Source organism: Ischnura elegans, chromosome 9, assembly GCF_921293095.1.
Source record: "Ischnura elegans chromosome 9, ioIscEleg1.1, whole genome shotgun sequence".
NCBI lineage: Eukaryota > Metazoa > Arthropoda > Insecta > Odonata > Coenagrionidae > Ischnura > Ischnura elegans.
Window position 1 is genome coordinate 39,836,594 of NC_060254.1, and position 144,179 is coordinate 39,980,772.

At 38.1% G+C, this 144,179-nt stretch overlaps 1 protein-coding gene and 4 non-coding genes across 5 annotated transcripts; 4 read left to right on the forward strand and 1 right to left on the reverse strand.

Moving 5' to 3' along the window:
• The first annotated feature begins 20,651 nt into the window (after positions 1-20,651).
• Positions 20,652-87,663, forward strand: LOC124165522 (endothelin-converting enzyme homolog). Its single transcript, XM_046542964.1, has 20 exons — positions 20,652-23,049; positions 35,822-36,032; positions 40,503-40,700; positions 46,415-46,534; positions 51,102-51,216; positions 52,647-52,854; positions 62,115-62,240; positions 63,597-63,692; positions 63,799-63,929; positions 64,331-64,514; positions 65,331-65,417; positions 67,881-67,961; positions 69,189-69,295; positions 69,452-69,516; positions 74,147-74,266; positions 76,361-76,497; positions 78,830-78,988; positions 80,282-80,358; positions 81,039-81,201; positions 87,138-87,663. The coding sequence occupies exons 1-19, from the start codon at positions 22,501-22,503 to the stop codon at positions 81,172-81,174; spliced, it is 2,907 nt and encodes a 968-aa protein (XP_046398920.1). The 5' UTR covers positions 20,652-22,500; the 3' UTR covers positions 81,175-81,201; positions 87,138-87,663.
• A 14,578-nt stretch (positions 87,664-102,241) lies between these two features.
• Positions 102,242-102,314, forward strand: Trnak-uuu. The gene has a single exon. It is a non-coding gene; the product is annotated as a tRNA-Lys (tRNA).
• Positions 102,315-119,079: 16,765 nt separating this feature from the next.
• Trnai-aau lies at positions 119,080-119,153 on the forward strand. The gene has a single exon. It is a non-coding gene; the product is annotated as a tRNA-Ile (tRNA).
• A 1,390-nt stretch (positions 119,154-120,543) lies between these two features.
• On the reverse strand, positions 120,544-120,617 carry Trnai-aau. Its single transcript has one exon. It is a non-coding gene; the product is annotated as a tRNA-Ile (tRNA).
• Positions 120,618-134,169: 13,552 nt separating this feature from the next.
• Positions 134,170-134,242, forward strand: Trnaf-gaa. Its single transcript has one exon. It is a non-coding gene; the product is annotated as a tRNA-Phe (tRNA).
• Positions 134,243-144,179: the final 9,937 nt, after the last annotated feature.

Genomic DNA, 144,179 nt, shown 5'->3' on the forward strand with positions numbered 1-144,179 from the left:
AGATATTTCCCGGCATTCATACATAAGCGTCGCGTTTTCGCGCGCTTGAAAATTTTCACTTTTCATTTAATCGCGAAAAATAGATGTTGTCATTTAAAAATCTAAAAGCGTGAAATACGTACTCCAGGAGTAATAATCTTTCGATTAAAGCAATAAAAAAATAATAGGAAACCACCCTATTGCAAATTTACCGTATTTTTGGATTCATTTTGCATCTTAAAACATGGGGATATACTAAGGACTGTCTTTTTCGTATCAGACTTACCACCTCTGATTTCTGTAAAAGCTCCCAGGGCGTCGTCTGGAAAAAAAATCCTTTGAACCGTGATTTGCTACAGGAAGACGCAAAAAAAAAATACTGGAGTGTGTTGAGGGTTGCGTAAAAAATCGGAGATGGTTTCTACGGCAACGTCGGCAAGGGTCTGAAAAAAGAAAAGGCACATTGTTTAATTTGATTTTTACTACATATGGCTCCACCGAATTCAAAATAGAAGTCTCCTTAAAATTAAATTACAATTGATAATCGTTCTGGCGCTTTTAGTTAATTTACTTTATAAATATTTACTTATCATAAATGGAGGTACATAATATTCATGGTTATGAAAAAAACGATTCATCAATGCATTTTTCATTCTAGATATATCCATATAATTCCATGGCATTGGTATATGAAAATATCCCTGAGGTCCATTTTGTCATTAAAAAACAAAAGTTATTTTGATTGATGATTTAAACCACTTGTAGTTTTAAAAAATTATGCTAAGCCATAATGAATGATGAATGGAGCAAAAACACGATTTTCACGGTTGAACGACTACTATCTCAACACATTAAAATATTCACTTTTCTCACAGATACGCTTAAATTACTGGTGTGCATTAAGTCAGTGTGTATGAGTCTGAAGCAGATTGAGTTTAAGTAGTCCCGATTTTGTAGGAAGAAATTTTGAAAAACACTACGCAGAGCTAAACCGAATTCTTACTTGAACCCTTCTGATTTAATGGTTTGCGATTCATTAACCTCATCTATGCAAAAAAATTACTTCCTGAACATATATTGGGCATAATTAAAAGACTTTTATGTAAGTTATTCAGTACTTGGCTGAGCAAGTATTTTAGAGTGTATATTTACGACGCTTGCAGAAATTTGAATAATTTCTCAACAAATTCATAAACGGATTTGAAAATTTCAAGCGTTTAAATATTGACGTATACCACGGGTGAAATGTTTTAGACGACTTTTATTTCACTTCGCAAATTGAAAGCTTAAAAAAGGATCCACAGAAGCAATAAAAATGGGTGAAAATGCGTGTAGAGAGAGGTACCTAAAAGGAAAAATATTATAGCACGCTGTAACATAACATAAACAAGCCATCATATTCTTTTTATATAATTTAAAACTGACAATGGTAGTAAGGGCCGGGGGGGGGGGGGATTGTTGTGAAGGAAAACGGGGAGTTGTGTATAGAGAGTTGAAGGAGGCAGACGTGTTTAAAGGAAGGATCGGGATAAGGACTAAGAAAGGTGGCGGTGTAGCAGAGAAAGGAAGAGAAAGCAGAGAAGGGGAGGCGCCTACGAGAGGAGAAGAGAGCGGGAGGAGAGGACTATAGCGGAACTCAGGATCCACGCTGATGCAGTCCATGGCGGTGGTTCAGAAGAGTGGTGGTGGTAGATATAAATGGAATTGTGATATCATGGTGGCTTTTGATGTTGGTTTTATGCTCTCAGTTTCAAAATATAGAGTTTGTTTCGAATTGTATTGGAATTATTTGTTTATAAAGAAGAGAGAAGATTTTAAAAAGTTACAACGCCTTGGATGCCCATAATTAGCCACATAGCAGTGTCATTAAGTTACGTACATTGTAAGAAAAAATCATTCAGGCGTTAATGAGTTTAATTTTTTTCTCTTCCCTGCAGATGAGTGGTAAGCCCATCAAAAATACCAACTTAGATGGTATTCATCATAATATCCTAAATAAATTAGCATTCGGAATTCCCAACCTTCAAAAGGAATCACTGAGCGAGTGATTTAATGTCATACCAAGAAAATAAATCTGGAATAACACTTTGTGATGAAATATACGCTGGCATATTTTTAGGCTTATAATTTCTTTTTCATTGGTTAGCAATCTCACGACTTATGCGCCAACACCACATCCTTCCTCATAAAAAAAAACCAGCCTGGGCGTCGGCGGGATATGAAATGTTTTTTTCATGAAGCATCCTATTTCCTGCCAGGATCAAACTTGTGGTTTTCAATGAAAAGATAATATCAAGAATTTTGAGTCTAATTTCAAGGAAAAATTACAATTTTTACGGGAAATATATGAGTCGAGCCTAACCTTGAGGTTTGCTGGTGTATCACGTTTGATATAAAATTTAAAACTTTCTATTTCATCTCTCTTATAAAAGTACTAATTATAAAATTATGAATACCATAATCTTTCTGTACAAAGTTATTTTTTGTTGATATTCCCAAAAATATTATACCTTGAAAATGTAACACTCCTCCTCAGCGATTTTAACTAGTTAACTAATTTTGTTTTTTTCTATTCTTTTTCATGCATCAAGAACTTCATTCAATAAATATTTTATACTGCACAGACTTGTATGCTAATTTATGTTATTATTATAAAAGACTGTACTAGTTTCCAATAAATATTACTGTTGCCTTTTTACATTTTACTTTGATTTATATGCATCTACCTAAGGTAACCCTACTATCTAATGTTCCAAGGGCTTGGTGGGCCTTCCCTTCAAATATAAAACCAATGAAACTACCCTATTAGGGGTTAGGCGGTAGAGAGGACTTTTTAGTCTCAACCTCGCCCGATCAAAGGCATCTATTACTCCTCTTTGGTACGTACCAGTTCCCAAAAAGGAGTTAAGGTATGTTTATATCGCGCTATTACTGTTTATGGCCGAAAATAATAGACTTGAAAAAATAATGGAATCGAAAGAGTAAAAGTGAATTAAGCGCCAATGCCATTGAAACATTTTGTAAAGGCCGTTTTACACGGTACACGGAATTGAGCAATCTGACGTACGTGCGAAGGCGCAATCAAAATTGCGTCGTGTAAAGCGGTGAATTGCTAGAAGACACGCGAGAATGCGTGGATGCGAGATGGCAAAATAGCCCCTGTTCTAATTTCGTTCATGCATTCGCGCAATTCCACGCCATTTTAGAAATTAATGCAGCTCTAACCTGCGCAATTCCGTGCCCCGTGTAAAATGCCCTTAAGCAAAACTCTTTCCTAATACTGACTTTTTCCGAGGAATGGTTACCCCATGTTTTATGCACTGAAAACGTCGGTGAATATCGGCGAAGAATGAGCATTTTAACAGGTGCCATTGACTCATTTGCGAGTCTAGTCGCAAGGAGCTTACAAGCTCCCCGAGGCTCAGAAAAACTTCATCGTAATGCTCCAAGTAGGTTTTTCAAAAGTTGTTCACTCTGGTAAATTAAACAATTAGGAAGCTGTTTTGCTTGAATCTGAAGTATCTCATCTGTCTTGATGAAAATCGTGTTTCGGTAATTGGTTTTTTAAGTAAAATAAAATAATAAATATTGTAAGATTCACTAATAATTAAAAAAAAGCACCTTATGCTTGGTGGTTTATGAACAGTTAGGTGTTTTTTAAATACATATGGGGTTTATTCCAAATATAATAGTGAACGTTATAAAGTTTATTATTTTATTCTTCAAAAGTAAAGCCCTAAGATACCAGTTAGATTTTTAATTTTCTCCATTTACAAGGTAAGTACATATCAAAGCAGAAAGCAGAGCAGACAATGGACATCTAAGCATCTTAAATCACACAGAAAGTGAGTGAATTGCGTCGAAATGGCAGCAATGCAAAGAAATTTCACCCTTCACAAACACATTAAAAATTAGTAACTTCATTGGTTTACTGCTGTTTACAATTTTACATTTAATGCAAAAAAATAAGCGGGAACATATTTTTTCGCCAAAATTAACACCAATTACTCAATAGGCATTTCGATATGAAAGGATCGAAGACTAGTGTAATAAGTTCATACAAGAGTAGCAATATTACCATTTACGAAAATATCTCCTAATCATTGGCGGATCCAGAATAGGATCAAGGGGAAGACTAAGTAGGAGTTAACCTACCAGCAGCAGTGGGGGTCCGAAAAAATTACAATTCTATGTAGAGTAAAATGGGGTACCCAAGGAGGGGGCTTTTCACCCCTAATCCCCGCCATAGATCCGCCACTGCTAACAGTAAGAGCCTGCATGGAATATTCTATTTATAGAGCGTACTTATGGGGTTCTAGGGAAAAAAAAACTCGGTGAGATTTGCGGCCTGTATCACCACGGCGAGGAAAATGTGCAAGTAGCTCTATCCCTTGGAGTTGCCCCACTTGGATTCAGCTGCTGTTGTTAACGGGTGACTACTCACCCTACTCCACTATGCTGTATTCACGATTAACTGGCGTGGTACCCAGCAGAGAGACGAAAAGCATGACGGGTGCATCACAAGAAGCCGGCCGCTAAAGTCGACAGTCAACAAGCACGAAAGCCGCAGAAGGCGACGCAAAAACGTAAATAAATTCTAATGACACCATTTACGAGCATACCTCCTGAGATAACATGCGACACTAATAGCAAGGGGGCGACATACCCATAAGGGTAATGCGTATAGGTTTTGATACATCAGTGCCATCTATGCCATTGGTCCAAGGCTGCCGCGAAGTTTGAATGCACATCTCGGCGCGTGTTCTTTTACGCGTCACAATAGGGCGCGCTATTCAGGCTTAATAATGCTTAATAATACTAATAGTTAATAGAACTTCCCCAGGTTACTTAACTAGTAACCATAATACAAGATTAATGTACAAAGTCAACTGGCGATTTGGTGGTTGGTAAGAATAATGATCTCGGAAACTTACTTCAGTGGACATTGGTATTTATTGATACAATAACTGGTAAAAGAAATACAACAATAACAATTTAAATATTACATACTGGAGGGGAAATCTGTGGAAGTTAACAATTCTACAAGCACATGAGATGCACAAGCAACAAATATCAATGACAACATGAGAGATATCAATGACAACATGAGAGATGAGCAGCCTTTGCGTAATAGGAGACAGATTCCATTATTTAAGTAAACACTCCACACTTATAGACAAAGAGGGTGACCCAATTTTCCTTGAGGTAGATATATGCATCTTGCAACAGCTCTGGGACAGGGAAAATAATGCTAATCCTGAAACCATTGACCATAACAACACTTCACTAGAAATAAGCATGCAAGTTTGAATATCATTTCATGGAAGATAATTATTTAATTATGAAAGGAGAAGGACATTATTTCGTAGGAAGTAGTTCATGACGAGTACCCATTAAGATAGCATATCTTGGCAGATGAGTCTTAAAATGAAAAGTTCTTAAAAGTTAATATCCATCACTTATGCGAAAGAAAGTATTTCAAAATTTTGGAATACTTCCTTACTTAAGTAGACAACGAGAAAAGTGATTAATATTTTATACCAATGTAGTAGAAATTAAGTTCTTACTTCAAAATGAAAGAGAAAGTTTTAAGAAATGTAAACATTGTAGAACACTTCATGCATAATGCTCAATTGATGACAATTAAACAGTTGAAAGGACAAAGTTGAAATAGCAAATTAAATACATAACCAACAAAATGATTAGCTTTAAACAAACCAAAGCATAGCAGTAGCGATTCGTGAGTAGTTTGAACACGAGAAAAACTGCAAATACAATGAAAAACATATAGAAATATAAGGAGTACAAGACACCATGAAATTTTGAAAACATGAGAAAAGGTTAGCTAATCACAGGTTGAAATCAAAATGGAATAATGAAGGAAACAAATTACTCACATTTTCATCACCAAATACATTTCATACCAATGCAATTTAGCAATAACCAAGATCATTGAGACTCATATCCTTCATCGAGCACATTCCAAAATCGTAAGGGACACTGTAAGCAATAAAAAAGTCTGCTGTTAACACTAATAACTATCAATACGCCTTAATATCGCCTTTGTTTACAGCGAAATTCAATATGGCAGCCCCCAGTTCATTACTGTTCAGAAAAACAGGCTACACCAGCGCCTCTATGCTGGGTTGGCCGTTGGACCACTGGGGCCCCGGAAAAATCAAAACAAAAGAGGTTTTCTTTACGATATATCGCAGTTATGTCGCCCCCTTGCTAATAGTCGTCTTCAAAAATGACCATTTTAGAGAAAATCTGACGTCATAGAGGCTAAAATCTGCGAGGTGTGAGTCTTGTATATCCACGGCGAGAATGATGTATGAGGAGGTATCCCTGTAAGTTGCTCAACTTGACTAGAGCTGCTATTGATGGTGGCTCACTAATCACCCTTTTCCCAATGCTTTTTTGCCACTGGCTGTTTTGATGCTCAAAGAAAAGAGGATAAACGACGGGGTTCATTACGACTAGCCAACCGTGGAGGGGAGGCCACACGTTCTATGGACAGTCAACAACCACGAAAGCTGCAGAAGGCTTGGAAAAACGAAAAAAAATTCTAATGACACCATTTACGAAGATACCCTCTGACATAGCATACGACACTTATAGCTGGATTCGAAAATGTCCGTTATAGAGAAAATCTGCCGTCCCAGGGGCAGCATTCTGCGAGATTTGAGGCTATCATCTCCACGGCGAGAATAACAGAAAAGGAGGTATCTCTGTAAGTTGCCCAACTTGACTTGAGCTATCGCTGTTTGTGGTCGACTACTCAGTACTCACCCTACTTTGTCGCTTTGTTTTTCACCGGCGGGTGTGTTGAAGAAGGAAAGAGTATAAGCGAATGGGGTGGGGTCATTACTAGCCTGCCGTGCAGTGGACAGCCAACAAGCCTGACAGCTGAAGAATGTGACACAAATACGTAAACAAATTCTAATGATACCATTTACGAGAATACCTCCTGACATAACATACGACACTAATAGCGGGCTTCGAAAAATGTTCATTTAAGAGAACATCAGACGTCCCATGGGCCAAAATCTGCGAGATTTGAGGCTTGTATCTCCACGGCGAGAATAACATATGTGGAGGTATCCCTGTAAATTGCCCAACTTGACTTGAACTGCTGCTGTTGGTGGACGACTACTCGCCCTCTTTCCCAATGCTTTGATTTCCATCGGCTGTTGTGATGCTCAAAGAAAAGAGGATAAGTGCATTGCAACTATCCAGCCATTTTGGGGAGGCCACCCGATTAATGTACAGTCAACGACCACGCTAGCGGCAGTAGGCGAGGAAAAACCTAAACAAATTCTCATATGGCCATTTTTGAACATACCTGCTCACATAACATACAAAACTAATAGCCGACATCGAAAATGCCATCTTTTAGAGCAAAACTGACGTCCCAAGGGGCGACAATCTACGAGGTATGGGGATTTTTTCTCCACGGCAGGAATAAAGTATAAGAATGTATCCCTGTAAGTTGTCCAGCTTGACTTGAGCGTTTGTTGTTTGCGGACGACTTCTCACCCTCTTCCCCAATGCTTTGTTTACGATCGTCTGCTGCGGCGCTCAGCGAAAAGAGGATAAGCGGAGGGGTACATTACGACTAGCCATCCTTTGAGGCGAAGCCATCCCTTCAATCAACAGTCAATAGCCACGAGAGATGCAGAAGGCGAGGGAAAACGTAAACAAATTCTAATGATTCCATTTACGTACCTACCTCTTGACATAACATACGACACTAATAGCTGGCTTCGAAAATGCCGATTTTTGAGAGAATCTGACGTCCTAGAGGCAAAAATCTGCGAGATTTCAGGCTTGTATATCCACGGCGAGAGTAAGATATAAGGAGGTATCCCTGTAAGTTTCCCAACTTGACTTGAGTTGTTACTGTTGAAGGATGACTACTCACTCCCCTCCATAATGCTCCGTTTGCCATCGGCTGGCGTGGTGCTCAACGAAAGGAGGATTATCGGAGGGTGTGAGTTAGTACTAGCCAGTCGTTCAGGGCAGAGAAATTTGATAATATGAAGAGTTTTACTTGTTATTGCTCTCATGTAACCAGATAACGAAAGGAACTGTCTCACGTCTCCTATCCAACAGATTAATCCTCTTCCTCCATCTCCAACACTTCCTTCCACCTCCGAAAGAGCCGGTGTAAGCGGTATTTCTTCCTTGTCGTTACAAAAACCATTGAAAAGGTAATTTCAAATCCTGTTGGTCTCGCTGAAGTGGCAGGGGGTAGTTGTGCTCCCTTATGGCGTCCGATTGCATAACCAGTCAGCAACGACAATACATTTAATCCCTGCTACGTTCATTTCCACTAACCCCTCAACTTCGATGACCCATTCGTATTATAGTTCTTGGTTGATTATTAAGGAAGACCCGATGCTGTTCCGGCACCAATTGTTGTGTAATCAGCTTATGTTGCGACCTTCGTTATTTGCGAATTACACGATATTAATATGGAAAAATTTTCCAACCATTCACATGTTTAGTTAGAACCAATGTTATCGATTTTCTTATAGAGATTTAAGATTTCTCCCGTGATCAACCTCGCATTTTAGTATGGTGACAGTGCAAATCTTCCAATTACTCGAATAAAACTTGCTCCGGGGATTCTAAGAGGCGTAGTCCCTTCTTGAGCATGCGCGAAACTACGCGAATTAGCTTCATAATCTTAAATGCCCTTCACGTTTCTCAATTTTGTTATCTGAAACGTTCTTCTAAAAATTATTTTAACTTTCCTATCCATCATGCTTGAAAATTTAAAAAAACTGTAATGGCCGTAGGCCGTTATTTCCTCTTTTTACGTGTTTTTAAATGAAGAAAGATGTCTTTCACATTATAGTTTTGTTAGAGTAGGTATACGTAGGTTAACTCTAAGAGAAAAAAGAATTAAATTCATTTTAAACCACCAAAAATACATCGGAAAACTCATCCTGGGTATGCAATGGCATTGGGATGAGACAACCAACAGCTAAGGCCATTTGTAACATGGGGAAGGGCTGAGCGATACCCGGCGTTGGCAATAGCCTGCTAAGGAGGCATCCATTAAGTACGAGAGGCATTTAGTGGTGGTTGGGGTTCCGATTCTCACCCAATCTCATGTGGGGTGAGAGGGGTTCCTGGCAAGTATAACGTACTTTTTTTCCGCAACAAACAGTGCAAAATTGCGATCTCAGTATTCTTAAATACTAGTCTTCTCTAATCTTACATAAATTATATAAACTATCGCCGGCCTCGGTGACGGCGGGGTAACGTCCTAGCCTGCCAAACAAGAGGTCGCGGGTTCGAGTCCCACCTGGGTAGTTTCCTCTATCCAGGGCATGGATGTTTGTGTACGTTTACTTGTTAAATTTGTTGTATACCCCGATGTAAAATGGCCAATATGAGCTGTATTTGGTGGTTTTGAAAATAAAAATAAAAAATTGTTTTTATGATAAATTCAACGCAGTAACCATAGGTCAACGTATTCACACTGAAAATACGCAATTTGAATAATCTCACGTTAGATTGGAGGAGGCGAGAGGGTCGAGCCAAATCTCACGATCTTATCAGGGGGTAGTGAGGGGTCCAGAAATTGTTAGTGTGCTATTTCTCCTGTGTGTTATAACAAAATAAATATGTTATTGGTATCTAAGTTACTGTATTAATAATATAAAAGTTGTTGATTGATTGAGTTATTGTATTGTGAACCTGAATACTTCATAAGGAAATAAAAATAATGAGTATCGCATAAATTGCAACAAAAATCGCCAAAATGACCTCACGTAATTAATGTACGCCCATTAACGAAAGGCGCCAAGGGACCACGATTTAACGTCCTATCCGACGGACAGAGTACTGTACTTTAAGTGGCCTTCACAAAAGTCAGGCGGCCCCTGAAAAATATCCACCATCGAAGAGAGATGAACCCTGGCTCACGGCGTGGGAAGCCAACATTCTAACCATCACACATAGGTATATCCTGGGATGACTGCGAACCCGAATAAAACGTAAAAAAGACTTCAGGCTCGACTATAAATACGTTAAACCCAAGGAACCTCTGTAGCAAATGCCAACACAACAGGATGGACTACGTCAGCACTTTCCCATTCTTGGAAAACTCACCTCAAGAGAAATACCCATGGGCTCGACCCTTGTTTGCCGTAGGCTCGTGGTACAGAAGATGCGTACGGGCGTCCTTCGTGGTTTAGTGGCGTAAGAATGAATCGCAAAATTGCTGCTACTGGTAGTGAAGGCACATTTATGACGCAAGGAAAACAATGTAATTCACTAATGCCTCGTTCAGATTACGACTGTCCGAACGATCGTCCTAACAATAGTTGGCCGAACTAGCAGGGTGAATGCATGTCCTGACAATAATTACTGTAGTTCCGAACGTTGCCACTTTACGATGTTTAGGCGCTGGGAGACCGGAAGAGGAAGCGACAAGAGAAAGACGAAAATATCGTGAAGCTCTCTTCGCTCAATTTTTTTCATGGATTTGTCCAAGCAAGGAAGAATATGGGCGAAAGAAAAATTATTCGTTAAATACAAGTTGAGCACAGTAATATCTTGGCCCTGAATACCTCAACAGCTTTGCTAACCGTCAATTTATCGTTCACTTTAGATGTCAGCAATAGAGGTCAGCACAGGTTTTAACCATTGTTTAGTGAATGCACGATAGTCCAACGATTGCTGGAACAATCGTAATCTGAACGAGGCATAACTCATGTTTAACAATGCGGAATTCCTTTTTATTATTTCTTGGATGAATACATATTACTTATACTACTTATTTTTTAAATTAAGCGATCATGGTTTTGATGAATAATCCCTATCATCAGGCGTAAATTATTAGCTATTTATCTTATTATTGTAACCTTAATTACTTAAAGAAGGAAGAGATGAATTTTCAAACGGACGCGAGAATAGGGGAGAAAGATTGTATTGATCGAAAAAAGAAAATATGTATATTCGTTTATGAGAGTGTTATCCTGGTCATTAAAAGATTTTAAATATTGTAACTACTCTCTAGAATATAATTAGCGAATCTAATATATGTGAAATACAAAGGAGCAGTAACTGGAAAATGGAATTGGCCATTTCGCGAGGTCAAATTAAATGACTTATGCATGGGCTGCGCAAGAAGAGACAATGTAATTCTTAGATTCTTGATTGCTTCTTATTTTTGACGAGTATCTTTTCTTATAACTCGAGGGTGACATAATAAAAAAGCCGATTCGAATCTTTAAGTGTAGGAGTAATGAGAAATAGTAATCAAAGTAGCTTACGAGAGTATTGAAATAAGTCAGCTTTTATTGCCTCTTTTACACTTAACCTAATTTTACGGACAATACCAGCATTTCGTAATAAACAACGTTATCATATCCACTCAACTACCTACGGCGATAAATCATGTGTTTTACATTTTTGTGAATATTTCAAGATTTCATCTTCACATGTATGTTGAGCGACTCATCTTAGAGATTTTGCCTAAATTGTGTTCAGAAATTTATTTTCGTTATAAAATGTCTTTTATCCCTTGATCACTAAACCTTCGCAATTTTTACGGCGAGATAAAATAAAATTTCAAAGTTTTGGAAAATGCAGTTTTTAATAAAAAATTACGTATTTTAAGGTATTTTAAATATTTTTACACAGCTGCATTACCTGATACCTTACACAAAAAAATGGTTATAAATCATATTAAAAAGTATTATTAAAATGTTTTATGACTTAAACTTTAAATATAAATTAACTAACTACAATAAAACTTCAAGTTAATTGGTTTAAATCCCAAGAATAAACTGATTGGAAGGAAAAAAATAGCGTCGTCAAAATGACGAAGTGTTAGTGACCACGTGACTCGAGCCTGATCTACGGTTACTCCAATCTACCGAGCCAATCTACAGTTAAAGTTTTTTCTTACCAGTAAGATGATTCAACTGCTAAGGGTTAGGCTTCGATTGCTTGAGCAATTAAGATTATATATCTTTCAGGGCGGCAGAGAGAACAAAATTATATTTTGCAGATATTATTAAGAAAGATATTTGTTTCTCTGTAGAAGCGAGGCTTGAACGTTTACAGCAGCAGAGAATTCAAGAGTGGAAGCGTTCGAAAAAGCATATGGTGCTACCGGAGAATGATGAAAATAAAATGGATCGACCGAGTAAGTAATTAGAAAGTGCGGAGAAGAGTGGAAGAAAAGAGAAGTCTTCTAAAAGCCCAAAGGAGTAGACGGGACAACTTGATTGGCCACATTATGATTCATGATGGCCTGATGAAGACAATCGTTGAAGGACAGGTGGAAGGGAAGAAGGGCATGGGACGGCCCCGAATGAGTTACATAGGACCAGTGTCGCAGCGAGGGGGGGTTTTGGGGGATAAACCCCCCCCCCCAGAGCTCCGAGAAATTTTTTAAGTTAAATCTTTTTTACTTAATTGGATTAATATTGCTTATAGAATAGTGTGAGTATTAGCAAAATATCCCTCGGAAGGCCGTAAAACTCAACATTTTGAACCATTTATCTTAATTTTTTTTATGGCGGAGAGCCCCCGCATACTTCCCGGGCCCGAGCCCCGGGTATACTTCACCCCCAGGCACCCCAGTACTAGTTGCGCCTGAAACCCCCTAGCCTTAATTCCTAGCTGCGCCCCTGCATAGGACAGTTTATAAAGGGTTGTAAAAGAGAAGGAATACGTTACCATGAAAAGGCTAGCGGATAGGAGAGACGAATGGAGAGCTGCGTCATACCAATCATTGTTGACTTATGATGATGATTTTCTCACATTTATTTTATTAGCTTTTTACTTTCGCTGTGATATAGAACTTTTCAGAATATGTATATTACACCATATTAAACATTTTCCTGCTTCGAAAATTTGAATGCTTTGCATCATTATTTTCTTAAAAGTATTAGGTGCGCAACTAATTGATTGACAACAGTGATTTCTGGTCGATATTGACATTACTGGAAATGTCTTGAACCAAATGTAGACAATTGGCAAACAAACCGCTATACGAAAATGGGGAGTTTGTTATGGCATCAAATCTTAATTGTTGCGTGAATATATATCCCAGTTTTTTGTGCCAAGTAACCGTCATTTGGGGGAAGTGTTTATTTTATTCTTTTACTCGAAGAAAACGTTGACGGAAGCGCACCTAGAGCTCCAAAAAGTTTACGAAGATGCTGCTCGAAGTGAAACAACGTGCCGCAATTGGTTCTGTCGCTTCAAAAGGCGGTCATTTCGATGTTGAAGACCGTCCACGTGAGGGAAGACAAAAAACCTTCGAAGACGCTGAATTGGAGGAATAACTCGATGAAGATTCATATGTCAAACTCAAGAAGAGCTTGCTTCTGCATCAGGAAGTACCCACCAAGCCGCTTTACGCAATAGAAAGGAACTTGATGTCCTTATGATTCGACAAAGTGATTTTACAGCATGAGAACACTCGACCTCATGTTGCCAAACCCGTTAAAAACCTACCTCGAAACACTCAAAAGTCCTTACCCACCCGTAGCATTCCCCATATATTGCGCAGTCCGATCATTACTTGTTCCGTTCGATGACACAATAGTCTGGCCGATCAGCAGTCGCGTTAATTTGAAGAAATCAAAAAATGGCTTGATTTGTGGATAGCCTCAAAAGATGCACATTTTTACCGTTACGGTATTCAAGCTCTGCCACAATTATAGGAAAAAGTTGTAGCTAGCGATGGAGAATACTTTTAATGACTCGTTTTTAACTATTTTTTCACAAATTAAGTTGTATTTTCATGTAAAAACAGCGAGAACTTAGTTGCGTACCTAATAAAATTTTGTATTTGAGCTAGAAGCAAATGCTGAAAAGGTATTTTCTCTATGTGCCCCAAAAATTTCGATATGGTAACATAACAAGTAACTAATACCAATGATCAACGAAGATACCGTACTACCCAGAACTTTTATCATAATAGCTTAATACACGTGTCATCTTCTACTACATCGATTGTGAAACAATCACCATCAGGTACCAATACCTGATGACATCTCTTCGCAAAAAGTTGACTTTATGTAACTAATACGACGAAAAATACGATTGGTCGAGACAGGAGCAACGCACGGGTTCTCTTATGGTCTGGTTACACCATACATTAACACGCACGGGTTAGTGTCTAAATGTATGAACGCGAAAATGCACCGTGTAACCACCCAACTTGTGCGAATGCATGCACATAAAATAGAACCTGTTCTAATTTGGTTCATGCATTCGTACATGTTCCGTTCCGGTCCAAAAAAATCATTCACGCAAACGTACATTAGCTTGTACGTGTTAATGTACCATGTAAACAGGCCTTTAAAATATGAAACTGAAAACGCCCCGCGAAGATATTGCAATGGAGTCCCAGCAGAAAAGTAAGTCTTCGGTTGTGCGTTTGCAGTTTGCACGAGGAAATTCGATAAAATTTGCTTCCGCTTCCTATTGGTGATAACGATTGGTTTAGCTCGAAAAGAGCGGGGAAGAAAGCTGATTGGACGATTTGGCGAGATAATATTCCCCGGGAAAGAATGCTCTTCCTGTTCATCTTTTCCGGAGTTGGGCCATTTCCTATCGCAAAGGCGTGCAAAAAGGTTTCTGATAAGACTGACGCACATCTATCCTCTGATTGTCTTTTCTCATACTCATGATGCACTCTTATGCTACGAATTTCAATATTTTTTTAGTTACGAATGCAAACGATACCCCATTCTTTTAATAGTATGCCGAAAGTGAGGCTACTTAATTTTTATTTTCTTCGTGTTGACAATGTTTTTTGCATCAGTGGCGAGGCGAGAGGGGGGGGGTTGGGGGATAAACCCCTCCCCCCCCAGAGCTCAGAGATATTTTTAAGTTAAATCCATTTTACTAATTGGATTGATATTACTAATAGAATAGTGAAAGGATTAATAAGATATCCCTCAGAAAGCCGTAAAAAACACCATTTGAACCATTTCTCTTTATATTCCGCAATTTATTAATCTCGCACCTGCCGCTAATCCTGGTGGGTATTCCAAGCCCCACACACCCCGGCATTAGTAGCACCTAAACCCCCCCACCCTTAATTCCTGGCTGCGCCCCTGTTTTGCATAAGGCCTCGGGTGCGATACGAGCGGCGGGCGGCGAGCGGCAACCTGAGCGGCACGTGAGCGGCACGTGAGCGGCAGCGGTGGCTACAATACGAGCGGCAATTTTCTTACCGCTCCTCGAATTTCCCCTGTTGTAGTGCCAGTGCATTTGAAGATGGCAAACAGTGAGGACGTCGTCAATTTATTGTTATTACCAGATAATTATCTTTTAAAACAAAAACATAGTTCTCTCGTCAGCGTAGTTTTTGAAGTTGTTATATTGATCATCCTTTCCCTTGGGCTACAACCTTGTCGCGGTAGAAAGGCATGCGCGTTATTATGACCCTATAGTTCCTATAATAAATATTCCATGAATACGATATGGTGGTATTTGGAGGAGACGACCGACATCTTAAGTCATTTGCGCCATGAGGGAAGTGTATGGAAGGAGAGAAACCCGGCGTCGGCAGTAGCTTGCTCGTAACGAAAGGCGCCAAGGGGACCACGGCTTAACGTCCCATCCGATGGACGGAGTGTCACGCTTGATATGTCCTCCTCACAACTTTCAAGCAGGGATCGGGCAGTCTGAAAATTCTCTGCCACCGCCGGGATTTGAACCCGAGCCCACGAGGTGGGAAGCCAACACTCTAGCCTCCACACCTACCCGATCCCTCTCCATGAATGCAATAGGAATGCCGGGAAATACGGTACGTTTTCAAATTCGGTATCTTAGAGCCAGTACCTCTGCACAAATTTTAATACGTGTGGAGTTTTCCAATTTCCAGTCCCTCATTTCATATGGTATTATTTTTTGGGGTAATAGCAGCATAGCATACAAAATAGCATTTTTATGATCCAAAATAAAGTAAAAAGAAATCATGTTAAATTTGAGATGCAGGTGCCTTGTATACTCATCTCAGGCAGTGGACTGTCCTCGCCTTCTGCTTGTACCTCCTTCTTATTGGCCACTTCGGAGACAGAAGGTATAGTTGAAAAGAGAACTGAGCGGGGAGGGGACGTTGATAATGGGGTGAATTTTAGGAAACCAAGGGTGGGGAAGAAAGAGAATAAGATTTCCTGATAGAAAAATAGAAGGAGTAGAACTTATTGTGAGAGCAACCTAGGATTTGAGAAATATAATTCATTTTCCATCACTTTGGCTAGGGCAGCCTATTTTAACTCAATTTATATTTTTCGATTTTCCAAAGCTAGTACTATATTTTCCAGTTCGTTACATTAGGCTTAAGCTTTCCATGCTTTCGTCTTCTCATGGCATGCATTTACCTGTTCTTATGTTTTCTATAATATTGGAATGAGTTTTTAACAGTTCTATGAGACGATATTTCTCCAACTCAGAGAAATAATTGGCTTGCGCTGTGGACATTTTGATCTTTAAACTCGAAAGTCGCTGTTATCATGTAAGTCAACAAATGCCGTGGTAATGCGCTGTAGACAGCCAATAGGAAAGCTACTTTCAAATCCATGCTAATAATAACGCTACGCGATTGCCGATCAAGTAATTTTGATTGTTGATCAAGGATCAAGTCTTGGTGAAACGGATGCGAGATTTGATCTCGAATCAGGGAATTGATGCCGATCAACTGATCGCCAATCAAAGAGAGGTTGGTGAAACGGGCCCTTATTGTGAAAGAAAGGGGGAAATCCAAGTAGGGAGAGAGGATAGGCCACGTTAATCTGCAGAGTTCTCCACGTAAACCTATACTATGCGGTAGAATACTTAAATGATAATACATGTTATGCTTCAAAGTTACGTGATTGATTATCGTTAATTTTTGTGGCTATAATTTGAGCCTAAGTTTTATAACCATAGTTACATCATTTACGTTAAAAATGCTACATGGTTGATTTTTGTTTGCCAGTGTCATCAAATTCCCAACGCTGAGGGTAAGAATATAAATGCCAAAACGTTAGAGAGGAAATACTACACAATTTTAATCGTTAAACAATTGATAGAAATAAAAAATACCAAATAAACTTATTAGCCAAGAAATACATATATATATATATTAAATAGGGATAAAGTCTCATCTCCCGAGGGATAATACAACTATACTCATTTAAAAATGATTTAATTTAGTATGCGAATATAAATCAATAAACAGTACTTCTTTAAATTATACAGTCTCTGGTGAAGTTTGTAAAATTATCCACAAAAGCCTATGTTTTCCGTCAAAATACTTTAATTATAATAACAGAAGTTATTTTCAAAAGTTACATGGCTGATTAATTTTATTTTTGTGGCTGTGACCGAACCTATATGATATAACTACAGCTGCATAATTTACGTTCAAATACTAAATTTACCGTAAATACGATATGTCTCGTGAAAGCCGAGAGTGGGGAAATTTCGAGGACAGCACCCATGTCCTTGGTCGCCGATGATATGTGCGCCCGCCTTCCGGGATGCACCTCCTGCCGCCGCCGACGGGAAGATGCACCTCGGGGAAACACTATAGAGCCCAGCTTCCGCCTGACAAGAAAAGGCTGGTAAAGATTAAATACGCACAATCGAGAAACATCTTCTCGTGTGCAAATGTGAATGTTTGTCTGTGATTTTATCCAATACACAATTCTATAATTTTGGTCCCTGACAAATAGTCCAGAAACGTAAATCATTCACGTGCACATTTCATGACATAAATAATGCCCCAAGGACCACAGCTTTAAAACTACACGCAAGAAAAGTGCAGGAATTTAATTCCACCTTTTTTTCTCGAATATGCTTTAAATCAATTAATGCATGGAAATAACTAGACAACGTACCTTTACGGAGTAACTCTCAAATTCATGTCAAATGCGAAAATTTCACACATAAAATAATGCTGTTTGCTATTTTAGGTTACGTTTACTATAGGTTTCAAGCTACTATTCACTCATTTAGGATCAAACAGACGCAACTACAATAACACTGTTTCGAGATAAACCAATTCAAATTTTTTGTGATACTACCTGACTACTTTCTAATAGTTTTCCAAAACTCTTAATCGGAAAGAAACTTTAGAAACTATTAGAATTTAGTCAGTTATTATCACCAAACCTTTCAATTGATTAATTTGAAAAAAATGCTTTTGTAGTTACGTCGGTTTGATCCTAAATGGGATCCTCAATTTCGGCAACAAGATGGAGAAAGTAATAACAATTTTACTCAATTTTATGCAGGTACGATACATTTTTCTTTGATTAAGGTGTTTTTAAGACCAAACAATATTTATTTCACTATAAAACAATATTTACTTTGTGAAAACGGCATGGGATTATGGTAAAGGGACTTCAGAAAATGTTATAATTAATGAAGGACTTTCTTAGGTGCCATATTGATATAAATAACGAATCATAAACCGAAGCCGATTTAACGGCAGCTATATCCAAATGAGACGTGAGGATACAAACTTTTACTGTTTCCGCCCTCATTGAAAATCTGTGGAATTATAATACGAATTATAGTATATGTTCCTCAGCGAATTGTAATTTTCTCTCCAGCATTTGATATGATTTTACATCACATTGTCAACCTTTGAGATAAAATAAAAATATCTCTTTAACAATAAACTTGTTAATTCATTTAGGAAATTAAGAGACATTATTTGTAAGAAGTCGACAATTTTTACAATTTTAAGATATAAGACACGACAAGTACGTCTAGGTAGTCTCTATGAACGATTTAGTTGACGCAAAAAAAATTCCTATTTCGATAATTTAGATACTACGGATTTTGAGTTAAAAAAATAAAATCTTCTCAAGGAAAGCGTGAGGTGAAATGGGCGTTTTCGGAAGTTCAGCCACGCATTTGAGTAACTCAAGTAAATACCTAGAACATTTGAATCAACTAGCATGGCATTCGCGGTGAATATATAAGTTGGGAAAAATTATGTACGGGTTCTAGTGCGAGAAAATTGAGAATAGAGTTAGTGTAGTAGCTTCCCACCCCCAGGTTTCAAGTCCCGGCGTGGGAGACATTTTCAGAATCATCCTGATCTCTGTTTCCTTACGTTTGAATATCACGCTGTATGTAGGTCTCTCATTTGGTGGAATGCTCTCTTTACCTGGGCTATTCTGCTGATAATTGATGTATCTACGGAAGGCGCAAATTTTTCTATGGAGAAGGTAAATCTTTCAATTCTTCCGTAGAATATCAAATTATCTTCCATCATGCAGTCAGCACAAATCGTCTCATATTTCTAGTAGTGTCATGTAGAGTTTTGATATTTTACGAGAGAGAACCACTTTGACATTATACAGGCTAATTAATGAAATGAAGTATTTTCAAAAATCAATACGCATGATGTAGGTCGAGATACTTGACTAGTGCTGATCATAAGATTCACCATCAGTGAATAATCGTAAGATTGGTGTGACGCAGGTCCGCGCTCCTGTATCCTGTAAAATTATCATAATAATGTATTACTTCTCTTTTGTATCCTCAATAACTGATGGTAAAGACTAAAATAAAAAATGATCGTAAGACTGGTAAAGCTCATTTAAGTCAAAAGACATGTCCAAATAGAATAATGGATTTTGATAGGGTTTATTAAAAAGAATGCCGTGTAAAAAATGAATCTACATAGCGTGCAACGAGGAAATCCTTAGAAGAGAAGAGAGGCCTTATGAAAACCTTAATAAGAAGGCAAAACAACTTAATCGGCCATATCTTGAGGCATGTAGGCCTCATGAAGACAATCGTCGAGGGACAAGTGGATGTCAAGAATGGAAAAGAAAGAGCTTCAGTAAAATAAATGGAGCAGGTGAAGAAGGATTTGAAAGAGAAGAAATATGCAAGTGTGAAAAGATTGGCTGATAGGAAAATTGAGTGGAGAGCTGCGTCAAACCGATCTTAGGATGGATGACCTGAGTAGATGATAAAGATGAATTACAATCCTTGGATTTTACTATGATTACCGAACGTATTAATTCAAGACTAGTTTTGCAATACTGCAGCATTATTAATGCCAGTGTCACGAAATTAGTCTACGAAACTAATGAGATGAATAATATCAGTAAAAGGTATTAAATAAAATCATTTAACGTAGAATTCCTTATATATTAACATAATTTTATCGAGTGTATTCTATTATTAGTAACCACGTGGATAGTAACATTTAAAGTGCACTTATTTTCAGACAAAGTAGAGGAAAAACAGTAGTCGTGATCAATAATTACGATATAGTGATAATGAAGAAATGCAAAGGATTTAACCACCCCATAAAATGGAGTTTCACAAAATATCGTCCACATCTATTAATTTAATTATGTTTGACCGATGATGATGGAGGAATTTCATTTTATGGTAATTAAGTGGTTCGTTTTCAATACGGGTGACTGTAAAATATGTACATCTCAAAAGATAATGTAATCTGACTTCAAGGAAGCCCCCATCCGGACTCACAACCTAAACTATTTCACCAAATACCCCCCTCCACCCATTCCAAGAACATCTCCTCCTCATCCAACATCCGACCCCTTCCCCTATTTCCTCCCCTCTACACCCACTTCCTCCTCCCCCCTCCCCTTTTCCTGGTGTGACTGGCCCGACTCATCAACGGAAACTTATCGTCACCACCCCGCGACGCCGAAGACTACTGGCCTATAGTCAGAAGGGCACCCTATCCACGCCAGCCGTCTTCTGCCCACACTGCTAAGAAACCCCGCTTCCCCCACCCCCGAGGGACAGAGACGGCAGGGAAAAGAAGTTCCTTAGGAGAGATATCCCCACAAAACTCACACCCCGCGGGGCCGATCGCAGAAGTTGGCACACTTCCCAGTAGGCGTTAACTCTCTTCCCAGACAGAAGAGTGGCACAGGGGACTCGAGAGAGAGAGAAAATCCACGGTGCGAACCGATACACAGGGTATGTGCCAGTCGAAGGCACGAGTGGTGGCGACAGGACAGTGGAACGACACGAATCAGTGAAGGTGGGGTTCTTACGAGTCGGTTGAAACCGATCCAGATCCCGACGAACCGTCCTCAACAAGAAAAACCTGGGTGTTGCTGATACACGGTGTCTCTACGGGCCGAAGGCGTAGGTTGTGACAAGGTGAAAGTGATGTGCTTACGAGGTAATTGAACCCTACTCAGAACTCAAAAAAATCTTATCCAGGAAGATACATCTTGCTGCGGATAATAAACAGGGTGTTTACGACACAAATGGACAGGTTGTAACCAAAGTACTGGAATACAACGAGAATTAGTGAAGTTCGTGTGCCTCTGAGGACTTGCGCCTACTCCAGTAACTGTGAACCTTCTCTCCAGGGTAACGGAAGGGTTAAGCCACTGGGAAAAAATCGTGGTGATACTGACTATCAGGATAATTTTGCTCAGAAGATCCCAGATTGCAGCAACGGAACTCCGGACCAGCACGAATAAGTGACGAAAGTGTACTTCTGAATTTGTTGAACACAAGTTAGACCCCCAAAGTCTTCTCTTAGAAGTAGACCCTCAGGCACGGACAGGAGACGAGACTCTGAGGAAAAATATCCTTGGTGTCACCGCTACATAGGGTATCTTCAAGGCGAATGCGAAAGTTAAAGTGTGAATGACGCGATTCGGTGAAAGTGGTGTGCTTACAATTTGGTAGAATTCTATCCAGAAAGTATAACTCTCCTCTCAAACGAAGACGGCAGTTTAGGATGGGTAGGTCGGGTGAATAAGTATTTGGTTGATGCATATGCACAGGGTTTCATCAGGCCGAAGGCGCATGCCGTAGAAACTAGACTGCAAAACATCAAGGTGAGTTTCCGAGTGATTTGGACCCTCACCAGAACTAAATTCCTCCTTTAATTGTGTCCCATATAATAGGAAGCGAAATCAAAGTACACACACATTGGCACACTGAAGAAAGGAAGGCGAGAGCCACAATTGAAGATAATTGATCACCAACTGGAGATCCATCTCGGATTAACTCAACATCTGAATTTTATCTCGAGACTACTTCAACCAATTATTATACGGTCGGAAAACTGGTACAAGTGAAAAAGTGGGCATTCGCCGATAGCAGAAAAGACGGAGAAATAGGTGAAGGTTAACTCACCACCCTTACTCACATTAGATATCAGGGCGTGGACTTAAGGTTTCTTGAACCGAGTACTACCGGAAGACCATAGTTTAAGTATAGGAAAGACTTGGAATAGCACTCATCTTGAAGAAAAAGAATTATAGAGTCAACAAAAGGCTTCTTAAACCGAGTAATACGAAAATATTTCAAACGTGGTCGGGGTAAAGGCAGGAATTGGAAACGAGAAACCTGGTACGTGTAAATAAGAGGCAAATCATTGTGATCAAAACAAAAAGATACATGGTTAAGAATTGACTCTCCATAGCTCTTGTAAGAAGGCACCAGATAGCCGACCCAAAACTTTTTAAAGCCAGTACCGCCAGAAGCTCGGAAACTTGGGAAAAGTTTCAAGGGAACGTTTCAGAAATGAACAGCGGTAGTTACGACCTGGTGAGCGCCGAAGCGGGCAATAAGAAGGAGGTAAAAGCAGAAGGCGAGGACAGTCCACTGCTTGAGATGAGTATACAAGGCACTTGCATCTTGAAGGAGATCGTTGAGGGTGAGGAGGAGATACCGAAGGATAGTGAGAAGACAGAGGGAGGCGACGAAGCGAAGGAGGTAAGCGACGAAGCAAAGGAGGAAGGAGAAACAGAAGCTCCTGGTTCAGCTGCCGAGGGCATATCGGACGAAGACAGCGGGCAGGAAGACGAGGATAAAGATGTGGAAGAGGCGAAGCAGCCTACGGAGGTGGCTAAGGAGAACGGCGGAGAGGTACTGTCCAAGAAGGACTACGTGGGAATCAACGTCGGGCAGAACGGGCAAAAGTCCCCGCGGAACAGGAACCAGAGGTGTGATGTACCCAAAAAGTACCTGTGGGTCATCATAGGCATCCTGGCGCTGATCATTATCTTCATGGCCATCGCGTGGCCGAGAGGGCAGAATAAGACGGAGCCCGATGTTCCCAAGGCAACGGAGGTGAGTACAGCTATGATCTTACTCTTGTGGGCACACGATTCCCAAGTGATTTTTGGCCTCGCCAACAAGTTGCCTTCACTGATGTCTGTCCTCTGCCATCTCCAGATCTACTCCTAACCTCCTAATATATCCCCTTTTCACTTGGTCACTCCATCTGAGCCTTGGTCTTCATCCTACTGTTGGTCCTGTTCACACCTCTTTGATTGAGTGGTCCCCCCCTCTTTTTTGCACATGTCCCAGCCATCTCAATCTTCTGTTTTTTTTTTACCAGTGCGACTATCTCAGGATCATAGCGTACGCAATTCTTTTTAGTGAATAATTAGAAAAAAAGGTATTTTTTTCGATTGAAGAACCAGAGTGACTGAAAATGTGAAAAAAGTAAATTTAAGTACTGCAGTATGTATATTTAAAACGGAAATTTCAATGTTCGAGTGAGAGAAGGTGGAACATTGCGAGTAAACACATTGTTGGAATAGGATTGAGTTTGCTTTTTACTATCATAACTTTCACGCACATACAATTGGTAGTTCTTAGTAATGAAAATTATCAGAATTAAAACCATTTTTCTGCCTAGTGCATGACTAAATCATAAGTGAACAGAATACTTTATTGTAAAAAATTAGAGAAAAACAAATTTCCTCGATTGAAGAATCTGAGTGATTAGGGAGATGGCAATGGTAAATTTTTTACTATCGGACAATGTATATTTAAAACGGAAATGACTATATTTGATGAAAATGTGGAAAATTGCATTAAAACACTTTGTTATTTGCTATTATTACATTTACATATAAATGGAAGTATTACTTCTAATTTATATATTTATCTGAGATTTAACGATTATTTCTCAGAAATAATGCCCCAACAAGCCTAGTTCCTTATATAGTGCTCTAAGTTCCTGATTCTTCCTTATTCTCCACACTCCATTTACTTCAACAGATGCAAACACTCTACATAATATTCTATTTTCAAAGGCTATAAGTCTCCTTTCATTTTTGTTGGTAAAAGTCCAGAATTACGCTCCATATAAGAGAACTGGTTGTATGATAACTTTATATATCTGAAGTTTCGTCCTTCTGGTCAGTAGTCTACTTCCAAAGAGCTTTGATTGACCCAAAAAGCATAGTTGAGCTAATGCTAGTCTGCATAGAATTTCATCATGCTATTTATTTACGTTTTTGTCGTAACAACCAAATATTTCAAAGAATTTGGTTTTCTAAACTTCAAAATGTAACACTTTATAATCTGGTTGGTTATCATGTCTTCTGCTTATTTCCATGAAATTGGTTTTTACTCCATTAACTTGTAGTCCTAATTTATTGGTTTCAGAAATTAACTTTACCGCTAGCTCCTCAATATCTTTCTTATTTTCAGCAATAAGTAGTACATCGTCCGCAAACGTTAGAACGCTCATCTTAGTGCCAATTTTTGCTCCCCTTTGTAGACGATTGATGGTACTTAGTAACTCTGCTATAACTAGGTTAAATAGGAGTGCAGCTATTATTACGGTTGTTAAATTTGCAGTGGTGGAAGGGATGTTACGGCGGATAAAAAAGGCAAATTCCACCATTGGTTTTCCGATGGGTGTCACACGTTATATTTTTCCATGACTAAGAGGCGTGCAAAATATGTTTGCACGGGGTGGAGACTTTCCCCTCTAATCTACTGATTTTATATTGCGCATTTACCAGTAGAATTAATAAAATAATACCCCAAAAATGTCTTTACGAAGGGAGTAAAAATATCAATGAAAGTCATTAAAATAAAATCATTTAAAGTATAATCCCTTATATATTAACATAATTGCGCCAATTGTACTCTATTTTTTAGAACCACGCTGTAAATAACATTTTAAGTAAATTGTTTTTCGTCCAATATAGAGGAGAAACACTTAAGATATTGCAAATTTCCAAAAATAAGCATTTTATCCAAATGCATTTTTAGTAGGATAGAGTTTAGGAGGTTATAAAGTGATTTATTGAATAGAATTTGTTCCATTTGAATTTCATGACTTTATCGATTTCCAACGGCGAAGCGACAGTTAGAAGAAGTAAAGAAGTGAAGCCTAATTTCCTGATGATAATTTCCTAAGCCTAATTTCCTTGAAGAAAAAGTAAATGTAGTTGAAAACTAAAGTTTTGAACAAAATTTCTTTAAATCCAAGAAAAGCCATATTAGTATGAAACGTGTAATTATAATAATTTTTGAGCATTTTTAAATACTCTCAAAGCACTATCATTATTTTCTTAAAAGTTTAGTCTTTTTCTGTGTTACAACTTGAACAACCACGGCTTGCCCCCCTCTAGTTTTGATCCTGGGCAAGACCTTGAATTACTGAACTATATTTGTTAGTAAACACGGTAATACGTATAATTTATTTCATAAGAATTCTGAAATTTAAATAAGCAGTTTGAAAATACCGTCCATCGAAAATCAAAACACGGCGTTATAATCGATACTCGAGAAAAAACGGAAACGGAAATTTCAATAAGTACGCCCTCTGTCTGTAAACAACATGCAAGTATCGAAAAGGCAAACAGGATATGGTGTTGTATGCATTATTTGAGCATTTATTCATCCAAAAATATGCTTTCCCAGAAGATTATTCCCTTCTACAGAGGTGACTAGCAGAAATTGAACGTCATTAGATTCTGACCTCGTTCCCACCCAGTGTGGCTGAATGGTTACGCGTCATTCTGAAGAAACGAGTTGACTTATCACAGAAATATTTCACGGGAAGACGATCATAGGATCGACGCACGACGCACGACGACCTTTACAGTAGTAAGTAGGCAGTTATACTGGACGGAAATGGATTACGGAGTTCACATGAAAGGTTTCCAAACATTTTCGGCAGCGGCCTTAGCAATGAAATCATCTTTTTATGCGTAAATAATAATGGTTTATAAATTGTTAATTGGGGAAGGGTCCATAAAATTCTGGCCTTATTTGTCCCATCACATGTAACATAGAATCAGCGATATCCAGACAATTGGAAATAATAATCGTAAGCTAACAATCGCTTCGCTATGCAATGACCGCATGATTATGGGATGTATCTTAACAATCGCAAGCAGAAAGTATTCTGGGAGGAAATAGGTTAAGGAACTTGAATGATCGGGGATATGATAATAGTAAATTTAATTATATCAGTTTGTACATTTAAAACGGAAATGGCAATCTTTGACTGAGAAAGTGTGGAACATTACATTGAAACACTTTTTCATTTTCAATTATTACATATATACATAGTCATAGTCATGCATGGAACCATTACTTCTAATCCACACATAGTTTTTGAAGAGTAAACTGTAATTTCCCTATAATTATGCACCACCAAGGCTAGGCCGAAATGTCGTGTGGATTATTGAGGTCTTAGTTCTCAGCAATGATGTTTTTTCACCAAGTAATAATTGGTGAAATGAAATCTTTACACTAACTAAAAATGTGTAAACATTGCAGCTTTAAAAACACCGAACAAGAGTCAAGTGCGAGAGAAATAAAATTTGTAACAACCTTACACAACAACTCTAACCGGCAAGTATTTCCGCCAGTAGGCGGGAGAAAATTTGCGCGGATGTCCGACGGCGTGTTTCTGTTTACATACATTTGGAACAGATGGCAGTAGTAGACGCGATTATGACGAAATAAGCGCCAAATTCATTGAAACTCCCATACATTTACTGCGGTTGGGCTCTCCTCCATAGCGGGGGATACAGGAGGAAGAATACTACGTCCAATTACACCTTTCAATCGTAAGATATTTTTTTGGAGCTTCAGCCAAAATAAAACGGTAATTTTCTCATTCGGTTTTTCCAGTATTGATGCAGCGAAGTCGTAGTCATATAAACATGAAAAATCCAGAAGTACATATTCTATATTTCCTTCTCCTCATTCCTAATGTTTGTTATATAACACATTGTTGCTGCTGTTATTTGTGAATTGATAGCCATATCTCATGAACTCTATTCCGTTAATCTCATTAATTTTGTAAAATTAGAAAATGCCTTTACTTGCATTTTTACAAACTTGGTCTTTCGAAGCCATAAGGCTTGTCAGAAGGTTCCAACATTTTATTACACTGTGGCATATTAAAAGCATAGCAATTAATATTCTGATTTTAAAATTACCCTACTGGTATATTGTTTATCATCAGTTTCTTGTGTAATGCCAGTGAAACAATAAAAAATCCAATGGAAAACTCGGGTATGAAAATCCAATAATGACACGTATGTGTATATTCTGATGGTAAAATGTATTGCCCTTTCAAGAATGGAGAAGAGATGAATCCAGTGTGACAAATTTGAGGGGACAATACCGCTATTATTTAGCTGATGTAAGTTAATTGAACGCAGTGGCCGTTTGAAATACCTATTACAACGACGAATACATGGATGAAGTTTTTCTAATTTTAAACTATTCTCCTGTTTTTGTACTTCATATCCTGATGGTCAAAATAAAATAATACTAAAATCTTATGGAATTTGAAAATCCGCATTTGTACTAAGGGTTTAATGGCGATTACTTATTTAAGCGTGCGGAAACTCTTCGATCACGTTCAATGTTTCCAGATGCTGTAGCGGTGAGTCCAAGTCTCACCCAAACCAGCCAGTTTAGAAAAGACATGATCGAATTGCCGTATAATTTTTGCGTTGTCGCCGTAAAGTGATGTGTGTGTGATGAGGAAACTAATAATTTTTACATTCTACAGTAAACAATTGAACAAAGTAAACATAGCAAATTAATGCAGTGATTTGATTTTTGTCATATTTATTTTCGTTATAAATATTTAAAAATACAAATCTGGCAATATTCTTTGGATTTTTTCAGTTTTTTTCTATTTTCATCTGAAATCACTGCATCGAATTTCTTAATGTTAGATCCTTGTTAGTAAATTATTTCATTTTTTCATTTTTCTTTTATATTTTATAAATTGAAAAGATAAAATTGGTGATTTATAACTGCGAGTGAAGGAGGTGGATATCGGACATTGGTAAATCTATTGAGACAGAGGAGGGGAAAGATTGATTTATTCTGAAAGGTTTCAATATTCTATAACAACATATGTGTTTAGCTTGTATCAATAACAACAGACAAAAGGTGCGCCATGGCACAGCCATGATAGTAAAAATAAATTACGTATCGTCAACGAATGAGTACTTTTTGAATTATTAGCGAAAGAAGGCTGTACTTGAATTCACATGCCACGTTTATTACATGAAAATGGTGACGCGGTAGATTGACGATTGAAAATGCATTAATGGAGTAATAAAAACAAGATATGGATTGCGCACATTTAATGCGACCTTAATGCTGTTAGCATCAGTAGCCGATATCTAAAGAGGAAACCTTACATTTTACAAAAAATATTTGAATTAGGTCTTTCACACGGGATTGAACCAATTGAATTAAAGATAAAACGTGTATAGTTATATTCATCATGAATTTCGGAAAAAAATATGTACTATGAAAAATAATAATCCAGTGACAACCAAACGTGGCGCAACAATCACTATTTTCGTTTGGCTCCGATTAACTTAATGACGTTTCCAGAAAGAAGGAAAAAGGACAGATGAGACGTAAATGATAGGAAACTGAAGTCTGATTAAATGTAGTTGGTATCTACTCGTGACAGCTATGAAGACACGATAAAATGATATGACACGACAACACTGAATGTGCAAAAGACTAATTCAAGAAAGAAATAATATATTGCAAAGAAATATTAGGCATAAACTGGAATGTGTAAGTAAATATAATTCGCATTTACCAAGGATTTATAGGGCAAACGGCTAATGTGAATGAGTTTCTGGTATGAGCTAACACATATAATGTTAATTTTTTCACCCTGGACTTGTCTCTTTTTCATGTCCACAGAATGACAATGGGGTGCTGTCATAAAATTAAAACAGTAACTTTTTCACGTGTGTTGATAGGTAAGTGAAATTCATTAACGTTTGTAAAATATGGTTTTATCATTATTAATATTCTTGTTACTACAGAGCTTCAAAGGTCGGGAAAGTTACAAAATTCTTTCGCGCTGCAAGAACGGACTGTGAAGTCAGAATGTAAGCAGATTCGCTTCATGGCGATAACAATAAATAATAACAGCCAAACTGATTAATAACTTGAAGGGTGTGTCAATAATATAGTTTTGTAAATAGTTTTAAAGAATTTACGGTGTAATTACTGCGCAATAGTCAACTCCGACTTCGTAAAGGCGCATTCTGGGAACATTTCAAAGATAGATTCATTCATGCTCGCTGATTTCTTCTCCGGCAATGAACATTTCGTCGACGCGGAGTTAAGAAGCCGCAAAATTGAAAGGTCAGACAAATTAAATCAACTCTCTCGTTCACTAGTAATCTAGAGCTTGGTTTGTATCTTATGCAACTACTGTCATTTACTCATAACTTTGAATGCGCACTGGGTACAATATTGGAACATGCGAAGTTTACGTTTTGGAGAAATGCAACGGAATCCATTTTACGCCGATATACTTAGCATTCCTTAGGTCTGGAAGATAGACGTATGGTAATTCAGGATATCGGATACGTTCAGCTGAAAAAAAATTTGAGCGTTTGCACTTTTGGGGCTAAGGTGCTACCAGAACATAAAGTGAGAACAAAATCTTATTCAGTGGAAATCACCGTAGATGATAAGAATGAAAAATTAATGTGATATTTTTTCTAACAGACTGTGTTGCATCTTCCGGTTTGCATACGTTCTTTAAACCTGTCAATTATTCAATATAACTCTGTATTATGACTGATGATGAAATTCGCACGACTGTGAAAAAAATAAAATATACTAAGAAAAAAGTACACAGAGAGACATAGGTTTTTCTAAAACTGGGACAAAAAGCCTACTGGCACCACGGAAACGCATTGTTTACTGGACTCTGACGTCACACTGAGCAAACATGGCGATGGGTCCCTTGATGCGTAAGGTTACAATGTAATTTTCAAAGTAGAACTTTACGAATAATGCGCAGGTAATAAAAGAGCTGCTCTCACTGCAATTTTAAGCGTGGAGGATATTTTTTTATCGCATAATCATCCATTTTCAGAGGAATTCCCAATTCATATTGCCATCAATGGATTTAAAAAAAACTCGCCTCATTTTTCGGAGCATTTCTGTTTTTCCAATCAATTTAATATTGTTCCACTGAGGTTAATGAAAATAATGGGGCATTGAATAGAAAATAGCATGGAATAAATTAATGGTAATAGCAACGAATTGAGCAAATATACGTAGTTAGGAATTGCAAATAGGATAGAGATAATAATCATCATTTAGTGATTGATGGGACTCTAGATGGAAGATATCAAAATATTTTCAGCTTCTCCAGCTTCGAGAGAGATATCACTCGTGACAGTTTATGAATATTATATTTTCCTCCTGTAAGCACTCGAAGATATGATCAATACGAACTGAAAACCGTCTGTGGACCTTTTCCGTTATATGTCATAGTATTATCTTCAGAGTACTCAATTTTTATACTGAATACTCTAAGATCAACTCATTTTGAGTTAGTACTCTGTATACAGCAGAGTAAACACATGCCCAAGGCTTTATTCGGAAAATTTCAAACATAGGTCCGCAGTTCGTTCAATTACGTATGAAGTGGAATTTTTATAATGCTAATGATTTACAACGATCATGAAGAATGATTGTAGGCTTTCCCGGCGTATCGGATCGTTGAAGGTTATTCGGGAATTCCGCCGGGTCAGCTCTCCAACTCCATCTCGATCGACGTTTCGATGAACGAGTTGTCCATTGTCATCAGAGCATCATGCTCTGAAGAGATGGACAACTTGTTCATCGAAACGTCGCGTCGGCCGAGATGGAGTTTGAGAACCTGACCCGGCGGAATTCCCGAATAACCTTCCACGGTTTATAATGATCATATTTAAATTGTTGCTATGGTGTTATTTCAGTGCGTGCATTACAAGTAAATTATTTGTGATGCCTGCACTCCGCAATCACAGGGAATGCGATCATTGTATCGCGAAGCGGTATTATTGTAGTTTACCATTATCATTTCCAATTACCTGGTTCATTTAGGCTCTGTTTTACAGGTCATGGAAAAAATAAAACCAGAATTTTCTGGACCCTTCACCAAATCCCACTTAGTACATTTTTCACGCATAAAATAATTAGTTGTCTCGAACGTGACTTCATGGACTCGACAAAGTATGATGAAACGTAAAAAATTTTAAATTTCCCATTTGAATTTATTGTACGGCAGAGGTTTCCACGCATTGCATTGTATTGTATGAAGTACGACATAGATTTCGATGTGACACGATATCATCTGGCAAATTAGAATAGAATACAGAGAATATATAATCACACACATAGAGAAAGATAGAATTACGATATAATTGCTTCGGCCGCTGCAGAAAAATTTTGGGGACATTTCCTGAGAAACCAGCCTCGGATAGAAAGGGAATCTTGGATATCCTTAAACAAGAAGTGCAACGCAGCGAATGTTTACATGAGAGGAGTACGACACGGGGAAAAAATGAACATCAGATCGTGAGCCAGATAATCCGAAGACGCGAAGAGCTTTCCGAAAGATTTGGTCAATAATGTTCCGGGGGCGCCAGACCGCAGACACTTCTTGGAAGTTTGCCGACGGACCTGGTGAATTTTTAGAGCCAAAATTCCGAAGTTTGGCCGGGAAACAGACGGGAAAAAAAAGAAGAAGAGTGCGCGTTCTCTAGCGCGAGGATTTTTTTCCGTCTCGGGAAAGGACTCCCGTGCGATTAAAAAAAGATACCGCGACCTTGAGCGTGCCGCTTCAAAGATATAAGGGGAGTTCATTCTGAATTTTTACACCCGCGATATTTTCAATTTGACGCTTAAAGAGTTGATTTAAGGATTGGTAAAAGAGAATTAATGGAAGGATTTCACGGAAAATGCCTCCTATCATTTTCAGTATCGGCGAAAACAATGACATAATTTATGCTTAAATAATAATTATTTACTAAGCGGGCATTTGTGAAGGATTCAGAAAACTCCTTATTTGCCTGAAAACTTACCTTACTGGCCTTATTTTCCCCATGACCTATCACACAGAGTCAACGTCAGTCAGATAATCGTTATAACAATAACGTTCTCTCCTACCCAACTCTTTCCAGTACCTCCTTAGAGGGTCGCAACTCCGTAGTGACTGACAATGAGCTACGGCACGCAAAAAAAAGTTTTGGACGCACTTTGCAGCTGCCATGAAAACGATTTTTCACGGGCATTCAGCCTTTTCGACATTTTATTTTACGCTCTGGATTTTTGAGGACATTAAATAATTAAGGTAGGACAAAATGTGAGATTATAGTTGCTTGAAACGGTTAATATGTGAGTTAAAGTTAACGAGAGCTTCGAGCGAGTGATCGCTATATGATTGCGAAATCTCAAGCATGTTGAGAATGAATGTTTCAGACGCCTGGCCTGTGTCCGACAAACCCCTAGTACAACCTCTAACGTGCGAAAAGACACTTTAATTGCCAAATATGGGGTGTCAGTGAAAGATTAGAAATAAACCGAAAAAGTATTTTATTTTGGTTAATATTTACTGATATTCATGGACAGAGTGAAAATAAATTGATCTCTTGCATTGGAAATATTGTCATGGCAATTACATTCTTTCCAACATAAGTGCTTTTCTTCAGAGGCTAGATCTTGCCAGTGGGAGCAAAGAATTTGCTGAGGGAGGGGAAGGGGTGGAGGGGTAATCTCTAGTAAGTGGTGCGGGCCATACTTCAGCGGCGCCGCGGTGCGGGGTAGCGCCCTCGGGGGTGGATCGACGGACGATATCTCGTAAACGCTTAGAAATAGGTCAAAACAAACAGGAAATCGGCCCTGAAGTACTTTACTTTTACATAGGGATAACACTTTTTCGGCCCCAAAAAACTCAAATGAGGGTCCTCAATACTTAAGGGCCCTTGGGGCACGAGTTCCCGTTATTTAAAGTAACCAAATTTTAGCACGTGAATATAAACCTCATTTGGATAATTTTGAGACCAAAAAACATAACTTTTCTCAATTCTGAAAAATAAGGGCCGGCCTAGTGTCCGTAGCAAAGGAAGCATCCGGAGAAAGTGAAGTGATGGCATTCAACGATTCAATGACCGGACAACTGCGTCCAGTTCACAGTACCAAGACTATAGAAAACTTTGGACTGTAGTTGTGTGAATAAATGAAATAAAGAAGCATGGATAGAAAGTTTCGGAGTTCATTATAAGTATGATTCTTTATGGAAGTGAAGTATGGACAATGACCGCAGCGGAGAAATCAAGGGTAGAGACCAAGGGGAATGCATAGAGGAGGCCCAATTCCATCACATAGGAGGCTGATTTACGTTGCCTTTTCGGTCGCATTTTAATTGGCTTTCAAAAATGTCCGCGGCGCGGTGATGAGTGCAATGCGATCCGCTAGCATTGAAAAGTTATAAAAATTGATATACCACATCATCATGTACATAAATTTCCGTTAATACCCCTGATTATACATTATTTCCCCGTGAAGCTCAGATCACTTTGTCCCCCAGCGACGCGGGTGGCGACTTGTGTAAACCTATTTACATGCGCGGTGGGTGACAACACATTTGGAGGCCGACTTGATGATCCTCTTTTGTAATATCCGTGGTAGAGACCTTAGAAATGTGGTGCTACAGAAGAATGAAGAGGATCAAATTGATCGACCTAGTTAGTAATGAGGAAGTCCGAAGAAGAGTGGGAGAGAAGAGAATGCTCATGATAACCTTGATAACAAGACGGAACAACCTTATCGGACACGTTGGCTTGATGAAGACAGTCGCTGAGGGACAAGTAGGTGGAAGGCAAGAACGGAAAAGGGAGAGCTCGAGTAAAACATGTGGAACAGGTAAAGAAGGATGTGAAAGAGAAGACATATGTAGTTGTGAAAAGGTTAGCTGATAGGAGAATAGGGTGGAGAGCTGCGTAGAACTAATCTTAGGATCGTTGACCTGTGATGATATTGAATAAAATGTTAACTCGGTCAGAAAATAATTTTTTTACGGCCACCTTTAACTCCTATGCATCTTTTGGGGACACTTCAGAGCTGCAGCTTCGTCGAGGCGGAGGGGCAATGACGTAAAATGTGCACCAGGGTGGTCTTAGTAGGCGGAAACTATCACAAGGCTTCTGATATGGCCTCCCGCTCAAAACAGATAATGTCAAGGGTAGGAAGTCGACGGACGTTAGCCCGCGCAGTGTATCTTCCTTAACGAGACGACAGCAAACAAATCCGTTCCAGAACAAATATTTCCGGAACTGCTGTGGATATTGTAGTACCTACCTTACATACTCGAAGTGCCAACAACAATCAAAGAGAGTAACGGCAAAGTAACCTTCCCGAAGCATGTGAAACTCTGGCTATTTTGCAATAAAATTATAATAGGGGATATCTCATTGAATTATTGTCAAACCATGTCCCTTTTTATTTTGTTAACGCGGATTCATTGCGGAATATACATCGCCATATTCAAATTGTAAAATTTACCAAATATTTAATTCAAGTATATCAATATCAAAGATATGCAACAAGTAATATATAGAATATTTAGCTTGTACACGTTAACATAATCCGCAGTAGAAATACCAATTGAAAGTAACCGTGAAGCCTGCAGTATCACTGAAATCTGTAGCTTTAATGGAATTATAGTAGTAGTAGTAGTAGAATTGGGTGTTAGGGTGCGTCGACGGTTGGGTCACTCTGCACCACTACTCAGTCATTAGATTCAAATCGTTTATTCAAAGGGACGTATATGCGTAATTTAGTTACATAAAATAGGTTTCAACTTTTATATTTTCCCAAATAGACCAATTTCCTTGAGAAATAAAATTACACTATTCAAATTAGTAGGGTGGTCTCCTAGAAGGGATTCAAGCCCCCCCCCCCAATATCGAACCGTATCCGCTCGACACGGTATTTGTTACACTCTTTAAGGATATGTATACTTAAGGGGCACATACACTCATTACACTGAGGAGCTTGCTTATCTTCGGTAAAGAGAAAGGTATGAGTCAAAGGGCCAATGGAATTATAAAGGCAAAAAAATACAATAAATGAGGTGCATCATCTAGAATATTTAAACCTTTAAAAACACCGTAATTAGGGAAAGGAATAAAAATGTTTATGATTAAGTAAGCAATAAAATCTAAAGGCCAAATGTATATTTTTTTGAACGAAAAAAAAAACATTCAGATACCTGGACGCCTGACAATTCATTCTTAATAACATCACATGGCTCAAACTGGCTCGACACAACCTTCAGCATATTTATACACATGGTTGTTTTCAAAACGATATCCGCAGGTGTTTTTGGACCAGAGTATGCCTAGGAGTCGCTCCCTAGGCTACCTATCCCGTTGAGCAGTCTAATAATGGGCAGACTTTCCGAGTGGTTAGCCAAAATGATTCCAAAAATATCAACTTCGACTTGAATGAACTAAATTCGCGCCAAGAAGGCGTCCGCCTACGCAACTACGGATGTAAGCTGTGGGTGATTGTTTGTTTTCAAGCTCAAAATTCAATACTCTCGCAGAAGTATTGCCAGTGAGGCGTAGTGGTCTCAAGATGCGTTACCGTCAAATATCTTTGAAACGGCACATGGGAATCCCATTTTCTTTGGATTATTGAAAGCGCGTCTTTGAAAGAATATGTGACCAAGGTTTCATCAAATTCTTGTTGCTTTTAACGAGGCGCTTTATCTAACTTCATATTCAATTCCACGCTGTTCCCACAGTCTTCCCTGACTGGAGCATCTCCCATTGCTGGGGTCACTCGAGCGACTACCCCAGGTGGGATCACAGAAGCAACTACCCCAGTAGGGGTCACAACAGCGTCTCCCATTGGTGGGGTCACAGCACCATCTTCCGGCGACGACGAGACTTTACCGACGACACAGAACCCTACGACGGAGACGACGCAGAAGCCAACTGATTCGCCTACACAGAGTACGTATGTATATGCACAATATCGATGGCTAAGTTCTAACAACAATTATCTCAAAAATAGCAAATTTTCAGGAGAGCAAAAAACCGATTAATTTTTTTTATTGTACGCAACAATCAAAATCCAAAATTTATGAAACTGAAAAAGAAGCATACATTTGTCAACAAAGAGTTGTTTTTTGCTTCAATTTTATTTTTTTAATGTAATTACACTTTGTTTAAGACACCTGTCTCAAACCGGCCAAATTTTGAGATACGTGTTGTTAGAGCATAGCTATCGATATAGCCCGTCTCGGTGGCGGTGGGGTAAATTCCTCGCCTGCCAAGCCTAATATCGCGGGTTCGAGACCCGCCTGGGTTAACTTATCTTTATCCTAGGACCTGGATATTTGTGAACATTTGATTGTTAAATGTTATCAACCCCGATGTTGAGGCCGAACAATACTGTTTTGATGGTGTTTGAAATATATAAATAAGATAGTGTACATATCAGGGGAGGTCTGCGGTAGTGAGGCGCCCTCGGCTAGGTCTTATAATGCGGCCCTCCTGATCGGAGCATGCGGGAATCTTCCTCCGGAAATTTTGGGATATTGCATGCCCGGAAATGGATTTTGACGCTATTCTGGCACTTAAAAACTAGATAAAATTAAATAAAAATAGCAATTCTGTCGGAAAAAATACTGTGCAAAGAGAGAAATCCACAGATTATAAAATTTGATAATGTATTATAGCTCCAGTATCTATTAAGAAAATTTTTTCCGTTAACTGCAATGAAGTCTTGAAATAAAAACAACTCTAAAATCACTCATTCGAATTACCATTTCGAAAAAGCCTCAGGTTCTCTTTTATCTACTGACACATTTGTGTTATTAATTTCCTTACATTATATAATATTTTTACGCTGGGTGCAGTGACGTCGTGGCATAATCAGCAGTGCCGCAATGGACTTTCCCTAACTTTTTTTAGAAGTGAAACATTAATGTTAATGAAGTTAGAAGTAAATATTGCACTGTACGTTTTGTTTATTGCAAGTTATTATTTACATTTAATTACAATATTTTTGTTTTGGTTACGAATTTATGTATTAGAGATTTTCAGGCGACAACATTGATAAAAGTGTTTTTTTTACTATTATGTCTTTTGTTACCGGAACGTGCTGGAACGGGACGGTAAATGCCGGATCGGCATTCCCGCACCACGACACCACTGGATGAGTATGTATTAAATGTAGCAAGTGATGAAAATGCATAATTTTTCAACAGCAAAAAACTTTGGTGCGAGTAATCTTGAGTTTTTTTACGAAACCTTTCATGCATACTTTACAATAGACGCGAGAGTTGTGGGGTCCCCTAAGCTCGGGGCCCTCGGCTATCGCCGACTAGCCGACCTGATACAGTTGACTCAATAAAAAGTTAATAATGATTTTTTTTACACGACAGAATTTATTGAAATGATGACTACGTTAGCACATTTATTTCTAAACAGATTCATTCGCGGAGAGCAAATAACCAGAGGAAGTGGCCGTGGTTGTATCTTCGTATTCATGCAGGCAATTATTTTCAAATAAATCTCCATTGAGTAAAATTCCTACTTAGAGTACCTATCGACAATTATCAATAAATAACCAGATACCCACGCAGCTGAAATCATTTTGATAACCCTGGAGTAAGAAAAATAACACAGGGCAACAAAAATTTTTTTTGAAAACTTTTTTATTTTAATAGCTTATCTTTATAGATTTTTATGTGCCAAATCCAAACCTGGCCTTAGTTTTTTGTATCGCCCATAGTTTTCGCGCAATATGTATTTTATTATATTATATAGTATATATATTAATACCCCTACTTATACGGTTTATAGGGAAATCAATGAAACCCTGTGTTACATCATAAAATGGTTTGTATTTACAATAGTAATGTAGTTTGATAGTACAGGGTTCACTTGTCAACTAGAATTGGTCTAAATTTTCTTTCCCTTTTTTCCGTGAAGCTTCTTGTGTAGCTTTTTCAGCGATGAATCGCTTGCTGAACTTCCCGGTGAAGTGACCAACAGTATTCCCCATCATGTTGGTGTTCCAGCGGCCCTGGTGAAAACGCTCACCTTGCTCCTCACTAGCATTTCCTTAGATGTCCGAGAAGTAATCGAGGTGACAGTTCAAAACCTGAACTTTCAGGCTCATCAAAAATCCCAACTGTTCAAACTTTTTTTTACTTGTTAGCAACAATAGACTTATTTCCTTGGGTTTTTTTCATTTCCCAAGAACTCTATGACAACTTGCTTGAATGATACTCAAGCTTCTCTATCATTTGAGGTTATTAAGGATTCAAAGTTAACGTCAAACATCATTTTTATAATATCAGGTCCGGCAAAGACGCGTTCTTCCAGTTTAGCTTCTGAAAGATGTGGAAACTTCTGACAGAATATTTGAAACTAGGCCCATCTTTAGGCAAAGCCTTTCGTTTCATGAGACCTAACTTAATATGTAGTGGTGATAGGAGCATGATTCTTGGATCTACAAGGTTTTTGCGTGGAATGTTCTTCTCATGAGACTTTAAAGACTCCCTAGAAGGCCAGTTTTTTCTGCACCAATGCTGATTTCTAGCTATTTTGTCCCATTCACACAGGAAACATGGAATTTTTTTAAAACCACCTTGCTGACCTAGGAGCATGCACGTTACTTACAAATCACCAGATATCATCCAACCATGTGCAGAATAAACGATTTTATTTAACACTATTTCTAGATTTTCGTAGCTCTCTTTCATATTTACAGAAGATCCAACAGGTACAGAAGCATACATAACATACCTTATACAGCGCCCAAGATTTATCCTCATCTCCAAGATCACTTCCAAAGTATGCTAGATAAACTGTTTTCACAAATTCTGTAACGTTTATTTGGTATTTTTAAACCAATTTTTTTGGCAAACTCACCGCAAATATGACAAAAACTGTCAGCAGACTTTTACAACCGCGATTAGACATTGCACTGAGCACATGTACAGGAAACGTGAAAGTCTGTTAGGCTGGAAGTAAACAAAACATCAGCTGTTCAGCATGTGTTTCAGAAATACCATCAGCATCATCTTCGTTCATTATTCCTACTTTTTCACTTTATTTTAACCATAAAAAAGCTGTTAAAATCTAAAAATATTGCTTTATTTCATAAATTTAACTATAAAATGTGAACAAATGGTGGGTGATACAACTTTTTAAGCATCATATTCGGATTTAGCAACCTATAAAACATAAGAATAAGGTATTTTCAGTAAACAAGTTTTTTCATCGTTGGCCTGTGTAATTGTAATTCAATCGATAATCATAGTTATCAAATTTCAAGTATTTGGTCGCGAAAAGATTTATGTTTATTGTCGCGAGGGTTGGACATCCCTGCAATGTTGTTTGGTGGGTCCTTTAGATATTTGACAGATGTCCATGCGACATCAATTGGATTAACATGGATATTGCACGGATGTCATATATTACAACAACGACAATTTATCTGGATGTAATTGGGCTATTTATTGCTGCTTGGGGTGTGACGTGACGCGAGGAGACGGTTAAATATAGAGGGACAACTTGAATCCCACCTAGGAGACTACCCTACCTACCTTGTAATACCATTTTGGTTCTCAAGGAAAAAAGTATTTCCTTATATTGCAATAAGTATTAATAACATTTAAACACACCTGCCTATTTTATGTGGTAAAAATGTTCAGTACCGACCGCATTATTCTATTACTATTATTTCATTTGAATAAAATGGGGGATCGGGTTGGCGTTGTGGCCAGAGTTTTGGCTTCCCACCCTGTGGACTCGGGTTCATATCCCGGCGGTGGCAGAGAATTCAAAGAGACTGCCCGATTCCTTGAATTCTCGATTCTTTGAATGATGTGTAGAGGACATTTCAAGCGCAACACTCCGTCCGACGGATATGACGTTAAGCCGTGGTCCCCTTGGCGCCTTTCATTAAGAGTGGGCCCATGCCGCGCCCGAGTTTTTCTCCACCCTTCGCTGCCTACCCTTACCTCATGGCGCAAATGAACTCAGCTGTCGGTCGCCTCCTCCAATTACTATACCATGAATACAATGATTGGGTAGTAGTGCATCATGACCCAGCCGCCGACGCACTCCATCCCTCAATTTTACTACTACAATATACCTCTATCATTTTTCAATCTACCTGATAAAATATTTCTTCATCTTACATGCAGTTCCAGAACAAATGAAGAGCCTCCTGTGTCAACACCGGTTGAAATAAGGGGCCACCTTGAATCCCTTCTAGGAGACTACCCCACCTACCTTATAATACCATTTTGATTCTCAAGGAAATAAGTATTTTTAATAAAATTTGAACGTACCCGCCTATTTTATGTAGTCAAAATGTACAGTACCGATCGCATTTTTCTATTGCTATTAATCTTTTAATTATTACAATATTCCTGATAAAATATTTCTTCATCTTACATGCAGTTCCAGAAAAAATGAAGAGTCGTCTGTGTCCACACCAGTCCTGTAGGTCATTGGCCCCCAGAATGCTGGCTTACATGAACAGCGACGCAGACCCTTGTGATGACTTCTACTCTTACGCATGCGGTGGGCTGACGGCTGATGGCAGCCAATGGATATCCGAGCCAGATCCAGAGTCGAGAACGTGGAAGCGTATTTACGGTGAGTATTGTCTACTAGAGCTCATTTCAAATATCTTTGAGAATGAGAGGCAGGCCCAAGTTTTTTTTTTGGAGTGAGGGCGGAGGGCACGTGACTTCCTGAAAACCAATCAAAATGCGGTAGGCGGAGCTTAGCCTCCGGGTAATAGGGTGGTTTCCTATTATTTTTTTATTGCCTAAATTTAGAGATTATTACTTCTGGAGCACGCATTTCACGCTTTTATATTTTTAAATGACGATATCTATTTTTCACAATTAAATGAAAAGTGAAAATTTTCAAGCGCGCGAAAATGCGACGGCTAAGTATGAATGCTCGGAAAAACTCCGTGTGACGTCGTTCTGGTTCCCGCTGCCGCAAGTGAGGTGACCTTGGAGCGAGGCTTTGAGTGCTGATACGACGCAGGATGCTAGCAGGTAGCAGAGTACCATGCTAGCTGGTAGCGCTTGGCTTAAATAAGGATTATTAATACCCAATCAAACGAAGAAAACTTTCCGACCTTAGGCAGTTTTAATAGGTGATTATTAAGACATGTTTCCCTGAGCTCTGTGCCTCATGCATGCATTGGTAATCTCAGACGACGTAAAAATCCTATCTACTCGTATAGAAACTAGGTCCCTGAGACGTCGCGCGGAGTGGCATCGCATGGGCGCCAATCTGGCATTTTTCAAATGCGGTTAAAATTGACCATTGCCATTAGTCTAAACTGGGATATCTAAAACCAAATAATTTGTATATAATGAATACACTAATGGTGGGTAACGAATCGCAATCAATGCCTTTCGTTTTCTTCGATGAAGGAAACAACCCTATTCAGTCGCTTTCAGGCCTCCGTGGTGTACGCTTCGTGAGTGTCAGCTGTGTTGCCAAGTGGGAAGAGGGTTTATGAGCGTCTTTGATTTCCATTCACCAACCAAGTCTTACTCAAGGAGGTTGTAAATATCTGGAGGGTGCACCACTGGTTTCGAGCGTGGAGCGAAGTGTGGCAGGAATGGGGGTGCTTGGGTAGACAAGCCACGCCCGATTTGACCAAAACATTGACAATCCCGTAAGGGTCAGTGATTTCTATTTGGTGAAATTTTTGGTCATAACTCGTTAATACATTAAAATAAACTATGGAACGCACGACGTAAACCTTTTTTTTCCTTACTTCATTGGTAGGCTTCGCGAAGTCATGACTCAAACATCTTTTCTCAGGGAAAAAATATTATCAATCGCCACGATTACGTCCTTCAACCAGCTCAGCTGAAAATAAAATTAACGAGAGTAAACTATTCATTTACCCGCACATATTCTGGTAATTAATTTTATTATGGCCAACGAAAATCTAACAATTACAGTAATAAATTATATTTTCAAGGATATTCCCACTAGTAAAGTGGCTAACAAACACAGTGTTTAAACATTAATAAAACAAGTATCGCGAATGATGGGAAAAATCCAATAACAACCACAGGCGAAATACTAGTGATTGTAGTGGCATTTTTCACTCATTGTAGTGCATTTTCAGAACACAACTTATCCACATCAAAATATCAGTAGGAGACTAAGTCCAACAATTGTCAAACCAAGATGGCGGAACTTTGACCACGCTAAAAACTCGGAAACAGGGCTTCCAGATATTTACAACCTCCTTGGTATTACCAGAAAACATGGCTACGCCCTCCTCTCTCTCTCCCCATCCCCACTGCCCCACCTCCTGCTGCGACGCCGCTCGAAACATTCCGAGCTCCCACGACTGGCCCAGTTGCAAAGATATTTGAAAAGGATGATAGCCACATCGCGATAAATTCACTTCAGAGGGGCTTGGACGGTGTGCGGGTTGCCTATTCGATATTCTTTTCAGTCACGCGCGCCTTAAACTTAATTAAATCAGCTACAAATCTCGTTAAAATGTAAAGTTTTATATTAATCGTTGGTTTTTATGGAAACAACCGTTGTTGCTACGGTATTTTCACCGTACCTAAGCGTACCTTAATTTTCCGAATTCCGTCTGATTTTTCGAAAAATATTTAACCTTAAGGCTCTGAAGGTAGTGCTTAATATTATCAGATTTTGAGGATATTTCGCATCTAAGACCTTCTCATCTAAGTCCACAACTTACATTAGTCGAGAGTCAGTAAGAGGACCCAGTTTTCTCCTTATGGGACGTACGATATGCGCTCGGAAAAGAATGGAATGTTTTGGAAGAAAATATTTATTTATACGTCTACGTTAATGATATTACCTTAAAATATTCCCCATTATATACTATGAACTTGTACTAGCGCTTCTTCCGATCCCGCAGATACTTCTCAGACTTGATCTTTGGCATAGCAATCATCGCAAACCTGAGTCCGTGAGTTCCCGAGATTTCCAAAGAAAATTCTTTTAAAGATCTACTCCGCGGGCGTGTGTTTGAATTTTTTAGTTTATTTTTCGTATTTTTATTGAACGGGTGTGGTCTCGTGGCGTAAGAGAAATCTTTGTAAACCTGAGAGCGTGCGTTCCTGAGACTCACGCGGAAACTTGTTCTCCAGAGCAAATCTGCATGCCGAGTGAGTGATCGAGTGTTCGTGTGTTCATTTGTCAATTTTCTTTTCATTTTTTTTTTTTTTTTTTTTTGGAGTTTTCCAACGAAGCATCCCCCTTCGTCTTTTGTTCTGCGTATTTCAATCACTCCTTTCCTTTCTCCTAAACAATCCATTTCGAAAACTATTCTCTTCTCAACTAAAGAGTGCCCTTCACAGGGTTCCCACTCAAACTAAATCATAAAATTCGCGGTTTTTTCCAGGTTTTCTCGGTCTAAATTTTGCCAAATTCACGGTCCTTTGATAATCCATTTCAGGAAGAAACATTGATCACGTAACACTAACCGGCCGCACTTATAGCTAAACTAAAAATTTAGCAAACGCGATAAACGCCGGGAATGCAAACGCAGCAATGAAAGTGTTTTTAGGACGCCAATAGTTGCCAAAATTTAAGAGTCGGCTGAAGGTTGTGAGTGGTAGAATGGAGGGTGGTAGGGAAGTCAATTTTTCGCAAGTATTAATGAACACTTAAGCTACCGGTCTTCCAATCACAGGTTTAAGGTCTGTGTCTTGTCATGGCACACGGACCAATAATTAATTGCGCTTCGAATATACGTGTGCAGATTAATGCGTGGACAGTGTCTGCGAGTTACTGATCTTGAAACATGATCGAGATATCGATTTTTCCTTTGAACAGTCAATCATAGAACTATAATAAAGTTTGAGGGTTTTTTTTAAGGTTTTACGACGAAATTCACGGCTATTTCCAGGTTTTTTCACGGTAGTTCAAAGTATACCGGGACTAGCCGCGGTGGTAACTTTTACGGGAGTCACCCGCAATGCACAATCGTGCGAAAGATCCACAGAGAAAAAATCATTCGCCTTGACCGGGATTCGAACCCGGATCCCCCGATTTCCGATCGAGTGCTTTAGCCAGTTAAGCTACCGAGGCGTCATTCTTCCCTGCGGATATAAAGCACTCGACCGGAAATCGGGGGATCCGGGTTCGAATCCCGGTCAAGGCGAATGATTTTTTCTCTGTGGATATTTCGCACGATTTTTCACGGTAGACGAAATTCACGGCTTATTCACGGTTTTAAGGTTTTCACGGTTGAGTGGGAACCCTGGCCTTAAGTATTATTTCACTTCGACGATACGTTTGGTTCCTCGGGTTTAGTCCTGTTTTTGCTCATGAATATTGCAACCAAGAACCTTACAATGGGTTCCAATACAACCCAACCTTATAGGGCTCTTGATTGCAACACAGGCTTCCCGAGATGGACACTAAATGTGTAGTCGCGTATTTAAATGGGTTTACAAAAGTCGCCACTCGCGTCGCTGATGGGCAAAGCGATCCGGATTTCATGGAGAAATAAGCTGTAATCAGGGCTGCTAACCAAAATTTATTTCTCCTAATGATACGATCTATTTATTTAATATTTTTAATGATATTCCTCGCAATTGATAATACTTTTTTTTTTCAAAATATTGGAAAAAAGTGGATCGCTCTGAACTTATCGCTCCCTGCGGACATTTTTGAAAACCGATTAAAAAGTGACTAAAGAGGAAATAGATATCAACCTTCCATGGGATGAAATGGGACCTCTATGCGTAGCTGCCTTGGTTTCGTAGCTACATTTCGCTCCAAGGAACGACACGCAATTAAATTACGAATCATGGATATTCATTCAGTCACTATGGGCCAAAAATCAATATGAAAATTATTTTTTCGCAGGTAAGTAGGTTAAATAATAATAGAAGAGAAAATATTTAAATAGATAAATTAAATTAAGATCCGTATTTGAAATAATAATACAAATATCGATAGTTACCTACGCACCGGCACTTTTACTTCCGTAAACGTTCGAATCGTGCTTACAAACTTTTGGCCAATTACCTACTGTTACCAACACTCTTACTTAATTCACTTTGACCTAATTTCTGATGAGGTTTCCCGTCGATTACTCTTTATTATGAATGAGGCAACACAACAAAAAAGCTCCGCATGGCAAAATTAAAATTTCGTGTCGTGGCATGTAGGTGTAGTCCAACATAATCAGCATGGCCAATCATTGAAGCATCCTCCTTCGGGATATTATGTGAAGAAACCTTCACGAAATCTGATTCCATGATATGCACTAAAACGTATTTTACTTTACACCGATCAGATCCACCACCGTTTTCCAATGCACACGTAGTTCATCGTATCATAAACACCTAGCACGCTGCTGATGAGATAGAACAGAATGACGTCACATACCGATGAGCCAATAGATGAGCGTTTTCGTCTTCCCAAGCACAAGTTTTGAATCTCGTTTGGTTTCGATTGCCATCCCTGCATGTACGCCTAACCAGCACATGACGAACATACTGATAAAGGGGCATTGCTACCTCGAGGTGTTTCGTAATGACATTTACAAAGGTATAGATAAGATTTCCCGACTTTTGCAAATGCATTTGCAATACATTTTATTTCTTACATGAAAAACTGAATGTTTCAAAGGAAATGTCAACATTCTTCCGGTGCTACCGAGTCGGTTATTGGTTTAAGATAACAGTTCCGCTGGCAGCGGTGCCACTAGACTGGGAGAATGGAGGCGTTGGAACCTCGACACCGCGGAAACCTACGTAGTCACGTTTCAATAGAAAGATTGGCACGGTCATTTTTTCTCTATTCTGCGTGACTATGAATTCAAATTTGATCAAATGCCATTATAAGTATATACTAACTTATAGTAATTTTTTCACTTTATACTGCCATACAAACCATTAAAAACTCGTTCCAGTGATTTCACACAACTCTAGTTATACGCAGGGACGGATTCAGCATCAAATTTGGAGGGTAGGGGGGGAGGGGTCATGAGCTGGGCTTAGCAGGAAATGGAATACCCCCGAGAGATAGGGATGTTCTACCGACTAAAATTTTTTAAATACTAATTTTTTTACGCACTATGCCTAAAACTTTCGTTGTAATTCTTTAAACAGTTGAAAAAGAACAATGTCAGATACGTTTAGGGACATTTTAACTAATAAAAATTAATTTAAAAAAATAAAATTCGGAGGGTTCATGACCCCTTTGACTCTCCCATAAATCCGACCCTGGTCATACGCACCACCTTCCTTTTACATTTATTCGTAGATAAATGTATTTACATAGATGTAGATGCATACTTATATTCGCATTAAGATAACGGCGAATCATTTCAGATTCCATGATGAAAGAAGATTCTGAAGGGGTCCCTCACGGAATACTGGTCTTCAAGGACTTCTACACAAGTTGTACAAAATACACAGAAAACTACAACTTGGAAAATCGAACTGAGGAAGGTAAGTTTGACAGGACGCACCGTTTTTTCTCTACTGGTCATCCTTCCTCTTCTTTCTCCACGTTTAGATTAACCCTGGATCGCTAAACCTTAGTAATTTTTACGACACGCCAAATTTAAATTCTTAAGTTTTGAAAAATACATTTTGAAATAAAAAATAACATTTTACAAAATATTTTTCCCGGCACTTTACACAATTTTTTTGTCATAAATAATAGTAAAAAGAATTATTAAATAAGTATTTTCAATGAAAGACACATGAATTAAATATACGTTAACAATGATAATACTTTAATTTAATTGGTTTTAATCACAAAAATAACTTCATTGCAAGTTGAAAATAATAGCGTCGTCAAAATGACGAAGGTTTAGTGACCACATGACTCTGAGCCAGGTTTAGTAATCTAGGGTTAAGATAGGACGTTGAAATTTCCAGAGTATCCACAGACGGTCTTCGGTCATTCTCTTGTCAGTGCTCGAAAAAAAAGCATCGCCCAAGTGGGAAAGGGGTTCGAACACTGTTGTTGTTATATATGTAACTTAGTAATATTTTCACATTAACAAATTTCACATTAAAATAAAGAGAATATTTCACACAATAATTTTTGCATGTTGTTTTTCATCTTAAATATGAGGAGACCTTTCGCCTGTCAGTCCCTTGTACCCCAGAAAAAAATCCTAGACCCACCCTCGCTCGAATGTGTAACTTTTACAGGCAAACGTAGACTAGACTCCATTTTATCCTCATCATTCTTCTGTTGCACCAAATTTCAAAGGCCTCCACTCTTCATTTCTTCCCTGCTGTCATAGTCCATGTCTTACTTCCATAGAAAGGCATACTCCGAATGCAAGTTCTGATTAACTGTTTCCTTACTTCTATTTTGAAAATTCCCACTGTAATTAGATCTTTCTTAACGTGGGATGCTCTCTCTGCCTAGGCTATTCTGCTGATAATTTCTCTCTCAGTTCTCCCCTCACTGTTTTCCAAATAACATAATTCAGCCACCTCTTCCAGTATGACCTTTCTACTTAGCGATTATTGGGAGGGAACCAGTGCTGAGCACCACTGGCCACCACTGACCTTGTCCTGCCTGAGCACCCACAACCGATCACATAGACCAAATATACGGCGGGCGCGATGCCACAGGACCGTATAGCGGTGAATTTGCCAAGGAGATAGCAGCAATATTTGGAGCTTAACCCTTTCATTGCGTAGCATTTTCTCAGAGTTGTTTCACATTGGCGGAGAATTTTTTTTCACTGCATTCACTTTGTTTTTCGAAAATACAAATACAATTTCAATAAAAAAAGGATTTGTGTATTCATTTGAGTATTTATTAAACAATTTGTTCATGGCATCACAGTGATGCCATCCGCACCCATGTGATATATGCTCCGGATATTTATGCAACCCGTTACACAAACATAAGGAACGACGGACAACATATTTTTACGTAGCAACTAAGAAGCATTAAATAATTTCTGAAATGATGGCGGAATTGAATTATAAATAAGATAAATATTTTTTCAGATGTCATCCATATCCCTGCATCATATTTTGGGTAAATAAAAGTTTTCGAATTTTAATTTTTACATTTCTAAATTTTTAAATTTACTAATAACTTAGATTTGCATGCAAACATATGAAAGTTATTTTATCTTTTTGACATTTTATTTTGCGTTAATGTTGCAAAAATTAACTAATAATTCTGAAAGGGCTCAAACACAGCCTTGGAACTTCTGCACATCGTACACCATCAGAGGTAATACTGGGTCGCCACTTTTTAGTGGTTCTTAGGACGTGAGGAGGATTATATCTTCTGTTTTTCCTTAGAGTTTCAGTGAAGTGTCTTTTTTGAGTAACTCAATAGATATTTGAACAGATTATTATAATGTTCTCAGTAGGGTAGCCACGGGAGGGAGTTATGGATTACAACCCCCGTTGAGGCGCCAAAAATGGGTAAATTGGCCCCCGCACCCTCCGGAAGGGTACCAAAATCTCCGGCAAAGACCCCCCATTTCAAAATCGTGGCTACATGCCTGTATAAACTGTGTCCACAGAGAAGAAATCTATCGATTAATTTTCGCACGGCTTTGTCTGCATGTCCCCTGCCTCCAACATCAGGATCCTTCGGCCCAGTGTAAATTATAGCATCTTGCACGAGGCCATTAGGCTCGGAAAGCATACATAATGTTATACAGTGTTTGTGACGCCAAAGCAACATGGACTCATGAAGCAGGGTTCTTTACCCGGATAGTAAATTTCTTTCATTCTTTGAGTGAAGAAATTCAAAAGGGCCGAATTTTATGCAAGGGGTCTCTTGGTATCGGATCATCTACTCCAGGGTTCCAGCCAAAATGCATGCAACGGAAAATTAGTTGAAATCGGACTCGGGAAAAATTGCTGTGAAGGCAAGAAAAATCGAAAATATTTTCCTACCTTTTCCAATAATCTGGAATGGATGGCCATCTTACAATACTTCATACAATCATACATTAGGTATATCAGACCAAAAATGTCTCCCATTCCCCACGAGTAAGATTCCCATGCTCGGTTATCCTTGAAGAACTGCATGTTGAGACGCATTGGCAATATTGACCAAAGCCTTTCAGACGAGAATATTTCCTCCAGCTCCCGCATACTTGCATCCTCAACGTATACCTCAGTTAACACCTATAACATATACTTCAATAAAATACATTACACCTACAAAATACACAAGAATGATGAGGTTGCTCTTTAGCAGTCAGAAGGAGATGTGAGCGTCAACATTTACAACCGACGTACAAGAAATTTGTATCTGTCTAAACGTGTATGTTCCATATAAAACGGCAACGTATAATAATCCAAAAATAATTGTTTCCTTGAGCATAGAAATTTGGCTGACTTTCTTTTCTGATTATAATAGCTCTATTTGGTCAGAGTAAAATATATAAATTGCTTCAAAGTTAAAAAACCCTTCGCGGTGAAGACCCAATGCAGTGTTCCATGTATACACTTGAGTAAATTGTGCCAGAGGTAGTTTTATTGCGAGGAGATATTCTAAGCCTAGTTCACCAAAGGCTGATACATAAACGGTCCTTGGGGTTTTAAAATAGGAATAAAATTAAAAATAAAGGTTTCTCCCATATTCCACTAAGTGGCTAAATATATGTAAATACTGAAATGTCCAATAGAAAAAGGCCATACGGTAATATTAGAAAAAAATAAAATCTCTATAGAGGAGTGAAAATGCACGCAATCGAAAGATGTCCGAAAGAGAGACTGTACTAATGTCGAGAGTCGCAAAATCTGAGAAGGAAGAGCTGACCTTCTCCATGGCATGCACACAACAGAATACTTGCATGCATTTCTAATAAGAATGGCAAAAATGCCTCTAAAAATAGAGATAACAGGCGACTCAGAGCGACTTGTAGTCTATTCCGCGGTGACGTAAAACGACTCTTTCATTTGAGCCCCGAAATTCAATCATTTTTCCCCGAGGATTTCCCCAATTCTAATTTCTCATTCAAGATGAAAAAATATAATTTCTCATTCAAAATGAAAAAAATATAATATAATACATTATTTCCCGTGAATAACGAATTGGTGGTCGTAATTATTCCCACCTAGTAACTTTAACAAACTCATACGAAATAAATGAGAAAAAGTCGAAAAAATCTATTTCTTTTTCCGTAACCAATGTAATGAAACCCCTATTGAAAGGATCGTTCAGAAAATGAGTTGCAAATATATTATGGAAGAATTTTATGAGTTTTAACGGCATTATGTAAATATTAAGTGTAAACAATAATAAAAACAGCAACAGATTATTCAACTGTGTTTAGCGTGTATAAAGTGACCGTATTTTGAAATACGAAAATATTTTTCGTCGATGAGATGGAAGGAAGATTATGTCTAAATTTTGTTTACAAAAATTTTAGTAGGACTAAAACGAGAATAATAACCTTCAAATGTGGCTACATTTAGTACAAATATTCAGAATTGTAAAGAAAATATCACATTAAAAGTTTTTGTAATGGCGAAAAATCTTACAAATTAAAAAGTACTCCATAAATGTTTTAAAAAATTACTCAACAAATATTAACTTTTTTTCAAAAACGGAAGGCATATCCAGGTGGCCTAATCCATTGCGTGTGCGGGAAACCGTCATGAGAGTAGACAGAACAGAGCGGAGGAGCGTAGGGAGCGATTGAAGGACATAGGCCGGCGTGGCATCAATGTGATGCCACCCGCCCGTTGGCAGGACCTACGCTGGGCATCAATGCTATGCCATCCGCACTGAAAGGGTTAATATCCCATCTCCGTGCGGACAGGATTTTTATCTTACTCTTTGCAAATAAATACATATTTTTCTTTTATAATTCATTCATCTGTGGGTGTGCAGTTGCTAACATGTGTACATGCACGTGCCACCACTGAGGGGAACGCGTCCTCCACAGGATTGATGCCAGTGCTACTTAAGCCAGAGCTTCAACTTCTACTGATAATCCATTTTATTTGTAGTTCACTACCTTGTTAGAACCCTAGTAGAGAGAAATTCTGATCTATTTTCGTTTTTCCTCAGCCAGAAGAGCACTCCAAGAAGTCGGAATATTTTATAAAAATGCAGAATGGAATGAAACTAACTACACACAGGAAAATTTCACTCAGCTAATAGCAGATCTATTAATACGCCAGTCGTAAGTATAACAGCCAAGAGCATCTATACCACGACATGGAGTTATGGAATACGCCTGGTTGCAATTCTTAGTTGAGGAGGTAGTTCTCAATCAAGGATATTGACATGAGATATCCTTATTTATCATTTCCAAGACATCATTCAAAAGTAAAGTCTTTTAACTCTATTACATTGAATGACGACCTCTAACATACAATGGCATTCATTTAACAAGATTTTGGATTGGTAATTTTGCCATTTATGAAGCAGCTTATATTGAGATGGAATGATGTATCACCACTGAATTGAAAAACAATATTCGGCTCAGCTAAATAATATGACAGGGCATTGCATTTATCAGCAAAATTAGCTTCAATTTTCTCCTATTTTAATTTCTAATATCATGTACATTTTATCATCACGCTTTATTATACATACTCGCTTTATTGTTTGTTCTTATGGGCAAAATGTTGCAACTCAAATTTCGAACCCTTTCTAATTAGCAAGAGTGCTGAAATTTTCATTATAGCTCAGGACTGGGAGGCAATACAATTTTCTTTAACTATACCATGATCAGATCAGTATCTCGAGAAACAGCTAGTAATGATAATTAAATATGGAGCTCCAAAAATGGCTATCAAAATCCAATGAAAACTCTGCAATCATTAAAGGTGTAATAAAATCTCTTTAGAATGCTGGAAACCATAACATTTGTCACAGCCCAGGTGTTATAGTGGGCAACTACTAATAATAATTGATCAGCAAGCATTAATTATAAAAGTAATACTAACTGGTCAACTTGTCTCTCTTAGAAAAGCATATATAATATTAAGTATGCACCATGTTTTTTGTATTTGATAACGGAAATGTTTTCAAAAATTCATTTTAACTTTCTTGTTCCTCATATTTGAAATTTTCAATAATTTTTAGGGGCTTTAGGCTTTTTCTACTATTGAATAAAACCTTTATTTTTACAAAAATATTATTTTCATATTTTAATTTATGTACGAAGCATGTTTTTAAAGTAAGTACCGTTTTGACATAAAAAAACAACAAGTAAATTTTTTTCAAAAATAATTTATTCACTTGAAAGGCCATACTTTACTTTTCTACATAATTCCCATTACTATTGAGGCATTTATCGTATCTTGGGACCAGCTTTTGCATGCCATCGTCAAAGAAGCTTGCCGCCTGATTAGACAACCACTGCTTCACGGTCGTTTTCACTTCGTCATCATCGGAATGGCGCTGTCCCTTGGCACTTCATCATCGGAATGGCGCTTGTTTTTTTTATGTCAAAACGGTACTTACTTTAAAAACATGCCTCGTAGAAGTAGATATGACCGTTAAAAATGTATTGAATGCACAGGTGTAGTCTGTATAATAAAAATATTCTAATTGCACAAATATCCCAACTTTATATTCAAATCTCTGCTCTCTCCCTCTATAAAGCAATCATCTGATGGAAGTGAAGTTGACAGTGGATTCTCGCAATGCCTCAAAGTTTGCATGGCTCGTAACAGCACCTTCGCATGACAATTGGTTCACTCATTCAACATGGAGAGACTCCCAGTCAGAGTGCAAGAAGAGGGTGCAAGCAACAAAAATGGAAGGCCCGAATTCCCTCAAGAATAAGTACAAAGTTTATAAATCCTGCATGGTAAGTCATCCATTATTTTCAATTTTTTAAGAGGTTACAGCATTAAGCAAAAAAGTTTAATTTGTAAACCTTTTCAACACCTAGCTTGTCCATATCGATGGCTAAGTTCTAACAACACGTATCTAAAATATAGCAACTTTTCAGGAGAACAAAAAAAACTTTATATTTTTAACTGTACACTGAAATTAAAAACCAAAAATACATAAAACTGAAAAAGAAGCATATTAATTTTTCGACATGAGTGTAGTTAGAATTAGGGACAAAATTGTCTCTACTTCCAAACTGCAGTATTAACTCAAACCAGCCAAATTTTGAGATACGTATTGTTAGAACGTAGCCATCGATATGGGTACATATGTGGAAAAAACTCCACTCAGAAAATAAGAATTAAATGTGGCTGTGAAGGGTGACCACCGGGAATTTGAATACAGTGACTTAAGTTTAATCAAGATCAGGACACACGTTACATATTATATATATATATTATATATATATATTTTACTTCATTCATTCACACGACGCCTTAAGCGTAAACATACAAATAAATTCACAGGTAAGGAAAGAAAGGGATAGGAACATGGAATAGAAAAATTGGGCTCTGCGTGCCCCGAAACGCATGTTCCTGTCTCTTTCCTGCTATCGTGTGAGTGTGTACCTTTCCTTTCATCCTTGTGTCCTCGTCCATTCCTTCCGTTGGTGAGTGGTGAGCTGCCCCAGTGCCATCTATTGGTTACTCTTGTGGGCCAAAGCAAAGGGAGTTTCCTGTGTATAAACCCCCGCCGAAATCATGGTAAATTTAAGCGTCCTGGTAGCGCAACTGGTAGAGCACCTGGCCGGCAACCAGGAGGTTCTGGGTTCGAGTCCCAGTCAGGCCGCATTTTTACCCTCTGATTTCTGGCTTTTTTCCACCTACCACAGCACCGTTGTCCTTGTCCTTTTTCTATTCCATGTTCCTATCCCTTTCTTTCCTTACCTGTGAATTTATTTGTATGTTTACGCTTAAGGCGTCGTGTGAATGAATGAAGTAGTGTATCGGCCATGTTGGCTTATTTCACTTGGGCTCTGCGTGCCCCGAAACGCATGTTCCTGTCTCTTTCCTGCTATCGTGTGAGTGTGTACCTTTCCTTTCATCCTTGTGTCCTCGTCCATTCCTTCCGTTGGTGAGTGGTGAGCTGCCCCAGTGCCATCTATTGGTTACTCTTGTGGGCCAAAGCAAAGGGAGTTTCCTGTGTATAAACCCCCGCCGAAATCATGGTAAATCTAAGCGTCCTGGTAGCGCAACTGGTAGAGCACCTGGCCGGCAACCAGGAGGTTCTGGGTTCGAGTCCCAGTCAGGCCGCATTTTTACCCTCTGATTTCTGGCTTTTTTCCACCTACCACAGCACCGTTGTCCTTGTCCTTTTTCTATTCCATGTTCCTATCCCTTTCTTTCCTTACCTGTGAATTTATTTGTATGTTTACGCTTAAGGCGTCGTGTGAATGAATGAAGTAGTGTATCGGCCATGTTGGCTTATTTCACTTGGGCTCTGCGTGCCCCGAAACGCATGTTCCTGTCTCTTTCCTGCTATCGTGTGAGTGTGTACCTTTCCTTTCATCCTTGTGTCCTCGTCCATTCCTTCCGTTGGTGAGTGGTGAGCTGCCCCAGTGCCATCTATTGGTTACTCTTGTGGGCCAAAGCAAAGGGAGTTTCCTGTGTATAAACCCCCGCCGAAATCATGGTAAATCTAAGCGTCCTGGTAGCGCAACTGGTAGAGCACCTGGCCGGCAACCAGGAGGTTCTGGGTTCGAGTCCCAGTCAGGCCGCATTTTTACCCTCTGATTTCTGGCTTTTTTCCACCTACCACAGCACCGTTGTCCTTGTCCTTTTTCTATTCCATGTTCCTATCCCTTTCTTTCCTTACCTGTGAATTTATTTGTATGTTTACGCTTAAGGCGTCGTGTGAATGAATGAAGTAGTGTATCGGCCATGTTGGCTTATTTCACTTGGGCTCTGCGTGCCCCGAAACGCATGTTCCTGTCTCTTTCCTGCTATCGTGTGAGTGTGTACCTTTCCTTTCATCCTTGTGTCCTCGTCCATTCCTTCCGTTGGTGAGTGGTGAGCTGCCCCAGTGCCATCTATTGGTTACTCTTGTGGGCCAAAGCAAAGGGAGTTTCCTGTGTATAAACCCCCGCCGAAATCATGGTAAATCTAAGCGTCCTGGTAGCGCAACTGGTAGAGCACCTGGCCGGCAACCAGGAGGTTCTGGGTTCGAGTCCCAGTCAGGCCGCATTTTTACCCTCTGATTTCTGGCTTTTTTCCACCTACCACAGCACCGTTGTCCTTGTCCTTTTTCTATTCCATGTTCCTATCCCTTTCTTTCCTTACCTGTGAATTTATTTGTATGTTTACGCTTAAGGCGTCGTGTGAATGAATGAAGTAGTGTATCGGCCATGTTGGCTTATTTCACTTGGGCTCTGCGTGCCCCGAAACGCATGTTCCTGTCTCTTTCCTGCTATCGTGTGAGTGTGTACCTTTCCTTTCATCCTTGTGTCCTCGTCCATTCCTTCCGTTGGTGAGTGGTGAGCTGCCCCAGTGCCATCTATTGGTTACTCTTGTGGGCCAAAGCAAAGGGAGTTTCCTGTGTATAAACCCCCGCCGAAATCATGGTAAATCTAAGCGTCCTGGTAGCGCAACTGGTAGAGCACCTGGCCGGCAACCAGGAGGTTCTGGGTTCGAGTCCCAGTCAGGCCGCATTTTTACCCTCTGATTTCTGGCTTTTTTCCACCTACCACAGCACCGTTGTCCTTGTCCTTTTTCTATTCCATGTTCCTATCCCTTTCTTTCCTTACCTGTGAATTTATTTGTATGTTTACGCTTAAGGCGTCGTGTGAATGAATGAAGTAGTGTATCGGCCATGTTGGCTTATTTCACTTGGGCTCTGCGTGCCCCGAAACGCATGTTCCTGTCTCTTTCCTGCTATCGTGTGAGTGTGTACCTTTCCTTTCATCCTTGTGTCCTCGTCCATTCCTTCCGTTGGTGAGTGGTGAGCTGCCCCAGTGCCATCTATTGGTTACTCTTGTGGGCCAAAGCAAAGGGAGTTTCCTGTGTATAAACCCCCGCCGAAATCATGGTAAATCTAAGCGTCCTGGTAGCGCAACTGGTAGAGCACCTGGCCGGCAACCAGGAGGTTCTGGGTTCGAGTCCCAGTCAGGCCGCATTTTTACCCTCTGATTTCTGGCTTTTTTCCACCTACCACAGCACCGTTGTCCTTGTCCTTTTTCTATTCCATGTTCCTATCCCTTTCTTTCCTTACCTGTGAATTTATTTGTATGTTTACGCTTAAGGCGTCGTGTGAATGAATGAAGTAGTGTATCGGCCATGTTGGCTTATTTCACTTGGGCTCTGCGTGCCCCGAAACGCATGTTCCTGTCTCTTTCCTGCTATCGTGTGAGTGTGTACCTTTCCTTTCATCCTTGTGTCCTCGTCCATTCCTTCCGTTGGTGAGTGGTGAGCTGCCCCAGTGCCATCTATTGGTTACTCTTGTGGGCCAAAGCAAAGGGAGTTTCCTGTGTATAAACCCCCGCCGAAATCATGGTAAATCTAAGCGTCCTGGTAGCGCAACTGGTAGAGCACCTGGCCGGCAACCAGGAGGTTCTGGGTTCGAGTCCCAGTCAGGCCGCATTTTTACCCTCTGATTTCTGGCTTTTTTCCACCTACCACAGCACCGTTGTCCTTGTCCTTTTTCTATTCCATGTTCCTATCCCTTTCTTTCCTTACCTGTGAATTTATTTGTATGTTTACGCTTAAGGCGTCGTGTGAATGAATGAAGTAGTGTATCGGCCATGTTGGCTTATTTCACTTGGGCTCTGCGTGCCCCGAAACGCATGTTCCTGTCTCTTTCCTGCTATCGTGTGAGTGTGTACCTTTCCTTTCATCCTTGTGTCCTCGTCCATTCCTTCCGTTGGTGAGTGGTGAGCTGCCCCAGTGCCATCTATTGGTTACTCTTGTGGGCCAAAGCAAAGGGAGTTTCCTGTGTATAAACCCCCGCCGAAATCATGGTAAATCTAAGCGTCCTGGTAGCGCAACTGGTAGAGCACCTGGCCGGCAACCAGGAGGTTCTGGGTTCGAGTCCCAGTCAGGCCGCATTTTTACCCTCTGATTTCTGGCTTTTTTCCACCTACCACAGCACCGTTGTCCTTGTCCTTTTTCTATTCCATGTTCCTATCCCTTTCTTTCCTTACCTGTGAATTTATTTGTATGTTTACGCTTAAGGCGTCGTGTGAATGAATGAAGTAGTGTATCGGCCATGTTGGCTTATTTCACTTGGGCTCTGCGTGCCCCGAAACGCATGTTCCTGTCTCTTTCCTGCTATCGTGTGAGTGTGTACCTTTCCTTTCATCCTTGTGTCCTCGTCCATTCCTTCCGTTGGTGAGTGGTGAGCTGCCCCAGTGCCATCTATTGGTTACTCTTGTGGGCCAAAGCAAAGGGAGTTTCCTGTGTATAAACCCCCGCCGAAATCATGGTAAATCTAAGCGTCCTGGTAGCGCAACTGGTAGAGCACCTGGCCGGCAACCAGGAGGTTCTGGGTTCGAGTCCCAGTCAGGCCGCATTTTTACCCTCTGATTTCTGGCTTTTTTCCACCTACCACAGCACCGTTGTCCTTGTCCTTTTTCTATTCCATGTTCCTATCCCTTTCTTTCCTTACCTGTGAATTTATTTGTATGTTTACGCTTAAGGCGTCGTGTGAATGAATGAAGTAGTGTATCGGCCATGTTGGCTTATTTCACTTGGGCTCTGCGTGCCCCGAAACGCATGTTCCTGTCTCTTTCCTGCTATCGTGTGAGTGTGTACCTTTCCTTTCATCCTTGTGTCCTCGTCCATTCCTTCCGTTGGTGAGTGGTGAGCTGCCCCAGTGCCATCTATTGGTTACTCTTGTGGGCCAAAGCAAAGGGAGTTTCCTGTGTATAAACCCCCGCCGAAATCATGGTAAATCTAAGCGTCCTGGTAGCGCAACTGGTAGAGCACCTGGCCGGCAACCAGGAGGTTCTGGGTTCGAGTCCCAGTCAGGCCGCATTTTTACCCTCTGATTTCTGGCTTTTTTCCACCTACCACAGCACCGTTGTCCTTGTCCTTTTTCTATTCCATGTTCCTATCCCTTTCTTTCCTTACCTGTGAATTTATTTATATATATATATTTTATATATATGATGCATATTTTTATACAATACCTACAGCAAGAGTTGGAAGAAGAACGAAGTAAAGAAATGTTTCTGTTACCGACCGCCTTCCACCAGATGATCCTGATATATGTAGTCAGTCTCTGCTGATATTATACTGATTAAATTAAAAATAATAACGACGAAACCCTGATTATGTGAAGTAATTTGAATTTTGAAGCTAGCAATAAACTGGAGACCAGAGTATTAGAGGGGTAATGGAGAATGCTGAATAATATAAGAAATTTTATCAGAACTGTGAATGTGGGTTACTTTGGCCCTGGGGTCCTTCTTTGGCCCAAGCTGAGAAGAAAATACAACGTACTCTGGTTACCTTAAGGAAACAGTTTTTCTACTGATACCAGCAGTTTCCACTACGCTGCAGCGTCAAGCTTCTAGTGATTTATTCAAAGTATTTTATTGTTCATCACTTAAATCAGCACTAGTTGTTTTCTTTTCTTTGTTCAACCACATATTTTTCCGTACTCTTAAACTTTTGTTTGTGAAAACAGCTCTACACCTGCTATAAGTTAAGGGAGTATCTATTTATGAGCTAAATTTTATAGTTAAGACATTGGTATAGTTGAATTTCAAATTACTAATAAAGTTTTTAAGAAAAAATTTCATTACAGCAACCGATCCTTTAACCTCAAAATTAAGACCTACTTTGGCCCAGCTTCTTTCTGGGACAAAGTAGGTTATACTTTTGCAAAACTTGTTATTCCTCTTTATAAATCCTTTAAATGGATGGTGTTCTTTCTGCTGAGTCAAAGTGAGTAAAAGGCCTACATTTTAGTTTTTATTTATTATACGTATCCTGTTGTCGGCTCTGCTATAGCTGGTAAAACAACCGAATTAAAGCACAGAAACTTATAACTTTAAAAAAATACTATTATATAAATATGTCGACCAATTTGCTTAATTGGCCGACATACTTATATAATATATTTATTTAACAAAATGCAACAAAACTACCTGTAAGCAACATAAAGTACCTTTTGGGATAACAGATTAAACCACGTACTTGTTTATACTTTCATAGATAAGGATTTAAAAATTTAGGTAATTTAATTCAATTATTTTAGAAATAAGTAGGTAATAAAATTTAAAAAAATGCTCATATCTTAGTATATTTTTTAATTTCTTTATAACAAAAATGTTTAGCTTAAACTGCCTCTAAAATGTGTTTTTCAATGAAATATATTTATTTCCTCTTGAATCCAAGTCTTTTTTTGGTCCCAGCTACTCTTAAAATGATTTTAAGGTGTTAAAATCACCTTGGGCCAAAGTAACCCTATCTCCTGGGTAACATTAGCCCAAGTAAAAATATTTTATTTTAAATAAACGAAATTTAAGAAAGGAGTTTAAAACTATTAAGGTACTGTGCCAAAGACAGTCCATAGGGGTTCTAATGTTTTAAAGGCCTGAAAAAGTAAAATAGAATCTCGTGTGCCAGGAAAAATTTTTTGAGATATGCAGCCTGTGCTTAAGTTTTCAGAAAATTAAAGGGTTCTGATGGTTGTGCTGGTGCATTTTATTTAGGCAGAAAATTCTGCAGCAATAGGCAGCAAAACATCAATATACATATATAAATGAGGATGTCTGTTTGTCTGTCCGCTATGCGTTTCCATGCGGCAGCACGGATTGTGACCTAAGTTAGTACATAGGCACACCTCTTACTCCTGAAGCCCGCAGTGTTACTTCTGGTTGCATCCGAAGTAACTTTTGCATCGTTTTCTCATTACCACTTATTATGTCATGCTGTACAACTTCTGCATTTGGATATCCTGCCAATTAGGCAAATCAATTGGCACGCTGTAAGGGGATACATAACTCAAAGGATACTACAATTAACTTTTAATCCTCTTGGAACAAACCTTTTTGCTGGGGTTTGCATTAACACAATGCTTATGGTCTATGCATGTACAGACACACATAATGATCATCTACATAATACCCCGCAAGCCACCAAAAAGGCATATGGCAGGGGGTGTTAGGACACCAGCCGTTTACACATAAAAATGAAGTTCTCAAACGAAGTTAGGACTAGCATTCATTAAAGTCAATTTTATTTCTTACAGAGATTTCTATTAGAAACTCTGTGAATTTTGTGGAAGTAACAAAGTGTTTTTCATTATTAATATGGAGCCCTTCCACCACGTAAAAGCTTCAAGTTTCGATTTAAATTCATTAAAGTCCTTTATGGTTGGGGGAAAAACGAATTCCCATATCTATCCGTTTGGCAAAAAATCTCTCTTAATTTATCCCTTCTATTGGACCTGGAAATATAGTGGGGCTCTAATATTTTCTTCTCCGTGCTGCTCTTCAAGAGATCCATCCTCAATTGTTCAAGCAATCTAAGCCTAGCGCACAGCCTCCAAGTCTCCAGCGGCTCCCAGCCTAATTCGCTTAACATCTGGTAATGCTGTCTGTATGCCCGTAGTGGTTTTTCACGAACTGCACAGCCTTCCTTTGTATTTTATTCATTTTAAGTCTTTCTGAACCAAATCCCATACACTTGCTGCATATTCAAGGTGCGATCAGACGAGTGCAAAATAGCACTTTTCTTTTAAATTCTCATCCAAAAATCTTCCCACAATACTTGATGAATCCTGATTTCATCAGGGCTATGCCACAAATATTCCTCATATATGTTCCCCACGAGAGGTTCGAGGTTATCGTTACTCCCAGGTACTTCACTTTGTCTGTTGCCTTTATGGTAATACCATCCACAGTATAAACATGGCTAAAATTGGAAAAACTTTGCAAAAAATGTACCGACATGCATTTGCTCAGATTAAGGCTGAGTCCGCACTCACTAAATGGATCAATGTTGTGGAGTGGGATATAGGCTGATCCCGTGCGCAGTATACTATAATAGTTTTTTGCCATTAAATGCTGCTATGTGACCACAAATTCCATGCTCAAAGTTTCCCTTTCTCTGGTTGCTATCCTCCCCAAGCAATGCCAGGTGGCATTCAAGTACATGCATGCATAAAAGTTCAGATAGGCATTTACACTTGTACCACTAAGTCATTTGGGAACATTTGGAAGTCAAGTGGAATCCAGACTCCTAATCCTCCAAAATACTTCAATGCAATGATCTGGGTGAAAATTTTGATAAAATGCCATTTTCCCCTGATATCTAAGAAACAAGAAATTGATGATGCACATGATATCCTGGGTAGAGAAAAATTGTGTTATGAAATTAATCTAGGATAGCTGATGCCAGTGGAAATGAGACTCCAGGGTGGGCTCACAGGGTTACACTTCTGGGCCCGAGTCTGTAACCGCTAGCTTTTCACCCCTGCACCACAGAAGGGGGAGGACAAGGTAGGAAAACGGAAGGAGGCGCTGCCGCAATAGGAGCCCGACAATACCTCCTGAGAAAGGATAGGGAAGGAAAGAGGATATCCCCGCTGCTATGGAAACGACGGGGCCCACTACTAGTAAAACCATGACTTGCTGTTTCTACTGAAAGGAAAGCTTTACCTATGAGGAAGAAAAACGCTATGATTTTCCATAGATGGTAGCTAATGCCACCATGAACCAAAATTACCAATGATGTTTGAGCCAAAAACATAACTTTTTTAAACTGCAGAAACTTTGAGCCAAGCTTGATTGGCTGCAAGTTTGATCTGCTGCCATATGCCTTGGATACATCGAGATCTCTGGCAGGCAAAGCATTCCATGTCATGAGTTATCTAGACCACATAACACATTAGGTAGTGCAACACACAATGACTCTAGGTGTCCCAGTGAAAACAGTTTAATATGGGCTAGTTCATGCATTTAATCCTTAAAAATAATGCCTCACAAAGCCCTACCAGAGTATTGGTAGATGCACAGGTATACTTAAAGAAGTAGAGGAGTAAATGTTAATAATAAAATTTGCATTGACAAGCAGTGGAGATCTAATACATACACTTCTTCATCTATGTTTTAAATCATAAATTATTAATTTGTGGCACAGCATCCGCCACAACACGATTATTTATTATGCACAAGAAAGCTCATGATAAAAACTACACAATATTAAGTAATTGAAACTCCCTCACACACAGGAAAACCAAGTGAAGCAACACATAAAAGAAATGGGAAATGCATTGAAAAAATTGGGAGTAGATACTGCAGCAATCAAATGGAGTGAAACTGCCGATAAATTAGAAGAATTACTGGAGGAATTACAGGTAAGACTATGCATTTCCATGTTGATTCCTTGTTATTGAAAGCATCATTAACGTGAATTGTTTATTTAAGATAGAGATTATTTATTATCTTAATTAATTACCATTAGTTTTCAGTACATAAATATTGAAGGTTACATCTAAGAAAACTATTATCAATATGTACTTGTAGAAATGATATTTAACAAATCAAAAATTAAGCTTCAACAGCAAGAGCTGTTTACAGTTGTCATTTGATTCGTTTCACCATCAGAGTTGAGAAATATCACACTGCAACGAACAATGAGAGTGATTTTGGGTAACTATTGGGTGATATGAGATTTTAATTAAAATTTCCAACTACATATTCAGTATGTGTATAGCAATCCATTTAATAATGAACAAGTGAGCCATTTCAGCCTAAAACTCTCATTTGCTAATGACAGCTTATTGGAAGGTGGGATCTATGCCAGAATTATTATAGAGTTATCTTCATCACACTATGCTGACATACACTAATAGAATGGACACTATGATTTATCAAGATGTAACATAAGTGCAATGGTGCTGTCTTGAAATATTACTGCATTACACAATGACTCTAAACTCCCTAGTGAAAATGGTTAACTCTGATAGTTCATGTGTTTCATGCTAACAAATAGTAGCTCAAAATGATAGATGTGAAGTAATAATGCAACACAATTGATTTCAACTTTTTGTGTTGATTCAGTGTCTTGGAGTATAGGTCTTAAAGAATTTTAAATGCAAATACATATTTGCCAATGTTTTGGTATAGTTAGGTATTTATATACACCTTCATCAGGGCTATGAATGAATATGAGTACATACATAATTCTGATACCTAAAAGGCATAAAAGGTTATAATAATCGAAACCGGGTCGGTAGTTTGTTAATAAAAAAGTGTGTGGAAGTTAAACATTTTATTTTATCCTCATGAATATAAAACATTTCCACTATATATCGCCGGACACTGTGAATTATGTTATAATAATGTTTTTCTTTTAAATAATACATTGAAAAAAGAAAGAATTCGGTGATAAATAAATTTAAAAGAAGAGACTAAAATTTTGACATACTTTTTAAGGGTTGTGTCCCAAATCCGAGGGATGAGAATACTCAGGTAACTCCACTCCAAAAAAGAGCTCCATTAAGGGAGGTTTAAAATATTCTAATGCTATTGGTAGCATGGAAAATATTTTTCTCTCATGGGCGCAGGCAGGAAATGGTTGAGAAACTATTATGTAGTAAAGCCTAATTTGGTTTAATATATCTATGTGAATTTAGATTGCATGAATGCATTCAAAAAATTTTACTCTGCTCTTATTTCTTCAATCTCACCCACAATCTCTTAATTTTCAGAAAATGCTGTTACGCAACGGATATAGAAGCACAGTTCGAGAAAAAGCAGGCCTACAAATTTTTGCTCTTAATAATATTACAAATGACTTGCCGCAGGTAAGTAATATTTTCCATTCAATATAAATTTACTATAAGAAAAAAAATATGAACAAATCAATCAAGTGTCACTAATATTACAGAGATGATGAATTTTTTTCTTTAGGTGGACTGGCGACTGCTGACTGAGAAATTGGCAGGAAAATACGAACATGATGATGACATGGAAGTGCAGGTTTACTCGGAGACATTCATCAGTCATTGGTTGAACACCTTAACCAATTATTGGAGTGCAAGGTAAAACAATTTCTGCATAATTTCCTCATTCAGACAACAAAGAGTGTTGAATTTCACTGTAAAAGTATTCCCAGAGATGGATCCACGGCAGAATCATGTGGAATTGAGGGTGGAGACAGGGGCAGAAATTAAAAGTATCAGTTTAACTGGAGCAGAAGAAAATTTTACTTTAGAATGGTGGGAGATGTTAGATGCCTCCCACCTTTGTCGCTAAAATGAATATGGATGAAATATTATGTCTTCCAACCCTCTAAGACTGTATTTTCTTTATTTTTATTATTCCTTAACTTGTCAGTAAAAGGAAAAAAAAAGAGTTACATAGTATCTCTTCATTTATGCATTGAAATTGATCTGAAAATAAATTTTTATTTATATTAATTAAGCTTCAAAACCATTTTCAGGGATTTGAACAACTATCTGCTTGCGATGTATGCAAGTGATATTTACCATAATTTTGTTGCTTTTCCTGAATGTTCACAAGAGGATCAGTGCCTTAAACAGGCAGTAAACTTGATGCCAGAAGCAGCCTCTGCACTTTTTCTACAGTCATTTACGGATAAACAGTTGTCAGCTTTTGAGGGAAAGGTAAGACAGTTAAGCTCAAGTAAAAGTTCTCTACTTAGTTGCCTTATATGTATCATAAGGACAGATGGGTAAAAAAAAAATGATTTCAGATGATTTATGCCAAGTCAACAACGGAAAAAAGATGTAAGCTGTATGACATAAGCAATAAGATGCAAGGGAGCCAAAACGACAATCGACAATCAAAGTAATAATTCTTCGTTAAAACTTTCGCGGGTGCTCGTCATTATGAATAAAAACTTTTGGGCTATGTCACCGCATCAATTCTTGGGTGGCCCCAACATTTCCCGACCAATGCTGGTTGCTTTTTCAAGGGATTATGAAGAGCTGGGAGTTTAAAATCTTTTATATAGGTATCTGTGTCAGGTGGTAGGGGGAGGGGAGTGGAATATAACTGCTACTCAAAATTTTTAATGAGGGCATTTCCCTGTAATTTTGGCATTAATTTATTAAAATATATTAAAAATGATGTATAAAATAATTTATTTATACTTACTATTTTGGGAATTTGTATTATTTGGGCAGTTGATGGAAGAAATGTCATGGGAGTTTTTATAGTAACAATTAATAAATGGTAGCGCGTGAATGAATTAACTTTTCCCCTACTTAATAAAGGAAGTAAGAGCTAAGTGGCACTCAACAGTCAAATCACACCCACACCTACTATTTTGTTTCTAAATGGTTGACGTCCTAACGCCTCCACATGAATAATGAGGGGACTTGCGAGTTGGGGTTTAGAGATAGACGTAATTTCTTTTTACACCACAAATATGCATGTAATACATAATATAAATGATGAATTAATGTATTTTCTTTCAGATTAATGAAATCTTTTCAAAAATAATTGAAATGTTGGAAGATGAACTTCGTTTGAAGAATAATGACACGGAGACAGCTACATCTGAGGTATGATAATAATTCTAACCTATATCTTTAATTCAAGTTTTTCATAGTTTTTTAGACTGTGTGCATACTGGAAATAACTGAATTAGCAGGCATTAATCTCATTCCAAAATGAGCAACTAATGCTTGAAAAAGAGAAAAAATATAGCTAAATGAAGATATGCAACCTAGTTTTTCACAGATTTTTATCATGTACCTACTTTACATGGATTTTTAGTACCTATTTTAGAAATCTGCGAATATTTACAAAGATTTTATATCTTCATTCAGTATGAATTTTCACCAAGTGAAAGCTGAATCAATCAATTTCAAATAGTATAGCACTGAGAAATTCATTGAAAAAATTAAAATTCAATTCCAAAATTCAATTGAATTATGTACTTCAATGTTCATTCCCTCTATAACTTACCCAGTAAAGTCATGGCTATAGGAAAGTATTTGAAGAAAGCTTACATGCCCTTACCTAGCTAAAGCTTGAAATAAATGGATACTGCCATGGTAAAACTCAGAGGCGGTCTGGCCAGGCCGGCTGGCTGGCGGTAGCTGAGGGCTACAAGTTTGGGGAGCCCCCACCACGTTCGCGTCTATCGTGAAGCGTATATGAAAGTTGTGATAAAAAAGATGCAGATTGCTTGAACCAAAGTTCTTTTTGCAGTCATATAATTCTAACTTTTCATTAATTTGCTTTATTCACAACATTCTCAGCATAAAAAAAGCCATAAAAAAACAAATAAAATAAAAGTGAAGAATAAAGAGAACCCGATTCTTTTTAAATGGGTTATTCGCAAACCCCATTTTAGAGGTAAGGTGTTTTATTTAGATTTGTAGATACTATTATCATTTTATAAGCCTCAAAATTATCCATTTTTACAGTATGCTTTTTGACGATATTATTATTTTTATTAACTTTTATCTAGTTTTTAAGAGCCAGAATAACGTCAAAATCCAATGCTATAAGAATTCCAATATGTGTGTGCTCAAACTGCAACTGTAACTTTAATTGCGTTTAATTGATAGTAATTTTTAATATCTAAAATTTAACACATTGACTGCCACATTGGTGATAGTGACAAACAATGAAAGTTCCCACCACGCCATTTCTGTCATAATGACCTACTTCAGAGCGACTAAACCCCAATGCATTTCTGACACCAAGTGTACCGAAGCTAATTTTTTAGGGTTGAATCATGACTGAAGGGGTCATTATGACCCAAGTACTTCAAAACAGAGAAAAAATATATTTTAGATTCATTTGCAATGATATTTTCATGGGTAATTAACTATTACTACACAAGTGATGGGGAAATCATTGATGACATCACTGGAAATGTATGTAAAAACATTATGATGGTCAACAAAATCATTTAAATCAATTTTATTAATTTCATTATATGGATGTTTAAAATATTTATCCATCGGCAAAAAATATCCAGTCAATAGATCAGCCAGCTGGCACATGAAGGGTTTGGAAAAGGTTTAGGTGATGGTTAACTGATTTAAATCACGATGTAATAAGTAAATGCTTAAAATTTATACCCTTGATGAAGTAAAAGAATAAATTTTAGTCAACTGATGTTAAAATTTCTGCATAAGAAGAATAAGGGACCAATGGGATAGCATACCCACTCACTGGGATGGATTACTTTAGCTTCACAATGCTATTGGGTGGGATAATAGGGTTGTTTCCTTCATCAAAGAAAACGAAAGGCATTGATTGCGATTCGTTACCCACCATTAGTGTATTCATAATATACAAATTATTTCGTATTAGATATACCGGTTTAGACGAATGGCAATGGTCCATTTTTATCCTCATTTGAAAAGGGCCAGATTGGCGCCCATGCGATGCCACTCCACGTGACGTCACAGGGACCTAGTTTCTATAGGAGTAGATAGGAGTTTTACATCGTCTGAGGTTACCAATGCATGCATGAGGCGCAGAGCTCAGGGAAACATGTCTTAATAATCACTTATTAAAACTGGCTAAGGTCGGAAAGTTTTCCTCGTTTGATAAGGTATTAATAATCCTTATTTAATCCAAGCGCTACCAGCCAGCAGGGTACTCAGCTACCCGCTAGCAGCCTGCGTCATATCAGCGCTATGCTTCGCCTCAAGGTCACCTCACAGGGCGACAGCGGGAACCAGAAATACGTCACACGGAGAGATTTCCCGGCATTCATACTTACGCGTCGCGTTTTCGCGCGCTTGAAAATTTTCACTTTTCATTTAATCGCGAAAAATAGATATCGTCATTTAAAAATCTAAAAGCGTGAAATACGTACTCCAGGAGTAATAATCTTTCGATATAGGCAATAAAAAAATAATAGGAAACCACCCTATTCTAGAAAGTTTGATGGATTCTGACAATTCAAGTCTTTAATAAATGTGTATGTAACTGCATTCAAGTTGTAGGGTATAATGAGATAAATTTGGTTCCACATTTATAATCGACTTTTTTTCTTACAGAGGTTAGATATAGGGCTGCTGGCTGATGGAGGGCGCTCTTTATTTAGAGACGATGCCTATTTGAAAGGCTTATACACTCAGGTGAGTACACTATCTGACTACCTGTATTTAACCCTTCCGCGCAGCACATCGGGTGGAGCTGATGAGCATTTTCATACGCGGAAGACCTAGCGTTGGGCATAGCTGGAATGGATTTTTCAAAGCAAACGATCATACGCTATTACATTCCATTTTTCGGGTGTACCTCTGCGTGCTTAATATTTAACTCAACGTTTCGTTCCTCCTGCTGGAAACGTCGTCAGGAGACTGAAGATGTAAATATTTTTCTCTTGTACCATTGGAAAACTGGTCGATTGTTGTCAAGGGTTTAAAAGGTAAATAAAAATAAAATAAAAACAATTTCTTTAAAACTTCGACTATAAAAAACGGGAGAGTGTATTGGAATATGTATTGTAATTCACTTTTGAAAGATATCTCTTCCACACATGGCTTAAATTATATCCATCATCCCTAATAAAATTTATAGACCGTTTAGAAATTTCTATCGCCTCTCTAATTAGCCTTGGATAATATGCAGATGCTCTTGAAATGGCTTTGGCCGCATCCAGGAGGATTTTGTGTCCTGGCCTCAACATGAAATGATCGTCTATAGCTGAAGTCTCCCATTGTCTTGCCTTCAGCGCCCTGGATCCCGGGGATTCAGATTCAGTTTTGGGGCTCAGCCACTAGAATACACCATTTGTCCAAGCTTGTCAGTCTACTTCCCAACTAAAACACAGCAAAAACTTCCATCATAATCCCTGCTGCTTTGTGCTATCCCTTACTATAGCGTACTTAGATGTCTTTGCTTTTGGCAGACAAAATATTACTGCTAATAGTGGAATGTATTATGCCTTTATCATTTATGGAAATTTCCTCAGTTATCAATTGAAGTGAACCACAAGATACTTTAAAGAAACGTGCAAATTTTAAACTAACACTGCATTCAAGGAATCTTTCAATAATAATGTAAAGTACCTATGGCTAGAGAAACAAAACCATGAATGGTATTCAATTCTTTACTATGTAGCAAGCTGACTGATAAACATAACACTTGAGCCACCTAAATAAAATGGTGTTAGAGATGATCTAAATGCTCTTAGGCTTCATTTGAAAGTTGTTTCAAACATAATTTATAATTTCATGTCAAAATAAAAATGTTGGCTGATTATATAGTAAATAAAAATATCTAAAAGTATACCCTTAAAATTCTTAATTTCTATATTCCATTTCACTGATTAATCTTTATGATCTCTTTTTGAATTCCAGTCCTACAGGAATAGCTCTTACTTGGAGGAGGCTGTGAAATTGCAAATGATGCATCAGAAAAAATTATACCAATCGAAGAACAAAAATCCATCTGATCCAGAACAAATGTATGTTTCTTATGAATTGAAGTGTATTCCGGTCCAAAAAATATTATTGTATTGATACAATGAAAGTGATCTTTTGCAATGTAATTGGTAGATGATGACATGATATTCATTTTTCTAACAACCAAAATCAATAATCTTTTTCTGTGATTGTTGCAGATGGCTACATTTTCTCAGACCATACAGCACAAAAGGACAAGCAATTGCAGATTTAAATAAAGTTGGTAAGTGAAATCTACAAAAATAATCCTTTTAAAATGAACTCTCAACACTCTAGCATTGAAGAATGTTAAAATACTAAATGAGTCACTTTAAAAATACTTTCTTCTGGGAAGAAAATGTTAGCCAACAGTAGTACATATACACACTTATGTAGATTTTTGAACATATAATAAGAAAAATAAAATGGAAAAGAAGGAAAGTAATTTTTTTCCTTCCATTATAATTGCTTTGCAAAAACAAGACCTCCGTGATGATATGACTTTTAATTGGAGAGTGAAATAGTTGATAACATTGATAATTAAGTATGGAACTTAACTACATATATGTACAGAATGGAGAAAAATTGTCGCAAAATTTTACCCTGGATAGCTGATGAAAGCCAGCAGGATCCAAAATTACAAATGACATTGGGATCGAAAATGCATCATTTTTAAACAACAGTAAATTTGAGCCAACTGCTCCAATTGGCCATGAGTTTACCCTGTTGCCAGATGCCTGGGATACTTCATGATCTCTGGCAGGCAAAGCATTCAAAGTCATGAGTTGTCAAGGGCAACTGGCAACAGAGCAAACTCGCAGCCAATTGGAGCAGTTGGCTCAAAGTTTCTGTAGTTCCAAAATGGTGCGTTTTCGACCTAAACATCATTGGTAATTTTGGATCCTATGTTGGCATCAGCTCTTCATGGTAAAATTTTAGCAATGCAATTTTTCTCCACCTTGCATAAGAATAGTGGATCCATCTTTAAAAATATAATTAATCCAAAGATTAATTGCTACTGCTGCCCATGACTCACTGGGTCAGTGGCGCAGCAAGGGGAGAGTTTTGGGGGAAAAACCCCCCCGAGAGCTCAGAGAAATTTTTAAGTTTAATCCATTTTACTGAATGGGATTGATATTACTTATAGAATAGTGCAAGGATTAATAAAATATCCTTCAGAAAGCCGTAAAAATGACCATTTTGAACCATTTATCTTAAAATTCCACAATTCATTAGTCTCGCATCTGCCGCTTATCCTGGTGGGTATTCCATACCCCCACACACCCCGGTATTATGTAGTTGCACCTAAACCCCCCCCAGCCTTAATTCCTAGCTGCGCCCCTGCACTGGGTTAGCCTCCTTTAGACTTTGCCCTTAGGATGAAAAAAGAAATACCTAGTAAAACAAGAACTACCTCACTCCCCATTTCCTAACAAATTCTTGAAGATACTAAAGCCATCTTAATATCCCTGAATATGAGCAAACCCTCAAGTTAAGTCTACCTCTATTATCAACCAAAACTTCCTTTCAATATGCCTATGAAATATATGAATTGACTTAATACATTTATATATTATCAAATTTAATTTAGCAAATGAATAATTATGCAATATAGAAAGTGATCGAGGGGGTATTTCAGGAGAGTTATTCCATCATGATCACTGCACTCCAAAGGAGGCTTGAACATAAAAATTCTATGCAACTCAAAAATGGTAAATGATTTTCAGTATGTAAAGACAAACATTAATTTTTAATGCGCCACTCCAAGTTTTCTTTCATGAAACCTCAATTTAAAAAGACCTTGATCATAATGGATTTATACACCAGGAGGGGTTTAGACACTGATATGGGGGGTAGGGTTGGTTTGGTGTCCAGACTGTTGGCTTACCACCCAGTGGATCTGGGTTCAAAGCCTGGTGGAGATTTTACAGAGACTGCCCATTCCCTGCTCAAGTGCTTTATGGAAGGCAATTTGAGCAGAGCACTCAGTCTGTCAAATGGGATGTTAAGCCATGGCCCCTTTGGCCAGAAGCAGAACCAAAATTAAGGTTTTGGGGGGTTTTAGATTTTTAAATGACGATATCTATTTTTCGCGATTAAATGAAAAGTGAAAATTTTCAAGCACGCGAAAATGCGACAGCTAAGTATGAATGCTGGGAAAAGCTCGTGTGATGTCTGGCTGCTGCTGTATGAGGCTGCCTGGGTGCGAGGCTATTATTAATAACCTATCAAATGAAGAAAAATTTCCGACCATAGGCAATTTTGATAGGTTTAATTATTAAGAAATGTTTCCCTGAGCTCTGTGCCTCAGGCATGCATTGGTAATCTCACATGATGTAAAACTCCTATCTTCTCGTATAGAATTTAGGGCTCTGTGATGTCGCGTGGAGTGGCATTGCATAAGTGTCAATCTGGTCGTTTTCAAATGAGGCTAAAATTGACCATTAACATTTGTCTAAACTGGAATTTGTAAAACCAAATGATTTGTATATTATGAATACGCTAATGGTGGGTAACGAATCACAATCAATGTCTTTCGTTTTCTTTGATGAAGGAAACTACCCTATTGATAGGGTGAGTGAGGTTATACCTTATGGAATCTTTCTGTGATGACACTTCTTTGATAATAATAATCCACACTTTGTGGAGACATGTGCCAGGTTTCAATGAATGACAGTCATTTACATTTTTTCAAACTACCCTATACACACCAGGGTAAGCAGGAGATGTGGGGGCCCTCCCCCAGAATTTTAAGGTAAACGGTTCAAAACGATGAGTATTACGGCTTTCTGAGAGATATTTTATAATCATAACACTATTCTATAGGTAATATTAATCTAATTAAGTAAAATGGATTAAACTAAAAAATCTCTGAGCTCTGGGGGGCTCCTGACCCTTGCCGCACCACTGCCCTTGGCGGCTTTTGTTCAGAGCAGGCTAATGCCAATGCTGGATTTCTCTCTACCCTTCCTTTCCTACCCTTCCCATATACACCCATGTCTCGTATAGCGCAAGGGATGCGTTCCTCGGGGTCTTTGCGCTATACGAATTTGCGTTATACGAGAGCGTTTTATCATTGGGAAGATAGGGATGCGTTCCTGGTAGGATAGGTCTTGGGTATTGAATTTCCTCTAAAACATCTATATTCCCATTAAAAGCCTTAGAAAACATTATTTATATAAATTTTTATAGTTTAAAACATCTTTAAAGATAGTATGCACGCATTCAAAGACTTTTATTCACGTTAAAAAAAATTCTTACGTGCTTTTGAAATTCCCTCCTGTCGTGCGGGTGGGCTAACATCTGCTATCTCAGGGGATCGTAATGCGTTGCCGGCAGTTGACGATTTTTCAAACTAGTCTAAAAACAACTATTGTGTCACCCAGGCCCTTTTGTCGCTCATCGAAATGACAGGAAAATGCTACTTCGAATGCCATTTCATAGCTAGCGGAGTTTATGAATGATAAATCATTTTTATTTGAAGTCCTCCGAGTCATTAGCAGCTACGTGAAACAGTCTTAAAATGCTTTGAAACCTGACCCAGGTTTTCCTTCCCTGAAAATGAATGAACGAGATTGCATTCTTTTCCAAAACAATATCGTCTCGTCAACACTAAAAACTGGTTGAGGGGGAAAGGAGCCACTTTCAATCACAGCTTGGAGTTCATCAGAAAATGTTGCGGTGACTGCGCTATCAACACTTGCATATTCACCTGATATCGCCGCACTGAAAATACCTGCTTGCCATTTAAATGCTGGAACCAACCGGAGCTTTCACTAAATGTCTCGGAGCGATTACCACTCTCGTCTTTTTGTACTGATTCTTTATGAACTTTCCGTATGTGTAGACCGCTTGATTGAAGTTGGTGCGGCTGAGGTCACTGATGTTTTAACTTCGTCTTTATTCAGAATAAGGCATCGTACGTTTAAACTTCCGCGCAATATCGCTTTGACGCTCTCCATTTTCAAATCAATTGACCTCTTTCAATTCCTCTTCTAGGTTTATAGTTTTTATTGATAAATTCTTGATTTTTCTACACGCATTCCTATTTTTTGCCATATTCTCTTGGTTTTTACTCTGTATGGCTCTATCTAAATCACCTTCCACTGCTGAACTGTATTCCTGAGACGCAGAAGGCCTAAGACTGCGGGGAGGGAATGAAGCCATTGTGTTTGAGACACTATAGCGGACCCTTTTATGTGTTGATGCTATTCATGCGCAACTCGGCCACCGCTCCATTTCACCCCCGTGAATACCGATGACCTTGAAGGCTTTAGCGTAGACGGCGTAGACGCTCTACCTGGAAGTCAATCGCCCGATAACCTATGACGGTAAAAATACGTCTCAAACAGTATTGCTGAAAAAAAAATCATTTCCACTAGCCCCACCCTTAATTAACGATCTAAATTATTTATTATCATTCTGTTAAGGAGACGAGATAAATTACTTCGGTAAGCCGGCTATCTGGACCCAATGACGAGTAATACTTTTGGCCTTGCACAGCAATCAATTTCGATTAATATATAAACAAAAAAAGAAGCTTTGAGGCAAGCAATAACATTAATATGCGTAAAATGATAGAAATTTCGTTTGTACTTCGCGCAAGTTCACGTTTTATCACGAGAGCATTTAAGAGTTTTGATTAGGCTACACTGCGTTGCAATGTTTCCCCTAGGAACGTATTTGCGCTATATCGAAATTGCGCTAATCGAAATTGCGCTATACGAGACATGGGTGTAATGCAAATGGCCTCAACTGTCAGACCCCTCTCCTCCAAACATCGCACTATATTGACAACAAAGGAATTCTACCTATGCACTTCTATGTGTACAAAATATCATCTCATGATTTTATCTCTCCATTTCTAAAAATAGTGGTGCCATATGGACTAATGCAGATGCCATTTTTTGAAGAAAACTATCCAGAACCAATACAAATGGCTCGCCTGGGCCATGTTATTGCTAAGGAAATCTGGCAGATCTTGAAGAAAAAAGGTGAGCATATGATACAGATATTGCTCACGAAACACAGATTCCCCTTTAACATGGTCTTTATGTTTACACTATTCTGGGTCAGTCTCCATCTTCAGGGTATACGTTGCGTCAGTAGAGTTTTCCCGGTGTATACTCAGAAGATTGATGCATGTACTCGGGGTTGTGAAAGACTGCAGTACTACTTTACCTGAACTACAGAATCAATCAAAACTCTCTTGTCGGCCCTTTATAAATGAGAGAAAAGCAAAACAGAACGATAGAAAATCATTCATCTTGGTATAATCATTAATTAATTGACTCTTCATTTCCTGGCATGTCATTTTTCAAAAATTTTTCAATTTCAAAAATGAGTAGTAATGGGTTCGTTGTCTGTCATCACCCTAGGCCACTTCATCTCCCCTCCCTAAACCCTATTCCAAGTTACGTCACTGTGTAGAGTAGTAATGTGTTTTATGCTTAACAAACGTTAGGCAATACATTTGTAGAGGATTTTTTAGCCCTTTCCAGGCAGTGACTACAAATGGAAAATGTTTTCCATACTATGAGTAGCATGAGAATATCTTAAACTCCACTCTAAAGAGCTCTTTTTGGGGAAGAGTTGCACAGGTATTCTGGTCTCTTTGATTTGGGACCCAACTCAATGGTGTGCCTGGCTACCAGACTAGACCCTCCCACCCTTTCTTAGCACGAGTTGATGGTCAAATTATTGCATTGATAACGCTTACCGAAAATAAATATTTTTAATGATTTTCAATGATTTAAACTTATAAAAGAATAACTAACAATTTTTTAAGGGTTGTAGAGTTTTGAACGAGTTTCTAGCATTGAAAATAGCTAAGTTAGTGAACACAAGATACTATGACTTTTACTCCAAATATTAAATTATCTACTGTACAAATAATAACACTAAAATTTTCTTTAAAAATTGCCTCTGCTCACATAAAAATAAGTAATTCGTTTCAAAATATATAAAAATGGAATATCCAACAAATTTATTTTGCAAAAATCATTGACAAATCAACCAGTTCACCTCGGATTCCTGCTGTGAGGAGGATTGTAAATGAGTGGGAGTGTTGGGCCCGATTGCCGAGGATTGGCACTAAGGTCACACTAAGGGCTGTCTCAGGTAGGGCGGTAATGCCTCCAACCATTGGTACCTCAGCAGTCACATCCCTTACCCACGTAGACTACAGCCGATATTCGGTCATATGCAAACCTATATGAAAAATTCACAACAAATACCGACCGACCTTAGGTCTTTTGCATAAGAAAATGTGCGTCGGCTGTAGCCCACATTTGGTGTAAAGGGGTTAAAAGATAATTCGAGAAAGAGATGAAAATTGATCATGCATTTCAGGCAGCATTAGGCAACATCAAAACAGCCTCAGAAATAACACCCAATGCAGCCCAAAATTTTACGCATACAACTTGAAATACGTATTTCAGGTGGTATGCTTAAAATCAGGTGGTATACTCACTACACCTCTCACTTAACATGAAATTCACATAAGAAGATACTTTTTAAGAGCATATCTCCAATATTATGAGAAGGACTGTACTACCTGTACTAATACCTGTACTCTTTTCTCCATTTTAACTTTATTAAAATTCAAATCAGAATTTCTTCTCCTTTATGACTATAATTATTTATGAAAATTGGTCATTTTTTTCTTTTTTTATCAATGAGTTCTTTGAAATTCAAATACCAATTTACAATAGGATTGCTATTATAAATAATTTCTTTCTCATGAAATGTTAAATACTCATTGACGACTACAATTACTATGTATGTAGTTTTATTTTGCATTCATTATTACCTGCCATTAATCTGAGAATAACAATACTGGTTGACCTATGCCCTCCTTTAGGACGTTAACATCAAAATATCATTAATGTTACCAACTCGCATTTATTTAATGTAATTCTGATCAATTTAATTACATACATTTTCGTAGCTACAACTGACATTATTGGACAAATTTGATAGCAATCAAGAAATGGGTTCTTCAAACTTTAATGAGAATAAAAACTATACAATTAAAGAGGTATAATACATTTAAAATGTGGAGTAATTACAAAAAAATATCGTTACAGGAATATCACAGTCTAAAGTGACGGGAATGAGCGAAGCTCTTCAGCAGTGCATGTCAGGGATGAACAATGGAAATAAATCTAAACTTCGGCTGGGAAAACCTCTTATTCTCCGAAGTGACCTCAACTTTATTGAAACGGTAATAAATTTATAGGAATTTTAAAAATATGTGATGCTTTGAAATTGAAATTTCATTAAAGTGCATACCTCATCAACCTATTAACCAAGGCAAGTTAAAGCAAGGTAAAAGTTTCCAATCCATACCATCATATAGATCATGAAGATAACCGGTTTTCATATCTAATGATATACGTACTTTTCCAGGTGACATATTAACCCTTAAAGTGCCAGAGAGCGCTATCGTGCTCTTCCCATCTCTCGCAAAAAGTGCCTGTGTCAAATGCCACTCTAGATGCTGATAGTTCACTAATCATTCAATAGTCAGTATTCATTTTATTTTAACATTAACTACTTCCTTTAAATTATAAAAATTAACTCATATTACCAAAAATTCATCAAATAATGTATTAAAAAGGTGAAACCAATTATAATAAAGATTTCCTGGTTGTTTTACCTTTAGTTGCTTAGTTTTTGAAGCCTAATCTTTTTTCCTAACCTTTTACAAAATCAGCAAAAATGCCTCTGCACTTTTAGTAACTACAACATCGGTTGGCACTCCAAGGGTTAATCATAATTATGAGGAAAATTTGAACACATGAAATCATCCTCCTTTTTTCACTGTATGACGCTGTGGTATAAAGCACTTAGGTTGGCACACCTGAGTTTAGTCAGGTTGGCTACCCTGTGTGACATCCTTTACATACCCCAGATGTTGTTGTCATGGTTGCACACTCTGGATTGAGTCCCATGTAGGGCTGTGCGAGACTCTCGACCACCCGAGAGTCTCGGCGGTCGAGACGAGAATTTCATTTCTCGGTATTGTCGGGACGAGACTCTCGGTGCGGCGAGACTCTCACCTGGGTCGAGAGTCTTGACGAGAGTCGAGAAGTCTCGCCCCTTCGAGATGTTGCGACACCCGTCGAGGAAATAAAACTCCTCGCTCCTCGAAAAAATAAAACTATTTCTATTTTAGACACTGAAAATAATTTAACAAAAAGATTATTTTAAGACATCTTTTATATTTCCAAAACTAAAAATAGTTGTAATATAAGATCGACATTGACAACTTAAGGGTATTTTATAAAATAACTAACCAAAATTGACAGGTATTCATGAAACTTAGTTACCATAAATAAACATTGCAAAAAGATATATAAAATTCTATAGAATTAGACTACGATCTCTTCTTTTTTGTTAATTTACAAGTGAATGTTTCTTTAATATTATAATAATATAATTGATGCCACATTGATGTAACCCTTTAACATGCCTATGTATAAAAATTATACGGAAACGTTGGCAGAATTTACATTTCAATTTAAAGACCTAAACTCCAAGATTCAAATTTTATATTAAATATTTAGGTCAGAAAAGGAAATAATTTTTTTTCCAAATCCCTCGTTGGTAACTCTGTCAGCATCGTGCACACTCTTTAAAAAATTGGATGTTTAGGGTAAATCATTAAATAAAATATTTTTATAATGTGAATAAATCCTTAAAAGTCGTCAAGGATACCTTAGTAAACTCTTTCATCGACTGATTGCGGTATTCATAAGAAATTCTCGCCTTGCCCGGGAGTCTCGACCGGTGTCGAGAAATCTCGAAGGGGCGAGACTTCTCGACTCTCATCAAGACTCTCGACCCAGGCGAGACTCTCGCCGCACCGAGAGTCTCATCGTGACAATGCCGAGAGATGAAATTCTCGTCTCGACCACCGAGACGAGACTCTTGCACAGCACTAGTCCCATGTCTTACAATTAGTGACAATAAAATAAGTATTATTTTTAACATCATAGCAATAGTAGTACAGCAGGGTGCATAATGCCCTACTGGAAATATTCAATTCCATTCAATTGAAAAGTGACAAATTTCAATTGAATAAATAGATATCCAATTGAATATGTGGAAATTCAATTGAAGTTTGTCACTTTTCAATTAAACGGAATTGAATATTTCCAATGTGGTGCAGTTGAATCCAACAATATTTTTCAAAGGACCCCCTCATCCATTTGCTATAATGGCAAGGACCTCCACTAATTCCTAAAGTTTTCTAGTTCCCTACCCAATACCCATAAATGAGCTAAAAGCTACAGTTAAGCTAAGCTAATGCTGGTACCTTGCCATATCACGGTACCACGTACCTGAATAGAGCGAAATTAAGAGTTTTTATTTTTAATTTAAATATCTTGCGGACCCCTAGGGGACCCCAGACCACCTGTTGGGAACCACTGGCCTAATAAATCTTGGTATCACCAAAATATATTAATAGAATGACTAATAATGAGTAATAGCGATAACATTGCATCCAAATTTCATAAACTTGTACACACATATCTCTATGATTATTTCAGGTAAAAGGTCCCATTGACATGAGTGAACAATTAGACGATAGAATGGCAGCCTGTCTTGCGTACCGGTCAATTTGGAAAAATAATTCAGATGAGAACATCCAAATATTACCATGGATTGAAGAATCACCAGAAAGCACGTTTTTTCTTGCCATGGCTCAGGTAAATATAAAAGTGCACAATGCATTTTTTCTATATTATTATAAAGCAAAGGCGGACATATTTGAATAAGGATACAATACTTGGTCACACTGAAGCTGCAGGTCAAAGATTTTGCATAATGAAAGGCATGTCAACAACAGTACTATTCGTAGGATGGGAAGTGAAGATGTGGTCCTAGTCATGCCTTTAATTAAGAGCAGGCTAATATCGATATAAGGTGCTTATTCATCCCCTGATTTTTTTTTCAGATTTTGCAACCAACTAAACACAACATAAATTAGCATGCGGCCATTTGTATAAAAACTTGTTTTTTATTTTATTTTTCACTATTTTGTTTTAGATGACATTTAATAATTTAAAAAAATACGAAAATGACATGGAAAATTTTGGTGATTCAAGGCTTAAATTTTCAATTCAAATGCTTTAATGAGCTCTCTTAGCCGACCATTTTCATGCAGAAAATATGATTTGACTAAAATAATGTCATGGAATTGTTATTAAAATAACTGAGCATTAATTCTCTAAAGTGAAAATGTCTGAGGACAGGAAAATTCTGAATGCCAATTAAAGCTGGAAAAATATGGATACATAGAATTCATAGATACCAGTTTATTAATGGACTTCACAATGGCGTATGAGGTGGAGAATAGCTGCTGAGGGCAAAACACTCTCACACCAATGCTAGGGTTTACTACCAAGGCCTAGTCTAAGAGCGCCTAGTCCTCAGAGGCTTCACATCTATTCTCATCCTAGCTTTGTCAATCAAATATCTGATTTCAGAGTTATTAATTTTTTCATGTTTTTCTGTCAGCAGACAATTTAATTCGCTATCAGCGCAAACAAGTATAGTTTTAGTTGGGTTGTGCGCAGCCAACACACAACACAAGTCCATACAGCAGAGCCTCTGACAATTCTGCTGAAAATAAGACATGCAACTCCCAGAGTATGCATGAAACTAAATAGGTAATCAAAATTCAATCTTAGTTTTGCACTTCTGAATCTCTGCAACTAAATAATCATTCATTAGCGACCAATTCATACTGTAAAGACCATTGGTATGGCATCTGGTAAGAGCGGTTATAACAAAAAATGTATGCCAACGCCATTGCCAGCAAATTTTTACTCTTTACCCCCGTGTCTATATAGTACATGCCCATTTTTTTCTAAATGATAGTCAATGCAACTAGGGGAGAATATTTCATTACCATGATGGAACTGACATCTCCTTCATGGAACTTCCACACAGAGCTACTGCCAATAATTAACAGCCCCCTTTTTTCCTTACATTTCTAGACTTCCTGCACAAAATCATCAGAGAATGATGAAGCACTGTCCATCCTAATAGACCAACATGTTCCACCAAGAATGAGGTGGGTATATTTTATAAGGAGGTGGACTACAACAAAAATATTTCTTGCCAGAAATAGTAGAACTTTTATAAATGTTATATCATACACAACTTACAGATCCATTTACAAAGTAAATTTATTTCAACAATAACATGCATGGATGCTTGTGTGAGTAAAATTTCAAGGTGTGAATTAATGACGAAGAATGCAGACTCTTCAGCAAATGTCTGTAAACTGCCATCATTGACAAAAATTAACAATGCAGGGAGGTGGCCTGTATTTTATATAGACATGTTAAAACTTTTGAGAAATGATATTATAAGCTATAAATGAGCAATACATATATCATAAAAAAGACAGATCATGCAGGAATGTTGCACCCTCTAATATTTCCTTCAAGTTATTAGGGTACATAGAGTAAAATCTTTTCAGCATTTGCCAGCATCAAAAATATTACCAATTTACAATCTAATCAGGCATGTTGGTAGCACTCTTCTTTCTCAGTCACAATTTATTTTCAATCAGTAATAAATGCCACTGACCCAAATTTAAAATATATGTATACCTTTTCCTGACACCATATTTCTTTGAATGAAAAAAAATTATGAACCATGAAGTATTACATGAGATCATACTAAAGTTTATTTAAAGTTATTATAAAGCAATAATCACAAATAATATGTATGAATTTCTCTTCTCAGGTTGAATTACATTGTCCGGAACCTGACCGAATTCATGACTGCATTTAACTGTCCACAAACATCCCAAACTCTTACAGCAGACGAGGAGGAGCAAGAGATGACTACTACACTTAGGCCCAGCCCACAGGAAAACTAATCAGGAGAGGAATGGAATACCCCCATGGTACATATTAGATACAATGGAGAGAACTCAACCCCTCCAAAAGTAGGAATACTAAGGAAAAATCACATCAAGAAAAAGCCTTTGCTCCACTACAAATAGATTTACAGAAAAGAAATAGCAATAAAAGATCCGTAGGGAGGACTAACTCGTCAAGGTTAGATGCTAAAACCTATATGTCAATGGCAGTGTTCACAGAATAAACTCGCTTTCGCTCGGGACTCTGTTCTCCTGACCATAGGCGAAGTTTGGTGTTTTACATTGGGGTCCAGCAATCCATCTAGGAGTTTAGGGGATATGGAATATATACCAGTGAAATGGGATATATTCCATACATCCAATTCCCACAGGGGATCTCTGGGGCCATTCCCTATAAAATTATGCATTAGCAGTGCTGTACATAGCTGGGCCTGTACGGCAAACCCACTAAAATCCAAATTTGTTGTAATCGTACCAGTTTAACTACCTTTTTAAATCAGTAAAAAACAGCCCTACTGTAAATTGTCCAATGGATTTCAGAGAAAAAAATTTGAAATGATTATTTGCTTGGTCAGAGATATCTCATTTCACAACTTTGAACTAAGATAAGAGTTTGAGTTTGACATTTCAATCGCGGTCAGATGTATAATAAATGTTCAGCTGACGGCAAATTTTGGTGAGTACCGTCTTAATTTTTTTCCAACAACAGCACTGTGCATTAGCCTCTGAAAACAGCATTTTAAGTACTAACTGAGACAAAAATATTTTGGCATTCATACAGGTTTCATACTTTTTTCAGAAAATTACCATTTAAGTAGGGAGGTGGTGGGGGGATCAGGCTCTCCCTGAAGCCCCCAAATCTCCACCCATGCCCCAGAACCCCCCACAGAATAGGCCTGCCGCCTCTTATGGTCACTCTGAGGTTCATAAAATTTTTGTCTGCAGTTGCTACTTAAGGATCGTTTTCATATGGTTGGATTAGAAATAAGCAATAGTTCCACTTTCACTAGTAAAATGAGCATTTTTTACACTAAGAAGATTACAATATAGAAGTAATTTTTTATGAAAAACAATGCTTTTCTAAGGATTGAAAAAAAATTTCTTCTGAGCCTGACAGGGCCTCAAAATTATATGCTTCATGCACAATGAACAACATTGGGCGTATGCTCAACTGTAACATTTAATTTATACTTTATTATTTTATTAATATACTTTATTAATTTATACTTTTAAAATTTTTGTCTGCAGTTGCTACTTAAGGATCGTTTTCATATGGTTGGATTAGAAATAAGCAATAGTTCCACTTTCACTAGTAAAATGAGCATTTTTTACACTAAGAAGATTACAATATATAAGTAATTTTTTATGAAAAACAATGCTTTTCTAAGGATTGAAAAAAAATTTCTTCTGAGCCTGACAGGGCCTCAAAATTATATGCTTCATGCACAATGAACAACATTGGGCGTACGCTCAACTGTAACATTTAATTTATACTTTACATCACAACTTCAAGAGAAAACGAAACACAAAGAACTCCATTTAATTACATTTTATTGATATATTTTATTTTTTTAAAAATTTTGAAGCCATATTTTTTTTGGCAGCCATTTTTAAAAGGGCGGCTGGGCAAATTTTGACGAAAAACGTGGTTTGCATAAAGTTAAATTGCGAAGCTATTTTAAGAGATATCAGAATAATTCAAAAACCAGTGAGTTTAGCATGAAATGAGCTATAGGTATTCATTGTTTTAATTGCTCTATCATGAAAGAGAGTCAGTCAAACTCTTTTTGCAAAACTTCGGGAAAAATTTGTCAATATTAACTTTTTAATACCTAAAATTTTTATGAAGGAAATGAGACTCACTGATCAAATTTTATTTCTTTAGATATTGACCTGCGAAAATTGACGTTAAAAGGTTTTCAGCTATTTTTGATAACGCGTATTAAAAAAAGGAGTGTATTCTCAGACTTAAAACTTATGCTGCAAATAGTTATTTAAGTATTTAACACAGAAATAAAATTTGATCAGTGAGTCTCATTTCCTTCATAAAAATTTTAGGTCTTAAAAAGTTAATATTGACAAATTTTTCCCGAGTTTTTGCAGAAAGAGTTTGACTGACTCTCTTTCATGATAGAGCAATTAAAACAATGAATACCTATAGCTCATTTCATGCTTAACTCACTGGTTTTTGAATTATTCTGATATCTCTTAAAATAGCTTCGCAATTTAACTTTATGCAAACCACGTTTTTCGTCAAAATTTGCCCAGCCGCCCTTTTAAAAATGGCTGCCAAAAAAAAATATGGCTTCAAAATTTTTTTCAAATAGTGTTTTGAGACTGTCTACCCATAGGGAACTCATGATTAAAAAATCAAGAAAATTAAAAATGTTGAGCAACAAATTTTATGTATATTGGGTGATTTGAAATGGATTGACCCAATATTATTTTCTGTGCGCTATTCATCCGTATTTTTCAAGCTATATTCGTGAAATACGGAAGAAGACATCTTGAAATGAAAAATAAGATGAATATATAATATTATTGAGAAGTAAACTCTGGAAAAAATATTGATGTCGATAATAAACGACTCGATTTCATTGCCTTGAGTGGAGCATTTTGCTGTTAGTTCGACCGAAGGATAATAGATGGCGTCAAGTACGCAGTATTTTTTTCTATTAATGCCCCAAAGCTGTGTAACTACTTTTTCGTCATTTCTCACTTAAACTGCATTGCTATTTTTCAATAAACAGGTCGCAAGGCATAAGCAGGGTCTCTGTAATTTCAGAATTAGTTTTTTCGGGAATTTTTAACTCTGCTGGCAAATATATCGTCTTTTGCTCCTTACAATTAGTCGAAAAGTGCCACGACCCGAAATATTGGCTTTGAAATCAAATTGAAGACTATGCAGACAATAAACTCTTGAATATAAAATAAGGATTAATTATGAAGTAAAATTTAATATAATAAGAGTAAAATTTAAAAAAATGTTGATATAACAAAAGATATGGCATTGTAGATATTTTTTATTTAACAAAAAGATGTTAAATTCTATTTAAATACCTTTTGTATTTTTCGCCAGTGCCACTCCAAGCAGGCGGCACTAAGATGGGTACATTAACACTTTGAGTGCTAACGGCGTAATATTACGCCGCGCGAGGTGTTGCAGAAAATGCGGGCGGCGTAATATTACGACGGGCATTTTGTTTACATTATAGCAGCTCCCGCCTCAAAGTTACGCCGCAGGTATTACTCGGATTCATGCATTTCCTCTTATAGGTGAAGTTAATGTCACAAAGTAATATATTTCGTCATATTTTTTTCCTTCAATACAAAATGTGTCCGAAGGTTCGAAAATCCCTACCTCGTTCGTCATTTGCGTGTTCTTTCGCCAGTGATCATGGAGCGAAATCTCGCCGACGAAGACATTGCCAATGCGTTGAATTGTTTCGACAGTGATGATAGTGAAAGTGATTTTGATGACTCAGATTGCGATGCTGATTACATGCCCAGCAAAGATAGTTCAGCAGGTAATTTCCATTTCTTGCGTATAGTAACGCAACCCGCGTGACCATTTTTTGACTTCTTTCATATTTTTTTGCGCAATATTTATTCGTAAAATTACCATTTTTCATTGTTTATATGATATTTATTTTAGAGTCTGAAGGTTGGAACAAACCAGAAATGGTGCAACAACTAAGTAAGCGAGGAGAAGCTCAAAAAACGATGTGCAATCGTAGAGGTGCACCTAGAGGAAGACGGTCAACTAACAGAGGAGCGGGCCCGGGAGATATTTGGAGTGATATTGACGCAGTTCCCAAGGTTTTTATTTAGGATATGGAACTTAGCTACTTTTCGAGCCTCTATTCTAACGATAATCTTTCCATCCTTGAAGTATGTAATCTTCACTAGTGACTATGGTGTGAAATCAAATACTGAGCTATATAGTTCAAGTGAGATAATGAATTTTTTTGAGCATTTTTCGACATCGATTTGATAAATCGTATCAAGAAACGTATGAACTTATATGCAAGGCAAAGAATTGCAAAACTGAGGAGAGGGAACTTACTATCCGCAAAAAGCAGATAGCAATCCTGGAAAACAGTGACTCAAGGTGACGTAAAAAGGTTTCTTGCCGTTATAATGAACATGAGCTTTAGCAAACGTCCTCGTATACCTGATCATTGGAGTACTGATCCCGTCTTGGCGTGTGGCTTGTGTCCTGGTGTTTTTTCTAGAGATATATTTCTTTCAATCTTAGGAAATATCCATCTTGCGGACAACCAATTATTCATTGAAAAAGGCGTAGACGGTCACGACCCCCTATTCAAAGTGCGTCCATTACTCGAGGATTTTCGAAATAAATTTCAAAAATCCTACCAACCTGCGGAGGATATAACTGTAGACGAAGGAATTTGTCCCTTTCGTGGTAGGCTTTGCTAAAGAGTGTACATGCCTCAGAAGCCAAGCAAATATGGCATAAAACTGCTCTCAGAAGCAAGCAAGGTTTTTGTTTGGAATGTGGATGTGTTTCATGGCCAGGAATACTCTGGATTGGCTATAGTCAAGAGACTTTTGGCCACGCTTGCTAATAAGGGTCACACATTATATACAGACCGATTTTACACAAGCATTGCCCTGGCCCTTGAATTGGAAAGCCTTCAAACGGGATCAGTAGGTACTATCATGAAAAATAGGGTGGGGATTCCATTGGCGATAAAAAATGCTCGCCTATCTCGTGGAGAGAATATGTTTTCCCGCGACATGAAAATATATTAGTCCAGCGTTGGAAAGACAAACGTGATGTGTTTCTGCTCTCCACTCGACATAAAAGTGACATGATGACTTTCAAAGATCGCAGAGGAAGGGAGAAAACTAAACCTGCGATTGTAATAGACTATAGCAAGAAAAAAATTTGTGTAGATCTAAGTGATCAACGAATGAGTTACGGTGCCCTGGATCATCGATCAGTGAGGTGGTGGCGTAAGCTGGCATTCCACCTAATAGTTATGGCAGTGACAAATGCCACAATCATGTACAATCAGTTAAGCCAAAAATCCGTTGCAGTCACCTATTTTACGCAAAAAATTTGTTCGGAGTTAGTTACATTGGAAGACGAATCGCCCCTTGAAAACGCCAGAGCCGACATAACTAGAATATCTGAAAAGAATTTCATTGAAAAAATTCCCGTACCAAAAGAAGGCTCAAAAGAGGTGTAGGGTGTGCTCCAAAAAAGGGCGAAAAACGACTGGGAAAGCTGCCAGAAAATGTACTTCCTATCAGTGTAATACATGAAAGATTGGTTTCTGCATAGAGCCATGCTTCCAGCTTTTCCACACAAGGAAGAACTTTGCGATATAGCTATTATAATTGGATTTTTATTATAGTTCAAATATTGATAATTATCATTTTAAATGTTGATTACTATTACAATTTCAAATATTGGTAATTACTATTTCAAATTAGTGTGTTGTGATTATTTTATAAATAAATTTATGAAAAAAATGATTTTTCAACTTTTTGAAAAAACAAATATCGGCTTTTTTTTTAGCTTATGAAGTTTCTTTATGCATTATGATGTACAAAATATTTCAATGTGAATTCAAAAGTTAAAAGTATGGTCTTAAAACTAATGCTATTCACTCATGCGTATCTTAAAAATTCTTTTCGTTACATCGCTTTGAAAAGTGCAAAAAATAGCCAGCACTGGGGTAAAGACCTGGTAATATTCACCCAGCACCCAAAGTGTTAAAGTTATTATTTTGACGTTTGAAGCCGAGAAAAGTTTTAAGGTGTTATTTTACCATAACAAAATTTGTCATTTTTACATTGGCTAACGGGGAAAATAAATATTTTACGATGAATCCGAGAGAAATAAAAAAGAAGCATACAAGTGAAATATTTAATTAGCTTAAATTATCAAATTTTTACATACTGCAATGATCTCTCGATCTTTATTACAGGATAAAAAAACAGTGCCAAATTCCAAAGAATTTTTCTGAAGAGGTAAGGTGAGCTTTTCAGAGGCCAAATACGTTCATGGAAGAGAGAACTCTGCATGGAAAGGCAAGACGTTTCCTCGAGGAAGAATGCTGAAAATTTGCATACCAACTAATTTCCAAGAAAATGTTTTGAAAGAAAACGACTATTGGACGGGTTATAGAGTGAATGGTGAACAGAAAATGGACTCTGTAGTGAATGCTTGGAAGTATGGATGATTAAAAAATAATTTAGGTAATAACCCAGAAATATACTGATGAAAAAGAACTTGTTGTGAGTGACTTAAGTGTGTTACGTGCTTAATAGAATTACATTCCTAAATATATATAGAAATAAGGTTTATGGTCCAATAAATGCAATTATTTAAAAAAGTAATGAATGTGAGAAAGAGTGAAATGATTTGTAAACATTGACAATAGAATTTCGTGTATTAAAGTGGAAAAATGTCATTTTTACCGAATGTATTAAAAATATTGTTATGAAATCAAAGATGTCATTCTGTGCAATAATTTTACATCAATACAATGGAATTTTAGAAAATCTCGAAGAATTTTACATTCAATAGATTTTTGATGCGTAGTTTAGGCTTGCATCAGGGCACATGTTTGCATGGCTGCATAAGGCCCAGGATGTGCACTATTCACGTGGTTCTCAAAGATTTTTTTCTTTCCAAGGTGACATGAAAAATTACGAGCTAAAACCTACTATTCTCTTCTTATCTCGGATATTGCACTTGATTGTGGAAAAAAGAATCACAAAAAGTACCATGAATAATCACAATTTGCCCTTAAAAGAATATCTACCTTAGTTCAACACAATTATTATATACTCAAATTAATGGTTCGCGAGTAAACTTCTTGGAATAGTGACGTTATTTATTAAAAATAAACGTTGCTATATTCTACACAGTATATATTGAAAACTCTACTGGTTTCGATCTTTGGTTATCAAGTGGTAACAGAACGATACTGCAATTCTTTGTTCTCCTAACTCTTGATAATGACCTCAAAACGTCTAAAACGATAGAGTTTTCAATGAATACTGATTAATAAAATAATATATATAATAAAATACATTAAAGTAAATTAGTAAAGTATTATAATATATATATATATATTCATAAGTAACATATATATATATATTATATATAAATATGTGGCCGATCGAGGCGAACGAACAAAAATTGTACTACTAAAACATAGACACACGTAAAAAAACGAAAATCTTAACCTGCAACACGGTTTCAAGCATCAAGATTACTAAGGTCGAAACATACTTAAGATAAAATCGAAATTTTTGGAGGTTGGTTTGTACAAAAGTATTTAGTTATATTTTCCGATATTTCCGTTATATATTCCGATAGTTATATATTCCGATTTACCTACTTAACGAATTTAAATATAAAATTTGATCTAAACTTAGGGCATATTATAAATGCTTTGGTATGTTACAATTTCGTGGCAGATCTAGAGAGGGGTTGGGTGGGGGGGTTTGGCCCCTCCTTTTGGAAATCCAATTTACACTAGATAGAATGGTAATTTTGTTCAGTCCCCCAGTACTGCGGGCAGTGGCGTATCCGGGGGGTCCGGACACCCCCTGAAATATAAAAAAAACAATTGTTTTCATCATAAAAGAAAACAAAATATTGAAAAATCGTGAATGTACAAAATATTTCTTTGAAAAATGAAGTTTTTTTCGATCATGAAAAGGGTTAAAATTAGTTTAAAATCCTTTACTTAGTACCCTGTATTTAAAAAAATTTCCCCCCTGGTTTTGGACCCCCGAGAACAAAATTCCTGGCTATGCCACTGATTGCTGGGAGGTTACCTCCCATTTAGCCCCCACCCCCCTGTTTCTTATCCTGTATCCGCCCCTGCTTAGTACTAAAATTAATTCTCTCCACATCCTCTGTCTCCAGCAGTATCCCCTCTTCGCATACCTTGTTTAATACTTCGTTATTCCATTTCCTCTCCATCCATTTCACCTTATCCATTCTGCTACAACCACATCTCAAATCCCTCTAGTCTTTTCTTGCCTTCTTCCTTCTGCGGTCATGATTCACCTCCCATAAAGAGACAAAAAATAGCCCAGAGAGTGAACTCGACAACCTTTATATATGAAAGTTTTTGGAAATTTTAGGGCCACTGGAATATTATTAGCAGACAAAGCTTTTTGTCTATGTAATTGTAAGATATATAAGGATTAAAGCATTCCCCTTAACTGTAAACGTTTTACAAGATTGTATGGTATGTCTGTAAATATTTGCTGTTTGGTCTTTTTGTAATTTAAGCCGTAATTATTTCAGCTTTTTTAAAGTCTTTACTCAGGTATATGTCCCAAATTCGTCACTCATTATTTTTAATTTTAAAGTGTAAAAATAAATTACAGTTTTTTATTAACTCTGCATGATTCATTTTGTCAATTTTTTTTACAAACAGACAAAAATTGAAAAAATGAAAAAAAAAGATGTCACCGAAAAAATTCAATGAGACACCACAGCTTATTGTCGAAAAATGTCATTTTCACTGGATGTGTCAAATATATTGTGATGGAATCAAGGATATCAGTTTCGTTACATTCTCTCAGATCTGAAGTAAATTTAGAAAATGCTCTTAGTATTTGAAGAAGAATTCTGATTTTTTTTGCCGAAATTTAAACATTTTGAGACAAAATTTCTAATAGATGATATCAATTTATTTTGAAATTAAATTACTCCTTTAATTTAGATAAGGGCTGGGTAAATTAGCTGTTTTTGAAATTTTACTTCGAGAAAAGAGCGGCAAAACGAGGTACCCTTCAAAGTATTCACTGAGGGGTCATCAAATACCTCTACTCGAGTACACTTAGCACATCCCTAGCACGGAGAAGCTCCCCGAAAATGTCCGAAGCGATCCACTTGGGAGGCTGGCAGAAGTTATCGCGCCATTAAAAGCGCCTCCTTTATCGCAACATTTTTTTTTTAAACGAGAATTATTGTTGTTTGATCACACCAACGCCGTGTCGCGGCCCAAGAGAGAGTTTCCCCAGGAAAATGGAACAAAAAACGCTCGCAAAGCACTTTTGCCGGCCACGAGAAGGTTGAAAAAATCGGTCTTGTTATCTCCGGATCGCGGTGTTAATTTTTACGACCGCTCCGCAACCTTTCCCTTCCGTGCGCTTATCTGCATTTCTTTATTGTGTTTGTCTTGACCGTCTCCCGCCTTTCGTCAGGGCCATTAGCATGCACACTGTCGCTAACGGACCATATAACCCTTATACCTTTCCTCCTCACAATATCCAGCGGAATCGGGATGGTGTGGTAGCTAGTGTTGACTTTCTATCTGGATGTATCAAAAATACTGTGATGAAATCGAGGATATCAGTTTTGCAAAATGCTCTTAGCATCTGAAGAAAATTTAGAAAATGCTTTTAGAATATGAAGATAAATGCCGATTTTTTAGTCGAAATTTGAATATATTGATACAAAAATTCTGATAGATGATATAAATTTATTTGGAAATTAAATTACTCCTTTAATTTAAATAAGGGCTGGGTAATTTTGCCATGTTTGAAAGTTTATATATATGACCAATATTCATCTTTCTTTCTTAATTTTAAACGGTAAAAATAAAAGACAGAGTTTCTTTCATGAACTTTGCATGATTCATTTCATAAAATGAATTTTTTTTTCAAACAGGCTCCAAAAAATGACGGGCTGAAAAAAATGATGACAAAAAAAAATTCAATGTGAAATTAACGCACCGCTTATTGTCGAAAAATGATGTTTTTACCGGATGTATAAAAAAAATATTGTGATGGAATCATGGATATCAGTATATCAGTCTCATTACATTCTCTCAGATCTAAAGAAAATTTAGAAAATGCTTTTAGAATCTGACGATAAATGCCGATTTTTTAGTCGAAAGAACATTATGACACAAAATGTCTGACAGATGATAGCAATTTATTTGGATATTAAATCACACCTTTAATTTAGATAAGGGCTGGGTATTTTTACGGGTTTTGAAATTTTACTTCGAGAATCGACTTTCGTTCCATGTCGTGGGCTCGGATTTAAATCCCGACGGTGGAAGAGAATTTTCAGAGACTGCCCGATTCCTGCTTGAGTGCTGCCTGGAGAATAAGTGAAAGTCTACCCACATACTATTACTACAGTCATAGAAAAAGTTATAGCCATGGCATAGTCCACTCTTCTGGAGCAGGGGTATACTACATTTTGGAGCAGGGGTATACTACATATTGGAGCAGAACTTTGTCTTGAGAAATTGCAAGCCATTTGTATTTTGTGCCTTTTACAAGCTGAATCTAGGTGATGTAAATTAGGATTTTCTTCTGGATTTGCTAAGTCGCACTCATTTCGCCTGTAATTTCTCAACTTCTCTCCTTCGTTTTCCTTAATATACAGGGTTATCATAAAAGACTGTTGGGTTTTCAGTAATTCATAGGATGAAAGTAGGGATAGGGTGTAAGAGAATTTTCAGAAACTTGCTTGAATGATGTGCGGGGAGCATTTCAAGCGCAACACTCCGTCCGTCGGATGGGACGTTAAGCCGTGGTCCCCTTGGCACTTTTCGTTAAGTGCGGAATAATGCCGAATGGGAGTTTTTCTCCACCCTTAGTCACGAAAGTAGGGATAGGGTGTCAGAGAATTTTCAGAAACTTGCTTGAATGACGTGCGGAGAGCATTTCAAGCGCAACACACCGTCCGTCGGATGGGACGTTAAGCTGTGGTCCCCTTGGCGCTTTTCGTTAAGAGCGGACTAATGCCGATGCTGAGTTTTTCTCCACCCTTAGTCACCTACCCTTCCCTCATGGCGCAAATGACCTCAACTGTCGGTCGCCTCCTTTAAAAATACCCTGACATTCCTTCATTACAGTATCTTGGGAGAGGAAAATAAAATTCACTTTGCGCGTTCTACATTGAAAATTTATTAAGGCAGTTTAACACGGGGCACGGAATTGCGTAGGTTAGAACTGCATTCATTCATAAAATGGCGTGGAATTGCGCGAATGCTTGAACGAAATTAGAACAGGAGCTATTTTGCCATCTCACGTCCACGCATTCTCGCATGTGTTCTAGCAATTCACCGCTTTCTTTTCAACTAACAAAAAGAGTCGCTAGGGTTGATTAAACGAATTAAGAAATAAATACTTATTTATTTTGGTATACAAAGCTAAAGCTAAGTTCTGTTGGTCGTTCGCTTCATCCACTAAAATTCAATGAACATTCAAGATCCATAAAAATAGTTGATATAATTTTAAATATGAGGCGAATCCTTTATTGGGAAGAAGATGGCTCGAATTTCGGTTAAGCTAAATGATTTTTTCATTGTGAATATCATCCTTGGTGTATATTATTTTGCACCAAGCGCGTGCCTGCGTACAAAGTTACATATTTCATGCACTGATTTGAATACGGTTTATGCTGCTAGACATAAACTATTACAAAGAAAAATTACAAAGCAGGAGGCAGTCCTGCTTTGTAATTTTTCATTATGTCACGTTTCCACTCTATCTCGCCTGAAACCTCAGATTATAAATTTTTATCAATGTCGATTGTGATAGCGTGTTAAACATGAAGAGTCCCTTATTGGATTTAAATATATATTGCTCGTCGATCCTCACTCACCTACCAGGCTATTATTTGCTCATTTCTACAGTGGTAAATAAGTGCATTGTGTGTTTGATACAAATTAATAACAGACTTAAAGACTCGTTAGGATATACCTGCCGCCTTCAACGTTCTGCGCACGGAGGATATGGACACGTTTTATGGTTTGGCGAAGACCTGCCTATAGAAGGTATATATTTTTGATACATTTATAATCTAATCACCAGCGCTTTATTCTCCGAGTGACGGGAAGCTTATTTTTTACTTATTAGTACGTTCGTTCTTGCTTTGGAAAAGAGAGAGTTTAAAAATATTTTATTCCCTCCAACTTTAAGTGACTTGTGGAATTACTTTCTTTGGACATATTCACAATAACCAATTGGCAGCACTTACTTAATTACGCCAAAAGCGTGAGCAGAGCATAGCCGTAAGCTTACGCACAGACCGTACTGTTTCATCGTAAAAGGTGGCGCGACGAGTGGAAACGCTATCAATGAAAAAAAAGAAACGGATGAGGCGCAAACGTTAGAGATATTTTTGGCAGAAAGGAACACCAGGGGAGGAAAAGCCGAGGAAAAGGTGACGAAGTGTTCGCTACGTGCCGGGAAGGATCTCAGGGTAATTGCGGCTGCAACAGCAAGGATAACGGTGGTGTCAGAAATAAAAAATGAATACACATGACTGACGGTCAGGGTGTGGAGTCTACGGGGATCGGGTGTGACTACACGAGTGTGTATTTTTATCGTCCATACGAGAGCCGCGGTGCGAAAAGATACGACCAACAAGGAGTCGATTCGGCGCATTATATTTTTCTCTACTTTTGTCATGTAGGTACTGTAGTCTAGTCTGTAGTCTATTATACCCAAGACACTCCCTCATTTTTCATTCAAGGTAGAGCCTTGCGCTAAGTTACTCGGCGAAACTATGGATTTGAAAACTCAAAAGAGTTAACTCAGTTGGTTCACAGCAACAAAAAATGACGAAAATGGACTCAGGATAGTCAGTATCAAGGAAAACAGTATCAACGAAAAAAGGTTTGTGCACCGAGAGAAATAAAAGCGAAGTCCTATGTAATTGATTTCACGATTTCTGCGCGGTTCGCACAGCAGTTAAGGACAATGAGATTTGCCTAGTTCAAAAAAACTTGGCATTGATATGGATTTGAAAAATAAAAAAAGCGACTGTAGGTTCACAGGGGCTTAAAAGGGCGCACATCAACTTAGGATTGTCAGAAGTTTAGAATAGAAACACCAATTTACCTTAGCTTTCCCCAATAGCGATAGCCATCAAGTTCTGCGTAATCGATCTCCACAAGGCTGCCTTGTTAGCTAGTGAATTTAGCACTTTAGCGTCTACTCAATGCTTGAGGAGAAACCCTCGGACAATTCCTATTGCTCTACTATCCCACAATATGATTGCCATCAAGTTCTGCGCTACGCATCCCCACGAGATACCTCGGTTGACAGTGAATTTCCTCTTCAAGCATCTGACAGGGGCGTTCAATGACGCATCTTCGAACCGTCACCTTTCGCTCCAAAACTGCGCAATGAAAGAGCCATCAAGTTTAGTGATGCTACTCTCCAATCCTCGGAAAACAGTGATTTTCAACCCTATTGGACACGTTAAATGTAACATATTATGAAAATATATAACATGTTATTTGCCTTTCATTAAATCTACCTGTGTTTCATCAATCGATCCACAAAAAGTAGGCTCTCCGTGCGATATTTTCAGGCGTTTTCATCTGAAAATATTCATTTGCATACGATTATTATAGCGAAACTTGTGTAAGCATACAAAAAATGTTTAAGAACGCCAGAATATATAGTTTTAACAAAGAAATTTACCGAAGTCTTGTACACTAAGGTGCCTTTTAACCTCTATGGTTACATCTGTCAATGAAATTTTTTTTTGATAGCAAACGCGGGAAGTATTTGTTTTGGATGACGCAGTCGCGAGCCTACCTCCTTAATGAGACACCCTCCGTTCGACGCCTCTTGCTCCACCAGTCCGCAACCACAGTGAAAATCTCCTCAACGCACTCCCCTCCTCTCTCCCTGCTGCCCTACTCCCCAAATGCCGTACTCCTTGTATTTTTATCAACCCCTCTTAATCCTGGGACCCTTGCATCCCCTCCCAATCCCTCACACGACGAAGGGGAAACCCTTCTCTCCCTCCAACCCCCTATCCATTCCGTCGGCATCCCATCCCTAATTTACGATCGCCCCTGATTCGATTCTTATTAGTTCCGCGCGGTTTGTCTCTCTCTCTCTCCACCCCCTCCCCCTACTTCTCACAACGCCCCCTTCCTCTTCATTCCCTTTTGTCTCTTCATTCCGAGCTCTCCCCTCCACTTCTCTCGGTTGGCTGCCTATGGCTGTCCGCGAAGGCGACGGAGGGACACTTTATAGGCGCCAGTTTCGTCGCTGAATGATACAAAAATGTGTGGGACAAGGCACTGCATGGAACAAGAAACTATTCAAATTTTTTATAATTTTCTCTATTAATTGGCGTCACGGCTGTATGTGAAAAATTATTTAAATAAATAAATAAACTATGCACGCAGTCACGCGCTCGGGTGCAATGTTATTTGCATTCAAAGGATGAAAGTCGCAATGAAAACATAATTTAGTTTAGCCGCGATTCACCAAATTCAAAGCATTGCATGAAAAGAGTAACTTTGCACGCAGCCACTCAAACGGATACGAAGTTATACAAATACGAAGTATGAAATTCACCATGAAAAAAAACGGGGCAGTCGTGGGACTGGCCGACAGAAGTGAAAACTGAAATTATTATTATCCATTTATTCTTTATATAGATTTAATATTATTAAAGAACTATTTTTTCCAGTAATACTCATTTTTCCACAAAAATTGAAATTATTTTTTTCAGCAAACTGTTTATTATTAAATATATATTAAAAATACGATGTTTATGAATAGAAAGTAACATCATTTATATATTAAAATATAATATGCTTTTATTTCTTTTATTTAATATGCTTTAAACCTATAATTGTTCACTATGCACATAAAAGAAACTGCCTTAAATTGTACTGACCTGTATTTTCATAGCGTGTACACTCTTCTGCACGTTCATGCACGAACTCTTTATATTTAATGAACTTATACAATATACACTATAGATTTTTATTTTCATTTTTAATATTTTTAAAACAAAAAGACTTTAGCAGTCTATATATTAACAAAGTGTATATATTAATCTCTATTAACAGTCTACAAAATAATACGCACTGTATAGAAAAAGTACATATGTACAGTATAGAACTAGAAGCAGACAGATACCAGTATTCAGTATGTAAAAGTATAGAGGTGACGCAACCTATACCATTGTATAGACTATACACACTATACATATGTATATCTCGCTGTAGCGATCGCGGTGTCGGGTCGGTGACGCTCATGCGAATTCTATGCTTTTTCCCCATCCCGTAAAAGTGCTTACCGCCGCTAAAGAAGTTTTCACTTCAATAAGTTTCTTACCCGGTAGTCGAACCTGTATATCCCAATTTACGGCCAGGCTATTAATTGAAATTAAAATCTACGATCCTCCAAAAACAGATAATATTTTGAAATGTTTTATGCAATTCACACACACTTCGTGTCGGTCCCCCCAACTTTAGAACCAGGCATCCCGATACTTTTTGTTTCTTTTTGCGAACTTATCTATCTGTTGCCTTCGCGGACTCACGACCGTAAAAAATAGGCTTCCTGAGATACATTTTTTATGGAAATACAAATTCAAAATCCGCATTTTTACAAAGGTTCTCATGGCGATACTCGTCTACTTAACGAACAATTTTGATCCACGATCCAATTTACACCGTTTTAGTAAAAAATTAATGCATGGTTTGCTTTAGCAAAATGAAAATGTTTAAAAAGTTTTGCCAATTCACCACTTTATGAGGTATTAGCTAATTAATGCCGTGATTAAAGTCAAATCACGTTAGTTACTAGGAAATAGCTCTATACTCGGCGTAATTAGCGAATGAATTTTCCACATTATATCAACTCTATTTTTAATCTTTAAACTCGGTGGGGATCATCTATGATGGTTACGTATTTTGATAGTAACATACCTACCTGGAAAGTAAATATACTACATTACTTCCCAACCCCGCCTCGCGTAATTCCCCAATCCATACGCAATTGCCCTCATCTCTCTTTAGTCCGTTGAGTTTTACTTCCACTGTCTGTCTTCGATTGGCTAATCCTCCTCTGCATGCTATTGGTAATTCCTGTTAGTTCATGGTCCTCCCGAGTATTAGCATATACATACCAGTACCAATAAAATACCACAAATATCAAGTAATCACGTCCAACGCGTTTTTATCTTATCCCGATTTCCGAAATGAAAATGGATAATATGTAAATATCGCTAAAACACCGGGTAATTTTAATTAAGTCACCCTAAAGTTGAAGAAAAGTGAACTCAAAAACTCGAGAAGAATTCCTGACGCAAATTAACTATATTCCAACAGTAAAAAAATAAAAACTGGAAATATTAACCAACCTAGAAATTCCTCAATATAAGACTGTGCAGAGCAAGGTAGTGATAAATAATTCTTTGGAAGTACTCAACGTGAGACTACAATGTCCTACGACCTCTGGTGGCGTTTATAGAAAAAAATAGAGTGTAACCTAGGTAAATTAACCGAAGAATTAGTGCGAGGAGTTAACTTTTTTTAATTAGCGTGAAACTTAAGGGCGTAGAGTGATATTATTTTGTTTCAGCGCTTTCCTGCCAAGTTTTCAAAACTCAAATTATTAATCAAGGATGAATAGTAATACAAAATACGTCCAGACACGGCATTAAGGCAGCGAACGTAAAACCCAGCTCCTTACCTCACTATGAGGTTCGTTCCATATGTAGAAGCCATACCATAGAACTATAGGACATAACAGGAAAAAAAGGCATAGGAAGCACACTGATTTGAGATAGTTCATGCTACATTTCAGAATGCAGGGAATAATGAATAATGCATAATAGGCATGTATAATAATGCATTATCTCAATGAAAACATATCATCAGGAAAATAACTTACCAAAGTGACTTCGTTCCCCTCTCTTCCGGAATACTAAAGCGATAAATCCCTTCAAATATTTTGCTACCATTGATTGATCTACTTAGGCAATATTTTTGAATTATCTATTTTCAAAGATGCCTCTACTGACATTTTTTCAACTCTATCACATTTGACAAAGAGGTAATGTAGGGACTTGGGAACTCGCGAAGAGGCAATCTAGGGACGGCAGCAAGCAAGCAACGTCAACCGATCTACGAATCACAAAACGTTTCTCCTCATGCTGATTATCCTCGGAATTTAAGCGATTTTATTTCAAATAAAGCAATACTTTTATACATTTTAATAAATTTAAATCTATTATATTCTTCATGTTTTCCCTTTCCCTGAATAATGAAGGAATACTCAATGGGGGGATCGATTTTTGGCCTCGCCAACAAGTTGTCTTCAACCTCCTCTTCCTTCCACCATGTCAACCTCTCTCCAAGTTTTCTCATGTCTTTAATAGTGGCGGATCTATGCCAATCGACGTGCGGATCTTTCGAACATTCAGTAAAAGAGGTAAGTTGGAGGAGTGATTTTCTTTGTTGTACTCGGATACACGCTTTTTGTTTATTCTGAACTCCTGAGAATCTGAGGAGGCTAAGGGGACTATAGCCCCCCTTGGGTATCCAATTTGCACTAGATAGAATGGTGATTTTTTCCGACCGCCAATACTGCTGGAATTTTAACCCCCACTCAGCCCTCCCCCTTGTCCCTATCCTGGATTCGCCACTGTCTTCAACTCTTCAACCGCTTAGCCATTCCATCTTAGTCTTGGTCTTCCCCGTGGGTGTCTTCCTTCTGGTTGACCTCTCAACAATCTTCTTATCATTGCATCCTCCTCCCTTCTTCTTAAATGATGAAGCCACCTAATTCTCCTTCTTAACGCAGCCGAAATATCTGAATACCTTGCGCTGTCCTCATTCAGCGTGTAGGGAGCGTCCCCTGGGTGACGGATAGGGGAATTGTCACATCTAACGGAATAAGTGCTGTACTTAAATAGGCCCTCCATAAAGGACTTACAAATGTTAGTTGAGTCTGCGAAAAATCTCCGCCACTGCCGGGATTCATTAGATGTATTCCACTATTATTTCTGTCGCTCTTAATAAGATATAGAAACTGAATATAGGAAATTGGTATATAAAAACAAACAAAATTACAAATAAACTGTTCATTTGCCTTGATATCCGTTATAACAGATATAATGCGTGATAGGAAATATTTTCTGGACAATATTGTTGATTCTATTTTTTATTTACCGAACTACGTTTCATTTCTTCACAATCCGATATCAAGGCCTTAAAAATGCTGCGAAACTAGTGTCTAGTATGAAATCTTTTATCAATATATCAATATTTACTACGCATACCAAACTTGTTCAATCAACTACCAACGTACACGTAAGTGTTGAAAACTTATATCGAGCCTAGGAAAAGACTAATGGAACATCTGCCTGACAATTGACTTCATCGAGGGTTTTTTGTCTCATTGCATATTAATGCAGTTAAGCAGTAAAATGTTGGTTTTACGTATAGAATGCAAAAGCCTTCCGATAAGTTTCCTGTAGCTCTGATGATCTCGTATTATTTTGTTTGGAAAGATTGACGAGGAACCAGTGTCTAATCAGAGGAGTTGAAATAATTTCTTTATGTTTTATCAGTGATATTCTTCATCTGTGGAAGACGTAAAGAATGATATGAAACAGAAAAAATACGTAGGAATGAAAAGATTAGATGATATGAGAACTGAGTGGAGAACTGCACCACACCAATCTTAGGATTGTTGACCAGTGCTAGTGATTCTTCATTGAAATTTTTATATAATATTTTAAATAAAAATGAATCATTTGAAGCTAAATATTTTACATTAAAATGGTACTTACTAATTAACTTGATTTGATTTCTAAAAATAGTGAATCTTTACCCATGTATCGTAAGGTGGAAAGTAAAGGCTAATAATGCGTCATACAACGACAAGAGCTTTATCGACGATTAGTATTTTTAAATTTAATGTGATTGTTATAATAGACTAAATTTGATTAAAAAAAAAAGCGAATTTTTCCCCGAAGTATAGCAAGGTGGTAAGGAGCCTAATAATGTGTCATGCAGCGAAAAAAGATCCTATCGCCGATTGTTGTTATATTTTAAAATTTAATGTGATTTCTATAACAAACTAGATTTGATTACTAAAAAATCATTTTTATCCCAAGTATCGTTAGGTATTGATTTATGTCGGAGATATTATTCATAGAAATTAAAAATAAAATTTTCTTTTGCACCTAAATGCGATCAAATATGAACAAAAATAACAATTTCCACCTCTTTATGCATAAATCCACCACCGATCATTGTTTCTATCTCTATTTCTTTGCAGAGCGTCGAAACCATGGAGTATACATTAAATGTACAGGGGTACATGGCAGTGGAATTATACATTAAAGAATGGAAATTATAATTTTTTGCTTACATTTCATCATAATACATAATTTGTTTTTCATTATTTTTAAATAAAATATGATTTTTATAATAAATTCGATTTGATTACTAAACAGTTATTTTTTCCCAAGTAACATACGGTGGTTAGACAAGGTGAAGCCCAATAAATGTTTCATGTAGCGAGAAAAGATTTATCGCCGCATGTAAGGGCAAAATGTTTTGTTAACTTGTTTCCCTTGAGTCAACCATTTCCTAACCGCACCTCTTCCTTTCTCCATCCACGTTCCCTTTCTTCCTTTCCCGAAGACCTATTCAGCACTTTCTCTTCTCTCCTTCTCGTCCCAAAAAGCTTTCTGGGGGTCCCAACCCCCCTGAGCCGCCTCCGAGATGGAGAGACAGAGAGTGAGAGAGAATACTTCCTTCCATTCGCTTTCCCTTATTAAGGGACCTAGTTGGGAGTAATTGCTACGCCTCCTACCTCGCCCCCAAACTTGGGAGGAGTGTGAGAAAGGGTATGGGGGTACGACGAACGACCCTGGACCCTTATTTATCAATCTGGATGTCTCTCTTGCCTCCCCCACACCATGCCTGCAAAGAAGCCACCCCATCCCAAGTACCCGAGCAGTTCTCAAGCTCACCCCTACTTTTCGGGGGATAAGTTCTCACCCCACCAGCCCCATTTCAATTTCATACATTATATGCTTTATAAAAATCTGATTACGGGGCGTCTTGGTGGATTAGAGGACGTATTTCATCCAACCCCGGTCCGCCAACCAGCCCAGAACTCACCCCCCCCCCCACTCCACATTTCCCCTTCCCTTGCCTTTGCATCCCCTCCCCCTTTCTTCTCTCAGGCCCTTCCCCTTCTCCATTGCTTATAATGTTCGCCCTGACTTAAGTGTCCCCATCTCACGTTTTCGCCAAGTGGGACTCTGATCTCCCAGCGGTCTTTCCGCACATAATGATAAACCAAGTATGAAATTATCATACTTCTAAATACACTTAATGGTTGAGGCCCTAACATAGTATCATACGAGTACATCACTTGAATTCAGCCGATGCAGCTCTAAGGTAGGAAAATATAAACTTTACTTTAAACTAACTACCATAAGATAGGGAAAACTTCATACAAATCAACTTTGCCAAACCAGAAGATACCTGACCATTAATCAATACAATCAGGTTCGATTTACGGCTAAGAGAAATTACTTTTTTCATAGCGACTTTATTCGTGGTCGTATCATCATTAAATGAGCATATTTTTACATATTTGTACATTAAATTATACACCTTAACTCGAGATAATAAAGTTGTTTTGGTTTCATACAGTAGCTGGTAACATAAAGCACATATTTAGAAGTTAAAGTTGGGAAAATAAAAACTTTGCCCCCTATAAATTAACTTTTTCCAGTCAAAAAAACTGATATTATTTTCGTAATTCCATAAGAATCATAATTAAAGAAAGAATTTAAGCTCGTTACTGGAACATTTTATGACTTATTAACAAATGGATTCTGTAATTTAAGTAAATTCACATTATTTACATGAAATTTACGCTCCATCGCAAACTAATGGCTGGAAAAAGTGTTAACTTAAACATATTTGGATTTAATCATGCACATTCTCTGAATCCCAATTTTGATTTTTAACCTCAATGGATGTAGTCTATGATGGCGAAATATTTTCAGTAACTTAATAATTTTTGAGCAAAAAGTAATTATTTTTGACTAATTGTAAGTTGACCCATAATTTCCTCCATAAGAGGAATCATCGTTACCATCGCTCGTCTGGTTATATTTCGTCTTTTTCCCCGACGCATAAATTCTTTAAAAAAGTACGCAATCATCTGGCATTTCGTAAAAAGTAAATAACAAACGCACCAAAAAAGAAAATTGATATACATCATGCCCTAAATTGGTTTCACTAAATGGGCCCGGGTAGCTCAGTCGGTAGAGCATCAGACTTTTAATCTGAGGGTCTAGGGTTCGAGTCCCTGTTCGGGCGCACTTTTTTGCTGGCCTCGGAAGCTTCAAGGAAACTATATATATGCTACCCTAGAGGTTTTAGGCTCGAATCCCTCCTCTGTGAGTTTACAATACTCGGGGCATGAATGGGTGTGATTGTCCAACCTGTTAAAATGTGAGAGCGTATAGTACTAATTTCGCAAATAAAAAAGATAAACTTTTTCACTGCTTTTACGATACTATTAGAAAATAGACGTGTAGATTAAATCGGGAAAGTTTAAAGAGTATTGCGTTCATGAGAAGCCCAAGTCTATACACTTCAGACGATCCCCTACTTCCACGTTCTCTCGCAAGCCAAGGAAATATTATCGGGGACCAGCAGGACTAAAGCTTGAGAAAAAGAGGGCATGCATCTCTATTAGTATTTATCGGTGTTAAGGGGTAATTCAAGAGAAATGACCCACCGAGACATTCTGCCAGTGGGAGAGAAACTGAAATAGAGTCGTTCCCTTCATTGCAGCCCTACATTGATCTATTTTATATTGGTACCAATGTTCTGGCAAAAGAGCATCACTGTAAGAGTGGAAAAAACAACAATGGTTCATAATACACTACATTAAACTTTGTAAAATATTATGCTAAATATGAATTCACACGACGCGTTTATACACTACAAGCAAGGGCGGATTCAGGAGGGGGGGGTACAGGGGTCTTGATCAATCAGGGGTCAGGTCCCCTCCAAGTTTTATCAAAAATATTAATTTAAATGCTCATGAATCTGTGTGCTAACGCCAAACGCGTAAGTTAAACGCGAAAGGGCACTGCGGTATTAACGTAGTCTATAAGCGGACATTGGGTCAGTTCTGCCAAGAGTTCCCTTTAGCTACTAGCAACACCCACTTACCGCTGATAGAAAATTAACCAGGTGGCTTAACATTAAAAGAAATCATGACAAGTACCTATGACGGATGGCCACTAGTAATATGAGTGTAAATACAGAAAATTATAAGCCAAAATTAAATACGTTATAAAAATAATCAAATCGTCTCAAATTTATCAGTGCCTGGGGGTTAAAATTCAGATATTATTCTGTCAGTCAAAACCAAAATTGCCGAAATTCCGTGATCCTTTGCAGCGCTTAAACCGTCAAGGTGGGAATATTTTTATCTTACCTAGTTATGCCTGAGATGATCATTAATATTAAATAGATTTCTCGTATATTAAATAGTTGGTTGAGCATCATATAAGCAAAAAGAGCTCAAATTCCAAAAATATTTGGTCAAAAGTTTTATGCAGTATGAGGGTACCGCGCAGTGCAGTATAATGAACTGCCATTCCATGAGTTTTTGTTGTTAAAAAAGCAAACGTAAACTTAAAATCATGCCATTTGTAGAAATATCTAAGTAAAATCTTCTATGCCATAATCCTACGTTAACAATTAATACGCTATTGTTGGTGTCGGGGGCAAATTTAGACAGTAATTCTCATTTTTCCCACTCTAAGTTTCAGTTTGATTCGTATTTTACATGAAGGATTTGGTGCTTTCGCGGCGAATCTTGTTGAAGTCTTCACTGGTAATCAGCCGGGTCAGGATGGATATTGCTGCCTGCTGATTTCCCGTGAAGACTTCATCGTATTCAACAGTTTGTACTTCATTCGATCTACGAGTATTGTTCGTTATAATTTAACAAAGTTATGTATATATTTTAGAATATACCAAACCTTGTCAAGCGAAGTGGCCATGGTAACACTACTCCGATAAACTCCCGCGAAATATCATGCTATTATTCCTCTAGAACATTGCGTCATTAACCAAGGCCTCGTTACTCTGTGATATTTCGTGATTTTACCGAGAAATTTCGGAACTCATCAAACGCTCGATAGAGGGATAAAAAGTTTTCGGCAAGCTCCAAACGACCCCGAGTCTTTTCCTCAGCGGAACTTTTCACATAAACGCCAATCGAATGCGCAATCAATAACCGGAGTTTCTTTCCGGAACGATATCCAGATTGGATTTCGTTTTGCCCCGTCCCTATTCCCGTTCGGATAAGTACGTCCATCTTCCGGCAATCTAACTCTAGCTCCTTAAAGCGTTTGTGTCCATCTCCCCTTCCTTTGGCCACGAAGTCGTCGTCTTCCCCTCTTGAAGGAACTCAAAAGATAAACCGCTAATGGATTGAGACGATGTTTCTGAAAGGGGGACGGAGGAGGGAGAGGAGGAAGAGGGAGAGGAAACTTCTAAAATGCCTCAACATCATCAAAGTAATTCACATGTGCTACCGTAAACCTGGGTCACTTGGCCCCGCAAGGGCAACTGGAGCCAGGCACGTAACCAAATAGCTTTTTCCCAAATGCCACACTAAACACGTAGGTTTGGCACGGAAGGCATTGCGGTATTGACATCTAAATATAAAAAATAGGATATCTGTTTGTTTGTCCGCCATGCGTTTCCATGCGGCTGCATGGAATGCGACCAAAGTTGGTACCCAGGTGCGCCTCATACTCGCAAACCCCGTAGTGCCACTTTGATTGAGTTAGACGCGCCCTTTGCGTCATTACCGTTTGTTACGTCACGCAACTTCTGCGGCTGGACATCCTTCCGGGTGCCAAGCTCAAAGAGAAAACATAAAATTCCTGCTATGTGACCATGAATTCAAAGTTCAAAGTTTCCCTATTCTCTGGGTACTATCTTTCCCGAGCAACGTCGGGTGGCCTGCTAATAGTGTATAAGCGGGCATTGGGTCAGTTCTGGCAATAGTTCCCTTGAGTTTCTGGCAGTGTATAAGCGGGCATTGGGTTAGTTCTGCTAACATTTCCCTTGAGTTTCTAGCATCGCCCTCTCACGAAAGCCTGCAAATGAATCAGGTGGCTTAACGAAAATTGAATTTTTATACATCACCTATGGCAAACTGCCATCAGTATTATGAGAATAGAACTACAAACCATAAGCTAAATACACAATACGTTAAAAATCAATCAAACCGCCTTAAATTCATCAGTGCCCGGAGGTTGAAATTCCCGTACTATTAGTCAAAACAAATCTGCTAAAATTCAATGATCCCTTAACGTTTTCAAACTCCCAAAGAGACGCAGTGAAGACCCCAAAAGGTTTATGGGGTCCCTCCAACGAATTTTCTCTGTTCGCCGACACTGCCCGTCATACGTTTCCTTAGGAAAAAAACTAGCCCAGGGGGATTAGATAGCTAGTTTAGCCATTTTCCCGTAACTTGAAAATGAAACAATGCGAAAGATTCCGCCCACTTTCCGAAATTTTGTGACATCATTGGAATTTTGGATCGAAAAATTATAAATTTTATTTAAATAGCCATTAATTTCCTCTGGAAAGTGCTGCAATTTATTTGTAATTCTTTGTTTTTACCGAAACGCCCATATTCGTTATTATGGCAAGTTCTACGTAGGCGCTTGTTTTCTTAAAATGCCTGATCTTTCGGAAAAAAATAAGTTTTAGGCACTGGTGGAAGACACAAGATATACAATTTTGAGAAAACTTTATATCCTAGACACTCTCATTAGTTCACAATTTTAAAAATTAAGAGAAAGGCAGATGAGAGGTATCCCTGTGGCGATGTGCTTGACGCTGATCGGAATCATTCCGTTAGGTTTTCATTCCGAACGGTTGATTCCGATCGGTTACCACTGCGGTCGGATTTTTCATGTTTGAAAAATTTCATAAAAACGACAACATAAGCCTTCGTAGTGAGTTGTCGGAGTGAACATTTTGACGGAAAACTAATTCTAATCGCCTTGCGGGATTATTCCGATTATTTTCCGAACGGGTTTTATTTCCGAACCGATTGGAATAATGCCCATCGGTTTGAGATACGAACTTTTCTCAAAATCGGCTACAGTATTAATGACTTCCGCAATTCCCCAAAAGTTAATATTTTTATCGAATATTCTACCTGTTTTCGGAAACACACGCTATACACTAGCTACAACAACTGCGGCCGCTTCGGTAAAAACCAACGATGACAAGAAATCTCAGCACTTTCCAAAGGGAATTTATTGCTTGTTAAATTAAATTTATAATTTTCCAAGCCAAAACTACGATGACGTCACTAACTCTCGAAGAGTGGGCGGAAAATTTCGCATTATTTCATTTTAAAATTCAAGGGAAAATGACTAAATAAGGAATCCTTGCCTTTCTGTCGTCACTTGTCGTCAGTGTTGATAGGCGTACGAGGAAAAAGTAACTGGTTCAAATATAAAATACTTGGGACAAAAAGTTATCAATTACGAAGAAAGATTATTGATATTAAAAATAAATCAGTAAAATTACAGCTAAAATTACAATTACTTCTTGTGAGATTCTCCACTCCAGATACCACCGGGAAACTGTCGAATATTTCAATAAAGATTTGGAATAATGGAATCATGGAAATTTTTAATTGCAATTTCGCTTGCTATACCTACGATTATAACTGGTGTATCAACACAAAGGTTGTCATATTGTGTACCCATCATAATACGCTACTATAAAAGAAAGGTTGAACCAAAACAAGAAAATTATTGTACTCAGGGACTGGAACCTATCTGTAGGCTTGGGTAAATCAGTGAAATCAGTATAGTAATCGTCTATTACGAGCAAGTAACGATTACAACGAAAATAACTATTCCTCTTTCACCGTAGGGAGTAAATAAAAATACGCCTCATAAAAAGTAATCATTACACGTGAAAATAACTGCAAAAGTAACCGTTAAATGCAATCCGATTACTTACCAACATTGCTTACCTGTCTGTAGAATCTACTGAATTATTTTCATGCTTCGGATCTCGGTGAGCGACACCATTAGTCGCAAAAAAGACAAAATCAGCTGTCAAGAGGTAACATAAGCAGGCGAAATATAGTGGAATGACATTCTATAAGTATTAAAAGAAAATAAAGGTGGCACTTCTCCACAGGTTTAATGAAAATGCTGGGAGAAAGGAGATACCACCTCTCTCGTGGCGAAACATCTCCTCGAAGGTAAACATTCATGTGATTTTCACCCGGAGATCGTTCACGTGGAGAAAAAAAATGGCCGAAGACTGGTCACTTTGGAAAAACTGTAAATAGGGTGGTTTCCTATTAATTTTTTATTGCCTAAATCGAAAGATTATTACTCATGGAGTACGTATTTCACGCTTTTAGATTTTTAAATGACGATATCTATTTTTCGCGATTAAATGAAAAGGGAAAATTTTCAAGCGCGCGAAAACGCGACGCTTAAGTATGAATGCCGGGAAGTCTCTCCGCGTGACATATTTCTGGTTCCCGTTGCCACCCTGCGAGGTGACCTTGAGGCGATGCTTAGCGCTGATACGACGCAGGCTGCTAGCGGGTAGCTGAGTACCCTGCTGGCTGGTAGTGCTTGGCTTAAATAAGGATTAATAATACCTTATCAAATGAAGAAAACTTTCCGACCCTAGGTAGTTTTAATAGGTGATTTTTAAGACATGTTTCCCTGAGCTCTGTGCCTCATGCATACATTGGTAATCTCAGACGATGTAAAACTCCTATCTACTCGTATAGAATCTAGGTCCCTGTGACGTCACGTGGAGTGGCATCGCATGGGCGCCAATCTGGCCTTTTTCAAATGAGGGTAAAATTGACCATTAACATTCGTCTAAACCGGTATTTTTAAACTCAAATAATTTGTATATTATGGATACACTAATGGTGGGTAACGAATCGCAATCAATGCCTTTCGTTTTCTTTGATGAAGGAAACTGCCCTGTTGTGCAAGAAGGAGCCATTTATCTTATGAATGAACAAATATTTTTTTGGACATTCCCCACTTCCCAAAGCGCACCACGCAATGACGCATACCTCTCCTAAACTTCCCCTTCCACCTGCCACCCATCCGTTCTGTATAAATACTGCTCCGCGACCAACTAATCCCCATTGTACTTGATAATGACCTAACGGTTGAAACGCGTCGTACTTTCAATAAACCTGTGGAAAAGTGCCATCTCTCTTTTCTTTTAATACTATCAAGAGGGATTGACGCGTCGACTTGAATGCACTAGGGCTAAAGATACAAGGAAATAGTCATGGGTGAAAACGTTTTTCCAAGAGAAATTCCTCAGGGGTTCACGCGTTACAGGGGTAAGAGTTAGAGGGGTGGATTGACTGTAGGGGCTTCGCGGTTACCCTGATTGCGTGCCCTTCTCTTCCACGACGCCCGTGGAGAGGGGGGTCTCTATTGATGGGAGCCCAGAGAGCACCCTAGGGTCTTCGTTACACACCCTGCCCACTACTAACTCGCCTTCTCAAATCCCAATGAACCATCCGAGAGTCGTTAGCGAGGAAAGGGAAAAAAATATAAGAAAAGAGAAGGAAAGCGACGAGACCGTTATAGCTAAGGTGAGAGATTTTATCACCAACCACCGTCTTCTTCTCTTGTCGGATCTCCATTCAGTTCTACAGATTCAGGATTCAATTAGTGGAAGTTAGAAATATTTAAATAAATAAAAGATCGTAGCACTTTTCAACAAAAATTTTCAATTAAAAATTCTCCATTCCTCTAAAAAGGCATACATCGGTATCAGAACCAATATTTGCAAGGAATTAAATAAATAACAATGATAAAATAATATAATAATAATATATGGAAAAGTATGAAGAACTTAAAGATGAAATTAGGAGATTATGGAAATCGGATAAAGTACACATAATACCAATAATTATCTCTGCCAAGGGGGAGTGCCTCATTCAATCCATTAAGGTCTTAAAACTATTAAACTGCTGAAAAAATTGTTCATTACAACACAAAAATTAGCAATTTTAAATAAATGTTGGATGGTCAGAAAAATTTTCAACACAGAGTAAAAAGACGAGAGTGCTTGGTGATACCCGTACCTCACCTAAAACCAGCAAAAATGCTGTGAAAAATAAATAAATAATAATAATATATAATAATAAATTATTTAATCAATAATTCAATCGATTTTTTCTGTTCGTAATAATAAAATTAGGAATAAATCGATACCTCCACTGCAAAAACACTCAACAATCGCTCACTGAATCAAATCCGTTCATCTTGTAGCCCAGCAATAGGTATTCGCTCAGCTTGCAGTAGCTGGAGCATAAACGCTCACCTCCTATTCTCCAAGCTTCGGAAGTGAGCGTTTATTCTCCGGCTACTACCAGCTGAGCGGATACGTATTGTTGGGCTACTAGATGAGCGGATTTGATTAGGCGGGCTATTGTTGAGCGTTTTCGCAGTGGGGGTATCGAAATACGCTTATTTTAGCTCACTTAATTAGCTTCAGTCACTCAATTTACAATGAGACAAGATGCAGGAAAGAAAAAATTGCGGTACGAATCTAGGATTTCCTCCTCATACTTGCAATGCATAATGAGTAGCAATCAATCATTTAGCCATGCATAAAATTTTTGAGTAAAATAGTTTTACTGCAACTAAAAGATCTCAAAGTCCACATTGAGAATTCAGCTCTTCATAACCTAGAAAATATAAATATTCTATTAAAAGAAAATGAATGCTCCTCTATATCCCACCATGAAGTAAATAAGATGAACAACTTTTCTTAAAGCAGAGTCCGAGAAACACTATAAAACTACACATATTTTTCCATCTATCACATCACCGTTGTTTTTGTCCTTTTTCTATTATATGTTCCCATTCCTTTCTTCCTTTCCTCACCTGTGAATTAATGGGCCACTTCTCTTTCAATAATAATATTAATACATTTTTTGTATCATAGGGAAATTTTTTAAAAAATAAATGGTAAATACCACATTTTGATCAACATGTTTTTTTTTAAAGACGTGCAAATAAGTACTTGTTCCTAACAAACGAGCACTTTTTCCTTAATTTCCTCAACAAAACGCGTATCGCACACAAAGTTGGTCTGCTTTCTCTACATGAAGGTAGTATATCCTCTCCCTCGCTATCGCTGAGGGGGTGCCACCCTTCTCACTCCTCTCCCTTCACAGGACATCTCTCTCTTCCGCTAACTGGGAAGAGTAAATCAAACACGGGACAATAAAACGTGTCCCGACAAATTCGATTCCGCCGCCACAGACTCCCAGGCACCCCCAACACCCGCTCCCTCCGTCCCCAACCACATTTCCCCACCTCTCTTCCATCGTCCGTAGTCTCCGAGATGTACTGGCCGGACAACCGCATTTCGATTGTCATCTTCTTGAAATTATTGGGGCCTTTTTTTTTGTTATGTCGTCATTGGGATACCATGAAACTTTTCTTAAATAACCTGAGAATGATTGTTCTTAAATAGAAATTTGGTTAGTGCCGCAAATTTCTATTTAAGAACTATCATAGTTATCAAAAAATAGCAGCTTCTGATGGCTCATCAAGTGTTTTATACCATGTTATCGAATTTATTTGCACGTCGTTCGAAGTAACATGTCGCGTGTTTTGATTGCCATTTGTTTGCCAAAATAATATGCCTATTTTAATGAACATGGGAATACTATGAAATGTTTTTAATTTAACCTTATTTTGGCTGCTAATATTTTGTTTGTAGCATAATTATCTGATTAATTAATATCTTTGCTATCAAGGAATCGCTACTGATTGCTCATGAAACGGTTTACACCATATCATCCAATACATTCCTTCAATTCATTTTACATGAGGTTCAAAGAAAAGCGTTGTTCGGATTGTTATTAAAAATTCCATTTTTATGCTAATTTTACCCAAGGATGAAATAATGTTTTAATTTTATAAATGAAAGATAAATGGCCCATAAAAAGCTGGGCAAATATATATAATTGTTTATGTTTACTGAAATTTGATATGAGATTACTCTCGGGCGCGACGAATTTTTTTTTGATTTCTACATATTATGATATCTACCAAGAATTTTGTATGAAGTAATACTAATTCTTTACCTAGTGCATAAATGTTTTCAACAAAATTAAATTTCCTCATTAAATGAGGCGTACGATATGATGTGAACTTTAAATAAACTGTTTCCTATTTTCGGAGACAAACTCCTGTTGAGAGAAATTACTGCAACTAAGCCCACTTTGGAAATGGTTTTGAGATGTGTGAGAATGGTCAATACATTACGAGTGTATGTAACACGCGTATCACTCAAAAATGTCGGAGCACGTATGGTACTCAACATTCTGTGTAGAAGGTACATCTCAGAGTCTACGATTCGTCATTCTCTCCCCTTCAATCTTCCCTATCCCTCCCTCCCTCCTTACATGGAGTCCGTCTACTCCGGTCATCCAGACCACCAGAATTGCACTATAGCGTGTAATGTAGACATACCACCAGGGGCAAATGGAATCTTGTCCGCCTCCACGCTGATGGTCTCTACGGCATTAACCGTTTACAGTCAAATGTTCCCATTTGGAAAAAGATTTATAAAAATTCTTGAAAGTTATATTTCGTATCTGCGATTACTTTTATAGCTTATCTTACGTAAACAAGGTATGGAAATGTTTTTTAAAGCGAATCGCATAACTTGCATATACATTGGTCGTTAATTATACTTTTTCAAAATTGGTTATTTTCATCACCTCTGTAGTGAGTATGCGGTTTATTCGATATTTTCCACTACACTTGCTCTCCAATAACGAATGCTCATTTATTCAAAGGATAAACAAATAAATAGATAAATAAATTAATCTCGAAGAGACCAACTGCCCCCTCCCATTGCACCCACCCTTGTGTGAGTGACCAACGTACCAAAAACTGTTCAGCGGAACTGTATACGGTGGAGATAAATCGATTTTCTTTGATTCAATACTTTGCTTGTATTGTGAAAAGGTAAAAAATATTGGGGAACTCGGGGCATAATGGGCTATCATGTTCGAAGCATTAAACAACAAGCACGCAACAGTTTAAGAAAATTACCTCACGTCTTTTATAGACGTATTAAAATGTAATGAACACAAAAATACAACAATACAGTGGAAAAAAAATCTTAATTAGGAATATACTTTTTCCCAAAAGCAAAATATTATGCCATTTGTCCCGTTCTACTCCTGGTAAGGGGCTGAATGGGTTAGTGGGAATATGAATAAATAAACAAATTTATTACGTGAAACAAACGAACAACTCAACTTGTATATTCTTGTCTTTTAATTTGAACGAATTCTTAGGTGCAGTACACTTTTACTTAGTATTTTTTGAAACCTTATCACAGCATTCACTCACAAGTACAGAATTATCTGCTTCGCTATTCACTCCTGCACACGTGTTGTGAGCCCATTTCGTACAAATGGATCGAGCGACCCAGCCTTCAACTGATTTTGAATGAAAATCGTCGTATGAAACATAGAGTTGCCTATTCATCCCATTATTCCTTTTTCCATTTATTCTTACTTCCCCGTTCCGCCTCAAGAACACGTTTACGCGTTCTTGAGGCGGAAGGCGGAGGCGGCGTTGGATGTCTGACTAAACGCGTTTACGCGTTTAGTCAGACATCCAACTATGGGAAACAAACGATAATTAGGCGTACTTCAAACATATACCAAGAATTACTGCAATTTAAACACTTAAATATGAATTATCATCGCTACAAAATCTTCCATAGTTAGAAAAAAACTGCTAAAATTCACATAACTCACAGTTTACGTGTTAACACTCAATTAATTAAACCATCATGGCTGCAGAAGATGAGCAATAACCGGTTTGTCTATTTCCAATTCTCTATGATAGTTGACAGCACCTCCTAGATGCAAAATACCACGAACCTCATTCTGCCCCGGCCCACGTTCTACCCCGTATTTGTTTGGGATGAGCCCAAAGTGTGTTTCACATTCTCGGTCCTTCGGGTTAACCTATTATAATACAATGTTGCTTCAAAGTAACAGCAAAAATGTATACATTTCGATATTTCCACTGCATAAACGCTCAACTATCCCCCACCGAATCTGCTCATCTATAAGTCCAACAATACGAATATTTTCAGCTGGTAGTCATCATCATCATCACCACTGGTCAACAATCCTAGGATTGGTTTGACGCAGCTCTCCACTCAGTTTTCTTATCAGCTAATCTTTTCACACCTATGTATTTCTTCTCTTTCACATTCTTCTTTACTTGTTCCATGTATTTTGTTCTAGGTCTTCCTTTTCCGTTCTTGCCTTGCACTTGTCCCTCGACGATTGTCTTCATCAGGGCCATCATGTCTCAAGATGTGGCCTGTAAGGTTGCTCCGTCTCCGTCTTCTTGTTAATGTTTTCTTGAGGCTTCTCTTCTCTCCTACTCTTCTTAGGACTTCGTCGTTACAATCTCGGTCGATCTATTTGATCTTCATCATTCTTCTGTAGCACCACATTTCGAAGGCATCTATCCTTGCTTTCTCCGCTGAGGCCATTGTTCATGCCTCACTTCCGTATAGGAGCATACTCCAGATGTAGGTTCTTATAATTTTTTTACTTCCACATTTAAGTTTCCCGCTGTAAGAAGGTCTCTCTTTTGGTGGAATGCTCTCTTCACCTGTGCTATTCTGCTTATAATTTCTTTCTTGCTTCTCCGGTCACTAGTTATCTTGCTTCCCAAATAACCAAACTCATCCACCTCTATCAGTTTTTGCCTCCCTATTTTAATGTTGGTCTTGACTTCTTCTCTTCTGCTGCATACTAAGATCTTGGTTTTCTTCGTGCTTATTTTCAGTTGATATTTACCCATTTCCTACTCATATTAACAAGAATATTTTTCAAAACCCTCTCTGTTTCTGCTATAACGACTATGTCATCGGCAATTCTTGGCATGCAATTTTTTTCTCCATGGATATTCACTCCTAATGCCTTTTCTTTGATTTTATTAATGGCTTTCTCAATGTAAACGTTGAAAATTACAGGTGACAATGCACAGCCTTGTCTCACTCCTTTCCTAATTCTTGCTTCTTCACAGCTGGGCCCTGATTTTATCACCGCTACTTGATTTTTATATAAACTGTGGGTAATTCTTCTGTAATTGTAAAGATCCCCAAACAAAGCATTATTGTGAATTGAAGAAGGAAGCCCGTGAGACTGCCAGACTGACAGAATACTTTAAAAATAAACAAGTGAGAGAGTGCATTACTGTGAATTGAAAAAGGAAGGGCATGAGATATCTTTCAAAGCATTTTCAAAGCATATCAGTCATTATATCAGTCAATATCAGTCTCAAAGCAAAAAGGCTCACCTCAAATCCTCCAAGCTTCTCGGTGAGCGTTTGTGCTCCGGCTACTGCCAGCTGAGCATATACGTCTTGTTGGGCCCTTGGATGAGCGTATTTGATTCGGTGGGCGATATTTGAGCGTTAATGCTGTGGAGGTATCGATTTGCAGCTTTACTCAGGAAAGAGATTAATTACGTTTCATTTTGTTCTGCAAATTTAAATGGAGGAATATGTAGCTGCCACAATAACTACGATTGAGTTGAAAATGTTCACTTTTTTAAAATGAGAAGTCTTGAAATGTAATTTCTCCCAGAAGCAGCTCTGGGTTAGAAAGGGGTAAGGTGATTATTCTCACTTCGCGACAGATAATTTAATAACATGGCCCCAAAGTGGAGAGTAATACCGAGGCACATTATAATAGATACTGGTAGGGGCTTAGGGAATTTTTTAAACGGGTTTGTTTACTCAGGCTCGCACACGTTTATTTTTGAAGTATTCCACCGATTAAGGTAGGGATTAAGGGCTTAAGGTAGGGATTAAGGTAGGGCAGGTGTTTTTGTACTTTTCCGGCATTTTTAGACGTCAATGGATGAATCTTTTTTTGATGCTGAGTTCATTTCTTATTAAAAATATGCCAAATCATATATATTACTACATTAAAGTCATTTTCAGTCATCCCTTTAATACTGCACCTGCAGCGATAGAGGAGGTATCATTTTAAACGTTGAATCATCGGCTTCTGCAGAGAAATCGTCGAAGGACAAGTGGAAGGCAAGAATAGAAAAGGAAGACCTCGAACAAAATATATGGAACAAGTAAAGAGAGATGTGAAAGAGAAGAAATACGTAGGTGTGAAAAGATTAGCTGATAGGAGAACTGATTGGAGAGCTGCGTCAAACCAATCCTAGGATTGTTGACCAGTGATGATGATGAAGGTAGGGCTCCATGGAGTATTTCAGGAGCATTCTGGCAGTCTCTTGGACTTACTTCTTCAATTCAAAATAATGCTTGTACAAGCGCACAAACATACACAAAAGTACATGCGCATTCAAACCACGGGTACTTGTGTGGGATGTTTCCATTTTCCTGCTCTGCCGTGCCTTATAAATTCTCCCAGTCCATTTATCTCAACTCGAACAAAATATTTGTAATAGGTAAAAAAGGATGTAAAAGATACGAAATACGTAGGTGTGAAAAGATTAGCTGATAGAAGAATTGAGAGGGCTCCGGCTTTAATCATCATCACCACTGACCAACAATCCTAAGATTGGTTTGACGCAACTGTCCAATCAATTCTTCTATCAGCTAATATTTTCACGCCAACGTATTTCTTCTCTTTCACATCTTTCTTTACCTGTTCCATATAATTTAATCGAAGTATTGCCATCTACTTGTCCCTCAACTATTGTCTTCATCAGGCCATCATGTCTCAAGATATGGCCTTAAAGGTTGTGTCGTCTTCTTTTCAAGGTTTTCATGAGGCTTCTCTTCTCTCCTAATCTTCTCAGGACTTCCTCAGATCTTACTCGGTCGATCGATAATGATGATTTTGTCATACTTGTGATAAAGTAAATGCACATTCAAACCACGAGTGCTTGTGTGGGCTGTTTCCATTTTTCTGCATTGACCCAGGCTTATAAATTCTCCAAGCATTCAGCTAGGGCACCCACAATCCAGTCAACTTATCTCACCGACCGGAATCGGGGAAGAAAAGGTGTTGGCTCGGATGACACGAGCGGGCGGTCGAGGTTATAAGGTTGGAGTGGTACGTGCCCAGAATGGCCTCCGGTGATGGCGATAGAGGGGGTGCGAACCCCCGCGTTCCCTCGGCAACAAAACCTACGGTGATGAAGAATTGAGTCGGAGGTGTGTCAATGGTGATGCCGCTGACATACTGAATAGCAATCGGCGTCCGCTCCACTCGGGAATACGTGTAGTGTTTTTGTACTTTTCCGGCATTTTTAGACGTCAATGGATGAATGTTTTTTGTGCGGAGTTCATTCCTTATTAAAAATATGCCAAATCTTATATGTTACTACATTAAAGTCATTTTCTGTCATCCCTTAAATACTGCACCTGCAGCGATAGAGGAGGTGTCATTTTTAAACGTTGAATCATCGGCTTATGCAGAGAAATACAATCTCAATCTTCAATTTCCCGATTTATCCATTAATTTGACTTCAAAGTTTCAATTTTTCGATGTCGATTACTCGCTTAGGGTAAGTATATCGACTTCGCACATTTTTTATTCTAAATTAAAAAAAGGCTTAAAAACCCGTTAAATTCATAATTAAACCGAATACATTTAACATGAGCCGGCAAAAATATTAAAAATAAAATCTAATCGCAAGAAGTATGGAGAATGTTTATCGTTGCCTAAAAGAGACATCGAGTGTAAGGAATTCAAAAGATAACGTGTATCACGAATGAATAATAATATCCTGTTGAAGCTATACAAGATTTTGATGACATCATGATTGCTCCTACTTGCACCAAACTCAATTGCCTGTATTGTATTAATTTTTTTGGATATTAACTTTGTTTCAATTGGAATAGAGTTGCCAGTAAAAGTCTAATTTATTTTAAAATGCTTGGTTGCCATGCCTTATCAACAAATTTCAGTAGCTACTTTAATTTTTTTACAATTTGAATTTTAGAATAAAAATAGGTGCGATGTTACCTTATAGTTCAAAATATATTATAATATTAAAATAATAAATTAATCTTAAATACGATTTTTAATATGAATTATGATTTATCATATTATAACCTCAAAAATTGTAATTCAAAATAGTTAAAAAGCTATTGTTTACACACATAATTTGATTAATTTTCTCAAGGTACTCGTTCCTTTGAAAATAATACTCTTCAATGATTTCAAAATAGCAATTCTATACCACTAAAATAGTAAAGAAGATGCACTTATGTATGCGCGTAACACTGACATAAGGATAAGAATTTATTAATGGTATAATTTAAAGTGCATAATACCTAAATAATATGTTAAAATAAGGTCAAATAATCTTCATTTATATCTTCTTTTCACCTTATTTAGATGACGCTATCGGTAAATAGTGTAGCAAATAAGAGAATCGCTTCGAATTTATGAAAATCATTCCTTCGTGGGAAGAGGGAAAAAAGATATTTTGGATCCAAAGCCTTAATAGTACGAGTTCCACGGTACCGCTATCACCAGCCTAAGACGACTATCGCCTTCGCAGACTTCTTCCTCGTCTTGAGATACAGGCACTCATTATCACCACGGAATAATAATAATAACAATGACAGTAAAAAACGCACTTTATTTCTTCCCGCAGGAAAATGAACTGTTTTCCTCCTCGCCACCGAGGGAAAAAAAAACTTCCGACCGCTCAAGTCGCTTCGAATTTAAATGCTAATTTTTCGGGAAGGCTAAGTCGCCGCCATCAAACGGCATCAAATAGGTAAGAGGGGCAAATGGCAATGGAGGTGGGAGGTTTGGGGGAGAAAAATGAAATTGCAGGATAAAAAAAGTGAGATTTCAGGGAGGGTTGGAAATTGCACTGGAAAAAGAGGGAGTACGAAGAGGCAAAAAATCAACTGCTCTCCATATTTCCGCTTTAAAACTATAGTCCAATTATTAAATCATGTAAAACATTAAAATATATAACGTTGGAGATAATGTTGCATGAATGTAAAAGGACTGATGATAAATAAGGCGTCATGCTACGCCATCGATAAAAAAATGTTCATTGCGCACGGACGGTTTTTTAAGCCATAAATATAATAAAAAAATGCACCCACATTGCCATCATTCGCACTATAAGGTTTTTTGGATGAATATCTGTTACCTATACCACTTCTCCTTTTTTAAATAAAGCGACGCGGATTTCGATGAGCATTCATTATGATCAAGCATGAGTTATTAGCTATGATGATGACGATTATTCATAGAAATCCGGGTCGCTTTATTTTAAACAAATTGTGAGTTATAAGTAATAAGTATTTAACCAATGAATCTTAAAATGGAGTAAGACATAGTTAAGCGTGAGTTCGTGAATTTCATTAGCACAATATTTAGCTAAGACAAACTCCTTTACAGCTTTGATTCGTTTGATTGAGCATTATATAACGATATAATAAACGTCCTGGTCGTAATCTCTCCCATACTCTAAAAAAAAATATCCATCGAATTTTATTTGGAGAGTCTCAATTCATTGATTATGGCTTTGGCATTGCATCCTTGTCTATGGACAAAAATGGACCTAATTATGCCAAAGTGCCGACGGGTGATAGCCCAGCTTTCGCCACTGCAGGCTACTGAGTCTGAGAGACCACGGTAAAGAATCAAAGTAACTAAGGAGTTGCAGAAAAGTTTCTCGGGTTTTCCACCGGTTGATGTCGTCCATGTCTCCCGACGTTTCGATCCGCGACTTGCTGATCATCCTCAGGGGATCTTCCGAATCATTCCGATCATTCGGAAGATTCCCTGAGGATGATCAGCAAGTCGCGGATCGAAACGTCGGGAGACATGGACGACATCAACCGGTGGAAAACCCGAGAAACTTCCCTGGAACTGATACGCCGGGAAAACCTAAGATCATACCTTGGCCTACTGACATACTTGGCTGATTGCATAACCTAGGGAGTCTTCCACAACTTCCTCCTCTCCCAATATTGATTACTTTACACACGGCATTCTTATACTTTCAACTGGCCCATTAGCTCAGTTGGTTAGAGCGTCGTGCTAATAACGCGAAGGTCGTGGGTTCGATCCCCCCATGGGCCATTAATTTTTTACTGGTTTCAGCGACGGCAGGGTTAAATTCCTTGCCTGATAATTTTGTGATCGTGAGTTTGAAACCATTCTAGTCAGATTTTACTCCATCAGGCTGAATTTTCTGCATAATTCCGTCAATTTAATTTTAATAGATATTTGGAAAGCACTAAATTAACGTATTCAAAAAGAATTGCGACTCTCTTAACATTGACACCGATAAGGAGGCAATATCGAAGCCGTGGTAAAGCCAATCCGCATCGAAGAAGTCCTTAAACTTTCGATATATTTCGCATAAAATGGATCACATATACCTTCCTCTAGGCAAAAATAGAAAGGCATTTTTTTAATTGTTGAAAATCAGCACAGCAATCTGATAAACGAATATATTTACTCATCCTTTTCCCCTATTCCCCCAGTTAGGTAACTAGGGAACAATAATAAGATAAATAAATCATAATTTACGCCTGAAGATGATGAGTACTCATCGAAAGTTGGGTTGCGTTATGTAAAAAGTAGTGGTATAAGTGATAGTGAAACATCCAAGAAAACTTATAATGGAATACCACACAGTGAAGTATCAGTTAGTGAATTTTGTAGAAATACATTTGTCCATACCAAGCAACTAAATTACCCCTGATTATGACGCTAAGCATCGGCATACCAACTGAATGAATGTATCTTATTCTCTTTTTATGCCTTTGTAAAAGTTTCGCAGTAATTCATTGAAATGGAACGTCAAAAATTTATTGACTAATATACTCCATCGTTAATTAGCGACAACTTGGCCAATCGGTTAATTAAAATTAATACTCACCAAAGCTTCACAACAAAGTTCCATTTCGATGATTCGGTCGTGAACAGCAGCTTTGAGGCTAAAATGTAAAACTGTTGTGATCCCTTAATTCGAAATAAACTTTAGGACTTCCTCGATGTAGATTGGCCATACCTCGGCTTCGGTATTGCGTCCTTATCTGATAGACGATGGCTGGCATATGAAACAAATTATGTGAAGGAACCGACTGATTTTGTTAAACCTTGAGAAAGAATACTTAGAATATACGGATTCTCCCCACCGCTTATTTTTCCTGTACATTCATACCGTTCGAGCCGATGCTTACCAACATAGCAGCTGGTATTTTTATTGCTCAGTATAGTCAAATTTCCTTTTCTTAGTGTATATTTTTTGAAGAGATTTCATCGTCATGCGCACTTTTCGTTATCTTTGTTGATCATATTAGTTAAGGACTGTACTGTTCTCCATTAAAATTAAATTGACGGAAACATACACAAAGTCAAGCTCCGGATGGAGAAAAAAGTCCCCGGTGGATTCAAACAGGTGACTACAAGATTAGAAAGTAAAAAAAATTACCCCATCGTCAAACGGGCCAGCAAAATATCTTGGCCTATGTGGGGATCGAACCCACGACTTTCGCGTTATTAGCACGACGCTCTAACCAACAGATCTAATTGGCCCGCTTGGAGACTTAACGATTTGTGAAAGTGTAAATTAAAAAAAAAGGAAAAAAACGGGTAAAGATTCGATTAGATTTATATAGTTCACATAGGTGTATTAAGACAAATTTCCTATCCAAAAATGATTTCCCGAGAAGGTGGAATGTTAAAGTTATTATTGCTTTGCAAACGTTTTGGTGCATATATACGTCCTTCTCAAGGCATGGAGAAATTCTCAGATCTCCTAGCTGAAATCGACTTCAGAATCCCAACTACTACAAGATCCCGTGACATTTTGAGCCGCAGATACTATGCAATCAATTTCGACTTCAACAGTCCTCTTGCAATATTTACCCGCCTTGGAAATCAAGTAGCGTCCGAATGCGACCTCTTTTTTGACAGCCTCCATAAAATCCGCAGACGGGCCTCCATTCTCCTGGTTCTTTGACATGTCGTTCTCTTGTTCTTGTTTCTCTTGTTCACTTTACTTTGTCTAACCTTCTTCGTTGTCAAATTCCCCTCTGATATTTGACAAACTTTATACCATCTTATGCTTCATATACCACTTTATATTATTACTGTATATTATCACTGTGTATTATTACTGTATATTATTGTAAATTATTGAATTACTTATCGTAAATTATTGTATTACTATTGTAAATTGGCTGCTGCCGTTGGAAAATAAATGAAATGAAATGAAATCAATAACCGGCAAAAACTAAAGACACATGGGGAACTAACCGACGACTTTCATGGGGATTTGGCAATAAATATTGGAAAAATGGGGGTGGCTCCTTCGTTTTTGTGGTTCTTCGCGGGATCTCCCACGGAAATATACATAAAACCAAGCCCTGGAAGTGGACTCACGGGACCATTGGCTCAGATTGTTAGATTTTCGAGCTTATAACAGGACGCTGTATGTACCTCTGTACATACCTCAAAAAGTTAAGCAATTATAAAATAGACATACACATCCAAATTACGTTAAATTCTATTTCCTTCTCGTACATTCCTTGAAGAGATTTTCGGTGATACACTTTGAGGTGGGATGGGGATTATTAGGCATAGGATATCAAAAACATCCCCTCGAATGATATACAGTTTAAAAAAATGTTTTCATTGTTTAAAAGGGTGGCCTCGTTGGCATTAAATAATTATTTTTTGTTTTACCAACCCTTCGGGATATTTACGCGTTCTTCTCAGGGCATAGGCTTAGCAATACATAAAAATTGTTAAAAAAAATGTTTTCATTGTTTAAGAAGCTGGTCTCCGTTGGCGTGATTAAAGAATTCTTTGTTTTACCAACGTTTCGTGCTATTTATACGCTCTTTTCAGGGCATCGGTAAAACAATACAGAAAGTCAAAAACAACCCCTAGACAGCCAAAGAAATCATCAAATATACTTGGCCGACAACCAAATTACTCTAAATTCTATTTTCTTCGCATGCATTCCTTGAAGAGATTTTTCGGCGATGCAATTTGCGGTGAAATGGGGAGTATTAGGTATAGGAAATCAAAAACATCCCCTCGAATGATATACATATTTAAAAAATGTTTTCATTGTTTAAAAGGGTGGCCTCCGTTGACATTAAATAATTATTTTTTGTTTTACCAACCCTTCGGCATATTACGCGTTCTTTTCAGGGCATAGGCTTAGCAATACAGAAAATTTAAAACAACCCGTCTAATGATATGCTGTTAAAGAAACTGTTTTCATTGTTTAAGAAGCTGGTCTCCGTTGACGTGACAAAAGAAATTTTTGTTTTACCAAAGTTTCGTGCTATTTACACGCTCTTTTCAGGGCATCGGTAAAACAATACAGAAAGTCAAAAACAACCCCTAGATAGCCAAAAAATTATAAAATAGACTTGGCCAACAACTAAATTACTCTAAATTCCATTTTATTCGCATGCATTCCTTGAAGAGATTTTTCGGCGATGCACCTCACGGCGGGGTGGGGAGTATTAGGGAGACTTCACTCGCAGTAAATAAGACGACCGAAATTGCAGGGATACGTCTGGCGGTGGGGGGAGGGGAAAGAGGGGGTAAGGCAAGGATAAGGGAGGTGGGAGAGGCTCCCTGTCAGCGTCGACTTTGTGCCGACGCTAAGACGGGATTTTGGTCTTTAAGGAGAAGCAAGAGAGGAGGAGGAGGACCTTATAGCGCAAATTGATAAGGGAGAAGCGGAGGCATTTGAAAAGGAGCTTAAATGGGGTTGCAGAGGGCTTTCTGGTAATTCATGCGACGGGAGAGGGTGGTGGCGGATGGTTAAGGGTGCAATGGTTCGAACGGGGGTCGGATGGGTCTAAGGGGTATAGAGGAAATTTTCATACGCGGGGTCTTGATGACAGGATGTCTTGAAAGGCATAAAAGGGTTAAGGGCTAAGAAGTAAGCAATTTATAGGAATACGAGATAGGTAGGAATTGGAAGTGGCTCAAAAGGCAGAATATGTTTGTCTAAGTACCAATAGAAGAACGTCAGTAATAAGGGAAGAGCGTCAGTAATTTGTGCCAGACCCAATTGGAAAGCGATGGAAACAAGACCTTGTAAAAATTTAATTGACAACAATACAGAAAGGAAGAGTGTTTTTTTTTTCGTTTTGATGATAAAAAAACATACAAACAACCTTCAATTGCTGAAAGAATCAAAATAACTCAGCAATATAATATTAGAGCGAGATATGCTCCAAAAAATGAAGTAAGCCAAATGATACAAAACAGAACTCTGGAATTAATATGTATTTTTCTAATGTTTATTATTACACATTGCTGCAAGTAGACTATTGCCTGTTGGCAGCATTAGATGAGCACATATGATTAACAAATGTAACTATCTAATACAAAGTTTAGAAACAGAATAGACACCCATGGTAAAAAATAATAAATTAATTCTAATCTCATACTAGTATTAAGTACATTATTTTTTGCTGTACCAAAATTTCGGCATTAAGAACAACTTCTCGATACCTTAAGAAATTATAAAATAGACATGCAGAGCCGGCAACCAAATTACTTTAAATTCCATTTTCTTCGCGTACATTCCTTGGAGAAAAATTTCGAAATTAATTACCGAAACGTTGCCCAAAAATTTGCATTTTATTCTTAAAGACCTTCACTCCATGAAACTAGTAAACGTTGGAAATGTTTACTGAAGTAACAACAGAAGAGTCAGTAATCAGGATCAATTTGTAACAGAATGATCTGGATAATTGGATACCAATGAAAAAATATGATGTCGGAATACAATTGAAAAGAAATTGAGAAAGAGTATGCACTGTTTTCGTATAAAATAAAAAAAAATCAACCTAACGGGAACTTTCAACTGTCGAATAACTCGTTCCTTCAGCAGCACAATTTTAGAGCGAGCTATGCTCCCAAATACGTAGTATGCAAACTGATGGAAAAACAGAAAGAGATGAATTCATACATCAACTTCTCGATAGCATACATAAAAATTCAAAGCAAAGAATACACTAAACAATTGTTTAATACATTGGAAAGTAAAATTATCTATCATAAACTACAATATTAATAGAGCATGGAATTAATTAGGTCGCAAGGAATTTTTGGAAGAGTTACAGGTAACCTAGCAATTTTTACGCTTCGTAGGTCCAGGAATAGTTTAGATCGTCTGCTGACAAATTCCTTTTATGAAAATTCATCAATACAATAAGATAAAATAGCTGTAATAATTTTCCACACTGAATTGTGTACCTGTTGGTATCTTATCATTAGAAATAATGACTATAGGTTAAACTGTAACTGGCTTGCAACTACCAATAAAATAAAATAAACATTCTTGTGGACAAGAAGAATTAGTTGAATGAGTGCGAGTCGAAAGTATTAAAGTCGGAGGAATTAAACGGTTTTTTTCAATTTCACTGTGCTTGATACTCTAATAAATCCAATCTAATAATATAGGACATTATTTATTGGTCTCATGGGCTCTCTTTAGTCGCAATCGGTCAAAGAATTAACGTTTTAATCTTGAAACAACTTAATCTTACAGCAAATTCGTGATTAATATATTCTACTACTCCTTCCAATATCGAAAACTCAAATTACTGATGCATGGCATTCGAGAAGAAGAAATTTAGAACGGTAATGATGATAAATTCGACATCGCCATAATCCCTGAGTTATGGGAAAGGGGGAACCAAGTGAAGAGTCGAAAAAAGTCAAAACTTAAAAATCTATATAAAAAATTACCTCTTACTTCCAACGATTTATCGTTTTTCTCTTCAATATCTGTGATATTCCCCAAGTTTAAACGTCACTTGAAAGAACACTCACACAATTACCATTGTATGCGTATCTTCTCGCGCCTTTCCTGCCGCAAAACTACAGAAACATTAATTTTGAATCCTTGAAGGATCTTCTTTCTTACTAAGCACCCTTCCAAGTCCTTCTAAAGTAATTCAGTCTCGTTAGGAATACCACATTAATTATTACCAATAGTTCATTCTGTAGAGGAAACCAAACGAATAGGATTTATATGTCTGAGTACATTTTTCCCTTCTTAAACACTGTAAATTTCTCTCCCAAAAATAATATTCGGCATACTAGATCGAGGTATGTATAATATAACAATAATTTCCACTACGATACGTAAATAATAATTTCGACTCCTCATCCCTGTTTTTATCCCACTTTTCCCCACAATCACTACAAAAGTTTTCTCAATTTTAATCTAAATTTTCTCAGCAGCACAACAGTGCAGTGGAAAACTGATTTTCGGTATACTATTTAATAGATTGCCTTCTCTCCATATCACAAAAAGCAATTACACCAATACTACAGTGAAAAATTAGGCATTCTGGAAACATTTCCTTTTTTAGTTGTGATTAAGTTTAAACGTAGCATAATAATTCAGGCATAAAATCAGAAAAAAATCAACTCTTCCGCTACTTGAGGAAACACTAAAAATGTAGAGAACTGGCAGATCGAGTATGAATGCAATGAGAGTCATGCAGTACCTACATTTGACACACTCCAGACTTTTACAACCAAATAATACTCGCTGTTTTCGTATATGCGACGCACCACTAATATCATTTGAGAATGACATAGCGTCATGATTCCCGTAAGCCATTGAGTAATTAGCATTTTTGAATTCATCTCTTCTTTCCCCAGGAGCGTGTCATGCATCGATTTTGGATCCTGCGGCTTTTGCGCTGAATGCAGGTTATCTTGATCTGTTGCACCGCATGACTGAGCCGAAGAGAGGCGGAAGACGTAGAGGAAATATCGAATGAATGGCCAAAAAGATGCATTCAGGGTTAAGGGGATGGAAACGAAGTTTCCAATAATACTGTGTTCATGTTTAAATCGAGAAAGTCATCGTTGCGTCTTTAGGAATTGATATGCACGGATAAGGAATTAGTTTGCGGTGACTACTGAGGACATACAAGGGGGGGGGGGCAAAAATAACCGCTCAGTCAACGCAACAATTATGGCCAGAGTGAGGCCGAATTGTGGTTTACCAGTGGCAACTATGGCTATGGCTAGCCACAGCTTGCCGTATTATGGCCCGACTGTGGGTACCATCTGGCAAGCCATAGTCTGGCTTGCCAAACACATATGCAACTATGACCACACTTTGGAAAGCCACAGCAGCCACAGGTGATAAGCTTGATTACGGTTGCTATTGATACAGGTTTGTTGATGAGTTATCAAAATGAGAGTTGGTTGATTTTATTTATATAAAGAAAGTGTGTTAAAGAAAGAAGAATATGTATTTATTTAAAGAGAAAAGGCTTCTACATTATTTATTGACTTCATCAATTTCGGCGTCTTTACGTGAGTTTACTGTGACTACTGTAATGTTGAAATGTGGGGAAGATTTGATAGGCTACCGTAAATGTTGTAATGACTAAATATGTAATTTTACCTGTTACAGATTGGCCCATAGGCCTAGTTAAAATATCTGTAGGTGGACATTTAATATGATTCTGGCTCCAATCCAAGGCAATATTGTAATAGTAGTCTATCTGCAATGTTGTTTTGTTATTTTAGTAAATAACACATAAGATCATTAATGGCTTTATTATTATGTTATTTATCGTCCATTTACTGCAATAATAAAGTACTTACAAACATATGCATTTACTAAGTACTTTTCTTTGAATTTACCTTTCAGATACTCTACATCGCAAAGTGCTACTATGGGGCGCCAACCAGAGGGTATTTTCCCCTATATATTATTTAAATTGATGGTAAATAAAATTTTTTAATGTTTTATTAAAATTTATGTTTAACATTTAATTTTCCACAACACATTATTTTTGCATGATGGGCATGGCTAGGATTGAAAGAGGTATTATAATACTAGTATAAGGAATTATTATATTAGGTAGTATTAATATATTAGTGGTGGAGCATTGTGGCTAGCCAAAATGTGGCCATAGTGTGGCTATCCACACTAAAGCCACATTATGGCTAGCCACACTTTGGCCACAGTATGGCCGGGGGTCAAAGCCATTATGGCGCCATAATGGCAACCCACTATGGCCGTAATGCCTTGCCACAGTGCGGCCACAGTATGGCCATAATTGTTGTGTTGACTGTGCGGACTCAAATTTTAAAAAATCAAAATTTAATATTTTATCTAACAAACGTTAGACACCTTCGAAGTATTCTCCAGTTACACTGATTAAAACGTTTTTTCTACAACGCAAAACACCTTTGGTACTGTTCGTTTCCGATGCCCTGCAGCGCCGCCTTCGATTTTCTTTTCACCTCCGTAGTATGACAAAAACATTACCCTTTCATCACCATTTTCATCCGGTCGAACAAAAGCAACTCAAAAGTTGCGAGATGTTGTGAGTATGGTGGGTGAGGAAGCAGTATCATGCAATTTTTTTTACCAAAAACTAAATTCGCGGCAATCAGCAACACGTGCCGTTTTTGATCAGGAGATAAGCGAGGGATGAATTTCGCCGTGATTCATCTCAATTGCTTACCTTCAGCCAAAATTCGCGGTAATGAACTCCACGAATGGCCAGATTGCTCAGCGATACCGTCAATAGTACGCCTCTTGTCCTCGTAAACAAGGGTAAGAGTTTTTTTTCCACATTTTCACCACTTCTGGACCTGGAAGGCCGGTCTCGGCGTTGAATGTCTTCGATCGACATGTTGCCACGTTTGAATTGCGAATACCACTCGTGGACTTGAATTATTTTTAAAGCGTGTTTTTTATAAGCCGTAGACAACATAATAACGGTGTCTGACTCAACTTTACGGAGCAGAAAGCATAATTTCAACGCTGCACGACATTCTCGAATATCAGCCATTTCAAAAATCGAAGAGGTCAAAAACTCTTAGAATGTAAACTGTCACAGTGGCTCGCTGCAACCGTCTAAAGCCACGCCGTTCCGCATACTGACTCAGAAATGATGAAATAACACCATCTGGAGGGAGAAGCCCAAAATCTAAGAGCGATGCGCGCAGTGACTTCCGTCCGGTTATTTTTGGGTCCCCCCTCGTATTAGTTGAAATGAAGAATGATTTGAATTAGATAAATATGCCGAGTACAACGGAGATATATCAGCTAGCATAGGCGAAATCAATAGTGCAAACATTGGCTATGTGTAGAGATGCGTGAAAATTGCAAATGCGATAAATGCGATATTGATGCGATGTAAAATACATGCGACAAAGATGCGATGACTGGACTTTTATGATATATTTACGGAAATTTGACTTTTTGACAAATTCGTACATTTTGTGCCGAGCGCAGTTTAAATGCTCCGCCGACACTCACCGCTTAAAGCATGTGAGCGACTGGCCAGCTGCTAGTTGGCTGGGGCGCGGACAAGCTACACCTCCGCCATTATATGTCTTATTCCTTAATTTATTATTGTTCTACAACACAATTATTTAAAGTATTCTGTATTTTTTCATATAACTGTGTTTCACTACATTTTATCGTCATCTACCTCATTATGAAAATAAAAAAATAGACGCTACAAAATGCGATAAACTGTTATTGAAAGTGCGATAAAATAAAAATGAAAGTGCGATTTTCACGTATCTCTAGCTATGTGGTGCGTTTATAAAAACAAGAATTGCAAAACTCTGACATAAGAGGGCTAGGCACTGGCATGCCACAATTAACTCCATGTCCCCGAAACCCCATGTGACCATTTCTCGTAATCGGCCCATGATTCTAGCGAAGCGAAATTTATTCAAGGGAACTCGGGGGCGGACTTAGGTCGCTTTTTGAGGGCGGATCAATGATTTCCGCGGCTCTTATGTGGTATCTTTAAATAATGTTTGTTGACCTGGTAAAATTAAAACTTGCATCGAAGAGCCATCTAACTTTCACGACCTTTTAATTTTTTCTAGTAATTACTATTGGGGGCGGTAGCCTGCCACTAAACAAATTGTATCTGAACAAATAACTATTAACAACGTTCTACCCCATCAATAAAGTGGTAGTGTATCAATTTAATATCTTGTTCTTTAATTTAATGCATCTTAGTTTTCTTTTTGTTGATTTGCAGCGTATATCTGGCCGTTGTCCTTTCCATGCTTGTCAAAATTTTCTTAAAATCATTTAACGTCTCGGCAATGAAGCCTAAGTCGTCGGAAAACCGCAGCATAATAATAATTTCTACGTGGATATTTGCACCTAAAGAGGCGGAGATACCTTTCTCGATGAACATCATCGCAGTATTATTGGAAATCCCCATAACCTCAATTTCATCTTTTCGTCCATTCATTATTCGATATTTCCTCTACGCCTTCCTCCTCTTTTCGGCTCAGAAATGCGGTGCAACAGAAGATACATTTATCGCAGAAGCCGTAGCGTCCAAATATATACAAAGCGGTCCAAATATATGTAGTGGTAGAATTCTCTCCCCATTCCACTGAATACTACAAAACAGGAAAATGTCGCAAAAGAAAAACAAAATTGAATTTCACAAAAAAGTTGCATACTTTTATTAGTCGCCGATTCTATTTTTCGTTTAGCCTGGCTTAACGTAAATTTTTCTCAATGTGTCTCATTCCTCAGCTTTCCGAAAGAACAGTCCTGACTACCCTACGTGATTATATATTCCGGACACGATGCGATAGGGTTCCTTGCTGCAGAGAAGAATTCAAACGACTGCCGACCAACAAGTGTGCACCCCTGCGGTGTAGGATGTGAGGATGAGGGCTGAAATAAGGGTGTTGGAGCAGGGTTGTCCACGGAAAGGGAAATATCGATCTTACGCACACACAAAGGGAAAAAGGTAGACTAAGAAGCTGAGAATTATACCGAAGACTAGTAACACCGAATAATAGTATACCAAGTAGTGTGCTGAATAGTAGAATAATAGTACCGAATGTAGTGTAATAATGTAAAAAAAACTACCGAAAAATAGTATACCGAGACGACAAAGCGAAAATTTACTGCAGTATTTCTGTTCCATCCCTAAACACTGGGTGATTCATATGGAATTTGCAATACTTCAGGAGGTGGTAGGGGAGACAGTTTTAAGCATATTTTTAAAATGTAATTGTCAATGTCAATGGAATGTTTGCTTTGCCATACCTCAGTGACTACGGAGTTGCGACTCTATGTTTATAGGACAAAAATTCTTAAACTTTTCTCCCCTACCACCTCCTGAAATATTGCAGATTCATCCCGACCAACCCTGTACACTGTTAAAAAATTCATAAAAAGTAGCGGATCGGGTTGGTGTGGTGGTTTGAGTGCTAGCTTTCCACCCAGTGGATCCGGGTTCAAATCCTGGTTGCGGTAGATACTTTTCGGAGACTGAGAGATCAATGCTCGAATACTTTGTGGAGGGCACTTCAACTAAAACACTCCGTCCGTCGGATAGGACGTTAAGCCATGGTTCCCTAGGCACCTTCCGTAAATAGCACCGAATGCCGGATTTCTCCACTCTTCCTTTCCTACCCTTCCCTACAAAGCGCGAACGATCTCAGTTGTCGGTCACCTCCTCCAAGTACATCCAATATCGACATGAACTTGGAATGTATGAAAACCAGAACGTTTGGTTGCGCCGCCAGCAACGCCGCTTAAAAATGAAATTTATAACAACACGTTAAAATGTAAATACTACTTCAATTTTACTTTATAATAATTTCCATCTTTATTTCATGTTTATCATGTAGAAAACAAAGTTCTTCAACTAAATCTGCACTGAGGCAAGTTTTTATTTCCGTTGCATTCGATGGCACCAGTTGCGAGAAAATAGTGCATCTGCCTAATTTCGAGCCATGACGAGCTGAAATTGTATTATAAATATACGGAGAGGAAAAACTTCTAATAATTAATAATCACATTATTTCTAATACAATCCATTTCACTGTCTAATTTAACAGGTTCTCTAAATAAAACCATTTCTCGGAGAATATATATACCTCGACTTGAGCTCAAACAGGAAGCTGCTACTTCGTGCTCTTAGTGCTCTTACCTTCCGAGTCACAACAGCAATCTTAAATAGGGAAGGTGCTTTTTACCTCTATGGATTTTTGTTTTACATGAAAAGGGTGGTTGCTTTTCGAATAGTGTTACCCTATGATATAATAATTTGTAGGAGAATCAACAGACATTTACAATGGAAACTGAAACGCTTACTATCGGCCAAATCTTAGATTTCCATTTTTTTAAGACGAAGGCTTTATCTGCTTCGATACTGATATTTCTCTGGTTGCTCACATCTATCCCGATGGTAAAATTGGGATTTTTATCATTACAAGTGGAAACTTTTCTCTTTCTCATAATTACATTCCTTTCTGCAATTTAAATCAAAAACTTAAATTTAAATTCATATTTTAATAAATCGAATCAGAGCAGAAGCGTTTTTTTAGAAATAAAAAAGCATTCACTTTAGATTTAAAAAATTATTGCATAGCAACTAACTCCTCCGAGATATTACCGCAAAGCTTTAGTAAAAATGGTCTTTGCCGGAAATGGAATTGGATTAGACAACTGATTTTCGGTGTTTTTCAAGAATAACCAGCGGTTTATCTCCTTCGAAGCAACAAAACGCCCATCAAATTGCCTAAATTATTCTAAGAAAAAGTCATACACCTTAACCTGGATTCAACCCTGTATATATCCCTCATATTGCGCCTAGTGCCTCACCTATTGAGTCATGAAATAAATCTTTAAAAACGAAAGATGGTTTGCATTTCTTCTTTAATTTTTTTCGATTCATAAAACGCTAGTTACATCTTGAATAGTGTTTACATGAGAGATAGCCATTTTTTTGCGCGCATTGGAAGGCTTTGATAAAGTATCAATGGCTTACTACCGGTAAAAACCTTCGTTTTCTGTCTTTTCTCGGCGACGACATTCATGTCTGCGATATTTTTCTTCGCGGACCACTTATGAGTCCTCCTCTCGGCCCATTTCGGTAGACATCCATCCAGTATGTAAAAATAAAAATGTAAGGATGGAGTACCGGAAGTGGAGAAGGGTTTTGGAGGCCAGGGTACGGCTCAGAGAGAAAAGAAAAAATAGCAGGGTTTGGGTGAGGGACGGTGGAATAAAAATAGGGTACGAGGAAGTGAGATACGAGTTCTTCTCCGACTGGCCAGCGCAGTGTAATGGGATTGACTCTGGGGTAACACGGGTATCCTTATGTCCTTCTACTCCATAGCAGCCGACTCACCGTCGTCAAACTACCCCAATTCTCCCACCCCAAAAACGCTATCCCCTTTTACCCCTACAAAGGACTGCATCTACTTTCTCACCCCACGTGCCGACCCCTATATCGCCTGTGATATCCACGAGAATCTCCGTACAACTCCAGCCCTTCATATTCTCCACTCCCACGCATTGTCACGTTTCATAGCAACGGCATGTGGGGGATATATCGAATACAGATGTACAGATATGAATAATATTCATTGAATATATCAATGAGGTGAATGCTGCGATTCATACGACTTCGTAGGAAGTATGAACGATTTCTTTCGTGTAATATCCTACATAAAGAGCTTGTTATGAGCATAGCAAAAGAAAAGATTCCTGCGATCAAAATAGTAATAATAATAGAAAAAATAAAAATAAATTTGCACAGAAAAATTTTTTATCGCGAACTAAACAGATTGCAAGTATATTTTTGTCCAATAAATTTTTGCATGAACTTTGATGTAAACAAATTTCTTGTTCTGACTCTCCTTCGTTCTCGTTCATTTAAATGATAGCAGCGCTGCCATCGGAATTTGGTGGCCACTTTTTGAACTGATTTCCATATTTAATTTTTAATTCTGAATAACAATCAAGATAAAGATAAAATCATATTAAAAGTGTTAGAATATTGCATTGTCATCTGGTTCTGAGTTATCTTGAAAAATTCAGCTTGATGCTCACCTAATTGGAATGTGGGTAAAACATGAATTGCAAGATTTTCCTCGGACAAGATGAAAAAAACCAAAGCTAGTCTATAAAAACGTTATAAAATAATATAAAATATGGCCTATGATACAAATGCTCACTTACTGTCATCAACGTCATTAAAATTACAGTCATTAGAAAAGCATCCGGACCCGATGAGAGAAGTAAAGCTATATGAATAACTAATAGAGCATGAAATTACCTATTCTTTGATACATAATTCGGTAGAATAACAAGAAAAATTATAATACCTTTTATTTGTAGAAACATAATAACATCAATAGTTAGTCCGAATATTGAGAAGAATGTTATTTTCATGAAATTTTCAAAGCATACCTATGAGATTGTGCTTCATTGTAAGACGGAGAATTACATGCAAAAAATAGGCTCTCCACAACAGGGGCGCAGCTAGGAATTAAGGCTAGGAGGGGTTTTAGGCGCAACTAATACGTTTGTGTCTGGGGGTATGGCATACCGGCCAGGGTAAGCGGAAGGTGCCTCCCAGAGAAAAGTTAGGATAAATAGTGAGTTTTACGACTTTGAGGCATATTTTATAAATCATTAAAAAATTCTATAAGTAATATTGATGGAATTAAGTAAAATAGGTTAACTTAAAAAAATTCTAAGGTCTGGGGCATTCTAAGGGGGGGGGCGGTTATCCCCCAAAAACTCCCCCCTCTCTACACCACTCCTCAATAAAAGATTATCTGGAAATAGCATGTTTATACAGGCTATTTCCAGGCATTTTTACAGGCATGGTGTTATTTATCTAAGCTAAAGCACCATTTTCATGAATTGCTAGAATATACTTGTCGAGGCTAGGTCTTGACAGAAATAACTCTCCTATTTGGGAAGTAGGATAACAAGCAATGGGAGAAGCAAGAATGAATTTGTCAGTGGAATAGTCCAGGCGGAGAGAGCATTCTACAGAAAGAGAGATCTTCTTAAGGCGGGAAATTTAAGCACAGAGGGCGGAAACAATTTATCATAACTTACATTTGGAGTATACTTATCTACGGAAGTCATGAGTATACGATGATCGAATCGGATAAATCAAGGGTGGAGCCTTTCGGAATGTAGCCTCTCTCTGTAGTCATACACGTATTTTGGATCGTTCAAAGTCACTCAATGAGGACACATAACCAGCGTTTGAGCTAGATATTTAACATACTATTATAATTAGTATATATATTCCCCTACACCCTCCCATCAGCCGAAATAGCTCAGTTGGGAGAGCGTTAGACTGAAGATCTAAAGGTCCCTGGTTCAATCCCGGGTTTCGGCAATTGTTTTTGCTATCAAACATCATTCGAGAATCTATTTTCCGCATTGAAGAGTTGTGAATGCTTTTGAAGGAATCTTTACAAATATTTTCATATCATTTTCGCTGTATTGAGAGATGGTATCACTGTCTCAAAACTGGTTTTACCCTTTTTTCGCAACTAATTTATTTTACTACTTTTTTTCGTGAACAGCCATATCGATCGACAGCTATTTCCACCGATACTTTAACTCCATATTCAAATTACTTGCGTGAAGTGACTTAATTTAAAGAATTAAGTAGGCTCAAACAGCATGCAAAATAATTTACTGAAATTAAAATAATCGGATCACCCGCGAAGGTTATTAGCCTTACGTGACTCGGAAAATTTTTGGAACGAGCGTATATATAAAAGTGTCTTTATTTTGCATAAAATGTTGCTTTATCGACAATTTTCGATCACTAGACTATTTTTGACGGTTATTTAAAAAGGAGCATTAATGGCGAGAAAGAAATATTTTTAAACGGAAATGAACCCTTTCATTTTTATGATCCGACTTGCTTTATAAATTATGGAAAATAAAATAAAATATACGACGCGAGGAACCGGAAGTAAAGAAAAAAGGTAAGACACATACATGTATTCTAAAAAATTATCAACATGTGTATTTCCGCTTCGGTTCAAGTAACGCCGTAAGAGCTTCTACAAAAACGTGGAATTAAAAATACAATTACCTAAAGATAGTACGGCAATACTACTAACTGTATACTTCATACATAACGACAGCAAAAGTTTGTATGAGAGTATACCGAATGCGTGTCGCAAGGCCGTGGAATGGGAATGAAATTTTCTCTTCCATCCCTTCGAGTAGGATGTCCGATCAGAATAAAAAGGAAGAGAGGATTCAAGATGGGCATCATGTTTATCACTGAGCAAGAAACAGACGACTGGAAGAAAAGGTGTTGACTTTTATTGCCCCGGTGAGAAATCCAGCAAAAAGGTGGGCTGCATAGAGAAAAAAGAAGAAACGGTATGGAAATGGAAAAGGCATAAAGGAGGAGAGAGCAACGTGCATCTACGCGGCTTTCCCAAGATCACATTCCCCGAATCTTTCTCGCAAGAATGATTGAGCTATTTTTATAAAACGAAGTATATCGATACCTTCACTGCATAAACGCTCAACAATCGCCCACCGAAACAAACCCGCTCATCTAGTAGCCTTAGTATTACTAGGTGAGCGGATTTGATTCGCTGGGCGATTGTTGAACGTTTGTGCAGTGAAGGTATCGATATGTCATTTTAATAAGAATTTCCCATTATGAATGAATTTTTATCAATACTCTAGGATAGGGGTCTCCAAAAACCAATATTACCATGGAAACCGATCTCAACGCGTGCATGAAGTACAATCATGAAGGAATGAAGTACATGAAGGAAGGGGGGGCTTCCAGAATACTTCTTAAGTACTCCATGGAAATCTACTTCAATCGGTAGAATACTTTAATAATAACGTCACTTAACATTGTAACATGAAACGCCTTACTGAAATCCCCGGTCCCCTCCAATTCCTTCCGCCCGCCTCTCTTCCCAACGATCGCGACCAAAGATCCGATAACTCAGTCCATCCTCTCTCCCCGTTGATCCGCGGCGAGGGGAGGTTGATATGATGCAGTGCCGATATCCCTTAATGTGACAAGTGATTCCATCAAAGGGAGATCTTCCCTTCTTTCTCTTTTCCCCTTCGCATCGGCACGCATCCACGCGTGCTCATCCTATCTCCCCCTTCCCACACCTAACCACCTAACCCATGCTCCCAGCTTCCTGCTAACGCCTTACCGATTCCTTCTTACAAAGAGCGGCACGCAAGGTGCGGGTATGTGCCGGATAATCTTTGAAAAGGATTGAATAGCGGGAATTCGAGAGAGCTAAGGACAGTCGATATATGTATAGCGAAAAATTAAATGAATCGATCAACGTAAAAGTAGCGTCATGGCTCTAGGGTGGTTATGAAAAAAAAATGCGTAGTGGATTCGATCTGTCATTCTTCTAAAGAACTTAAAGCAAAATGATATACTCACTGTGTTAGAATTAGGTTAATACATAGTTGCTTCGATGTATTTTCTGGAGCTTACTTCTCCATTCCATTATTATGTTCATGTTAATTTGCATCCTGAGATGTATTATTCGATGAATTACAGCACGAAAAATAAAGCACAAGAGTTTCAAAATATTGCCAGCTATCGCGCATTTTAATGCCTTTACCAAAGTGGCCATATAAAGGCCGTTTTACACGGCGCATGTACTTGCACAATCTGACGTGTGTACGAAGGCGCAGTCAAAATTGCGTCGTGTAAAGCGGTGAATTGCTAGAACACGTGCGAGAATGTGTGGACGTGAGATGGCAAAATAGCCCCTGTTCTAATTTCGTTCATGCATTCGCGCAATTACACGCCATTTTAGAAATTAATGCAGTTCTGACCTGCGCAATTCCGTGCCCAGTGTAAAACGGCCTTAAGATATAATTAGGACTTTTAACCAAAATGTTCATTACTAATGATTTGATCTATTTTATTAACAACTTTTTAATTCTATTCCTAGCAATGGCAAATGCTCTTTTTCAAAATATTGGAAAGATGTCGATCGCTCAGCATTCAACGCCGTGGTGCGGACATTTTTGAAAACTAATTAAAAAACTACCGAAGTGGCAATAGAAATCAACATACCGTGGGATGGAATATGGCCTCTTTTATGCATTTCCCTTGATGCATAGTAACAGTTAACAAAACAAGGAAAGAAATCGATTAAAAAGATGAGTACGACACAGCGCATTTTTAAATTTACGCGAATGGGGTCATTCTCTTAGATATCAACTTGCTCAAAAATTTGGTAGATGGATGGGAATGATGAATAAAAATGAAAAAAAAGTATCTATCATTCAGCTATTTTCTCAATTAAAAAAAAATGAGAAAATGTAAATTTATTCATCCAGGGAATTGAATAAAATTATCACATTGGCGTCAATCTTTCTACAAGTATTAGATTAAGACAGAACGATAAATGAAAATAGTACCATGAAATATGTTGGGGGGAGTTAGTCTCACAGTGTCCAAGATAAATGGACCATTATTCTAACATGATCGATGCATCGAAGAGGACGGAATCCCATAGCACGACCTTGGCCAAAACTACATTTAACTTACACGCAATGTTTTCTCCCAGCTACCTGCACATGCCCTGGGTATATAACATCAAGCTCCTCCAAACTCCAGTCAAAATATAGAGTGCAAAGATAAGAGGGAGTACGGGTTGGTGCGGAGGATAAATTGTTGGCTTCACACCCCGAGGGACCGAGGTCAAATCCCGGCATTGGCGGAGATTACTCAGAGCTTGGCCGATCACAACGTAAGTGCTTTGTGGAGGGCACTACAAGTACAGAACTATAACCGTCAGATGGAACGCTAAGCTGAGGTACCTTTGGCGCCTTTCGTTAAGGGCAGGCGAATGCCGAAGCCAGGTTTTTCTGAAACTTTCCTTACCTATTCTTCCCAGTGGAAAAAATGACCTTACCTCTCGGTCACTTCCTCAAAATAAGGTATTCAATATCATATAAACAGGAATGGATGACAATACTCACAGTCAGACGGACAAAAGGTTTTAATTTATTTTTCACGATTATCATAGAAATATCTTTATCAGACCTATCAACTTTGCATTTAGCCAAGGGACTTCCTTACCCAGAGACTGATAACTACATTTTTTACACTGCGATCAGAATTCTATCGTGTACATACCGCGAAAAGTTTCTCTCGATTAGCAGCTGATACTTGCCCCATTCGATCAGGATAACTCACCGTCTCCCCATTTCACAGCGCCTCCATATTTTCCCGCCCCGTCGTCGTCCACCATTGCCCAGCGAACGAATATCATATTCACTTACAGACCGCCAACCCTTCACGCTCCGACAACCACCCTCGGCCACGGAATTTATTCACTACTCCAAAACCCCCACCACTGAACCAAATCTCTGCCCACCCTTTCCCCGTGCTGGAGAATATCCGTTGAATCTCCTCTGGGATGCCACGAGTAATGGGGCGGCGCTAGTGTCCCTAGCCATCCTACACTGGCCGCCGCCTCTACGGTCCCGTCTCTGGCTACTCTTTCATCCTAACTCTACGCTCAGCTGTGGGTTGGTGAAACCCCCTTTAGATCGAGAGGGAACTCCCCTACTGCGAAGGAGGAACCCCCCGCCTCGTTCATGCAAATAGATAGCATCTGGATTTGGGTCACTTGGTAAGGGCGATGAATGAAAAGTGAGACCTCGGAAGGATGAAGGGCATGGAGCGTATCCTTGTGGTACCCTCTCCATGACACACCTACTTCCCCCTGTATCGGTTGCAGGGGCTATGTTTCGTGCGGACACGTGATTATTTTCAATGCGCATTCATTTATGCATAGCAATGCGTCCCTATGGTTGGCAAACTATAGTTCCCCAGGGCTAAATTCCCAAGCGAGTTTCTTTAGCTCCATGATTTTCTCCCTAGCATGCACCACTTCAGTTACGAAGGTCGCTGTTTCAAATCATGTTACCTTTAAAATTTTATGAAAAAACTAATATACTATAAAATGTAGGAGCCAACGACTAGTTTCTCCGACAACTTAACTCCACTGGAGAGAGGCAGCACTTTCATCACGAGGCTCTGCTAGCAAAGATGCAGAGAATCGGTCCGGTATCAACTGCTACATATTCGACCGATAGAGAAGTTAACGGAATCTGCCGCGGTACTACAATGTGGGAGACAACTGGAAACTACCAAATTAGCATCCCTAGAAGATGCAGTCTCCTATGAAAAGTGTGACGTGACATTTAAATCCGCACAGAGCAAATAAAATCCAGAAAGTGTCTTCAGGACACTGAAGTGAACAACGGTACTAGCGAATACAATGCTAGCGAAACTGTTTTCTATCAATATGGACTACAAATATCGAGATAAACTCTGCTTGGTTCTGGATCATTACATTCAAGTGGACAATGGAAGAAAGCAATGCACTAACATAGAAATGGTAATTTTATTGTTCTCGTAAAAGAATAACTCCTTCATATGCGCAAAGTAGGGAAGTTACTATTAAGTTAGGGGTGAGGGAAAAGTAGAGAGGGGAAAAGTGATCCAATTGAAGCAGAATGATCACCATTCTGCCTATGTGTAGCAGAGGAATGCCGATCCATAATGAACAAGTCGTCTAGGGGAGCTTCATTCATGTGGATGACGATTCCTCGGCGTTCATGCGCCAGCACCGTCAAGGGATAGTGGAGGAATGACAACGCCCCTTTCACAAAATACTCCGCCAAATAGTTTGGGTTATCGCAATTTATTGAAAATTTCCAATTTGGTGACGAAAAATTAACAAAAGTCTTCTGTCACTATTCTTACCTTCACCTTATTATTGACCTTGTTAGTCTCCCGTCGCTATTATTTCATTCTCGGCTATGGATTTATAGAGCAGAAAATATCCATGAGCTCTTACTATGAATGTTGGAAATAAAGAAATAAAACTTTGTAAGGTTCACTATCAACAATAGTGAACCTTACAAAGTTTTATTTCTTTATTATTATTGATAGTGAACCTTACAAAGTTTTGTTGGAACGTAGGTTTCCGCGGCGATGGTTTGATCTCTGCATTTCTTCAGGATTTTCTTCTCTTACAAGCTTACAAAGTTTTATTTCTTTATTTCCAATATGGAGAGGTTTCACAAAGTAAAGCCTGAGATTATCAGTTATACACTATGTAATGTAATTTAACGTGAAATTTCTAAAAGTTAGGCACATTCAGACAATGATACCAAAGCAAATATACTTATGAAGATGCAAATAGGAGAAATCACGTTGGTATGACCAAATTATTGACTCAGATTTCAAACCGAGAACTCTTTGACGACCAACGAGTCGCAGGTCAAAAAGTTGACGGCAGTGGAACAACTCATCCGGTGGAAAACCCGAGGGTATCGTATTCAGTTTAGGAGTCAGTCCTTGGTATGGCACTACGGTATGGTATTTGGAGGGGCGACCGACAGCTAAGGTCATTTGCGCAATGAAGGCATGGTATGGAAGGAAGGGTGGACAGAAATACGGCATCGGCATTATCCTGCTCTATACGAAAGGCGCCAAAGGGACCACGGCTTAACGTCCCATCCGACGGACGGAGTGCTGCGCTTGAAATGTTCTCCACATAACATTCAAGCAAGGATCGGGCAGTCTCTGTGAACGATCTGCCCTCACCGGGATTTGGACCCGAGTCCACGGGGTGTGAAACCAACACACTAGCTATCACACCAACTGGATCCCCGACAAGTCCTAGGGAAAGAGAAAGGGGACGGGATAGATAGATATCGGAGCTGAGGGTGGGGAGAGTTGATTGGGCCATGTTCGAAGGGATTGCAGGGCAGAAGCGGGTGTGTGACGGTTGCGGGGGTGTTCGAGCGAAATGGTAGGGAGGGCGGGATTTGAGATTCAGAGGGTGAAGAGAAAAGAATGGGAAGGTTATGAAATGGGAGCGAAAAAATTGGATATCGGGGGGAGAGAGATGGAAGGTAAGAAGGACAGCGGCACGCGCGCAGAGGCATTGCAGGAATGACGATCTGGACTGAAATCTCCTACCCGCGCAGTGATTCAACCCGATTAAGATAGGTGAGGGTAGAACTCACCTAGAAATCACTAGTTAGCAATCCTAAGAATGGTTTGACGCAGCTCTCCACTCAATTCTCCTCTCAGCTAATCTTTTCACACCTACGTATTTCTTCTCTTTCACACCCTTCTTTACCTGTTCCATACATTTTACTCGAGGTCTTCTTTTTCCGTCAATGCCTTCCACTTGCCCCTCGACGATTGCCTTCATCAGACCATCATGTCTCAAGTTGTGGCCTGTAAGGCAGTTCCGACTTCTTGTCAAGGTTTTCAGGAGGCTTACCGTCTCTCCTACTCTTCTTAGGACTTCGTCTTTGCTTACTCGGTCGATCTATTTCATCCTCATCATTGCTCTGTAGACCCATATTCTGAAAGCCTCTACCCTTGATTTCCCCCCTGTCGTCAAAGTCCATGTCTTACTTCCATTAAGAAGCATACTCCAAATGCAAGTTATGATAAGTTTCTCCCTTCTATATTTAAACTTCTATCTGTAGGTAGATTTTTCTTTTGGTGGAATGCTCTCTTCACCTGTACTATTCTACAGATAATTTATTTCTTGTTTCTCCCATTGCTAGTTATCCTGCTTCCCAAATAACAGAATGCATCCACACATACCAGTTTTTGTTTCCCTATTTTAATGCTAGCCTTGACTATCTTTCTCTAGAACTCAGCTAGTGATGGAAAATTCGATTTCGATTAATATCAAAAGCGTCACCACCGGCCCATGATACCTTCATCCGTCCCAAGAGAAAGAATTTTGTCCAAGATCAGTAAATTTGAAAACGCACGCCCTACTTAATCAAGAAAGCATCTCATAAAGTTGATCTTTGATAAAAAAATTAGTATAGCCAAATGGTTCAGAACGGTAATCCCAAATCTTTAATACTCGTGCTCTTGTAAATTTTAACTGTTAAAAATTCAAGCTTGTGTTTTGAGTCGATTGTTTTCCTCTTATCACTTAAATGTGCAATTTGAGCGGTTTTCGAATGAATGGTAAATATGTTTTTGTACAAAATTTATTTAAAAAAAAGAATAACCGATTTTTTCGATTAATCTGTAATTTGAATTAAAAATTTACATTTTTGTTGAAAAGTCGAGCATTTAATTTCGATTCAAAATCGATTTCTCTAAAAAATATATATATATTTCCATCACTATTTCAGTTGAGAAGGACCAGTTTGGAGAGCAGGATTGGACAAGAGAATCTGAATGGAGGGAGGAGTATTGTAAAAGTGAGGAATACGAAGAAGTAGAATATATGGATGGAATGAATTGGCCCGTGCTCCGTTTATGGAGCAGGGCGAATATAAATCAGACGCGGACGGGAAAAGAGGGGTGAGGCGCATATCTATCCCTCCATCCTCCCGCCGTCTCTCTGTACTATACGATTCCCCCTCCTTCAACCTCATTCATGCCTAACAGAGAACAGTCTGCCCCTACTAGCGGTAGACTTAATTTAATTATGTGTACATAATTAATAACAAATAATTTATATGATAATAATATAAACTTATTATTTATGCAGGTATTATATCCTAATGATATTAAGAAAACGTAAAAAATAAATTATTTTTGTTTAATAATTTGCTAATTGGGATGGTTTTTGATGGTTTTTGGGGTATTTTACGCCCCAAAACTTCAGTGGCCAAAATGCGATAGATGATAATCATTATAAAATGAAATGAAATTAAAAATTCTGCATTAATTCTTATGCATTATTCCGCCTATTCACCGCTTTGGCAACAACAGGTTCACCTACGTTAAAGGTTGAAGAGACCTAATGACGCCAGCGTAGGCGAAATTGCTGTAGTCACAATCGTACACACGGTAAATACCCGGAAGAATGAAGCAGAATTCATCGTTACCACACTGCGGAAGCCTTGGCTGAAATTGAATATGTAATGTTTTTATGCATGTCGATGAGTGGAGTGGCAAAAAGGCGGAGGGTTAAAATGATGCTCCAGAGGTTCCGAACTCAAATGGGTTGAAGCCTTCGAATATCCAAAATTAATATGTAGCATTTTTTCTCTATATCGTGTCGCACTGCCTTTTTATAAATGGCGCTTATTTTACAAGCAGCAGTCAAAGGTGACTGGTTTGATGATATCAAAGTCGATTTTTCGCCACGAATATTTCGAGAAGTAGGAGACGCCTTAAAAACTAAACAATGCGTCAAAAAATTACGTCAGCAAAAACAAAACAAACTCTATTTTTTACATTATCACCAAAGATAGTAAAGAAATTTGTGAAAAATTTATTTATGTTATTAAGCGGAATTTTCCGCCAGTACTGCAGGTATAGTAGTGATATAATATTTGTGACGTGTTTTTTGGGGGAAATTGCAAATTTAACAGTTGATAAAATCTCATTGAATACCAATTCTTGGGTCGCACCCATAGAAATCATTCCGTTTAAGGTAGAAGGTCAATACTGCTAAGGAAAAAATTGGTCCAAATTTAACCTCACGCTTCTCGTCCTGGGGCAAACGAGAACGTGCTAGGCAGGCTGGCGAATATTAACATCACTTGTCGCTGGGGTGCATAGAATCAGGGAGGGGAACAGGGGTGGCCGAGATCAATCGAGTGAATTGCGGGGGTGTAAAAATACATTTGAAGGGAGGAAATGCTAGAAGCAAAAAAAAAAACGGTTGGGTAAATCTGGTGGCCTAAAAAAGTCACTCTCCATGCATAATAGGAGAAGAGTCTCAAACCATTACGTATTCAGAGAGCAACAGCGCGTCGACAGCGGAAAAAACAAGCGGAGACGGTGTGTTGTCGCGGAAACGGCTTACCAAGATTCAAATCGGACCGGGACCAGCATGGGGGACAGGGATGGAAAAAACTAGACAAAAAGGATGCAAGAGTTGTCGGGAATATAGACAGGATCTGTTGTGAATTCCACTTCGATGAAATATAGAGTGAATACATATAATATAATACATAAATACATATGGTGGAAGAAATCATATTATTACGTGAAACTGGAAATGATGAATAAAACAATTCAATTTAGCGAAGCTTCTCTTCAGTCATGACATCATCAGTGACGTCACCCGGCGATGACACTTAATTTATTGTGACGCCACTTGAAGATGATACGAACTGTATCCAAAGTGATGGGTATTAAATTATCTTAGCGGAAAATGCTAGTCATTTTGCATTACACTTAAGGAATGAGGCCTTTATATTTTAGAACTCTATTTCATGGAAGTAAAATAAAAACTTTACTTCCTACGAATTATTTCATACTTTCCTTCCATGTTTTGCATTAATATATTAAT

Coding starts and splice junctions, on each gene's coding strand:
- LOC124165522 (XM_046542964.1), top strand. CDS start 22,501: ATGAACAGCGGTAGTTACGACCTGGTGAGCGCCGAAGCGGGCAATAAG. Junction 40,701..46,414: donor AACGTGGAAGCGTATTTACG/GTGAGTATTGTC, acceptor GAATCATTTCAG/ATTCCATGATGAAAGAAGAT. Junction 69,296..69,451: donor CCATCTGATCCAGAACAAAT/GTATGTTTCTTA, acceptor TGATTGTTGCAG/ATGGCTACATTTTCTCAGAC.